Source organism: Balaenoptera ricei, chromosome 18 (genome assembly GCF_028023285.1).
Source record: "Balaenoptera ricei isolate mBalRic1 chromosome 18, mBalRic1.hap2, whole genome shotgun sequence".
NCBI classification, from domain to species: Eukaryota; Metazoa; Chordata; class Mammalia; order Artiodactyla; family Balaenopteridae; genus Balaenoptera; species Balaenoptera ricei.
Window position 1 is genome coordinate 57,178,098 of NC_082656.1, and position 144,179 is coordinate 57,322,276.

A 144,179-nucleotide genomic window follows, 5' to 3' on the forward strand; every position below is an offset into this window, starting at 1 on the left:
TACACAGAAGTGACTGCAAGCCATAACGCCATATTCCCCAACTTGCCCAACCCCCAAAATGTTAACTCCCACTTGGGAGGGGAAGCGGGGAAGGGCAAGTGCTGTGAACTTGACAGGAGATGTTGGAATAAGAAATGGCAGCCAACTGGGATTGAAATGTCTTAATTTTGCAAATTTGAGAAACCTTACGTACGTAGCGCATCGTTTGCAGTCACGTCCAGTATAGTTCAGTTATTGCTAGCTGTCCTGGTAAAGGAACACTCCTACAGCCTTCTGTGCTGGTTCACTTAGAGTAATAACATTATGACATTCATGACATATCGCTTATGTAACCCCAATTAAATGTCTCTACACAAAAAAACTTGAAATGCATTCTAATGGCTTGCTAAGGCCTCTCACACAGTTGGGTAAGGCCTGAAGTTAAGCTCTATTAGTGGCACAGGAAATCCTTCTCTGGTAAACTATTATCAGAGTAGAGTCTAACAAATCACTAGGCAATCACCAAGTAAAACTAATCAGAAAGTCACACCTCTTGATTGCTCTGCAATCACTCTGCTTATGACAGCCTTTAAATAAGGGAGGATGAATAACTTGCAATTTTGTGTATGTCTCATAAAATCTCCTTTATTAGATAGGGATTTTTGTTATTTTTTAAGTTATAAATTTGCTACCTTAGCTAGGTAAATGTTTGGCTTTTAATTTTTTTTAATTTCTTCTTTTCTTTTTCTTTCTAAAATTTTATTTTCTTTATTATAGATTCAAAGGCAAACAAACGGTAAAAACCATGTCACAGTAATACACGGAAGCAATCAGGAAAGTACAAAGCTTAACAAACTAATTGAACCTTAGGGTAGAGAAAGCTCTGTTACACCCAGAAGCTTAGCTTTGAAGGAAGTTAATACTTCTTCAACAGTTGTACTAAGAACATTAAAAATACTTTTGCCCAGGAAGGGTATCAACACTTTAATCTACCTTACACTGATAAAAAGAAAAACACACAGCAGGGAGGCAGCAGGGGCCGGTTTTCATGAAGCCACAGAAGGTAGAAACAAAATGTTCTTTGTCTGGAGAATATTGCACCTGCATTAAATTTACTGCTGACATCTCTTCGTAGAAATTTGATTTTTCTCCCATTCCCCCACCCCTGATTGTTTTCAACACTGAAGAATGTGAAGCATGCCAGTTGTCCTCCTTGTATTTGCCACATTTCTGTTTTCAGCTATGAAAGAGAACAGGGCTACCTCACCCCCTGGCCATCAGCACGTCATTTCAGCAATGCACCTGCACCCGTAACACGACACTGTACCATGCAGAGCTTCATACTTCTGTGACAGACACAAGAGATCAATTTCCTGCCTATTGGGCCTCAAAGTTTGGGTCCTGTTCTGACAAGGAGGGTCTCTTTCAAATAACCCTAACTACTAAGGACAGGTCAAATAGAGATGAAAACTTTTAGAGGAGTTGTGATATCGGTATCATAAAGGGAGAAACTTTTGACCATATGACCAATGACCATAGGCACAGTGATTGTGGGGTATTTCTTAAGGGGAGGGGTATCCATAACCTCAATGTCCCTACAGTGGGTTGACTGACATTTTATGTTTTCTGAATATTCCATATAGCTGGGAATAATGTAAGTGCGATGGATAACGCATAGTATGGGTTTTGTTCAGAAATTATTTTACCTGTGAAAGCATTATATATTATAAATTAGTTCAGCTTTGTTTCTTATGTTTAGGCCCTTTTAGCTTTCTGTCAGCCATTGTAAAGGCAGAGTTTATCCCACCTCTGTACCCTGTGCTCACCTCTACTATTGCACCTGTAATTCTGCGTGGCAGTTATTTACTTATCTATCATCTCCTTTCCTATGTGTGAGTTTCCTAGGACAGAGCCAGGCTGTATTCCCAGGTTGCCAGTGCTTACACCTGCATTTCAATCTTGGCAAATCCCTATTAAATGTTTGGGTTTTTTAATGTATTAATGGATTGTCAATCACGTTCGTCACCTCCTAGGAAATCCTGAAGGTACAATAATATATACTTCATACTTCATATTGAAACTATGTCAGTTTGGCCTTGACTTAGAGCTCAGAAATTTATCTTTTTTTTTTAATCTATTTTTTAAATTGAAGTATAGTTAGTTGATTTACAATGGTGTGTTAGTTTCAGGTGTATGGCAAAGTGATTTGGTTATATGTGTATTCTTTTTCAGATTCTTTTCCCTTACAGATTATTATAAGATATTGAGTATAGTTCCCTGTGCTATACAGTAGGTCCTTGTTGGTTATCTATTTTATATATAGTACTGTGTATATTGTAAGCCCAAACTCCTAATTTATTCCTCCCCATCCCCTTCCTCTTTGGTATCCATAAATTTGTTCTCTATGTCTGTGACTCTATTTCTGTTTTGTAAAGAAGTTCATTTGTATTGTTTTTTTTTTTTTTTAGATTCCACATATAAGCAATATCATTCCACATATAAGCAATATCATAGAATTTGTCTTTCTCTCTCTGACTTACTTCACTTAGTATGAGATCTCTAGGTCCATTCATGTTGCTGCAAATGGCAGTATTTCATTCTTTTTTATGGCTGATTAGTATTCAGCCATAAAAAAACTAGTGTGTATGTATATACCACATCTTCTTTATCCATCCATCTGTTGATGGACATTTAGGTTGTGTCCATGTCTTGGCTATTGTAAATAGTGCTGCTATGAACATCAGGGTGCATGTATCTTTTTGAATTATAGTTCAGAAATTTATCCTGAGTTGGGTAAGAAGAGAAGAAAGTGGAGGAGGAAAAGAAGGAGCAGAGGAAGATTAATTGTGTTATCTTAGAGTCAGAAGGCCTGGGCTCCAAAGATGCTCCAACACCTACAAGTTATGTGACTTTGAGAACTGACTTAGTATCTAAGCATCATTCTCCTTACTGAAAAATGGGGATACTAATAGCATCTGGGGGATTAAATGAGACCATTAATGTACAATGCTTAGAAGTGCTTCTTCCAGAGGAAAAAATTCAGTAAAAATTAGCAGTTGGTACTAGCAGGGTAAGAAAAAACTTTGGCTTCAGCTTATCAAAGATGTTATCATCATATCATAATTTAAAAGAAAGTTCCAAAAAGGCAGAGGCACAATTAGGAAGCCTTAAGTTAGAAGATGTGCCTTAGGCCACCTGCTCTTCCTATCCACTCAGAAATCACCAGGCAGGGTCTGGCTTCTACTCTATCGTTTGCTTTATGAATACCTGCAAACCTCTCTCTGTCACTGCAAATGTGCTCCAGGTTAATTTACTTTTGGCAAAGGGCAGAATTTAAATGGAAGCCTTTTACATGTCATGTCATGGATCTTGGAACAGAAAAAAGAACATCAGTGCAAACCGGTGAAGTTCAAATAAGAACTGTTGCTCATTTAGTAATATTGTACTCATGTTAATATCTTGTTCTTGACAATTATACTATGACTATGTAAGATCTTTACACAAGGGGAAGTGAAGTGAGGGTATAAAGGAACACTTGTACTATGTTTGCAACTTTCCTGTTAAGTCTAAAATTGTTTTTTAAGTTTGTTTTGTTTAGCTGAGAAATAATCTGTATTAATCATAGAGGAGGCTTCAGCAGATTTTTATTCATTCCCAAATCACTCACTACAGACATTTGGACACACATGGGCTGACTCTTCTAAGACCTCATGGAGACAGTATCTTGCAAGCACATAAAATTGGAGGGCATTTACGGAGTCCACATGATATAGTTCTCCCCTGAGGACAAGATGATTATGACGCTAAAAACTAGGATCTGAGGCAATGCTATTGACCAGGAAAAGCAAAACAAACAGCATTCAAACCCTTCTGATAAGAAATCCCTTTTATCAACTGTGGAAGACCTTAGTTTGAAGCAGATATTTCATTCCATAGACATAGTTAGGCTTTCACACAAACAGGTCAGGTAATTCCTTCCTCAACTATGTGATATTTTATAAATGGAACGCTTCATACTTTATAGATTCCAGCGATGTGACTACAACGCAAACCAACAATTATTTGCATTGTTAAACAATTCAAAGAAACGACTACAGAACATTTATTCATAAATCCATTATCGACTGAGCAAGCACTATGTAGGAACCTGGATCCCTGCTGCTAGCATATAATGAGATCAGCTCTTTTTCCGTGGAGACACTGCTTTGGTGACAGGCTCAGTGTAGGATTAGGATAGGGAGAGATTGGAGACAGAGGTATGAGGTTACTGCTGGGTTAGGTAAGATAGAATAGGGGCCTTACCTGAAGCAGTGTTAGGAAGGATAAAGAAGATGGCATGAAATTAAGCGATAAGATCACTAGCAAGAGAACAAAGGTATATGATGACCTGTCTCAAATATGGCATGTAATGGAGTAGCAAAGGAAGGAGGAGGATATTGCGTGGGAAGAGAGTGTGGATGTGATGAGGTCGTATAAGGGAGAAAGGAGGTAGGAAGAAAGGCAAGCTGATAGAAGAGAAAGAGAAAGTACATAATTAAATTTTTAGGCAAAAAAAACAACAACCTTGCTTACCAAGAATCCTTGGTTTTCCTAAACTTTTCTATTTTTATCTTAGCCAACTCTGAATGACCTCTGTAATACCCAGACAACCACCACCATAATTCTAGGTAATACTGGTCTCAGGCATTATAGTATCAGTCTTAATATAATTTAGACGCTACAGCCCTCTACCACTTTTTTTTTTTTTCCTGAGAAAGTTATTAAGATGCAGTCAGTTATCAGGGAACAGTGTCCTTCATTAGCTACAGGATGTTTTTAGGAACTCAGATATACTCAGGCACCAATAAATAAACAAAAGTGGCTGAGTTATACTGATATGAACTAAACTCGTGTTACACTGTTGCTATAACAGTAGTGAGTGGTCATGAAGCAAATTGCTAGTGATAATGATCAGTTTGAGTGGGTCCTGTGTCCACAGTTAGGATGCAGAAGACAGAAAGTACATGTATTCATTCTTTCAGGAAATATTTATTAAGCCCTACTATGCATCAGGCAATGCTCTAGATTCTGGGGATATAATGGGGAACAGGAAGGACAATATCTCTGTTCAAAAACAGATTGTTTTCACTATAATAAATGTTAGGCAGAAAATAAAGCAGTGTAGTTATAACCTGACCCACCTGGGGAGAGGGGCAGAGGAAGGAGAGCTACTTGATTTAGATGATCAGTTCTCCAAGGAACCGTCATTTGAGCTGAGACCTGGCAGGAAAGCAAAGGCAGCCATGAGAAGCTCTAGAAGGAGTGGGGGAAATGCTCCAGATGGAGGCATCCTGTGCTGGTTACAGGCACAAAATCAGAGCCAGACTCTGTGGGTTTGAATCATGACATCCAGTTACCAGCTGTTTGGTCTTGGACAAATTCCTTAGCTTTTGTGTGCCTCAGTTTCCTCATCTATAAAATGGAGATAATAAGGGGACTGAATGTATTAAATACTTGAATAAAGTGCTATTTGTGTTTGTTAAATATATACATACAGTCAGCTTCAGCCTGGGGTTGCACTTGGCGACAAGTAGTAAAGAAACGTTTTTAAGAGTGTAATTGTTATGCTGAATCTTGAGGTTTGGAGCAGAAACTCTTGAAGCAGAGGCAAGAGTAGATAGAAAAGCTGTTCAAAAACAACTTAGGCTGCTTGGGTACTTAAGTAATTTAGAATAGATAGGGGCACAAGGGTGTTCCAAGTCAATCTTCTGGTTACCTGTTGCTATATGACAAACTATCCCAAAACTAAGTGCTTAAAATAACTTGTTATTATCTCTCTTGATTGTGGAGCTTGATGGGCTCACCTGGGGGATCTCGTGAAACTGCGGTACGATGGTATATGAGTCTGCATTCATCTGGAGACTTCTTACCTAGAGGTCTGGCTCCTGGCCTGCAATGGCTGGAACAGCTAGATGTTAGTTAGGTGTCTCCCTGTCCATGGGGCCCTTCCTCGTGGCTAGCTTGGGCTCTCTCACAGAATGGCGGTCTCAGGGTAGTCATACCTTTAACTTGGCAGTTTCCCCTAGAGGGACAGTTCCAAGAGACAGGAAGCGAAAGCTGCTAGTTTCCTAAGGCCTGTATTTGAAATTGACACGATGAGATTTCCACCGTACTTTGTTGGTTAAAGGAGCCACAAACCAGTCCAGATTCAGGGGACTGCTTTTTTTTGTTTGTTTTTCTTTTAATTTATCTATTTATTTATGTTTATTTTTGGCTGTGTTGGGTATTCGTTGCTGTGCATGGGTTTTCTCTAGTTGCGGCGAGCGGGGGCTACTCTTCGTTGCGGTGCATGGGCTTCTCATTGCGGTGGCTTCTCTTGTTGTGGAGCACGGGCTCTAGGCACGCGGGCTTCAGTAGTTGCAGCATGCGGGCTCAGTACTTGCGGTTTGTGGGCTCTAGAGCGCAGGCTCAGTAGTTGTGCTGCATGGGCTTAGTTGCTCCAAGGCATGTGGGATCTTCCCGGGCCAGGGCTCGAACCCCTGTCCCGTGCATTGGCAGGCGGATTCTTAACCACTGCGCCACCGGGGAAGTCTTTGATTGGAGAAGAGTCAAAGAGTGTGTGGCCATTTTGAATCTGCTTCAAGGGGTGATGAGAGGCAGAGCTGTAGACGTGGGGGATAGGAGGCTGCCTATATTCAGGAGGGCCTTGTATGACATTCGATCATGTTCAAAATTTATCTGGTGGGCAGTGTTAGAACCAGTTTAGGTTTTAAGTATGGAAATACTAACGTCCGGATGTTACAGCTGAAGACAAGATAAAACAGATTCCTTTCTTCTAAAGTTGTGGCGGAAACATGAGAACAAAAAGGGAAGGTAAAGATTAATGTAATAGTCTTCAATTCTAAAGGGTTATAATGTTCTTCCAGTACTGCTCCCTGCAGAGAAATTCTCTAATGCCTACAGATGGGTCCTAAGAACAAAGAGATGCAATTGTAACCAGGATGCATTGTGAATAAGAGGTGAGATTGGAGAGAAGGTCCTTTGCCTAGTACTCAGAATTTCTCATTTAGTTTTATTGCTTTGATCTACACAGAGACTATTTTGGGGTGGGAGACTTAACGGATCTTGGGAGATGGGTGTTGCCTTTTTTATATAGTGCAATAGTAACTTACCTTAAAGGAGCTGATCTGATACTGTAGTAATTCATGAGTAACTGGTTCTATGAAGCATGTAGACAGAATCCATTTTCTATACACTTACATAAGCATTGATTAACACTTTCTAACCACCCCCCCATGTCTATTTTTTTTTTTCCCCCATGTCTATTTTTAAAATTAGAGCCGAAGAATTTCAAAAGTTGCTCATGGAAGGAACATTTATAAAGTTATGAAACTTAAGGCAATCTGACTTTCAACAACAAAATCCCATCTGGGATTGCCACGTGTGTGATTTCTGTGCTAAATGGGAGAATTCTTATTTTATGTGTCGACTTCTAAGTTCCAGGACTAAGTACCTGGTATGGATAACATGTTTCTTTCTTCACCATGAAAAATGAACCACATACCTCAAAATAGTTTCTTCTTCTCTAATCATTTTCCCAAGCCATAGGGCTTTATTTATTCAGCAAACACTTGCATCCTGCTCGTGATGTGACAGGTATGATTTGAAGAACTTTATAAATATTAAGTCATCTTCTCATCGTCACTACCCGAGGAGGCCAGAGCTGTTATCATCATGCTCTGTTTTGTAGATAAGCCATAGAGCAGTTAGGAACACAGGTAGTAAATGACAGAGCTGGGACATGAACCCATGCAGCTGGGCTCCAGAAGTCACATTCTCAAACACTATGCTTGGTTGCCGCCATTTTTCCCTTAACACCGCTATTTTAGCCTCTACATAGCTCTCCTTTAGCCTTGACCCACAGTATTACAATTTTTGTAAGCTCTCCAAGAGGAAAAGTCCTGATCTATTCTTCTGTGAATCCATGGTATCTGGCATTGGACTTAGCAAAAATAGAAGGTATTCAGTAAATAGGTTTGCCTAAATGAATGAAACTGGGTTAATAATCAGAGGTATAAATGATTCTTAGACCTTCATATCTAGATTTTTATTATCCAATAATTATGATGTCTACACATGCTTTTCACTTTCACTCACATTGGCGTAAAACTATGTATTTATCCCATTTCTCCTGCATGTCTAAGCACTCACATTTTCTTGCTCTCTAGGAAGGTTCATAGGAAGTCTAATAATTTAAATTTGATTCCAGGACAAAGGTTAATTGGCAAGGATTGCACAAGCATTAAATATCATACATGAATCACAAGGTTAGTTGGCATTTCTGAATCATATGGCTCTTATCATAATGAAATTTTTCAAAGAAATGACATCTTGCTCACTAACTAATGGTTTTTTGCCCTATTGAGAAATCATTTCTTTAACATTAGTAGGTTAATCAAGATTGATATCTGTGAACTATAAACTCCTAAGTATACAATCTAATTGGAGGCATTGTTGACAAAATGTCTATTTTATAGGCAGGGTCACTGAACAAACATCACTTGCAAATACGTCACAGACATTTGAAAATGTATAGGATTCAGCAAATATTGTTCATTTTATTCATTCATTTTTTTCACTATCTTTTTATAGTGGCGATGCATTTTAAGACAGAACATACTTTAATCATTGAACTACACATACTCAATTTTAAAACAATCCTCTTGACAAATAGAAAAGTTAAAAACAAAAAGGAAGAAAAGGGAAAAAAGTTTAATTTTTCCCTAGATAAGAGGGCAGTTTTATGATAAAGTCACAATTGTAATCCTGATTTCTCAAGTTTATTGATTTGAGTTCTTAGAAGAATTCAGCCATTTTTTTTCTTCTGAGAACAAGACAAACAAACATATACAAATATATACATATATATATATATACAAATATATATAAGAAATACTTCCAATATTTGAAAGCTATTTCCTCTGAAAATTCTTAGTTACAAATGCACTGTTTTACATCTTTTCTGAAAATGAATTTATTTAAAAAGTGAATTATTTTATATTGCAGGATTTGTATATATAATATTTCTTGTATTCCTTGTAAAAAATGAAACAAAATCTTTTTTTTTTTTTTTACAAACACCAAACTCAGAGACTCTGAAAAAATAAACATATGAAAAGATAAAAAGGCAATTTCAATATTGTTTTAATAAAAGCATGTTTTTCTTATTAAAGTTTTGGGATGGATTTAAGATGCATAAAGCACAAACCAGGAATATTTGAACTGGGACAGCACACACTTTGGGGACCTAATAAAACTGCAGACCACAAGCCTCCATCTCTTGCTTCAGGGATGTTATCCGAACTCCTAAGTGTGGCTGTGAGTCTGATTAGTCATCTATCTCTGCATCGGACCGAGAAAAGACCAACCTCTACCTCACTTCTCATTTTTAAATATATGTGGGGCTGGGGATTAGTGGAGACAGCACAGAATATACCAGATGAAACAGTATATTGTAGGAAACTAGTTTTGCTATTTTATCTTTTTCTTCAACTAGGGAATCACCCTATCCATGACGAAGGTTCTGACAGCAACCAAGGCAGATCCAATAGTGCTGAGTCAAGTTGGTAGTTAGATCCTAAAAGCAGCAGAGAGATGTATTTAAAGGCCAGAGACTTGCGAATAGACTAAGAGGTGAGAAGCTGTACATTTGACAACTAAAGACCCCAGTACAGAGATGGCTTTGGACATGGTACCTGGTAAATGAAAATGCACACCTTAAGGAAAAATCAGATGTACAATAACCTGTCTTCCTGTTTTCTGATCCTGAGGTGTCCTGTTTCTAGGTTGGAGGCCAAAGAGAAAGCTCAGCTCCTAATCATCTTATGTCTGCTTTCCTTGACTTTCCCAAAGACACCAGGCTAGGAACAGGAATCATTTATGGAATAGATTGGAAGAGAGCTTCAAGATCATAAAATTGTTCTCCCCTCCTTGTTTTTCAGGTAGAGAAAAAGCGAGGTCCAGAGTGGTTAAGCAAGTCATCCAAGATGCACAGCTCTTTAAGGTCTAGTTCAGATAAAACCAGAGGTGAAGTTCCGAACTCCCAATGTCACCTTTTGATAACATGCACACAATAAAATGATTGCTAGAAAATTATCAAAAAGACAAGGAGAATGTTATTCATAAATGAGGGGATGATTCAACAACTTGAGTTGAATCCCCCTCTGCATTTTAACAATACTCATGCTGTTTACTCATGCTGTATTTTTTTTAGTTTCCAGCTTAAGAATCCAGTTACTGGGCTTCCCTGGTGGTGCAGTGGTTAAGAATCCGCCTGCCAATGCAGGGGACATGGGTTCGAACCCTGGTCCGGGAAGATCCCACATGCGGCGGAGCAACTAAGCCCGTGCGCCACAACTACTGAGCCTCCGCTCTAGAGCCCGGGAGCCACAACTACTGAGCCCGTGCGCCACAACTACTGAAGCCCACGCACCTAGAGCCTGTGCTCCACCACAAGAGAAGCCACCGCAATGAGAAGCCGGCCCACCGCAACAAAGAGCAGCCCCCGCTTGCCGCAACTAGAGAAAGCCTGCGCAGCAACGAAGACCCAACAGAGCCAAAAATAATAAATAAATAAAATTAATTAATTTTTTAAAAAAAGAATCCAGTCACTGTTCCTGTTATTAAATCATAGGTTGTAGCCTCTTACTTGAATAATTGAATGGATTGAAGCCTTGGGAGGTTGAGTGACTTGCTCATGGGCATGCAGTTATTTGCCAAGCGGATACCAGGTAGATGAGTTCAGTCTTGTGACTTTCTCTCATGGTACCACATTTTGTTCAGAGACTTCCTCTTAGCCCTAAGAAATGCTGGACTCCCAAGTCCTGCAGGAGAGGACGATTGGAGGTAGATGCTGTAAGGCACAGTATCTCTTTCTCTGATCCAGGAGCCACCAGGGCTTTGGAAGTTTGGGAAAGGGCAATCTTATGGGCGCCCTTTCAGAGCCGAGGGCTTACCACCATTGACGATGCATTTTTTAGGATAGTGCCTGGTGCCAGGATGTTTTGCTAAAAGGCCATGTGGTCACACTGCACAAAGCCCAAAGGTTGTTTTGCAAGTCCCCGTGCTTGCTGAATTACAGGATAGAAGACAGTCTGTGTAAGGGGGAAATAATGAGATGAGTTTTTATCAAAGGTAAAAATGTAAGGACTTGTTTATTTAATTATCTTCTGAACAGGAATCCATAAGCTCATTTCTCTGCTTTTAAAGCAAAAAGTACTCAAGAACATCTTTCAACCCAGTGCCAAAATTTGACATGAAATGGAAAAGTGAAGGCATAACTGCAGCAGAGTGTGAGAGAGTCACACAGGTGTGCCACAACTACTGGATGCTATTGCTACCTTTGCAGAGGGTTGAGGGTAAGGGACTCAGTTGCTATAGGCACTGGTGAACAAACGAATTGGCGCACAAGAAGTCCACGTTGCTAGATCAGAAGATTTCAGCCCTCCAAGAGCTGAAATAGTAATACATGACGGGCCACAGTAACCTGTTATGGTTTTTAGGGCCAGGATACTTTGAGGACATGAATTGTACTATCATGAACCCTGAGAGTCTGCAGGATTCTGTCTCCAGCTAGTGCTATAGTACTTCTTGCCACCATTGACATTGGCATGCACTGTTCTGCCTGAGGCATTAGATGTCTAATTTGATCAAAATCACACCCTATAATTTGAGTTCAAGCCAAGCCACAATCAAATCATAAAATTTCCAAAGCTGCCACCATCTTGGAAATGTCAAAAGCCGGGTGGGGGAGCAGGAAATGACTATAAAGGGAATAAGTAGAGCCCATTTTAATGGATTTTGCATCTGGTCCTTATATGAGGCCATTAGATATCATTTAAATGTCTTGATTAACATTTTATTACTTTACATGACTGCTGGAAAAAAAAATTGTGTGTCCATGCACCACCCGTATCAAAATACCCTAAATTCCTTTGAGTTTTAAGGTGCTAAATATAGTGCTTTCAGGCTACTTAGATGGTGTCTGAAGTCTGCTCGATATTCAGCATAAAAAATAAACCTGAGAAAAAGGGTTGTTTTTCTATGCTGAGATCTAGGACCCGCTGGAAGCATGGCCTGCTTTGGCAGTCACTGTCGGACCTCCCGGGTGTCTAAGGAATTGTACGCTCCTTTCTAAATCCTTTCGGAAATTGCCAGTTTGATAGAATAACATTACAGGAAACCACTCAAATTGAACATATTTGTTGTTTTATGTTCTGCCAGGCAAATGTCAGAACAATGCCAGGAGAGCGGAGTGGGTCAGAATTGGAGGGTGCAGCAGGGGAAGTGAAGGGAGGGAACCAGGAGCAAAAGAGACAATGAGAATAGAATGAAAAGCTATTTTAATGGGGAGTTTTAAACGCATAAAACAAACTCTTGATTTTGAGAATTAGAAGCAAAATAGATTGCGTCTTCTCAATTGTCTCGCGGTCCACAGCATGAGGTTCAATCCGAGAATTTTTTGTTGTAGAATTTAATAATTGTGGTCGACAATTTTCTGGTAAATCTCTATCCACTGGTCAATATGCTGCCAACAGTGAAGACTAAATTGAAGGCTTACTTGGAGAACACACTAATGGAGACTTATTCTTCCAGTTTTATTCCATTTATCTTGAATATGCATCTACTTTACTATGGGGACCTTTGTGTTCACTTTGCATTTTTCAGTTACACAGCGTGTCACGTTAATCATTTGAATTAATTCGGGACAACAATTTGCCGTAATCATTTCTTCAATCTCCTGTTTGAAGTCCCAGGGAAACTTTTTTTATTTTCTGAGTCTGGCAGTATAATAGATCTTACTGTTAGTGATTCCGAGCAGTCCTGCAGGAATTGATTTTTCCAGAAAGATCAGCGTGAGGAAAGGCTGCATGGACGACTATGTTAGCACTGCCTTTTTTTTTTTTTTTTTTTTTTTAAGTGGCTGACTCATAAATTAGGAACTTGATTCTCTCTCCCTGGCTTTGGATGATTTCCTAATGAGCAGAAGGGCTGTTTTATTTATTTATTTACCAACCGGTGTGGACTCAAGCTCTTGATAGCCCTTTAAAACCTTAGTGACTGCGGTTATATTGGGACTGCAGGCACTCGGTATTGGCTTGGTTACTAGAAAAAACTTTTTGCCTCATCCCCACTCAAGTATTGAGCCCAGGGCCAAACACATGCTCTCTATTTTTGCCAGATTATCATTACATTTTAGTACATTGAACAAATATGATACTGATTAAAACTGAATGTCACTTTAAAGTCAATAAATCTACTTTATTTTCCAGATCAGTTAAAAAAAAAAAAAAAAACAAGCCTGTAGCTTCCTTTCTAAATTATCTAAATACATTTGTTTTGGCAGCAGCCAAATAGTGAAAACTGTATCTTATTTTCAAATATGTAATAGCACACCCAGTCAAATTTTTTAAAATCAGAATTTGGATTACTTAGTCTTTGGAAAATATTAATGTTTGATCTTAGATCCATATTCATCTAATTGCTCTAAAACTGGGGATTTTCTTGTGATGTGCATGCCAAAATATTCTGTGTACTCTAAGAATAACTCTGGTAGGTTTGATGGTAGATATTATTTTTACTTAGCAGGAAGGAAATGGAAGTGCAGAGGAAGTGAAGTGAGTTATTCAGTGTCATAAAGAGTTACACCAATGGAGTTAAAGATCACCAAACTTATTGCTAAAGCATTGTTGAGTAAATATACATTTGTGATCTCATTTTTTTTCTGAACTCATACAATTGCTTTGCCAGAGTAGCAAGAGAATAAGGGAATCATTTGCTACTTTCACAGGCCTTCAGGCGAATGGAGTAAAGTGAGAATTACACACAGCTTATATAAGGAGTCTGTCGAGTTTCCTGGTAGGGAGAGTAGGTGCTCACATATGTTGTGTGATTGTAGAGATACAGAAAATTTCTCCCTGCTATGAATCCCCTAAGCTGCTTTTATTAAGGTTAGACAGCTTCAACAAGGTGAACTATCCTCATGCAATTTTTTCGCTTACTCCTCATTGCTCATCAACTAGTAGAGAGCTCCATCACCCACCCCACCCCATCCAACGTAATTTACTTTTGTCTGATTGTATTTGCCTCCAACTCTCATTTTAGATGCTCCCTCCTCACAAGGTCTTCTCTAATGCCCTAGTTGTGACCATTAGCAAAGAATGAGTTTTACATTTTTAAAGAGTTGGAAAAAAGATCAAAAGATAAACATTTCATGACGTATGAAAATATAAGAAATTCAAAGTTCAGTGTCCATAAATAAAGTCTTCTTAAAACATACCATTGGTTGTAATATTCTGTGTGGCACCAAAGCCTAAAATATTTACCATCTGGACCTTCACAAAAAGAAAAAGTTTGCCGGCCCTTACCCTAAACTTCTTAATCAAGTAAACTGATGCCCTTAAGTGCCCATAGCACTGTGACGGCTAAATGTGTCTTCTCTACTGAAGTTTAAGCTTCATGGGGCAAGCTTATATTACTCAGTGTAGTATCTCCAACACCAAGAGAATACCGGAGCATACGGTAAATACTAAATAATGGGATGTCAAATTACTGAACCTTCCTAAGAATGTTTTCTTCTATGAATATCTTTGTAGATAATATGATTCATACTGAGTTCCTCCTTTATCAGTCAGTTAAAAATTATTTTGCAGGTAACCCTGATCTTCGTTAAAACAAACAACAAACACAGAAACAAACCATGGATAAGAAAGTAAGGCAGTCATTAAGTAAAAGCCATTGCCTAGAGTGGTTCTATTTTACTTCTTATCAATGATCAAGTAAAACAGGGTTAATATTAGGTATAGAATTTTTTTCACTTATTCCAATCACCCTGATTTTAGGATTGAAGGAGGAACCAGAACTTTGTGTTAAAATTTATTTCTGGCTATCTGGGGAAATCTTCTAATAAAAATATTGTTTTAGTCCTCCATAACCATGGAGATGGCAACTTTTCTAGATTCTTGACATTGTTACTAAGACACTCATGGAAGAATATTCATGTGGTCCGTCTGTTACTAACTTCTAGATGGTTAAGTGGCCACAAACCATGAAATCTAAAGGTGACAGACGATAACTGTGTCAGCTTGCTCGGGCTGTCATAACAAGGTGACACAGACCAGGTGGCTTAAATAACAGAAATATCTTTTCTCCCAGTTCTGGAGGCTGGAACTCTGAGATCAAGGTGTCCACAGGGATGATTTCTTATGAGGCCTCTAATGACCTTGTAGATCAGCAGTCCCGAACCTTTTTGGCACCAGGGACCGGTTTCACGGAAGACAATTTTTCCACGGACCAGGGGTGGGAGGTGTGAAGGGAAATGGTGCAGGCCGTAATGCGAGCGATGGGGAGAGGCAGATGAAGCTTCTCTTGCTCGCCTGCCTCTCACCTCCTGCCATGTGTCCTGGTTCCTAACAGGTACTGGTCCGAGGCCCGGGGGTTGGGGACCCCTTGTTGTCGATGACCACCTCCCTGTGTCTTCACATGGGCTTTCCTCTGTGCATGTCTCTGTCCTGTTCTTCTCTTCTTATGAGGACACCGGTCATATTGGATCAAGACCCACCGCAATGACATTTAGTCTTAATTACTCTTTAATGACCCTGTCTCCAAGTGCAAGTCACATTCTGAACATACTGGAGGTTAGGACGTCAACAAATGGATTTGAGGGGGACACAATTCAGCCCATAATACCTACTAAAATGTTCAAGAAAATCTCTGTCCACAGATATGTATGGCTCAAAAAAGAACACCCAATAAGCCATGCCTAAATTCTACCACTTGGGATAGCAACCTCTCCAGTGAAAAAGAAATATATCATACACCTTGATGTGAAATACAAATATCTGTTCATTAATTCAAATTTTTTGCTCATATTTGTCCTCCTCACTCAAGTAATTGATTCTCTGGCAGTGGTACCCTAGTAAATGCAATGGTATCCTATCAACATGAACAGTATCATATCATTTCCAAGGATCTAAGCAACTCTAGTGTCACAATGAGATATTTTGGTTCAGTGTATTCAGTGATTTATTCACCTTAACATATTTAAATAAGGTGGTCATGTGAGGTGTCTCTAAGATGGTAATAGGGATTTACTGAGAAACAGTCTGCACCAGGACCTCATTCCTATGGCAATTAGCCCTTTGCAGTGTAGATATTTTTCTTAGAGGGGGGTCTTCTCCCCTTTTCTCTCTGCTCTTCAGTCCCTAGGGCTGGAGCCTGGACTGGACTGAATACTGTGGTATAAACTCAACACATTCTGAACAACCTTTGACTTACTAGAATGGCTGTCATCAAGTTTACACTGATACCTAGAACTTAACCTTCCTCTTTCCCATAGTTTGCAGTTATTTTAAAAGAACAGCATAACTAAACTTCAAACTTGTACCTAAATATTTTGTCCTTTCAAACCTTGAAATTTCACAGATTCCTTTTGGCCACCTTTCTTCTAAAAAAAAAAATCTGTATTTCTTCTCTTTCAATGTATCCTCTCAGTTTGGAGACCCTAAAATAGTTTGTAGGGAGAGAAATTCTGAAGTGTAGATGTTTTAGCAGATCTCCCAGGTGAATACATTTTAAATTACACCAAGAAACCACCTACTAATGTGTCCGTGGTCCAATTTTGTTTTCTTCCTCCCTCATTCTTGTCCTCTTGTTCCTCATTCTTCTTTTAAATGAGTTTTTTGGTTGGTTTGTTTGCTTTCTAAGAACCCATGTTTCTTCTTTCAGACAATTGGTATTTCTGTTACTAGTTCTAATATGTAATTTAAAAACGAAGAGAAAAATTAAAACTCTTAAATGCATGAGTAAGATAGAGACCAATATTAGAATATTAGACATTAATGGGAGTGAAGGGTTAGCGGTGGGGCTTGCACTCTGTATGTTTATTTATTTTTTAATGAGAGAGATCTGACTCAAATATGGCAAAATATATCAATTAAATCTACATGCCTGTTATATTCTTCACTTTTCTCTATATTTGAGTTCTCCAGAGCATGAGAGTTGAGTTGTGTTCTCCATTGACTTTGGGCCATCTCCAAAATCTCTCCATCTGTGTCGGTGACTAGAGCGTCATTTAGTGTTGCTGCTGGACCAAATGAGTGGCCAGTCTGTTTGGGCTTCTCTATGAGTTGTACTTTTTTTTTTTTTTTGGACATCAATAATTCTGCCAATGATAAATTGTGTCTTTTAAATAGAGAGTGATGAGTTTACCGGGAGGGAGTCGGTGGTGCTGGTGAAGACGGATGAGGCGATTATGTCTCATAGAGTCAGGACTGGCCATCAACAGTTATCTTCAGTTCTTAGGGTGAATCATGAGGGTTTTCTAATACTGACTCAAGTATAATCCCGCTTTGTTACACAATATTTGAGGTGGAAACGGCTAGCATGAAGTTCATTCCACAACAAACATTTCTGCCTCCAGTACCTACAGAAGCCCTTCCTTTGTGGCCTTACATGGAACCTTCCTTGCTGCCTTTGGTTCTTTGACAGGTCATCCTCAACAGCTCCTGCTGCCCTTTCCTCTCCCCTAACTGCTATGCCTGCTCTTGCCTTAATATACGGCTGCAGTACGTCATTAACTTATGCCCAACACAACTACAGGTCTGTGAGTGGGATGGCAATGATTAGACAAGAAGGTTGTAGGCTTTTTTTTTTTCTTCTTTTTTCAAATAAATCAGGCATTCTGTTGATTAGTAGTTGACAAAGCTCCAAGCTTTACAACTTGGTCTTAGCACACTGAACACTAACTGGCTAATACTCTCAGAGTTATATTACAAATCTTTTATTATTTTTTTAAATTCTGGGTAGATAGTGGGCACCTGTAAATATTTGTTAATTGAGATTCAATTTTATAAATGTATGTATTCCTTCTTAAACAATCACCAATATGTTCACTTTATATCAAATGTATGTCATCTTAGCATCTTAATATGTTTTACCTATGAAATTTAATTTAAAATTTCTCTTATATTCAAAGTTTCAAATAAGATTAAAATAGAAGTACTATCAGCAAGAATAATCTAAAACTAGAATTTAAAATTTTGTTTGTGAATAAATTTGTATAAATGCCATGTTAAGTGTTAAAAAGAGTGATTAAGTAGTACAATTTATTTACCTAGACATTTCAATTATTATTTAGACGGTAATTCTAGAAGAAATGTTTCCTTTCATTGGGAAATCAGAAGATAAAGCAGAAGAAAATGTGCACTTTTAAACAGTTGTTTTTCAAAAAGCATAAAATTTTTTAAAAAACTAACATATAGATTTCATGATTAATTTTAATATATTGGCTCATCTGGGGTTAAACCTTATTTTCTCTGAATCAGTCCCCTTGACATTCTGGCATTAGAAATTGTAACAAAGACTTTAAATTGTTTTGCTTTTAATGGATTGGAACATGGAAACTGGAAATAAAAGCTTTTCTTATAGCCCTTGAAGCATGGAACTATAATAGAATTCGATCTTATGTAGTGAGCACTCTCTCAATGGTGATTTATAGCAGGTTATATTCATTCAGTTTATAAAACTATGATTTTAGTGAGCTTGAGTTTTCCCAAAGACTTTTCAAAATTCATGTCCTTTTGAATGGAAAACTTGTCACATGATTGATATTTCACTTATTTGGCTTCTTAATATTCTTAACAGCATGAGTAATTGACACAGTGCTGTCCTGTTTATGAGGTATAGTCCCCTCCAAGTATTCTTCCTGTCTCATACATATGAAATAGCTCATTTCATCACATCTCATGTGTCTAAAATATATTACTCGACCAACCAAAGTCACCCTTTTTTTACTTTCCCTATTGAATTTTTAAATTATGAAATTCCAGGAAAAAATTAATTATAGAAATAAAAATCAATATTTGTAAAATCACCTCTTAGCTCTAACAAATCTTTTTTTTTTTCCAATATTTATTTATTTGGTTGTGCTGGATCTTTAGTTGAGGCAGGTGGGCTCCTTATTGTGGCATGGACGTGGGATCGAGTTCCCCAACAAGGGATCAAACCCGGGCCCCCTGCATTGGGAGCATGGAGTCTTAACCACTGTGCCACCAGGGAAGTCCCTCTAACAAATCTTAACATTTAAAAATATTTTCTTCAGACCATGTGTCTGAATTCTCATGTATTTTTTGTGTTTTTCTATGTAGCTATATAACTATTAAAAGCAATATGTACTATAGTTTTACAAGTTTTAAAACTTCGCATAAATAGATTCATACTCTCTATATATATAATACGACCAGATTTTTTAAAATGTCCATTTAATAGATGTAACTCTAATTTATTCATTCCATTTTATAATATTGCATTTATACATATAGTACAGATTACTTAATATGTTCTTCTGCAGATGGACATTTAGGTAATTTATAATTTATTATTAAATCAGCACAATTACAAAGATTATTGGTACATGTCTGCTTTGCACATATTAGAGTGGGTTTCTTTTGTGGGGGGAAGCACAGTGGAGAGTTTTATCCCTAGAAGTGGAATTTGAGGACTTAGGATATATAGGTACATATGTCTATATCTATATGTATCTTCATCTATATTAAATATTGTCAAGTTCTTTCCAAAGTAATTGTAACAATTTCCATCACAAGCAGCAACTTTTGAGAATTACTATTTCCAAATATGCTTGACAACATTTGATACTGGTAGATTTAAAATTTTGCCAATTTGAAGACTAGCATTTTCATAGGCACTGACCTGATTACTTATGACTTTGCAATCATTTTACATATGTCATCATTATGTGTATAATCATTATATATATATATATTAGAAATCCAAGCTTTATTTATATGAATTACAACTATTCAAAACTTTGCTCATTTTTTCTCAATGTTTTATATATTTCTTATATATTCAATATATGAATCCTTCGTCATTTTTTTTTTTTAATTTATTTTTTATTTTATGGCTGTGTTGGGTCTTCGTTTCTGTGCGAGGGCTTTCTCTAGTTGTGGCAAGCGGGGGCCACTCTTCATCACGGTGCGCGGGCCTCTCACTATCGCGGCCTCTCTTGTTGCGGAGCACAGGCTCCAGATGCGCAGGCTCAGTAATTGTGGCTCATGGGCCCAGTTGCTCCACAGCATGTGGGATCTTCCCAGACCAGAGCTCGAACCCGTGTCCCCTGCATTGGCAGGCAGATTCTCAACCACTGTGCCACCAGGGAAGCCCTCCTTTGTCATTTTTATGCTTTTATGCAACTATTTTTGCAATTATTTTATGCAGTTATTTTTTCACATTTTTTTGCATTTTACTGGTAGTTTATTTTTCTGTTCACATTATTTTTATTTCAATGCTATCAAAGTTATCAATATTGTACCTTAATCTTTATGTTTTTGTGGGGTTTGGGTCTAAGAAATCTTTCCCTAACCCATTATCATGTTGTCATTATCCTGCATTTTCTTCTAAAAGATTTAAAGTTTAGCTTTTCATATTTATAGGTTAGATTCACTTGTAAATTATTTTTTTAATACTGTGTGAAGTAGTGTTTTAATTTACATTTTCCCACATAGAAAAATATCATCCCAGCATGATTTATTTAAAAGTTCCCAATGACTATTCATGCCATGTCTGCTATGTACCAAGTTGCATATATAGCTATCTGTATGGATCTGTTTCTGAGTATTCAAAAGGTAACTACTATCAGACTATCAGCTTAGGTCCTTGATATGTCAGGGAATTAATCATTAATTTTTTTTTAGATTGTTGATTTTCAGATTGTTGACTCAGATATTGCTTGGCACTGACCTCTTCACGTGTTTCTCAATTCCAGCTTATTCTGTTTCTGGTTCATTTTGTCCATTTTATTTTTGAGCTCAGTTAAATTTACTTAATTTTTTTCTTTCATATTTTTGTTTATTGCTGTGAGTCAGAAATCTTGTATTTATTGCTAGAGCCCAAATTACGATCACTTGAGGCTGACGCCAGATAAGTACTGTCATATATTAACCCCAGCTTTTTCTGCAAAAACAGCTTAAAAAAGCACAGAAATGTCCTCCCACCCAGCCCCCCATCTTACTTCTACTCATTCCTCTTGTGGCATCGGCGCTTTGCTAGATATGCTGTTTTCTGCTGATGAAAGAAGGCCACGGCCCTCACCACTCTCCCTCTGGGAGAAGGGACCAAACACACTGCCCTCTCTTTCCTGAGCCGGCTCAGTTTCTCAGCCAAGACTAATAGGTCACGGTTAGTGGTACTCTGCTGAAGGTTCTAAGAGAAGGAAAGAGACCTTCACCAGTCTGTGACCATGCCTTTGGCTCTCTTTTCAGGCCACTTCCTTACCTCACTCTGGGTCTAACTCTATGAGGCAAGAGCTGCCTTACTCTCCACGACAGAGGTGTTCTGTTTATCTCCATGGCATGGAGTCTTAAACAGGAGCTCTGACCCTACCCGCCACCAGGAGGAGGAGAAATTTGCAGTCTCAGGCTTTTCTCCTGAGTCCTGTCTTTCTGCTTATTAGCTGACTCTTCTCTGGGATGGCTGATCTTCAGTAATCCACTGCATTTGAAATTGTATTCGTTTCCCATTGCTGTTGTAACAAATTACCAAAAACTTAGTGGCTTAAAACAACACAAATATATTATGCTACAGTTCTGAAGGTCAGAAATCCAAAACAGGTCTCAGTAGGTTAAAATCAAAGTGCTGGCAGGGCTGCATTCCTTCTGGAGGCTCTAGCAGATAATTCGTTTCCTTGCCTTTTCCAGCTTCTAGATGCTGCCTGCATTCCTTGGCTTGAGGAATCTCATCTTCAAAGCCAGCAATGGTCTGTTGAGTCTCACATCACATCACTCTGATTCTGCTTCTGTTGTCACAACTCCTTCTCTGGTTCTTCTGCCTCTCTCTTCTACATTTAAAGGACCCTTGTGATTTCATTAGATCCACCCTGACAATCCAGGATAAGTTCCTTATTTTAAGGTCATCTGATTAGCAACTTTAATCCCCCCTCATTATGTAATATAACATGTCCATGGGTTCTAGGGAGTTAGACATGGGCATCTTTGGGAGCCATTAGTCTGCCGTCTACCTACCACAGAGACAAACCCTGCTTTATGCCCAGGATTACAAAATGGCTCTAAAAAGGCATCAGAATATAACAGTTTAGTATCAATACATTCACCAAATTCCATGATATTTGTCTTAAATATCTTTATGGATGAGACATCCCTCACTCTGTCCAGGATGTGCTACATAAATGTGGGTCCACCTCCTATAGCATGTGGCCATAATATGAGGGGAACATCAGGTCTTTATGTCTTTCTCTCATATTCCAGGGTCTCCTCACCCATCCCCTGTAGGCAGCTGCTTTAGGCAACAGAATGTACAACACATGCCTCCTAAGAACAAGATACAGTATACATGTAGAAACAGCCTGGACCCACTCTTAGGAAAGGAAATGTGTCTCTATCAGAAATAAGATTTGCAGAGACTTGTAATTCCTAACAACACACCCAATTTACAACTCTAAACTGCTCAACCAACCATTTTGTTTGTAGTATTTATGTTCGATTTAATTCCTTGCATCTAGCTCATCCCTCAGGACGTAAATGGCCTCTCTGTTTTTCTCTGTCTCTCAATCTCTTTCTCTCCATATATATATATGAGTGTGTGTGTGTGTATACACACATACGTGTGTGTGTGTGTGTGTGTGTGTGTGTGTCCACTTCCAATGTTAACTTTTTTATGGAACAATGCAAAAGTCTGTCCCAGAGTTAAATTTAGGTCTTCACTTTAGAGACGAAAAACAATATGCAACATATAAATGAGAGTGTTTTTTGTTTAAAAATTATTGAGGTCCTATTTACAGTGTGCCCAATACACAAAATAGTCTCACCACCTATAGCTTTGATGCCCATGTGATAGATTTTTCAAGACTTCCTAAATTTTAAGATGTTTGGTTTTGTTGTCTATGTGTAGACTTCAAGCAATAAATGTCACCTATTTCTATCCTACCTTAACATTTCTTTACCTTAAATACTGCTAAAAGAACTTGCCAGTGAGTTAACGTAACTTCTGCCCTTTGTCTCCTCTAAACCCCTATCTAATCCCATCTGAAGTTTATGTAAGTTTCTCCCACATCCTACAGTGTTTCTCTCCCATTTCCAGCTCCTACTCCAGCAAATTCCTTTTGCCCATTTAAGACATTTTTTCCCGTGAAAGTCCAGCCCAAGTTTTTGTCATATTGAAATCAATACTGGGACCTCTCCTTGACAAGACCAAGAATACATTTGATCAATCTGCCTTTCTCTTTTTTCCTCTTACGTATTATAAATTATAAAGAACACTGTATCTTAATTGTCTAAAAATATATATCCCATGGGGGCAAGGATTGCATCTTTTTTACATTCTATAACCTTCAAACAATTGTGTGTAGAAAATGTTGGAGTGCTCAATTAACAAATGAATCAAGGCACTACCATTTCTTTCTTAAATGTCACATATTTTTACCCAGCTAAAAATATTTTTCTGTGGTCTTGGCATTTTGCATGTGACATGGCATCTGCTCTGAAAGTAACAATAGAATTATAACAGACCCCACAACTGCTATTTTCAGTAAACTATTTTGTCTTTGTGAAATCTTTTGTTAAAATGCAAGAAAAGATAATTATTCTTTTTTTTTTCTTAACACTATTGTGAATAAAAGTGCCATGTACTTACAATGGAAAAATTATCCTTGAACTGTCTAATGAGGTTGATGTGGAGGCATTTAAGTAATGTGTTAATCCTCTTGGGACCACTTTATATTTTTTTCTGCACAAGTTATTTCTGCCTCAATAACTTAAACATTGCTACTCTGACCATAATCTGTCCCTCAGGCTTTTCTTCTAAGGGGGACAAATACATAATCACTTCCTTTCCTGCTTAAATAGAAACTTGGCACCACAGATATATCTGAATAACAGATTATTGCCACCGGGAAGCCTGGCACAATGGAATCAGACCTAGGAACAGGCAGTGACATTTGCCTAGAGAATTTACTAGATTAAAATCCAAGCCTCCCAAGTATTTCAGTTGCAGATGATCAAATTAAATAAAAATCAAACAATTAAAAGTGATCAACTCCCTTTGTATATAAATGCCTGGATTATTTTTCTCCCATAAAATTGATGGGTTGGTTAATTGATTAGCAGGTTGTTGGCCAAACTGTAGAAGCAGAATACAATTGGTCTCAGAATTATAATTCTCGAGATAAGAAAAGTAAAGAGAAAATACAATGAAGTACTTAAACAGGTAATTATGCATATAAAAACTGTGACAGAAAAGCAATGTTTCTTACCTGATTTCTGAGGATGTGTCCGTATCAATATAGTTTGCCATACAAGTTCTGCTTCTAGTTAACAAAGTTTTTCATATTTCCCCTAATTTTTCTTTTTTTAAGCAGCAAAACTAAAAGAAAAGATCAATAATTCTCATTTTCGACATTTCAAAATTATAAAATCTTTCCTTTATGTATAAGTTGTTGCCCTAAGCTGTTACACGCACAAGCATTTGTATTTGCAGTTTAACATTTTCTGGGTTTATTTCATCTTTAAAATCCATAAATATTTCACTCTACTCCATAACTTATCTGTATTTGTGTCTCTGTGAAAATGCTGTTTTTCCCTCAAACTTTGAGTAAAGTTGATTGTCAAGGAGGCTGCTCCAGCTTTATGCTGTGGCCTTGCCTTCCACCCTCACACAACCTGGGGCAGAAGTCTCCTGGCTGGGCTCTTGCTCAGCAGTCTTCAATAAAAAAGCCAGCTTTCTCACCCCAGGGGGGCAGAGGAGCAAAGGAATTAACCAAAGTTTGACCACCTTTGGAAAATAGAGCCATGCCAGATGAGGAAACTGCAGTTGGTTTTCTACTTAAAGGTTTGCTGCTTTCCTATTTTATGTCTCACAGATAATTAAAATGGTCATTGATAAGCAAAACACATTCTTGATTCACCAAGCCTTTCAAAAATCTCCTCCTCTCCTCGATTTCTGTATCAGTCTGTGAAACTATACAAGCCTTAGGGTCTGTCTCCTCCCTGACACCCCACATCCAATCCACCTGCAGATAATGTCATCTCTGCATCCTACATCCATCTGCTTCTCCCCATGCCCACTGTTACTGCCTCATCCAGCAACCTGAAATATTTTTCCTCCCTCACATCACTCAGATCTCTTCTCAAATATAGAATCTTCCACAGAGGTGCCCTCCCTGGCCACCCTTTCTTGTAGCACCCACCTTCCATCTTTTTCTATGCCCTTATTACTTTCTATTGTTACCGAGTCCAAGCTCTGCTCGCAGCACGACAGGCCAATAAATCAGGAGATGAGGTATTGAGGCAAGGAATATGACTTTATTCGGAAAGCCGGCAGACTGAGACGATGGCAGACTAATGTCTCCAAAAAACCAACTTACTGGGGTTTGGATACCAGTTTCTTTTATAGAACAGAGAGGGGGAGGAGGTGGGGAAGTAAAGTAAAAAGGCCATAAGTCTTGCAAATATCTCCTGGAATGGCCATCCTGGGGGAGGGGATGTGTTAATTTCTTCTTTCTTGCAGCCATTCACAGGTGAACAGGGTCAGGATACTTCCCTGAACAAAGGCCCTTTGGTTTCACATTCAGGCAGAGGGGCAGTGTTCCCTGAGGCAGGCCATTATGTATAGACAGTATCCTTTTAGTGAACAAAAGCAACGGGAAGCAAAGGTTAAAGTAAAAGAAACAGATCCAACATGGAGTCAGGATTGGCTCTTCCCTGTTACACTATGACCTTTATTACTTTTTCTTAATGAGCAGGTTCCAAATTCATCTCATGGTTTCCACTTTTGTCCCCTTACTAACATTGTCCTCCAAGCTTCCAGGGTGAGCTCCCACTAAATAAAGAACAAAAGCCAAAACTCTTGCTGTGGTCTTTACTCAGCTGACTCCTTATCATGGTTTTAATTTGTCAGTCTCTCAGAGATGTCTTCTCTAAATCTTCGCAGAGACTAGTGTCCCTAAGACACCAGTCTATATGTTTGCCCCACGTTACTCTGTAACTTCACCCTATTTTATTTTCATTATAGCTCAAATCATAATTCAAAGACCTAATATTTTGTTTTGTTTCATTATTTAATTTTATATTTTTTAGCCATCCCAGGGGAATATAAGCCTTGCTTGTCTCATTCAGCGCTGCAAGTCCAATGTCTAGTATAGTGTCTGGCCTATAATAGTTTTTAATAAATATCTGTTAAATGAATGAATTGACCATGATTCAGTAAAGCAGGTAGAGCACGTCCTTTAAAAGTGGTTCAGGAAAGACTCAACCACAAGGGTAGAAAACAAAGCAGAGAAATGGCATATTGCATGTTTCTTTTTTTTTTTTCCACGTGGAAAATATGGGAGGGTATTAAGACACTAAACTCTGTCAGAGACTTATGCTTTAATACCATCACATTAAAAACTGTAAGAAGTGACTACATTCAAAGATTACCCTATATATAGGTTTTCCATTTAAATGTAGTAATTAGCCTTGTGTGAGACTAATAACCCCATTTTACAGAAAAGGAAACTAAGGCTTAGAGAAAATTTGCCAAGTACACAAAACCAATTGCAGAGCTGAGAACTGATTCAAACTTTTCTAAAAGCTCTATTCTTTCCATTACACCGTACACCAACCAGATTTTGATTCCCGTAGCCGTGGGGAAGGCAAGATGGCTTTGGACCACAGCTTCCTCATTAAGAATGAAAACTAACCTTGTTTTACAGGGTGGTTCAAACTTAATCAAGATAATGTGCCTGCAGTTTACAGTTTATGTTTCCCTATCCTGCAGACACGATGGATACATTTCTTTGAAATCCATAAGATACCAGATAGAAAATAATGATTACTTTAAAAATAATCAGTATAATTTAATACAAAAGGTCCTCTATCATCATCTAACTTGAAACTGTAATTGAATTGATTGTAAAATCTAGGATAAATGCAGATGCAACAAAACATTTTGGGAATGATGGAAAGGCTGGTTTTTGTTTTATGAACCTGCCTGTGGTATATGCACACAAAGGCCTTTTAGCCTTGCAGAGGCCATTGGGCGTCTTACAACTGCCATTCTGGCCCAGCGTTCTGGGGTTGAATGAGAAGCACTAAATTTGGAGAGCTTTTTGGATGCCTTTGAAATATTTCTGGCTTAAGAATGTTTAAAATCCTTTTATAACATTCTTAATAAGTTTAGTGGATATTATGATACTCCATAAAAGATACTCGACTCTGCTGATAGCAATGGAGTATGTACCCTAGCATTTCACTTCATTCCTTGTGAAGATGTATGCAAAAATATATTCTGCCAGCACAAGGAAAACTGATCTTCCTTAATAATTTTAACATAAAGCCTTTAACTATAAAAGTGACAAAATTATATCCACCATTTTTTAAAATTTTTATTTATTTATTTATTTTTTAACATCTTTATAGGAGTATAATTGCTTTACAATGTTGTGTTACTTTCTGCTATATAACAAAGTGAATCAGCCATACGTATACATATATCCCCATATCCCTTCCCTCTTGAGCCTCCCTCCCACCCTCCCTATCCCACCCCTCTAGGTGGACACAAAGCACCGAGCTGATCTCCCTGTGCTATGCAGCTGCTTCCCACTAGCTATCTATTTTACATTTGGTAGTGTATATGTGTCCATGCCACTCTCTCACTTCATCCTAGCTTACTCTTCCACCTCCCCGTGTCCCCAAGTCCATTCTCTACGTCTGTGTCTTTATTCCTGTCCTGCCCCTAGGTTCTTCATAACCATTTTTTTTTTTTTTTGGATTCCATATATATGTGTTAGCATATGGTATTTGTTTTTCTCTTTCTGACTTACTTCACTCTGTATGACAGACTCTAGGTCCATCCCCCTCACTACAAATAACTCAATTTCGTTTCTTTTTATGGCTGAGTAATATTCCATTGTATATATGTGCTACATCTTCTTTATCCATTCATCCAATGATGGACACTTTGGTTGCTTCCATGTCCTGGCTATTGTAAATATTGCTGCAATGAAGATTGTGGTACATGACTCTTTTTGAATTATGGTTTTCTCAGGGTATATGCCCAGTAGTGGGATTGCTGGGTCGTATGGTAATTCTATTTTTAGTTTTTTAAGGAACCTCCATACTGTTCTCCACAGTGGTTGTATCAATTTACATTCCCACCAACAGTGCAAGAACGCTCAGTATGGGCCAGATATTTTACATACACTATTGCCAATATCCCACCAACCATGCAAGATAGATATTATTAAATATCAAATGATTTGCTTGAGGCCAGATAGCTAGAAAAATTGGAGAACCTTGATTTTAATCCAGTCCTCTGTGATTACAAAGTCCTGTTTTTTTTCTCCCATTCCACACTATCTCATTCATCCTTTCATTCACTGCACAAGAATTAATTTAAATCCTATTATGTAGGAGGCACTATTTGAGCTAATGAATAAAACAAAGTCACTTCTTACAGGGCTGATAGTTTAGTTGGACAGAAAGGAAATAAACCAATATATAACATAACATAGTATAATATTAGGTATGTCGATATACCTGCTATAAAATAAAAACAAAACAGGGGAATGAGCCAGGAAAGAGTGTTTGGTAATCAGATCAGAGAAGTGTCCTGAGGACGGACTGTTGAAGATTTTTTGGGCCATGAGAAGGGCTCTTGATTTATATATCATAAGTTCCCTTTAAAAAATAGGAATCAATTAACCACAGAATCTAGGTATACATGTACAGACAACTCCAATAACATATTCTGCTTTTTCCAGAATTAATTAAATCATTACATATTCTTTTGGAAAAGTTTACGCAGAACTTTGTATCTATCAGCCACGGAGTTGGTGCTGGGGCTAAAACAATGAATGAGACATATTTCCTTCCCTCAAGAGGAAGGCAGAAATGTAAACAGAGAAATTCACTCACAAATTTCATTCAAAATCAATGACATTCATTCAACAACATTTAATGAGATCCTATTATGCCCTAATCCAACCACTGGTGTGAGACATTGAAAATACATGAGAAGGTATGACCTCCGGAGAAGGGAGTCTGGAGAGAAGATACAGAGCTGTCTCCAGAGAAGACAGAGAAGCTGTCTCCAGAGATACGATGCTGTCTTAAAGGAGGAGTACGAGTTTACCACACAAAGCCTGGAAGGATGGTCTAAGTAGAGAAGCTGGCAAAGAGGCAAGCAGGGAATTGGTATGTTTCAGAGGAACAGTGACAAGACCCAGCTGCTGGGACGCAGAGCGCAAGAAGGGCACTGGCTGGAGATAAAGTAGTGGGTAGGGCTCAGCTCTGAAAAATAGGGTATTGAACGTATGCATTCAGTCAGTGGACCGCGATGCGGCACACTTTTAGTCTCCTTCCGCCATATTTTCATGGAGAACTTCCACACCCACTTCGCACACCCCTTTGGCATTCTGGAAGAGGAAGAGTAGGTTGGAAAATGAGTGTGGGGAGGGACTGAACATGCGCAGTTCAAACACACTGCCCTTCCACAGGGACGCTCACGGGAGCTTGTGCCTGTCCCTACTGGAGGTGACTGAACTGGAGGGGGAAACCTGTCTAATTCAGGGGTGAAGTATTAGAAAGACCCTTCGCCATGGATCTAAAGTCAACATCCCCCAATCGGCTTTATCACGAATAAAGCTGATATGTCTATGCCCTGCAGTCTGTCAGACTTCTGCATTTTCTCTCTCAATTGTTTTCTGATGTGGAAGAAGAGTGAATTTGCTTATTGGCTTTCCTAAAACTACAACACATCTGTGGAATGCAAAATAATAGTCCTCAAAGATGTCTCCATCCTCATCCTCTGAACCTGAATATGTTACCTTACGTGGCAAAGGGGACTTTGCAGATGTGATTAAGGTTAAGGACCTGGAGATGGGGAGATTATCCTAGATTATCCTAGATTATGCCAATCTAATCACATGAGTCCTTAAAAGCTGAGTCTTTCCAGCTGGGTCAGAGAGAGATGCGACGATGGAAGAAGGGTCAGAGAGATGAGATGCAGCCTGAGAGGGATTTGACTAGACATTGCTGGCTTTGAAGATGGAGGATGGAAGCCACAAACCAAAGAATGTGGGCAGCTTCTAGATGCTGACAATAAACTCCCTGCCAACAGCCAGCAAGGAAATGAGACTTTGGTCCTCCAACTACAGGGCACTGAATTCTGCCAACAACCCAGATGAGCAGGAAATCAATTCTCCCTTAGAGTCTAAAGGAAGAAACAGAGCCTAGCTAACACCTTGATTTTAGTCCAGTGAGACCCGTGTCAGACTGCTGACCTATAAAACTGTGAGGTAATCAATCATTTGCATTATTTTAATCCATTCAGTTTGTGGTAATTTGTTATGGCAACCACAGAAAACTAATACAATGTCACAAGTTGCCAGTGGAGGGTTTTTTTTTAATTTTTTGCTGGTTTGTTTGTTATTTTTAAATTGAGATATAATAGGCATGTAACTGTGTACGTTCAAAGTGTACAGTGTGTTGGCTTGATATATTTATATTTTGTGATACGGTTACTACAGAGGCATTAGCTAATGCCTTTATCACATAGTTGTCATTTCTTGTTTGTGCTGAGAAAAATTAAGCTCTAGTCTCTTAAGGAACCAATGGAGGTTTTAACACAGAGTGATGACATGCTCAGATGGAGATGGCAATTCCAGTGGCCAGTGGAGTCTGAGTTTGAAAACATTCATGCAAGTCGGCAGCATTTGGTGATGGGATGCAGGTGAAGGAGAAGGGGTATTTCAGCTTGGGAATGGGTGGATGGCCACATCATTAATCAAGACTGAAACTCCAGGAAGAGAAACAAGTTTGCATGAAATTGTATTCAAATCATGAACTCAGTATTGATATATTAAGGTTGAGGTATTTAAGGCCTCTGGGACATTCAGAACAAATTTACAAGTCTTTGGAAATGAGTACCTAAAGGAAAGCAGAGACCATAAATGCCTTGGAAGTAGATAAGACAATGCAAAGAGAAACGTAACTGTAGATCTAGTCATGATTTGGGTCATGAAAAAATATTTTAAACAACTTACGTATATTTTTTTTCACCACTAAACCAATCGTCTACAACTTTACATAATGAAAATATGGCCAAAGACAACTTTGGAAATATATAAATGACTTTCTAGGGGTCACTCAAGAAACCTGTTCAGTTTCATGCCATATCTTAGACATGGTCTGACATTTTTTTTTTTTAATCAACATTGTATTTTTAGACCTTCAAATCATCTGTAAGAAGTTTAAAACTTTTCACAGAATTCCATTGATAATCTCACCATGTGCCACTCCCAGAATCACACATCTGACACTGTTTTTGAATCACATAAGCGTTTAATAAGATCATTGTTCACATGACATGACTACCCTATTTCAGTTTTTCCCTTATGCACTCATACCAAGGAAAATGTTAGTAATTCCTCTGTAGCTTAAAGGGTATTGTCCACAAAACTGCAGTTGAAGCCTCACCTACCATGTTAAATTCCATTGTTCTTAGAAAGTGTCTTTAGATAACATCTTTTTTTCTAAACTTAAAGTTGAAAATTCTTTTCATTTGCTCTCTGTGAGGCTTAACTTAGCTTTGTATAACCAAAAACATCAACATAAGTCTTACCTCTGAGTTTCACTGTAAGGAGTTGTACTGAGGGCAAAATGATGAGGAGGTCTCAGGCAGAGACAGCACTTCTTATTGGTCAGATCATTTCCTTTGCGTAGTTGAATTTGGAGAGATGACCCAAGACACAAGACTTCTTAAAAACAGGTGAAATTTTTTACTTTCTTTTAAAAATTGAGGTATAACTGACATAACATTAGTTGCAGGTGTACAACATTCAATATTTGTATGTATTGCAAAATGATCACTACAATAAATCTAGGTAACAGCCATTACCATATATAGTTTAGAAAATTTTTTTCTTGTGATGAGAACTTTTTGGGTCTACTCTCTTAACTTTCAATAATACAATATAGTATTATTAACTCTAGTCTCCATGCTGTACATTACATCCCCAGGACTTATTCATTTTACAGCTGGAAATTTGTACCTTCACTCACCTCTCCCACTTCCACCCCCTGAAAAACAGATGAAATTTTGAAAAGTTTAAAAAAATTTTTATTTTGAAATAATTATAAACTCCAGAAAGTGGCAAAAATAGTATAGAGAGGTCCTCTGTACCCATCACTTAGCTTTTCCTAATGGTAGTATTTTACATAACTATAGCACATTTTTCAAAACTAGGAAATTGACATTGACACAATACAATTAACTAGACCACAGTCATTACTCAGGTTTTAGAGGTTTTAGTATGTGTTTTTTTTTTCTTTTTGGCATATGTGTGAATGTAATTCTATGAAATTTTATTACATGTTGGTCATATGAGCTCCACAACAATCAAGATACAGAACTCACCACAAAGGGCTCCCTTGTGGTACCCTTTGTAGTTTCACCAACACATGGCAACCATTGATCTGTTCTCCATTCCTATAGTTTTATCATTTCAAGAATGTTATATAAATGAAATCACACAGTATGCAACATTTTGGTGTTGGCTTTTAAAAAATGTAACATAATTTTCTTGAGATTAATTTGTGTTTCTGCATATAAAAATAGTTTGTTCCTTTTTATTGCTGAGTAGTATTCCCTGGGATGGATTATCACAGGTTTATCCTTCACCCACTGAAGGACATATGGGTTGTTTCCAGTTTTAGGCTAGGACAATTAAAATTGCTGTAGACATTATCTATAGGTTTTTTGCATGAACATACATTTTCATTTCTCTAGAATATAAGTACAAGAGTCTGATTGTTGGGTCATATGGTAAGTATATGTTTAATTTTAAAAGAAACTGCCAAACTTCTAGAGTGGCTGTACCATTTTACATTCCCACCAGCAATTTATGAGATCCAGTTTCTCCGTATCCCTGCCAGCATCTGGTAATGTCAGTATTTTTATTTTAGCTATTCTAATAGGTATGTAGTAAAAAACAGATGGATTGTTAATGGTATTTTTGAAACTATTAGACACTTGAATGAGCTCTCCAAAGTGAACACAATTTCCTACTCCCATATATGAACACGGTGTTTTTTAGGTAAGAGGTAAAAGGACAGGAGGTTAGATATTAGCTCTCCATATTTGCAAGTGAAAATGAACACAAAAGCATGAAAATTTAAGACCATCGATAACCACAAAGCCCTGTTATTTGTAACAAACTCCCTTTTGGAATCTTTGTGGACAGTTTCATGGGAGAGCAGAATGGAAGTCATGGTTTGCTGTCTATCTTGATGATCTGATTCTCAATGTTCAAATGATAAGCAGTCTTTGGAAGCCTTTCCAAAGAGTTCCACATGTTTGCATTAGAGAACAATAAGATCTAGGGAGTCTTCTTGGTGTAACTCAGTGTTACTTTATTTACCAACAAAATAAAAATAGCTATTGGAAAATACATTCAAATACTAGCAATCTTCTCTATTAAGGGAAGTTTAACTAGATTAATGCACTAAAAGTCAAAGGTTATAAATTTTTAGGTATTCTGTCTCTTTTAATCACATATAACTATAAATGTCCTATTTCTTTTTCTTTTATCTACTAAATTAATTAATGAACACTTCAGCTACTTAAAACATTACAGCCTATAGAAATCTTTCCACTTGCAAATGATTACACCAAAATTTCCCAACATCTGTTCTAAGAAGCGGTAGTTCCTTGGAATGTCAAGAAACCAAAGAGTTCCATGACCAAAAAAGGTTAAATAGCTCCTTTACAGCAAATCTCCTCAAAGTCACTATTAAATCGATGAATGGATGTACAATATGACACTCCAAGAGGTCAATGGAGTATTGAGAACTTCCCTGAAACGTATTTGTCCACAGAATCTTTTATTATACTGACCAGCTCAAGGACTAGATTAGAAAACCCTCGATGATATTGATTGAAAGTGTGATTAATACATGAATTATTTGTATAACATTTAAATTGTAGTTGGAGAGGAAGCCATCAGAGATGCTCTTATTCATACATGTGTCTTTTTGATATGTCCAACTCCTAAAGAAATCTAGTTCAGATCAGACTGTTCACATCCTTTATGATTCAATAATTGTTGTTTGGCCTAAATGTTGAGAAATATTGTTTATGAAAACCACAATAAGAAAATAAATAATGCTACAATATTTTTAGCTATTTTGTTGCAATTTTCAAGACAAGTTAAAGTTCTCTTAGCATTGTGCCTTTGGGAAAAACAAACTCCAAGAAGAGAAAAGGCTAAGAAGCAGAAGCAAAAGAGCCACATTGATGGAAGTCTGCATAGTCTTTTCACACATAATAATTAAGAGGGTTAATTTAATCACAAAGTTGCACTCAAAATCTCAAACAAGATAGTGCTTTAAGAATAATATTAGATGGGCTTCCCTGGTGGCGCAGTGGTTAAGAATCCGCCTGCCAATGCGCGCACGGCAACGAAGAGTAGCCTCTGCTCACCACAACTAGAGAAAACCCGCGTGCAGCAGTAAAGACCCAACACAGCCAAAAATTAATTAATTAATTAATTAATTAATTAAATTTTTTAAAAAGGAAGAAAAAAAGAATAATATTAGAGATTTTTAAGTTAATATCAGCACACATGTTAAAAATATCAATACAATGCAAAATAGAAGTTTCATTTTATTTTAGAAAGAAGGACAAGGAAATCCGTGCTATTTCTCTACACCCTTGAGTGGAAATCCAGAATTTGCAAGCACTCATTCTGGGGAATCCTAACTCTCCCTAATAAACCACATGGAATTGAACAGGACTGTTGAAGTCCTTGGAGCAGTAGGGATGTTTGTAAGTTAAGATAAAAATACTCGGGTTTAAGAGGTCTAAAAGCATTAACGAGTATATAAATATAAGTTTCTCCTTCTTGGGCAGGTGTTACAATATAGTGGAAAGAGCTTGGACTTTAGATCTATAAAGACTAAAGTTGGACTGATTTAAACTTACTGTGCCTCAATTTACTCATCTGTAAAATAGGTATAATAACATCTACCCAAGAGGGAGTTTGGAAGATTAAATAAGGTAAAATAAAAGCTATTAACATGGTGCCTAGGAAATAGATGGTATACAAAAAGTGTTTGTTTCCTTTCTCTTTCTTCATAGTGTGCTAAGAGTATGCTATAAGCAATTACCTCAATAACCATGAAGATTCATGCTTTCTCATTTGATAGAACCACCAGTCATCTGAGTGTCCATAAGTTTGGTTATCTATTCTAAAATGTTGTAACTTAAATGACATTATTCTATAGCAGAATTGAAATAAAAATTCAGGTTAGACAATAATCTAGAGGATTCTCATTAAGCAAATGTGCTTCACATCTTCCTTCTAAATCTGTTACTTGGAGAGTTACAAGGTTAGTGCAACTATGGAGCACATAAAACTTGAAGCCACTAATTAGAGTTTTGTGATGTGTTCAAATTACATCCATTTTTGGTTGCAGTTCTTGCTGTGAGGTGAGGAAGGGGAATAGTTTGTGTAATTTGCATATATAGAGAATTGACGCTCAGAGAGAAATGATAACAATGGCTCTATGAAACAACACTAGTCATTTTTAACATTAATTATAGACACAGCACCAGATGCTTTTATGCTAGATTTATGCAGAGAGTAGAAATGATTTGAAAGTGTTTATATGAGCTTACACTCTGCAAATTCCATTATGGACTATCAATATATAAATGTAAATGCACTGTTCTTAAGTGAGCCTGACTACTTACCCACTGTCAGTCATGACTTACTTCTGGGTATGGTGAAGGATTAGAAATGATTCTTAACTTACATGGAGCCCAAATACCATGTCACGTCTCAGGATTAGTTTAGGGAAAAGAAGGGAGAAAAATTCAGTACTAGATACTAAGGAATTTATGTTCAGTATTTCGATTAGAAGGGAGAGTGTAAGAAGATACCCTAGAGATAATGATGGAAAAATCAATATGCATCATCTAAGAGAGCCAAGTCTCTCCATCAAAGGCAACATTGTCTTGTACTACCCAAAGCCTTGGGAACTTGCTGGATGTGATATACCAGAAGTCAGCACGGTGGTCCTACACATTCCAGACATTTCCCTTTATAAACCGCCTAAAAGTATAGCTGGAGTGCTTCTATGAGAAACTCTTACAGGCCAAGGAGCCAGTACAAGTCTTGGGAGGTCTGTGTACAGTGACAGGCACTTTGCAAAGAATCCCTTTGAAATTGGCACATAAGCCCCTTTTCCTCCAAATAACACTTAATCACAAATGCAATGTTATTTGGGAATTTTAATTCTTCACATAAATGATTTATCCTTCATTTTTTAATTTTTCAAGTTCCCTCTCATTATTTTTGCTGTTAAAAGAATTGTGCAAATGTAGTTTGAATATATATATATATGGATACATATAACAAATAATATGCAAATATAATTGAATATATATTTGGAATATATATTTGATAAATATAATTGAACATATATAATGCAAAAAGAATAATGGAGGGATCTACAGATTGGTTTGGAAGTCTCAAGAGATTGTATTGGCTCATTTTAGATTATTTATGCAAATATTCCCAAAGTGCATTTGCTGCCTTGAACAAGGGCTATGTTAAACTGGAGAATTTATCTTTTTCTGGATATTGATTATTGCGCACATTAAAAGTCATAATGATAGTCAAGGCTTTTATCTTTTCTCCACAGGAAATTAGAATAAGAGATGTAAGAAACTTTACTTTCTTAAAACAGGCTATGTTTGCCTTTCAGTTTTCACTGCTTCTTAGCCATTTAGCCTTGCCTCATCTGTATTTCTCAGTAATAGGAGTATGACCCAAATTTAATAAAAAAGTGATTCTTCAAAGAAAAAATATGTACATGTTTTTCTTTTGCTTTATAAACAGGATTTTGAGAATTAACCAAAGAAAGGTTGCGTTGGGTTAGTGAGAGCCCATTTGCCTCATCCACAGTAGAGCCTCCCCTTGGAAGCAGTCCTGGGCCCAAAGTCCAATATGGGTTTTTATACTGTGGCATCTGGATGTCTACAATGTGAATTTCCCGGGTTTCCCATTTAGCTTTATCTATGAACTATGTCATTTAAGTAGTAAGCTAACTTCCCCCAAGTTTATCACAACCAGCCAGGAAATAAGAAAGTACAGATACTTTCTATTATGTTCTACTTTATTCATCAATATATCTTTGCTTTCACTGCAACAGGACACCTCTCCCATAAAATATGACAGATGTTAATACTGGCATATAAACACATTTGAACTTAATAGTCTTTTATATAAAATAAAATTAGAATCATCCAAAGTTACCAAAGGGCAATAGCTTGCCTTTCTTCAAAGCAATATATATCAATATATACATATACATATAGATATAAGCAATATATATATATTTATAGAGAGAGACTAGATTAGAAAACATAATTATTCTAGAACACACTAGAAATATTTTAAATATGTCAACTAGTGCTAAATTTCATCAGAGCTGTAATCAGATAGGTCCCATACATTTTCTCAAGAAATATTTTTATTAGTATTTAACTTTACAGATATCAAATAAATAACCTAAAATGCTCTAAAGTAATCATACCTGTTTTCTGAGACATATAGGTAAATGAACACACAATTCTATGCCAACAAAGAACATTTTACTTTCCATACATACCACCGATCATGACCATCTTTACACATATGGTGCTGAGGAAACGTTTTACTTTGTCCCCAAAGCATCTCACAGGACTTATTTTTTAAGTATTACATTATTTTTTACAGAGGAAAAGGTTTGATCCAGCTTATAGCTCTTTTTCTTTTAATCCTTGGTCTTTTTCTACGTTTGGTTCTTTTAGTGCTTATAACACATTTTTTCTTCTTTTTTAATCTGGGAAAATTTAGCTTTGGTGCACCATCTGTTTCACGGTAAAGTGCTTGTATTCAGCTTCCCAGATGGGTTGAATAAGAGAAAAAGGTTAAATGATTTTACTTGAATTCACACTGTGAGTCATCTGCCCTCAGCCCAGTCATGACAAAGTAAGAGATTTTTCAAGGTTTTTTTTTTTTTTTTCCTTCATTACTCTAACTCTAAAATCACACAACTTTCAGTGGAGCTTTCTCAAAACAGAACAGAGTGGCAAATATACTCAGCATTGTTGGACAATAATTTGGATTTGAAATTTATATCTTACAACTTTTAAAAATTGAAAAGTAAACGCTTCCTTTTACAAGAAGTTAAAACTTAACTTTTTCAATATCATTGCTTCCTAGCTGGTGTTCCCATCTCTCTTTCCTCTCCTGTCCAGGCCATCTTTTACACTTCTCCCATATTACTTTGTCACAACACCCCTTTTTTTCCTTATCTCTGCCAATGAGTAGGCAGTTTTTCCTACCAACAGTGCACAGATCACTAGCTTTCCAAAGAGTGCCTGAAACCCATCTTATTCAGTAGTTTTCTACTCTAAAGTGTAAGTGCTTCAACATAGTTCCAGAGTTTGCAGAGCAAAAGAGCTCTCATTATAAGAAAGAGTGCAGATAGCAGAGGATGCTTGTAGGGATAAAAGAATGTGTATTGATTAAATTTATTGCATTTTAATAGTATGAAAAGAGGGTCAAAGTTGATTTATTCAACCTTCAGTAAGTTTCACTTGGTGCAGAATTCTAGTCCAAAGATGCTGACAAAATTCAAAAGAAGTAGAGACAATGACTGCCCTTGAGGAATTTGGTCTCTAGTAGGACCCACAATCAAGGTGTCCCCATTTAGGGCAGAAACAGATTATTTCATTAATGAACCAAAGTCTGTGACTATCAATTTAGCTAAAATTTGATGGACTGAGTCTTTTTTACTGAGTCTTTTTACTGTTCTTTTTACAATTGATCCAATTATGTATTTCGATGCAGTAAAAATACAGGAAGTTACCCTACCCTTAGTGTTTTGTCCTAGTTTCTTAGTTTACCATAAAGTTATAAGTTCTCTTTGAGTGCTATGTGGACATATTTTAATATCATATATTTGAAACTATAATGATTTAATACAACTTACCTGCTTCTTAAAGAATTTGAGAAAACTCTTACTTTTAGGATTAAGTTTCAAAAATATAAAGTAACTTTAGCATAGAGGGCTTACAAATGTATCATTAAATAATATATATACAAAACCCAGCATTATGCTTAGCTCATAATTCAGAGACTGTTCATTACCTTCATGAGACACTGAAGTATTATTGACATTGAAGTGTAGTATTGATCCATCCAACGTTTCCACCAATCTAGAAAATCAAACTGAATATTTATGTCATACAAAAGTTATTAATAATAGAAGCAACCTTAAAGAGACTGAACTTTCAGATTTATTTTTGTCTATATGAGGTTTCAGATGTAGCTATACCCTCACTGAGCTTCACCTTTAAGTATAATTAGTTGCTCAATTTTTTTCTTCTCAGATTGATTGTAATCTCTATAGGGAAAAATGATCTCTGCTTATTCAATACTATCTCTGCAGCCCCTAGAACTAGAATCTGGAATATTGTATTATATTTTGTCAAATTAAACTGTGTTGAAGACCATCTGCTTTCCATTTTAGGAGTTCACAGATTATAGGAGAGGCAATATTTTTAAAAATAATTTTAATCAAAGTAAATAAGCATTTTCATACAAGTATGAATAGAGTTGTGCAAACAAAACAGAGCTAGGGTTACAGAGGAATTCACTGAGGAGAAGGCATGGGATTTGGGTCTTGATGGATGATTAGGGTCAACCAGGTGGAAGGGTAAGCAAGGTATTCCAGGCTGAAAGGTTGATTTTCAATAAATGGAAATGAGAAAAAGATCTCCTTTATCTTATTATCTTCCTCATCTAGCCAAAGAATTGCAAAATGTTGAATACATTTCTTTCAATCACATACAATTCAGAAAGATGCCAGCATGACCAGATGGATGGTTTTCAGATTCACACTTCTGAAACACATGGTGCTTCTCTGAGGCAATTGTGTACTGTTTCTTTTAAAATAGCAGGAAGCATATGGGAACAGGATTGGATCTGTCAGCTACTATCAAAAGAATGGTGAAGCTTCTAAAATAAATTAAATCTAAACCTATAAAGTAACAAAAATTTTTTATCATATTTTGAAATTCTAAAGTTTTACATTTGTAATACATGGACATTTAAAAAGAAGAAGATCTACTTTTTCATGAAAACCACAATCCCTGCAGCAGCTGCCAAATCCAAGGCAAAAAAAGATAGAGAAAGAGAGAGAGACAAGGTCAGTGTAATGAGAAAGTCTGGAAGAATTTTATTGATCAACCATTAAGTATTTCTACTCCTTAACAGTATTGCAAATTCCTTTTTTGTAAGAAATGTATGTGTAGAACATTTTGTCTATTTCCCTCCAATATCTATTTCTTTTCTTAGCACAAACATACAAACAAACATAAAAGCAATTACAACTTCAAACACACATACGAAAACATCTGCTTTAGTTTAAGTAACTTAGGAATTATGGTTGTCCATTGCTTTGTGTGAAAGCCTCTCTCCCTATATCCTGTTGGTACCTTTAAGCAAGTGTAGAGGTGAGTGGTTTTGCACCAATTCTAACCACGATGATTCCATGAATGAGTTTTATAACCAGGTCAAATCTTCCTAATACTAGACTTAAAATTCTACCATACTCTATGTTTTCTATGGCCGTTTATCTTTTCCTAAGTTATTATTATGGGATTTGGGATGATTAAACATCAAGGAGAGTGATTTCATAGGGCTGAACCCAAGGAATTAAAGGAGCTTTAGATAGCACACCTCTATTTTAAGACAACTTTTTTTTTCAAGGAGGATGACTTTCTTTGCTTTTTATCCACGCAGAGTCCTTGATCCAGATAAAGTAAATGGTTGTCTGGTGGTTTTGAAGTCGTCAGCTAGCCTTCACTCATTCAGGAATGTGCATTACTCTTCTCGACTCCCACATGCACAAAGCTTTGCTGTTAAAATCTGTTACATGACCATATAAATTTGTCAATATTAATTATGGAGCGGTGATATAAAAATAACACCATCTGTTATTCTTATTCATTCAGTCATTCCATAAGCATTTATTGACTTCTGGGATAGGTGTTATGGAGCATTCAAAGATGAATTAGATCTATATCATGACTTCATAGAGTTCATAGGCTGCTGGGAGAACTGAGGTATACAAATAGCTATAACACAAGGATAAAGTGATAAGTATAGTAATCACGGTACAAATAAAGTGTTACGAGAACTCAGAAGAGCAATAGGTGGCCACAGATGTCTAACATTCATAGACAATCAGCTGATTTTTCTTTTCAGCATATTCTGGAAAATCTTTTGACACAGTCAAAAGGTTTTAGTCAAAGTCAGCCGATGGAATGTGCACAACTAGCCTGAGATTTTACACGTTTACACGATACTAAATTGTCATCATTATCATCATCGTCATCCCATCATCATCCCATCATCCAACTCCTTCCTATACTTTATCATAACTACAGGCAAAACTGAAAGTGATTGAAAGATAGCATGTACTTTCTTTACTATTTTTTAATGGAAATGCCTGCATTTCAAATCCTATCTTTATGTATCTGAAACACCAATAAAAGCTATTTTTAAGATATTTCAATAGTAAATATTTAAATATTTAAAAATTTTTTGATATTGGTTTCAACTTACAGGCACAGTGTCCTCATCATATTTGGTTATTAATGCCATTTGGTTATTAATAGATAAGCTCCATTTATGTTTTCAAATTTCCTACTCTAAATTGCATTAGAAACTGAAAAGCTCAAAAGCTGTCGTGCTAAGAAGTTGTGTAGCTCTTAAGTTAATGTAACTTAAAACTACTGAAGCATGTTCCTTGGTTAATTTCTTTGTACTGGGGCAAACTGAGGTGTTTTCTAAAGCGGTATCGAATAGGAAAGAAGTAGAATTACTGCCAAAGGAACCAAGATGATAGAGAAATGGGCTTTGAGACTGGGTGACAAAGAAAGGAAATGGAAGAATAAAACCTTGAGGTCGATTCTGAAGATGATGAGAAGACCAAAATTTCAGTTAGTGAATAGATTGAGAAGACAGCTCAGAAAAAGGGGGTCTTAGAGTCTCTTCACATGCTGTCTGGTTCAAGCTGCTCCAGCAGGCATAGTAATTTGAAGAAGCTGCAATGTTGAATCTATCTTCCTTTAGTTTCTGAATAAATATATTCCAGAGAGTCCTACCACCGAATATTCATGTAATAAATAATTGTCATCATCCGTACCATTTCAATTTCACACTCTTCAGCATTTTTCAAGAAATAATAAGTGATCATCAAGTATTAAAGCCAGGCTTAGCCAGCTGTTATTCTCCTACCATGACTTTGTAAAGGTATCACCTCTACTTCCAAATCAAATCATAGTGACCAGTGAATTTGCTACATCAGAGGCACTTGACAAAAAAATAAAATTAGTATTAGATTGATGAAGACTTTATATCTAAATTCCAACTTTAAATAAAGCATGCTCCACAGAAAACAATAGCTCCAAGCATAGGCTTTGTTAGTAGAAAAAGGAGCATGTAAACTCCAAATTTCTAGTGGCTATGCCAAAGAAACAGTTCGGCCTTGTGTATTCAATTATAATATACACAAAACACAATATCACAAAGTAAATACATGCTAACAAATAAGCTTGTTTGCCATAAGTAATGATTTAATTACTTGAGAGATAGGGGAACTCACATTTAATAAATTTACTTTAACATCAAGGATTTCATTGACCAGAATGTTGACCAGAATGTTATCGCATTCCACAGGTTTAAGCTCCCATCCTAAAACACAAATGGGAAGCCAAGTCTCTTTGCTTCCAAGAATATTGGCCTCTAGGTAGCAGAGGATAAAAAAATAAAAGAAAATAAATCTTTATATTAATAGCACAGTTAATACTGACTTCTGGAGAGAGGACTGAAGGTCTTTCTCCCTTCCTCACACTTGTGCATCTCAAAGTCACTCATGGGCTTTGGTGGAAAGTCACCAGCCCTGTTCCCTGCTGGTAAGGTTCCTGTGTTGGGAAGAGCCATGGACACGTAGCAGTATCTCTCTCTCTCTACCTGTTTGTCTTTTCTGCGCTTCCAGATGGTAACTGTGTCTCCAGTATAATGTATTACACTGCATTGAGTCGTAAAGTCTATTGGATTCCCTTTACTGAACTGTGTCTTTCTCGAGGGCCAAGTCTATTTCGCTTTCTCATCCCCAAGATTCCTAGGACAGTGCCTTACATACTGTAATTAACAGGAGAGGGAGGTGCTTGTTAAATTCAACTAAGTTGCTATTAACTGTGTTTTAAGTAGCTGCCAACGTCTTGTGGGAGAATAGTTGGTTCCTCCACCCCTGCCTCCAAAACTCACCGGATGAGATTACTGAACGTCCCACACAGCTTTGAAGGCTCAGGAAGCTGACTTTGTCTTGTGGGCACACCGCCACATTAATCTAGCCCCAGAAACCAATGAGTAAAATCAAAATGTCAATGTATTACTTTGCACTGAAAAATATGCACTCACCCCTCTCAGCTCACATTCTGACTCGGAGCACTTTTTCATCATATTTAGCCTATAACATGATAGAAAGGTACACAAATTGTCTTTACTAGCAAGACTAGCATTAATAGGAAGAGGCAACACATTACTATAATTTAGGTTTAAACTACATGGTTTCCAGTAACCCAGCTAGTCTCTTAGGATTGTTTCCAAGGAGACAGTATCAATTATGGTTTGAGGAAAAAAATATTTCCAAATTAGAAAGAACTTTTATGGGGATTTAGAATTTACTCATTTGGTCTCTTTTTGCATGACTTTCTACCTAAATTAATGACATTTGTCTTTTCTTATTTGTTGCTTAATTGAGATTTTGTTCTATTTGAAGAAAAGCCTTCTAATTTTAGTATAATGACTTGGAAAGTAGGCATCATTCCTAACATAATAATGACATATAGGTTTTTATTTCAGGTAAATGAAAAATTATAAGAAGAGTTTTAAGCAGTAAGATAAAAGCCTGGGAGAGGGATATATCTTTGTGGAATGCATTTCTATAATTGCATCTGCTCTGCAGCTTGGATCAAGAACTAAAGCTCATAAACATTTTTAAATTTCCACAAATTAATCATATGAAATATAGAGACATATAATTTTATCACTAATTTAGTCATGTACATATTTAAACAATATCCAACCAATGCCCTCTACCAAACAAATATGCTCTCAGCAACAATTTTATGATATAGTTATTAGAAGTGCTCCATGCTATCAAAACTCTAGGTCACCTTTGATAAAGAACGTGAAGAGGGGCTTCCCTGGTGGCGCAGTGGTTGAGAATCTGCCTGCCAATGCAGGGAACACGGGTTCGAGCCCTGGTCTGGGAAGATCCCACATGCCGCGGAGCAACTAGGCCCGTGAGCCACAACTACCGAGCCTGCGCGTCTGGAGCCTGTGCTCCGCAACAAGAGAGGCCGCGATAGTGAGAGGCCCGTGCACCGCAATGAAGAGTGGCCCCCGCTTGCCACAACTAGAGAAAGCCCTCGCACAGAAACGAAGACCCAACACACCCAAAAATAAAAATAAAAATTAATTAATAAAAAAAAAAAAAAAAAAAGGAACGTGAAGAGAAGAATTGTTATTCACTGCCCCACCACCTCCTAGTATATCAGTCATTTAAGGATTTAAGGTTAAGGCTTAAAGATTAAGGCTTAGAAAACAAACAAACCTGTTCTTCACCAGTTTCTAAGACAGAAACCTCATAGAAGTTATCTAAGATAAATGTTATGATCTAAACTGTGTCCCCCCCCCAAAAAAATTCATAGGTTGAAACCCTAATCTCCAATGTAACTACATTTAGAGATAGGGCCTTTAGGAAGTAATTAAGGTTAAAGGAGGTCATAAGGGAGAAGCCCTAATCCGATAGGACTGGTGTCCTTGTAAGAAGAGAAAGAGACCCCAGGGATGCTCAAGCCCAGAGAAAAGGCCCCATGAAGACATTGCAGGAAAGTGGCCATTTGCAAGTCAGGAGAAACCTACTCTGCCAGCACTTTTTCTTGGGTTTCCAGCCTCCAGAACTGTGTGAAAATAGATTTCTGTTGTTTAAGCCACTCAGTCTGTACAATTTTGTTATGGGAGCCCTAGAAGACTAATACAATAATGTAGCAGGCGTTTTTTGGGGAGTTTGTTCAATTCGTGCCTCCCCTTTTGCTAAGAACTATCCTTAAACAGAGTGGATCCCTAAACCTACATATGCACTAAAGGATCTTGGCCTCGTGGTTACAGAGGCTCAGATTTGTGGTGGATTCCCAATACAAGTTGGGGCCAATTATATTTTTTCTTCTGTGAAATTGAGCCTGGGAATCAGAAGTGCTCATCTATCTCTAGTGGGGCTTGGACTTGGGTCTACTAAGGTGGGTTTTGTGTTGTCCCTGTACGTAGACTATCCTGCGTGATCCACCTGCTATGCAGTGGGAACTCCCTTTTTTTTTTTTTTCAGTGAGTACTTACTAGGTGCTAGATACTGCTAGTTTTGTACATACTAACTCATTTAATTGTTACAACAACCCCTGAGAGATAGGTTTTACAGATGAACAAAATGAGTCACAGAGAAGTTAAATAGGTTGCCTAAGATGAACAGCTGGTAAGTGGTAGAGTGAGTTTTGAGTCAGGCAGCTCGGCTCCAAAGTCCAAGTTCTTACCCACCATCTATACCGCCTCCCTCTTTGGAAAGGAAAGGGGAGGGGGGAAGGGAGGAAGGTGAAAAGGGAGAGGAAAAACTCTCCTGAAACAATTTTTTTTTTCCGGAAGTTACTTTACATTCACGGATTTAGCAGTAAAGGATCCTAGCTCTTTGCAAACAACACTGAAAATCCACCATCGGCAATGACCTAGACCCACCTGAGTTGTGTGCTGTGGCAGTGCTGGCAGGATGCAGCAAGCGAGTGACATGGCAGCCTCGCCTCGTTTCTACCTCACAGCAGCTCTTGGATCCCCCAGATCTCATTCCTGTACAGCCTTTTTTCTCTGTGCAATGACCATCAACTCAGACACGACTGGATGAAGGCTAGGAGGGAGGCTGCAATTGGGGTGTGAAGGGAGACAGAAGAAAGGTGTGGCTGGGAATAAAAATGTGAGTCAGCAGAAATCCAGGAAGGAGCATGCCCACACATTTCAGTACTTGGGAATTTGGTAATTGAGATAGTTTCCAGACATATTCCTGGAATGTCCAGAGTCTCACTCAGGTTTATCTGATTAGTCAATTAGTCAAGCTTTGAATGCTGTGTATGTGGAGTGCCTCCCTCCCATTTGAGACGCACAGCTTTTAACTGAGAGTTTGGAAGACTTTATATGTGGAAAACCCAAAATGCCTTAAGACATACTCATTTTTTAACTCATTCTACCTTCGAAGTGTTTTACTAAAAAAGAAAAAAAGTAAATGATATAAAAATCAGATCCAAGTATCTTTCTAAGACTAAATATGTAAAATTTAATTTTGGAGACATGATAAAATGATATTAAGATGGATTTCTTTGTTAACGTACTGTTTCATTGTGCTCAGTAATTTTATGGCTTTATGTTGAGGCTCTAGACTAATGTTACAAAGGGACACTTACACAATGTTTTTTAATAGCAACAAGTAACAAATCTGTAAACTGAGAAATGTCAGTTTCTCATGAAAAATAATAACTTTCAAGCATCTGCAAATGTCAACATATTGAATTTAGAAAGTGAAAAAAAAAAAAAAATTTGCAGGACATACTTGCCTAAACTAAGAGTCCCCATGAGTCAGGAAAAAAAAGGAGGGATCTCTCACCCTCTTCCCTAAAAAGAACTTAGGCTATTTTTTGCCTCACACTATGAAAGTGCCAAATAAACCAATTTATGGGTTTAATAGTTCATCAAGAGCCTGGATAGATGTCCATCTTTATGGAGTTGGAAGGAGGTAGAAACATATAGCGAGAAAAATGGAAGTGTCTTCATATTATTTGAAGAAAGAAAAGGAATAATAAAGGTAGGCTCAAGACCTGGGAAATAAATTTAAATTATTTGTCAAAGTAGGACAGCTCTCTGCTGGGCTTTCCATTTGGAGAAAGCCTGGAGATTTGTTCAGGCAACTGGAAAAGAGTAGGTTTTTGTTGTTGGGGGTGGTTTGTTTGTTTATCCCTAAAGCTTTGGGACATGCAAAATCAAATTATACACTAATGGCTTCTTCTTTTCACATAGCTGCAAAGCTTACTTGAGTTTTTTCAGCCAGCGGAGGGCATTCCATATGCTCCCAAAAGTAGAGAGTGATTTTGAAAATAACAATGAGAATCTCAGATCATTATTTAGATCTTGTTTGAACTGAATTTGGATTAGTTGACCTCTTAAAGTCTCCCCTAACCCATCTGTGTTTCCTTGTGATATTACATAGCAGCTACTCTATAAAATGTTTTTTAAAAGACTGCCCCACTGTATTTTCAATTTGGAATTTTAATATCTCAAGATAGAAAAAGGATTGCTGTGTTCACATACATCATATTCATATAAATTTTTTATCACAACAGTCCTATCATCATTCTGATTCATTTCACATAAATTGAGCTTAACCAATATTAACACCACTAACGATGAAATACGTTTTGTAGCGTCACAGAATTGACTAGAGCCCGATTGGTTTTAATTATGTACATGATTGTCATCTAAAAAGAGAGTGGTTGAAGGGAGAGAGAAAAGAAGGCATGTGAAATTATGAAAAACCCAAGGCTATTGTTAATTTCACTGCATTTTAAAGTCTTCTTTCCAGGCCATACCTGAAGTTCTAAACAGCCCCCAATCTGACACCTCCTTTTCTTGAGTTACAGACAATTGCATTCCTTAAGAGCAGGGACTGTCACAATGAAAGAGAAAAGGTTCTCAAGAGGAAGTAGCTGTCAAGGATGGCTAGACTGGAAATTTTACTTATCTTGACAGCGGTTTTGACTGTAATGGATTAACCCCCAGGATTAGTGTTTGCCTACTTTCACCTCCTTCTACCTCCCTCTCTTTTGAGCAAATGTCTGGATCCCTGTGATGTTGTTCTATTGTCTGGAGACATTTTTGTTTGTCACAACTGGGAGGGGGGGTGCTACGGGCATCTAGTGAGTGAAAGTCAGGAATAATACTAAACATCTTACAGTGTATAGGAAAGTGCCTCCCACACACACAAAATTATCTGGCCCAGCACATCAATAGTGCCAAGATTGGGTAGCCCTGTTTTAATTCCACCTTATACATCAGAGCATGCGTGTCAACTGAGAGCAGCATTTATTTTGCCAAAATAAATGCTCTTGTCATAATTTCGCTCCTTTAACATAAAATAAAATGGACAATATATCCTTCTGTAAAGGAAATATACTTCTGTGCTTAAATCTTCCTGAGTGATAACAAATAAAATTACGTATAGCTGATTCAGGAAGAGGCCCATGAAGGAAAATTGCTTGCCGCTGTTGGACAGTAGTAATTTGCAGCTAACTAAGTCATCCTTGGCCCAGGTTGCATGTTGTAATTACCTGGAGAGATTTTTAAAAGGACTGGTGCCAAGGCCCCACACCCAGCAGATGCTGGTTTCATGGGTCTCAGTTTGGGCCTGGGCTGGGGTGGCTTTTGGAGCTCGTCAGGTTATTGTAATGCACAGCCAGAGATGGGAGCCATTGATTCTAGCTGTGGGCACCGCTGCTATGCCAACAAGTTCAGAAATTCATTGGAGGGTCCAGCTCACTGGAAATGAACTAGGTAGATAAAAGTTTCAGGAGTTTACTTGGTGTTCTAATCTTATCCGTTTTCTCTAGATGGCTGGGGGTTAAAGAGTGAACCCCAAGATTTCCCTAAGGTCTATCAGTACCTGCTAAGGTCCATCTGAAGGACGCCCAGAGAGAATCTAAACTCTCCAAATCTAAAAGCAAAACACAATCTATGAGTGCGAGGTGTGTACACTGCTCTAACTTTCCACGTGTGTTTATCCTTTCTTCGCGTTGCGCTTTTCGTACCGCATGAAGTACAGGCGGAACCAGCTCAGCTCTTGCCTATTAGGTGCTATCTCAAATAATACATTTTCAACAGTGAGAATGGGATGCTATTTAAAACCAAAATATGAGGGACCGCAAATATGTTTCCGAAGGCTAATGTTTCTTCTCTTTCTCTTCCCATAATCCCCTGGAATGGAAAGAATGTTTTTTTCCCCTTTACGCTATTTCCCTTCTTCCAAATGCCAGCCTCTAGGCTAAGCCTTAACAAGTAAACGTGGAGATTGTCTCTACAAATTTGGAGGACCCCATGATGGAGGTATTCCTGGTGCTGTTGTTGAAATGTTAAGACTAGTGTGTGCCCGTGTGCAGGGAGGGGTGCTGTAGCAGGAAGCAGGTGAAGTAGGGATTTAAACATTCCCAGCGCTGCTCTGCCTAGAGGCTGCCTTTCAAGCCCATTACTTTGTCATAGGATCAGACCCCTGTTCTGTCCTATCCTGAAGTGCTAAGCTTGAAACTACACAAAGGAAATTTTACTTGAGGGAAACCATTTAAATGAACTGGTTTAACATTTGCAAAAATATTATTCCTGTAATAAAAACATGTACATATACTGAAGTTGAGTCGGTCAAACTCAAGAACTGTAGGCAAGCATAGTTGTTCAATATTAATTCCGGAAAGCACCAGAGTATTTAATAATCGCTATTTTATTTGAAGGGTGATCTATACCAAGGGCAAAGTGTAACATATGCAAATCTGATATGAAACAGCACTGAGTCAGAAATATCGCTGACTCCTGACAACCCCAGAGAGTGTAGCTCTTCGTTTAGGACGCCGTGTCAAGTCTGTCCGGTCATCTCAGGATACACTAAGAGTTGAGGAAGCCAAGAATCAAACCAATGAGTACAAAAGTTCTCTCAAGGCCAGCTGACTCTGTTCCCATTATAGCCTCTGCTAGTTTTAAGGCAACTCTCATCAGGAACTTTAAAAGAATGGGATGGTGTGAAGAATTCTATCACAAGTTCTATCCGAGATCTATCCTGAAAAGTCATCAGGAACTTCTATTCCTTCAAGTAACTATGCCAGTCTAGTTACGTATGATGGAAGGTTTGGTTAGAAGAGGCAGTCAACGCAGAACACAGAATTGCAGAGACCAATGTGACCTGAGAAAGTGCTAGTCCATACCTTTGACTCAGTTCTCATAAATCAGGAAGAGAAAAATGATTGTCTCAGCTTATTCTCAAAATCTAGAGATTAAGGAACATACATCCTCCTCTGAGAACCCAGTCTCTTGACTGACCTTTAGACATGATGCGTCTGGGTCCTTTTAATTTTTTATTTGTCAATATCTGCCTGTGAACTATGAAAAATGAGAGTACTAGCAAATCACTATACCTGTAAGAGAACAATACAATCGATTAATAAAAAAAAAAGCAACGTTTTGGAGTCAGACAGATCGAAGTTTAAATAATGATTCTGGCACTTTCTCACTGTTATCTTTGGCAAATTCTTTCACATCTCTGAACCTCAAGTTTCTCAACAGGAAATAAGAAGAATTGGACACCTACCACCCAGCATTGCTGTGAGAATCACAGGCAGGGCACCTGGCACAAACTCGGCCGAGACAGCCTTCAAAAACTAGTGGCTGTTCCTGTGATTCTCACTGCATTCTTCTCTTGCCCGCAGGTTTTTACTTCTTTTACCTCCCTTCCAAGGCTCCTCAGGTCCTCTGCTCCGATAACAGAAGTGGGGTTTGGCCATGCAGAAATAGGATTGGGTCAAATGACCCAGAAAGAATGAGAACAATAACTGGGGAAACTGGAAAGTGAGTATTCATTCATTAGGAGAAGGAAAATAAGAGGGTTGATGGGAACCTCAGATTATAGTACGAAAACAATATCTTCATGTATTCCTTGACTTTCCCTGCTCACTCTATGATAGAACATTTCATAGTTCTTAAGAAGTTCCAATTTTGAATTTTCAGGAGTAAAAAACAATATTGTATCTTTAGAGAAGTTTACCTTTAGAATTTCTATTAGAATTCTCCCTCTGATTGGATTTTACTTCCTAGTTTTATGTTTCAATATTGTATGATATGCTACTGGAAGCATCTTTGTCTCTTAAAAAGTGAATAACTTTCCTTTGTGATTGTCAAATTTGAGATAACTGACCTTCCACACTTTACTAATTACACATGTTTGGTTTGTTACTTAATAAAATTAGGATAACAATACTTACCCTCCAAAATTGTTGTAAGGTTTACTTAAATATCTAAGTGTATATAAAGCTTGGAACATGCACTTGGAACATATTTAGTATGTGCTAAATAAATGTTCATTCACTTCCATCTTCATACAGTGTTTTTACTAACTGCAAATGACTTGAAGAAGAAAAGGTAGAGATGTATTAATATTTCTTCAAATCCATAGTCCAAATTGTTGGTTTCTTTATCTTGCAGACATCCCTATAACTGAGAACTGCCATTAACTTAAAAGAAAATCTCTAAGAGAGACACGACACTAAAATTTAGTATTTTGCAAGTATAATCTGTCACAGCATTTGAGATTTTCTTTCTCAGTAAGTTCTGACTAACTAAATGTATGGAAGGCTATTAAAGTTTGGATTCTGCAAAGAGAAACAGCTTTCAAAACTATCTTCTAAATTCTCCTTCTAAATTATATCTATTCTGGGGCAAGAAAAAAAATCTAGGTAAGCCTGAATTTTATTCTACAAGGAAGCTATTTTCTGTCCTTTAACTTAAGTCTCATAGGAATCAATACTAAAGTCAATTTAGAGGAACTCTATTTGGAAACAAGCTGAATCCCATGTTTTGGAAAGAGGCCGTAGTCTCTTCCGCCCCCATGGATGGGGCTACCACAGCATTTTAACCCTTAGTGAGAATTTTGTTCTGGGAAAAGGGAAAGGACATAGCTTATACCAGAAGGCATGTTGAATATTTTAAGTGAATTCAGTGCCATATTTCTATGCAAACACTCACAACATAACTTTTATTCCGGATTAAGTAAGAGAAAGGCAGAGGCATTGTTGGTGAGACACAGTGGCGTTACTGTTCGGAATGTATAATGGCTCCGGGGCTGATTAGGAGAAAATGTGGCCAGTTCCTGGACCCAGAAAAGATAATGGTCATCAAAAGTAATTCCAGATGTCCCACATAAACAAAATGCATCTAAATGCAGGTACTGGGGGGTGGGGAAAGGGGGTGAATGTGAAAGTCATGCCTTCACTTTTTAATTCATCTTGACATCTAAAGGTGGCTGGTCAATAAGGGCTCGTGCATTTAGAAAGGGCATTAGCGGGTTAAGTACATTATAAGGCTAGGGGATCAAGACTGATTCTCTTCTAGTTCTGTGGAAAATTCAATTGCCAGAATATTTATTTTAAATGCAAAAGTTAATGCGTTAACCATGAGAATAATAGCATAGAAATTTCTCTTGCATTTTTATTAGAAACAGCTCAAGTACAATTTTTAATAAATAAATGCGCCTCAAAAATAGAGCAAATATTGCTTTTAGCATGAACTTACGCCTATTCCAAAACTGCCCTATGTTAATTAAAGTTGCAAAAATACGTATTTTGCAGCTTTAAAATTATGTATAAGGAGAGACTGAATAACATGATGGGGACATCATTATGCTAACACATTGGCTGAAAATAGAAAGAAACAAAATTCTACATATGGTTAAGGTCTCAACAATCTATTTTTAAAGACGCTGGAAGAAAACATACAAAGTGTTCATGATGGTTGCCTTCAAATGGTGGTATCATGGTTGAATTTTTTCAACTTTATATTTCTATTTCTGTATTTCATATAATCTACATGTTTTATTTTTACAATCCTTGGGGGGAGAAAACAAACGTTCTATGATATCATAATATAGAAATATCCTATGCATATTTCTGCTTCGTTAGAAGTGACATTCACATCCCAAGGTTCTAGCAGCACTCTATCTTTTTCTTTTGACTTGCTAAATTAATCAAATCATGCCAAGATTTTTTTTTTTTTTCCTAAAATCTCAATGAGAATTTTACTTTGAAACAAGGAGCTCTAATTTTTTCCCCTCCACCCTAACACAGCGTTTGTGCTTTTTCTGGAATCCAAATTAGATGCCTTCAACAAACTAATTTCAAAGGCGGTAGAACACCAGCCTCCAGAGAGCCTTTGGGTATCACAGTCACTGTTACTTTAAGAGTAGAATTCCGCCTCCCCCTCACACCCACATACTTGTCCTCTCTTTGCACAGCAAGTGCCAAGCAGTGACATCTACTATAGTTTCTAGGACACGATGGTCTCTGCTATACAGGGGGAAAAAGGGAGAGAAAGAAGGCGGGTGGTGAGAGCGAGGGAGCACAGACCCAGCTATGTTCCCAGAAGATGAGTCACTTCCTCGCAATAATCCTGAGATGCTGTTTACGGCTGTGCCGCTGATAGGCTGCCCGACTCGGTTTCTCAGCAGAGCCGCGGGGGCAGGCACCCCCCTGGCTGTCCATTAATCACCAGGGGCTGTACCCAGTACACACAGAGTGGGAGTTCTGCCTACGAGTGGCCTCTAGCTGTCTCCAGCTCAATGAAATGACCCTGTGTGAAAACTTGTTTTATGAGAGATTGGTTGATTTGTAACTAAACTACTTCCTCCGTTATTTGATAAGCTCAAATATTTGCTACTGATAGTCTGAGAGTGTCACATTTATTATCCTATTTCAGTGGTTGCTTAACTCCTTTGGAACTGACTCTATTAACCCTTTGAGGGACAGCAGGGGTTTTTTATTGGACCAGCTTCTATTTGCTTCCACCAAAGCCAGTGCCATTTTTCAGGCAGTCGGTGTGCGTCCAACGTGACACGGGGATCAAAGAGAGGCCTTTCTTTTCCAAAACAGAACACAGACAACTGTAGAAACAGGGGGTTCTGCAGAATTCTCAGGGGCAGGGGCTTCCGAGGCGACCGTGAAAAGGAAGGAAAGGTATTCTAACTCCTTAACGGAAGTCTTAAGACATCCTGTGCAGGATAGCCTTTCTGAAGTCACAAATTTTACGTATGTCGTGATAACCTTCTGTCGTTTCTTAGACCCCCCAAGTATCATGTGTGCAGGGCGTGCTGTCTGAAATCCCACAGCATTCTGCATTTTGAAACTTGGCCTTTTGGAGTCTGAGCTCATTTGCATTTGGCAAAACTTGATTTCCTGCTTCTACAGAAGGGAGACGGTGGTGAAAGCCTTCACAGTCCTCCTTCAAAGGGCTCAAAGGGCTTTCGGAACATATTAAACTATGTTTCCAAGAGTTAAATGAGCCAGAATGAGGCAGATTTCATTTGAAACGAAAAAGAAATACAGGCTTTGTTACATGCAATACACTTGAAAAACCTAAATTGAAATCTCTCTCCCCACCGTTGGGGCTGTTTTTCAGTATTCTCACTCTCCGATCTGCTACACAGAGCCCTCAGTGAAGGTAGAAGAGGCTAAGGAAATAACCACTTATGTGTGGCAAAATGTTCCAGCCTTGCAGAGATTTTCCCAAAATCATTAGACCCACCAAAACGCTTTCCATTGGCCGGGCCCACACCTTCCTCATCAGATTTTCCACACTTCTCGACTCCAAGTACTGTCCATCTGTATTTCCTCAGAGAGCCAGTCATTTGTAGCCAAAAATCTGAGTTTGCTCTCATAAACCAGAGATCTCCTTGACTGTCAACCAGAAAAGAAAAAGAAAGAAGAAAAGAGTTCACCTCTTAACTCATTTCCAGAAGGTCAGATTGTGAGCATGCTTACATACCCACCCCTCAAGAAAGGAGCTGAATCGAGGGCAGCTACGCTCTGAGGGTGAAGCAAGGTGAACACGAAGAGAGCCAAGCAGATCTGCTCCACCGTGGTGGTGAATGGCGAGGGGGGCAAAGGTTAATTGATGGATCCCACCTTTGGTCACTCTTTGGCCCAGATCTCAGCAGGTGGCCTCCTGGTGTCACTGCCCCAACTGCCTATCAGTGGAACAAAGACTGGCCCTGAGTGATGGTCTGAATTGTCATCTGCAGTGGATTTGTATTCAGAAACAGTCAACTACTGTGTTGAATAGATTTTTATATTTTAGTGCTCCCATCTTTTCCTTCATCCTGTTTTTGTTTGTTATTTTATGGTGGTAAAAATCACATGAGAGCTACCCTCTTAACAAATTTTTAAGCATACAGGACAGTACTATTAACTATAAACACCATGCTGTACAGCGGATCTCTCGTGATGACTGAAACTTTGTATCCCTTGAACAGCAGACAACTCCCTCTTCCCCTCCGCCAGCCCCTGCCAACCATCCTTCTACTTTCTGCTTCAATGAAGCTGACAATTCTTGGTACCTCATATAAGTAGAATCATGCAGTATTTGTCCTTCTGTGACTGGTTTATTTCACTTAGCATAATGTCCTGCAGTTCTTCCATGTTGTGGCATATGACAGAATTTCCTTCTTTTTATGGCTGAATAATATTTTATATATATGCATATATATCAGTTGTATCTATTATAGCTCACATTTTATTTATCCATTCATCTGTCTATGATATTTAGATGGTTTTGCCTATTTTGAATAATGCTGCAATGGACATGGGAGTGCAAATATCATAAATCTGATAAGGGGTTAATATCCAAAATATACAGGGAACTCCTACAACTCAATAGCAAAAAAACACAACTAACCTGATTTTAAAAAATGGGCAAAGGTCTTAAATAGACACTTCTCCAAAGAAGACTTACAAATGGCCAACAGTATAGGAAAGGATGCTCAACATACCTAATCATGAGGAAAATGCAATTCAAAGTCACGATGAAATACCACCTCATACCTGTTAGGATGGTCATTATAAAACAACAACAACAAATGATAATAAAAAGTGTTGGTGAGGATGTAGGGAAATTGGAACACCATCACACTGTTAGTAGGACTGTAAAATGGTGCAGCGACTGTAGAGAACAGTTTAAAAAATTAAAAAATTGAACTACTATATGATTCAGTAATCCCATTTCTGGGTATTTATCCAAAAGGATTGAATTCAGGCCCTCAAAGAGATATCTGCACTCCCAGTTCATTGCAACATTTTGGGGTTTTGTTGGTTTGTTTATTTAGAAATTCTATCCATGCAGACTTTACATTGTATCAAGTGAAGTGAAGTGATGATGGGCTGGAGAAGGCATGGAATTGGGTTCAGACACAGGCTTTAGTTGTAACTCCAGCCTTTACTGCCAATGTGACCTCCGGTAGGTCACTTAAACTCTGGGGTCTTGATTTCCTTTTCTCCAAAAGGAGTATGAGCCCATCTACCTTAAGGGTTGTTCTGAGAATTAAATGGGGTGACTTGGGTAAAAGTTTTAGAAACTGCAGAGCACTAGGCAAATGTCTGTTGTAACCTGAATAAACAAAACAAAATTCTGCTTATCTTTTCCCCCTCCACAAAGTAGAAAAAAAAAATCTGCTTTAGAATGTGTGTTTTCTAGCTTTCATCAATTCTGGATCATTAACTGGGTGATAATTCACTTGTCATGTGTCTTTTTGCCATGTAGATACACAAAGTATTTTATTCTTTAAAAAAAAAGAAAGAAAAACAGTGTATAAGAAGGCATTTGTCTGTGTGTACGTGCATAATACACTAATATATTATCTTAGATGAAACTGTCAAAAACTGTGTGCCATCCTTATGGAATAAATTGATTTTCAAGGTAGTTTTTAAAATATATTTCTATGTTAATTAAAAACATAACTGATAATTGCTATTACTTATCCTCAGCCAGTGAGTCACAGGTTCCAGGATAGAAGACTAATCAAGGTTGAAATAGCTGTGAGATAAACAAAAAGTTCTCCTCCTAGTCAGGCACTCTGGCACTGATGGTCCATTGCCCACCCGTGCCAAAGGGGAGGAGAGGGTGATCTACTCTCCCAAGATGGCGCCCTTTTTTTCACACTATACCTTTGGCAGTTCTTTTGTGTTACCCATTCCACCATGTTGTTTCTGTAGCTCAACATACCACATCAGTTCAGTGGCACAACAATGCTTGCTAGAATGTCAAGACCCATTGGATCTCCACACACACGCACAGCTGAAGTTAATTACCTGCACAAGGTCATATTACTCTGCTAGCTTGGTAGCTCCTTCCAAGGCCTTCCAGTTGCCTTTTAGTTCACAGTGCCTGATGCATATGAGATACTCACATTGAAAAGGTTGTTTTTGTTGATATTCTTATACCTAAACCTATATTCCATGTCCTTGAGGTGAACTTGACACATCTCTTAGCACATCTTGATTCTGATGCCCCTCAGCTCTGTGTCCTTTCTGGTCCATGATTCTGTAGAGTCTCAGGACAATAGCTAAGATTTGGCATTAAACTGGATCTGGATTTAAATACTGACTTTTCAATCTATAGCTCTGTGACCTTGAGGAACTTACTTAATCTCACTGAACTTCAGGTTTCTCATAGGTAAAATAGGAATAATAATACCAATTGTTTTTGTGAAATTTTATGTAATGAGGTTTGTAGACCACTTAGGCCAATGCAGGGCACATGTAAGATTTTATTATTTTTCTTTCTTTCTGAAGCATACATTCTTTTTTATTATTTAAAAAGCCATATTATGAGGAATGACAGAAAATTCCCATGAATTTTAAGGTAAAATGTGAGATTTGAAAGATGGATGTTTTATACATACTCTAAACTTCTCTGGGCTATGCTTTCAAGTTGTCACATATTCATTTTTATTTTCCTCTGCTATTTCAGAGGAAAATTTTAAGAATCACTATGCATTAGCTGTGATTTTACCAATTATAAGTGATAGAAACATCAGCTGGATCAGGGATAAGTGAAAAATGGGATTTAATAGTTCCCATTGCTAAAGTGTACAGGGGTGGAATTCAGGCATAGATGAATCCAGGATTCTAATGCTACCATATGATAAGATTTTATTAAGCTCCTATTATCCTTACTTGAAGATTTTTTTCATTCCTTATTTCTCTAGTCAGGATTAATTTATTTTTTCTCCCTCTTTCTGACTCTCTTTTTTTCCTTCTGCATCTGTATTTTTGCTAAGAAAATCCTGTAAGATCTTAGCAACTTTGACTCACAAGTGTCATCTTTTCTAAGTTTGGTTTAAATCTCAACTTTCCCCTAAATGGTCCTGCTTGTTCCATTTTTATCATGCTAGCACTAAATTAAAAACCCATGAGAATGCTGAAGAAAACTTTAATCTGAAAGTGTAGTCACTGCAGTGTTATGTGGCAGGTGTAAGTCACAATCTTCAATCAAGAACTTAAGGAGCCAAGATGCCTGCTTTTTTCTCCTTTCTTCTTGATCCTTATGCCGAGGTGGTGAATAAAGGACAGATTTAGTGGAGAAAAAAACAAAAGTTAAAAATTTTTAACAATGACCACTATCTTAAAACATTATCCCACCTGATCTAAAATATTTCATCTGAACGCATTTGCATTCACTTAAATTTTACTTATATTTTATCAACATTACCTGCTTATTTCCTTGACTATAGAATGAATTCCCAAAGGGGACAGAAGTATCTTCTTTATTTTCACATTTATTTCTAAAACTTAGCACGGTAGCTGGCATAGAATGGGAGGTTAAAATAAGTGAATATATTTTACTTTACCCCCAAATCATAAATAATCTCTTTAATCAAATGTAATCACACATTTTCAAAAGTTATTTTCTAAAATGATGCTTTTAATTGTGTAAAATAGACAAATTAAAATATGGAATGTATGAATATAGATATGTTTTCTGTAAAGAAAACAGTAGTAAATTTTTCAGCTTTGCAGCCATACAGTCTGTTGCAACTAATCATTGTAGTGGGAAAGCAGCCCCAGACAATACATAAGTGAACGGGTATTGCTGTATTCCAGCAGAACTTTATCTACAAAAACAAGTTGCAGGCTGGCTTTGGCCCAAGGGCCATGGTTTGCTGACCCCTGTTCTAAAACGAAGCAGAAGGTATGTGAAGTAAACTTACATTCTCTAGGGTGACCTACCATTAACGTTGCCAGAGACTGAAAGTTTCCCAGAACAAGGGACTGTCAGTTTGAAAAGCAGGACAATCCTGGGAAAACTGGGATGAGTTGGTCACCCTACTTTTACTAGATCTCATTCATTCATTCATCCAACTGTTCATTTAACATTCAGTACCTACTAACATTGAATCAACACTCAAAGTTTCAAATTAAAACGAAACATTTACAATGCTCTGCATTATCTTATGATCATATAACACGTAATTTTAAAACTAATTGTAAAAGGCACTATTTTTACTTTTAACTTTTAAAATTTGGACAACTTTAACATGAACAGGCTTCAGTAAATGTCAACATAAAATAATAGGATATTACTCAAAATTTTTTAAAAAATGTAGCAGTATAAACTTTTCAACTTACATCATATAGCAGTTCTTCACTTAATTAGTTGCACTAACACATGTTTTATTCAGGCAATAAATGATGTCTTCCTGTCATAAAAATCCCAAATTAGACTTCTTTATAGGCAAGAAATTTGAAGAGGTTGCCAAACATGCTTAGGAAAATCCCAGTGACTTCATGATTCATCATTTGTATTGAAAATTAGAAGGTGAGAAAATTGAGAGGAAAAAAAATATCTCACTAATAAGGATTAAAAACAAATGATTCATTTCTTAAACTTTTTTCAGAGGAGCAAATTATAGCCAAATCATAGGCCTGACAAACCATAATTAAGTCATAAGAGGAATTATGGGGAATTGAGAGGTGAAGAAGGCCATGTTTCAACTTAAATATCAATTTCATTTAACATTGTTAAAATTGCTCTTTCCTGCTACAAATTCTTTCAGTTTCTGAAGTAAATATTTAATGAAAAGGGAAATGGAATATTAGAAACTACATATATAAATCAAATGGGATTAAACATGGGAAGAAACTTACATAAGTTTTAAATAATGTTCATATGCAAACATGGATAATATTTTTGCCTGGAAATTAGAAAGGAGGCTTCAAACCTAAGAGTCAAGAGAACAGTAAATGCACACATTTCTTTCTCCTCCTTTGCAACTTGAGTGCTGCAAGAAAACTTCTGAGACTATCTTTGCTCTGAACAGTGTTTTACTTTGGATAGTTTTAAAATCTGGAGTAGAAAATGACACTGATTTTTAATCCAAGCATTCATATAGTAAAGCTATAACTTTAAAAATCTCACTTTACTAGAATATCTTGAGAATGGATTGAACGACTTTAAAATAAATGTTTCCTTAGCTGATTATTAATAGGGAGCATATTTTATTTTATTACTTTCCATTTTGTTACATGTTTTATTAAAATGACATGGGAGAACCATACTTTTCCTTCAATAATTCAGTCATAACCACAAAAGAACCTTTAAGCTGAATAGCATTTTTATTTTATATCACTGCACATGATGAATAGATACTGTTTATGAATCTAGACCCTTTAGGTGTGCATTAAATGAGGGCAAGAGGGTTTGGTTTTTTACTTTAGAATTTTAATTGCATTCATTTGTAATCCAGTAAAGGAAGTAAACAGCATGCTAGTAACATTCATCAATGAGAATAGGGTAAAAAGTGATTTCAATAGAGTCTGGCTACATGAGCCTAATCAAATGAGGCCAGCAGTGTTCATACTCTCTCTCATTCTCTCACTAATAACAGATCATTCATGAAAAACTTGATAATCATTTTATTAGCCATTCCTGTCAGAGGTCTAGTAACTTTAATTTCAGGGTCTTTGACAGTGGAAGACATGGAAGTATAAAAATATAAAGGGGGCACTAGTGGTCTGAATGTGGCCCATGCAGTGAGCATAGCCCCCTTTTCCTGCTGGAGGACATCCAAAAGCAACAAGGAGAATGGGAAACAAAAATACAAACTTCATTTTCTGCAAAAGTAAGAGACAGCTCAAATCTCCAGAGCCCAAAATAGGTGTAAGGGCTGCCAAAAGCAGTGGAGACCGAGCAGGGCAGAGCAGGGGCCGTGTGGGAGAAAACTGAGAGAAAATGCCACAGAGTGAATTCCCTGGCAGCAGGCAAGGGGTCAGCTCCTGCAGATATCAGAAAGAAGCAAGATGACAGCCCTCAGATGCGGTGGGTGCAGTCTAGTCATTAAAACTAGACTGCTGTTTGCAACACAGAATTGGGGTGCACTGGCTGGCAGAAGAAGCAATGTCAGACCTGCGTTGATTTTGAGACACAGAAAAGGGAGGTCTAAATAAGGAATCACTCATAAAACTGCCATATGTATAGGGAAGCAGTTTGTCTTGTGACAACCAGGTTCAAGATAGTCTTTGCACTGTCTCGCACATGCCTATATCCATGGACTGGTGAGAAGCGGTAGCTACGTGAACCAATGTGCAAAATGCCACAGCCTGGAACTGGGTCCTCCTCCACATCGGAAACTCCTGCAATAGTTGGTCCAGAAAAATGAACCTTTTTCAATAATGATTACAAAAGCAAAAACAAAAATGAGATACTACAAGAAGAAAGAAAGAAAGAAAGAAAGAAAGGAAGGAAGGAAGGAAGGAAGGAAGGAAGGAAGGAAGGAGGAAGGAAGGAAGGAAGGAAGGAAGGAAAGAAAGAAAGAAGGAAAGAAAGAAAAATAAATAAATAACCAAGAATACTCATCTGTGAGGCAGCATAGCATAGTCATTAATACAGTGGAGTCTGGAAACAGACTGCGTATTTATCAATACAAATCTCTGGAGTAACTTAATTCATATCTTAGTGCCTCATGTTCCTCAGTTTGTAAAACGGAGTTTAAGTTAATACATACTGCATGGGGTTATTATGATGATTAAATGAACTAACATTTATAAAATGCTTAGAAGAGTAATGATGACAGAATAAGTTGAATATAGATGTTAATTTTTTTAAAATGATACTATGAAATATATGTAAATTTACCTTGATTTTAAAAAATAATTTAATGGTGTAATTGCCACTCTGAAGCAAGACCTCAAAGCAGAAATACAAAAATTAAGGGAAATAATGTTGAGATATGAGGCAGAAATAAAAAATGAGCTGGTATTGCTCAGGAAAAGGACAGGGAAAAAATCTCGAAAATAAAGGCAACATTAGACAGATTACCAGGGAAAATAGTGCCAAAAATACAGTTAATCATTTATTAGAAATGATTAAAGTGACAAAATAAGATTAAAATGAGCAAAAACATTAAAAAGAAATGCAGGGCTTCCCTGGTGGCGCAGTGGTTGAGAATCCACCTGCCAATGCAGGGGACACGGGTTCGAGCCCTGGTCTGGGAAGATCCCACATGCCATGGAGCAGCTGGGCCCGTGAGCCACAACTACTGAGCCTGCGCATCTGGAGCCTGTGCCCCACAACAAGAGAGGCCTGCACACCATGATGAAGAGTGGCCCCCGCTCACCGCAACTGGAGAAAGCCCTCGCACAGAAACGAAGACCCAACACAGCCAAAAATAAAGAAATTAATTAATAAAAAAAAAAAAAAAAGAAAATCAAGGTTCCTTTAAAAAAAAGAAAAAAAAACAAAGAAATGCAGTGTAGACACTGGAGTCCTTTAATTAAAGCATAAAACTAAAACAATACAACAGAATAAACATATCAAAATTTAATTTCTGAAATAAAAAGTAATTTGAATCTAACATAAGAAAACATGCACTAAATGCCAGGGAAAATTTACTTAGTGTTGTCAACAGTGAGACATATTCTCATATATTAATAAATTTTTAATATAAAGCCTTCCCTGGATAACAGGCAAACAAACAAGATTACTTACAAAGGGGAAAAAATATAAGGCTGAGCACAGACTTCTCCACAATACCTAATTCAGTGTCATAAGAGTAGGCCTAACAAAAAATCTTTAAGGAAAAAAAGTTCAGGGCTTCCCTGGTGGCACAGTGGTTGAGAATCTGCCTCCCAATGCAGGGGACACGGGTTCGAGCCCTGGTCTGGGAAAATCCCACATGCCGCGGAGCAACTGGGCCCGTGAGCCACAACTACTGAGCCTGCGCGTCTGGAGCCTGTGCTCCGCAAAAAGAGAGGCCAAGACAGTGAGAGGCCCGCGCACCGCGATGAAGAGTGGCCCCTGTTTGCCACAACTAGAGAAAGCCCTCGCACAGAAACGAAGACCCAACACAGTCAAAAATTAATTAATTAATTAATTTAAAAAAAAATCAGTTAGAAGACTAGTCAAAATTTTAGCTTGCCAGGGGTCCTTCCTGGCTTCACTGGGCTTTGGAAGGCGCAAAGTTTTCCAGCCTGAAAGAAATTAAAATGTCCTCTGCCAATCATCCTGGAAAGACTGAATTCCTGAGGGGGAGGGGAACCCCTAAGAGTATGTGTTATTCTGGTGTGAGAGGAAAAACTTCCTCTCGTCTCCCATCGCTCTCAGTGACCGGGCTTCTTGGCTGCAGAGCCAGGTTCCTCAGGCAGTAAGCTGACCTTTCCACACAGTGGGAGATGGAGAAGGACACCAGAAGTACCTCTCTGGGGGCCGAGGACTGCGGATTATAACAGCAACTGAAGCTAACAGCAGTTTTAGGGTCGCTTTCCGTTTCTCATGCCTTTCATCGTCTTGTTAATATTATAGGAGTGCCTCAGCTCTGCTACAGTGAATTCTGGAAGGACCCACTGCCCATGCTTGGGGAGTATGGTCCAGGCGAAAAGAGCAGGGGCGTGAGGGACACTCAGTCTCAAGACAGTGAGATGTTACCTTCCAAAGAAGAGCAGTGGTCCTTCCACGTGGAGAGGAACAGAGCTGCCATTTGAAGCCAGACAATAGGACTCCAAAGGCCTTAGTCTTCATCTCCATTCTCTACTGCTTCTAAAATTGGCAACGGTTGGATTTCCTACGGTCAAATGGAAAGCCAGCCATACTAAGGAAATCTGATCTGTCAAGGGAAGTGTGACATTATAGGCACGTGTGAGGGGCCAATAGAAGAAAATGTGTCTCAGAGGAATGAAGTAACTGGCCCAACATTGGGAGAATCTGAGGCTGGTCTGTTGGACTTCAGTGCCCAGGCTCTTAATGACTGTGAAACATAATACCATCTCTGCCTCACTCACAGGCTTGTTGTAAGGATCAGACATGAGCGATTTTTCAAAAGCACTTGAATAGCTATAAAATGGGATGAAGATATATACGTTTATATTATATAGCTATGGCATACTTGGCTTCGCTGTAGAGAAAGACAAGATACCTTAATCAAAATAGGTACAAGCCAGTCAGAAGGCAATTAAGTTTCTCCTCTTCCTGTCTTCTCGAGGATAGAAACAAATTTCAGTCCAAAACCACTCCTCGAAAGTCAGCAAATACATTCAAAGTCCATGCTTTTGCTGGTCCCTGCCTGAACTGCTCTATGCCCCAAGCCTCCTGGTTTCTCAAAATCATATTCACCTTATGAAACCTACTTCAAATGTCACTTACCCTGGGAATCTTTTCTCAGCTAACCAACCCCCCCCCACACACACACACCAGATACTTAATGGCCGTGCCAGCAGTTGATCACATTCATACATCTAACTTCATGTAACGCGATGTGCCTTCTCCCCACTCCGCCGGCCTGTGCTGTCCTTTCAGCACAGCCACAAGCCTTTTATTCTTCACTGAACAGCAAGGCTAGAGCAATGCTTAAAAACCTATTAGGCATTTAATAATGATTGAACATTATTGGTAGAACAATGACTTTTCCTAAACGATTGGAGCCTATGTCGTTCCCTGAAGGTTATTCAGATGGAAGAAACCATACACTGATCCTCTAAATTTTAAGATATAATAGCTAGTATTATACTGAGACTGAGATGGCCAAGCATGTGTTGAGTTTCTATTTCATTCAGGTTTCTAATTTCATTTTCGTTCATGTCAACTATTATAAACCATAGAATGACAGATGTTTGCTTTTGTTGGGAGGGACGGTTGAGTAAATTGTTGACAAATCAGAGGCTAGTATATGAGATAAGAGAAGGCAGGTAGAAGTAGAAGAATATTTCAGGCAGGATATCAGTACTATGAGTTGGAAGAGGGCGAAAGCCAGGTAAGGGTGCCCTGAGCAGGTGAGTGTTCCGGAAGTGATGTGCAGTGGTACCGGGCAGAAGGCCTGGCTGTGCAGTCAGTGATAAGGGCTCTTCTGTCTTGTCTTGCATTGTGCTACCACTGATAAAGGGTAGGCTGATGTTAAATACAGATCTAATCCAATCACCGCTGAAGACAGATTTACCAGAAGACAGATTAGAGTTTACAGGATATTTAAGAGACCAGTAATATGGTTTCTTAAGAAAAATACCATGAAATAGTTTAAAAGAAAAACTGAATATGCAGAATAATTCCAGGAATCGTGGAAGCTGAATGAAAGATGCCAAAAACTGAAATACATCATTTATCAGACTCCATTCTTTGATCTTTAAACCCCAAATTCTACATTCACTGAGATATTCCAGGAACATTTTAACCACAAATTCAAAATGTTTTGTCAATATTTTCTCATGATGTTTCATAAAGGACCTTTTCGGGAAGGAGCAAGATTTGTCGTCATGCTCATTTTACAGTTGTGGAAATAGCGAGTGCACAGTCACAAGGAGCTGGCCTGGGTCTCCGGGATCCACCAGTTTGGGTTGTATTTAGTTTAACTGTAACTGACCAGTCTGAGAAGTTTCTGTCTTCTTTCCAGGCACTATGCTGACTTTTCATAGGATCAGGATGAGGTCTAACGAATATACAGAATTGCAGATAGAGTGTGGAGAACTTGTGATTAAAATAATTCTCTGAACTCTCTGTTACTTGTAACAGAAAAGACAGATGATAAGACAAAAAAAAAATTCTAACCATTCTTGACGACCATGCCAAAGCCCTGTCACATCCCTCAATCATTTATGGTCCTTCTTCCTTTTTTCTCCATAGCATTTCATTTTAATGGGTTTATGGTGACTTACTTAAACCTTTACCTTTCTTTATATTATACTCATTGTAATTCTTGCCTAAATAGAGTACATGCTTGCTGATGAATTTACTTATCTCTGTGCACCATGTGTTGCTTAATAGAATTTTTTTTACATAGAAACTCCAAATATATTTTAATTATATCCTGGAATAAGCATTAAAGGATTTGATCCATCAACCATAAAACTGTTCCCAATTATGTTAATTCATAACAATTATTTCCTTAAAGAGTTGAAAAATGAAAATATTCCATAACTAATTCTCTTTATTAATTTATTTATTCATTCAGCAGATTTGATTTGCCGTTTATAGTGTACCAGCAGTGGAGATACAGTAGAGTACAAGGAATAAAATGTCTCTGCACTCCTAGCACATAAAGGGAAGGGAAAATAAACAAGTAACTAAATAAGATAAATTCATATAATGATAAATGCTGTGAAGATAAAAATATAACAGAATAATATCATTGAAGGTGATCAGGTGAGTGGCTACTTTAGACGAAATGACGAGGAAAGGCTTCCATAATGAAGTGACATTTGAGCTGAGATCTGAATGTGAAGAGAGCCTTGCAAACATGGGTGGGAGAGTGCTGTATGCATAAGGATTAGCAACTGCAAAGGTCCTGAGGCAGAAAATGTTCGAAGTACAGAAAGAAAGAAAGAAAGAAAGTCAATGAGGATTGAGGTCATTGTACTCAGAGAAGTGTAATGTAAAATGATGTTGAAGACAGAAGTAGAACTGAAATCATGTAAAGCTTTATAGGCCATGATTAAATTAGGTTTTCTAGTTGTAACATAAACCATATGCTTTCTGCAAGACTTGAGTGCTATGCTCTATAGCATCTGGGTGGGTCCTGGTGACCAGTTCTCTCAAGTGGCATGTGGACAGACATGCTCTGTGTCACTTCCAGGTCAAAGTAGTAATAAAGCGTGCCTTCTCCACCCTCTGTCTTCCCTCTTATGCTGGAAATAAAGGACTCTGAAGCCCTAAGCATGTCAGATCTACAAGATGAAATTAGCCCAAAAGAAAGCTTCTCATCAACCAGGAACACAGGTGCTAGACACTTACATGAGCAAAAAATAAACCTCTTGTTTTAAACCATCAAAATCATTGGATTTATTTGCTGTAACAAATCACATAACCCAACTAATACAGATATGACGTGACTTACATTTCTAAACAACGACTCTGGTACCATGGGCGTAATAAACATAGGGCTCAAGTATAGAAGCTGGGCGGCCAGCAAGGAGGTTGTTGCAGGTGTCTTGATAAGCAATTATGCTCACTGGTTTCCAGAGTAGACATGAAGATGGAGAGAAGTGGGCCAATTCAAGATGTACCTTTTGAAATTAGACCCGTCAGAAGCTACTGAAGGGAGAGAAGGAAAGTAAGGAGTGCTGGGTCAGCAGTATAATGTTTTACTTTTGCTTTATTTCTCAAAAGAGGACTACAATTTTCATTTTTTTTTACTGGTGTGACAGGGAACAGTTATGCCCTGAAAAGGTCTTATAAAACAGGGGTCCCCAACCCCTGGGCCGTGGACTGGTAAAGGTCTGTGGCCTATTAAGAACCGGGCAGTATAGCAGGAGGTGAGTAGCCGGCTAGCAGGCAAAGCTTCATCTGTATTTACAGCCGCTCCCCATCGCTCGCATTACCTCCTGAGCTCCGCCTCCTGTCAGATCAGCGGCGGCATTAGTTTCTCATAGGTGTGCGAACCCTACAGTGTATTGCGCGTGTGAGGGATCTAGGCTGCGCGCTCCTTATGAGAATCTAATGCCTGATGATCTGAGGTGGAGCTGAGACGATGCTATCGCTGGAGAGTGGCTGCAAATACAGATTATCATTAGCAGAGAGGTTTGACTGCACAGAGATCATAGTAAATCAATTGCTTGCAGACTCTTATCAAAACCCTATCAGCGAGTGGCAACTGAAAACAAGCTCAGGGCTGCCACTGATTCTGCATTATGGTGAGTTGTATAATTATTTCATTATATATTACAGTGTAGTAATAATAGAAATAAAGTGCACAATAAATGTAATGCGCTTGAATCATCCCAAAACCATCACCCCCCCCAACCCGGTCCGTGGAAAAATTGTCTTCCACAAAACCAGTCCCTGGTGCCAAAAAGGTTGGGGGCTGCTGTTATAAAACACTTCCTTATTTGTTTGATTCATATTTACTAATCTTGGATGATTTATTGATAATGAAATAGAAATTAATTTGAAAATTGTTAACATAATGTAATCTTTTCAATAATGACTTGTGCCTTGCCCTGAAGAAAGTACAATAGAAATTAGTCTCCTTTGGTTTGGAGAATATATGTCTATTTGTGTATCCTAAATTTATATTTATTTTCTTCAGTAACCCCATTATATAGCTGTCTCATTTTGAGCCAATTATTAATGCAATTTCCCAAATCTTTATTTTCCATTGAACTACTTAGGAATAGTTCATCTGGAAGTAAGAGAAATCCAACTACAAGTTTATTTGTTTGTGTTACTTTTCCTTAAATGATTAGAAATCCCAAGGTAGTCAATCCAGGATTGCTTAAAAAGCAAAGCCTTGTCTAATTCAAATTTATGAACCAGTGTTTTAGTTAAGTGTGCACCCATTTATTAGATTGATAACTTGAAAGTCCTAGGTAGGAAATGCAAAATCTAATAGTATTTTAGCCATTGTGAGAGGAGGGATATGAATTTTCAATAGGGAATCGGAAACAAAAACAGCATCATAAATGGTTCTGGGGCAAGGAAAAAATTATCAAAAAGAAAGGGGGGGAAATGACATATGCTAGTCTAGTCTATTTCTTTTTATCAGGAAAATAACATTTCCTGGAAGCTCCTCCCAGAAGTATTCCTGTCATATCTCATGGCCCAAAATGGATCTTATGGTCACTTATAATTGCAGGGAAGTCTGAGGAGGTAATGAATTTTAATTGAGTACATGATCATGCTGAACAAAAATGATTATTTTTTAAGGAAAAAGGAGAATGTATTAGTTAGGGTACGGGCTAAGGTGCTATAATGTAACGCTCTTGAACTGTAGTGGTTTAACAGTCTAGAGTTAAGGGCTATTCTAAGGCTGGTCGGTATCTCTGCTGTCTTCTATAAGCCCCCACTTGAAGACCTGAGATTACATTCTAGTTGCACCATTTCCCAGGCATCCGGAAAGGGAGAAGAGCCTAGAGGAGCACACATCCATTTATTTTAAGGGTAAATCCATGAAGAGTACCCATCCATTCTGTTACCAAATTATTGGCTAATACCTAGTCAGATGACCATTTGTAGCTGCAAGGGAGGCTGGAAATGTAGTGGTTAGCTTGGCATTCATGTGTCATGAAAGTGTATTCATTTGGAAGAAGGAGAAAATGGGGATTGGGCAGGGCTGGGGAAGGTGCCGCAGGAAGTTTTACCAGAGAAAGGATTGAAAGGTATGTTGAAACCAGATATCAGGAATTTATTTCTTTAAACAGTGCAAAGCTATGAAAACATTGTAAATAAGAGAACAGCATAATCTGAAACGTGTTTTGGAAGATTACCCTGGCAGCAGTGCAAGTGTTTGCTCCTTCGCGGAGCTGAAGTTGAGCAGGGTTCGTAACACTGCAATAGTCCGCATTGGAAGGAATGAGGGCTTCACTTGAGAGGATGAGGGCAGATGTGGGAGAAGCAGATGTAGCCACTCATTGTATATGAGGACAAGGGAGAGGATGGAGTGAATCAGATGAGCTAATCTCTATGACTGGGGGTTTGGTGCTGAAATTAACTGGAAGGTGGAAACACAGAAAGAAGAACATGTGTGAGGAAAAATGGCAAGTTTCGTTTTGAACTTAAGTTTGAGGTCTCTTTCAGCGAGGGGGGGGGGTGCAGTAACTATGACGTATGACTAATAAAAATGAGCATTTTGTGCTCTGCAACAGTTTGTACTACAGATATTCTCATATTGTTCTGGGAAACTCTCCCAACTCAACATTTGGCTGCAGTCATTGTAAGCCCTTGAGAGTCATTCAGGAAATTCCATGCACGTATGACTCTGCTTTGAAAGTGCACACCTAGGAAAAGACAGGACGAGTTATGATGCACTTTGTAGAGTCAGGACTATGCTATGCTAACAATAGGCCTGAAGAACTCTGGAGTCCTCTAGGGACTTGCTCTAGGAAACCCCATATGTGAGGCTAGATTTCAGGGGCCATACAGATGTAAGGGCTGATGTGAAACTCGTACCCAGCAGTACAGGATAGAATAAGAGGCAGCTAAAAAGAGAAAGAAAGAGAGAGAGAGGGGGAAAGAGAGAGAGACTGAGAAGAAGGAAGAAAGGAGGAAGGAAGTAAGGAAGGAGGGAGGGAAGGAAGAAGAGAGGGAGGGAGAAACCAAGAAAGAAGGATCAAAAAAGCCAACTGAGTCTCTAGGAACAGTGGATAGTTCTGTAATAATATGGCATCAAATGTCATTAAGTTAAAGATTCACAAATCATCAATAATTCCATCATAAGATGCCAGCCATTTGAGACTCTCCAAAGGCAGGGCCACTTAACCCATACATAAAAGCACACCACAGTGGATGACTAACACTAGGGAAAACACATCTTCACTCCAATGTCTTCATACACCGTTTCTGACCACATCCCTCCTTACATGCCCTGATCTATCTTTTGGCCTCCCCTTCTTCCCTATTCCTTTCCAACGTAGCCATTTCTTGACTTCCATTTCAGCTCATCCAGGTCTGCTTTTGTCTGGTTTGCTGCATTTGGAGGACCTTGCTGAAACTGACCCGTGGCTGTGCTCTGAAACTGTTCTCTTAAAAAGTGCTCCCAAAAAAAAAAAAAAAAAAAGTGCTCCCAAGGGCACCTGAGGAGAGGTCCTGCCAGCCCAGGCAGTACCGGCTTCCCACTTGTGCTTCAGTGCCAAGATGGAGACAGGTAGCACTGTGTACTTGGATGCCTGTGAACTTCAATTTTTAAGTTGTCACCTCTAAGTTTGGAACTAATTTTGTCAGTAAAATATTAGAGTCATATCATGTAGTTAGATTCATCACCAATAAGTCTGTGGGAGCATCCTTGGTCTATCTTATTCAACACATGTTGTAATAAACAGGGATCCAGGAATGGCATTGGGCAATGAGATTGCATTTATGAACAGACACAGCAGCTGCCCTCAAAGAGACCGTAATCCAGTAAGACAATAAAAACATCTATTACAATATACGATGTTAATTTCTACGATAGGAATTTGCACAGAGAGGTTTTCTCACCTCGTTGAATATATCTGTATCTATATCTATATCCATATCTATAGCTATAGCTATATCTATATCCCTAGAGTCTCACTTACCCAGATATCCAACAGTAGAGCCCATTAAAAATTCAGTCACCAATAAATTAGCTATATTAGTTATAATTGATTATAAAAACTTGATAAAGGAAAAAAGTCCAAACATGCCACTTTCCATTAACTATATTTATATTGGACATATGTATTTGCTAATAAAACATACATCATACTGCAGCAATGACTAAAACAGCAGTTTTCAACGTTTATCCAGGAAACTCTCTGGGCAGGGGCGGGAATCTCTCAATATGTTCCAGGAGGTTTGCAGGGTCAAAACTATTTTCATAATTATAGTAAGATTTTTTTTTATGTTTTCACTATCCTTCTCTCATTAACATTGAGAGAGGTTTCCCAGAGGCTACATGAGATGGGATAGTTCAGCAGACTGAATGCAGAAACACATACAAGACACTGACTGTTAGCTTGACATTAAAGAGATTTTTCAAAAATATAAAACAATACCACTGGGCTTCCCTGGTGGCGCAGTGGTTGAGAATCTGCCTGCCAATGCAGGGGACACGGGTTCGAGCCCTGGTCTGGGAAGATCCCACGTGCCGCGGAGCAACTAGGCCCGTGAGCCACAACTACTGAGCCTGCGCGTCTGGAGCCTGTGCTCCGCAACAAGAGAGGCCGCGATGGTGAGAGGCCCGCGCACCGCGATGAAGAGTGGCCCCCGCTCGCCGCAACTAGAGAAAGCCCTCGCACAGAAACGAAGACCCAACACAGCCATAAATAAATAAATAAATAAAATTTTTAAAAAAATAAAACAATACTACTACATTTTCTCACTGCATTTTTGCTTTAGAAAATATGATTATTTTCCTGGAAATTCATTATTGATTTGAATAGGTAATATATTTATTTTTTAATGAATTAACAAATGAATACTTTAAATTTTTTCTCAGCTTCAATTTCTAATGGGTTAAATATTGGTAGCTATAACTCTGTCATCAAAAGTGATTTGGGGAGCTTCCCTGGTGGCGCAGTGGTTGAGAGTCTGCCTGCCAATGCAGGGGACACGGGTTCGAGCCCTGGTCTGGGAAGATCCCACATGCCGCAGAGCAACTGGGCCCGTGAGCCACAATTACTGAGCCTGCGCGTCTGGAGCCTGTGCTCCGCAACAAGAGAGGCCGCGATAGTGAGAGGCCCGCACACCGTGATGAAGAGTGGCCCCCACTTGCCGCAACTAGAGAATAGCCCTTGCACAGAAACGAAGACCCAACATAGCCATAAATAAATAAAAATAAATAAATTTTTTTTAAAAAAAGTGATTTGGGATGCTCAATAATTTTTAAGCATGTAAAAGGCCCCTAGGAACAAACAGTTTGAGAAAGGCTGCCCCAGAGCGGCTCTCCGAATCGTGAGGAAGTACTCTGCTTTTCTTTCTAATAAATTTATTTATTTATTTATTTATTTATTTATTTATTTATTTATTTATTTATTTTTAGCTGTGTTGGGTCTTCGTTTCTGTGCGAGGGCTTTCTCTAGTTGCGGCAAGCGGGGGCCACTCTTCATCGCGGTGCGCGGGCCTCTCACTATCGCGGCCTCTCCTGTTGCGGGGCACAGGCTCCAGACGCGCAGGCTCAGTAGTTGTGGCTCACGGGCCTAGTTGCTCCGCGGCATGTGGGATCTTCCCAGACCAGGGCTCGAACCCGTGTCCCCTGCATTGGCAGGCAGACTCTCAACCACTGCGCCACCAGGGAAGCCCTCTGCTTTTCTAACAAAGATGAGAGCCAGGAATTTTGGAATAGGAAATAAAAATACATACCAGAGAATGGCACATAACATTGTTGAGCAAGGAAAGCATTGTTTTCACATGAGGGAAGGAGAGAGACTGAAATTATACATCTTCGTGGAAATCTGGAAGAGCTTCAAGGAGGAGGTGAGGACTAGATTTCATTTGACCCTCGGAAAATCAATATATATTTCAGTTCATATCTACTTCCTGGGGAGCAAGAGTGCAACTTAACTTAAGAAGAGGCCAAAATATAAAGTTAGAAACAAATGGATATTCCTTTAAGTTCAGTAGTCAAAAGGCAAATAAGATGTCGATGCTGACCCAGCAGGCAAGGCCTCAGGGAGATGCTTTCTGATCTGAACAATAACTCTATTGTAATGAACACAATCGCTGCACATATTCTTTTCTCAGTTTATGGGCACAGATTCCCTGGAGTCAAAGGGACTTCAGGGCATGCGTCAAGGGAATATCATAGCCTGGAGTGTGAACATATATTAATCAAAACCTATTTTTCACGAAGGACTCTGCCTTTTAAAAAAAAATTATATCTCTTTACAATTTTATATTTCAAATTAAAAGCTTTATTCTCACATGTCTATAGTAAGAAGTGTTGCAAATTCTTTTGAAATGAAGCTCTGGATTGACACCATTCAGAGAAATGCTATATGCATCATCCCCATATCTGTCCTCAAGAAATCAATAAACAGAAACTGCTCTTACATGAGACAGACACTTCCTATAAAAGCCAAAATTATTTTAGCATCTAAATAATTATAGTTTATATTAAATGCCATCTTGCAGTTCAGATAGCACTTTAAGTCCAGGAAAAACTTGTACATGAATGTTCATAGCAAGTATATTTACAATAGCTAAAAACAGGAAATAATCTAAATGTCCATCAACAGGTGAATAGGTAAAATGTACAATCATACAGTGGAATACTACTCAGCAATAAAAAGAAATGAATCATGTTACAAAACAATAAATGAATCTCAGAATTGTCACACTGCTGCATGAAAGGAGCCAGATGCAAATAGTACGGGCCATATGATTTCATTTACCTAAATTACTAGAAAATACAAAGTAATCTGTAGCCACAAGAAAGCAGACTGGTGGTTTCAGGGCAGGGTAGGGAGTAAGGGAAGGAGAAGCAGGATGGATTGCAAAGGGATAAGGGGGCTCTTTCAGAGTGACGAAAACATTGTGTAATTTGATCGTGGCAATGATTTCACAGGTGTGTATGTTGTCAAAACTGGTCAAACTGCACACTTTAAATGGATCCAGTTTATTGGACATAAATTATACCTCAGTAAAGTTAATTTTTTAAATGCGCTGCAACAAAAATAACCCCATTTGATCATCTCCATAATCCTGTGACATAGTAGAGAAAATAGTGATCTTATTTTGTGAATGAGGAGACTGGAGATCAAGAGATGCATTGACTGGCCGTGGCTAGTAACTCTGGGGGCTTGAGGAAGGCAGGTGTAAAGAGTAGTAACTTTCAAACTTTTTCCTGTGACTTTTTGTTATTTTGTCAAGTACAATATCATGCAGACCCCCACTGTATAAAACAGGAACCGCTGGGCTGCTGTGATTGGAACGGAGATGGGTGTGAGTGTGGGTTGGAGGGGGGAGGGGTGCGTGGCAGATACCTTCTCAGGATCCTAGGACTTGGACCGCTTGAAAACCCTGAAGTGATGACACAGACATGGATGCTGAATCCAGAAGACCTTGCTTCGGACTTCTCTGTCATTTACAAGCTCGAAAGTCTATGTTTGCACATGAAGTTGAATATAGTCACAGAATCGGTCACCTAGAATTTTTCAGTGCTTATGCCATTTACTTACTTAATGTTTCCTAAACTTCATTTGTTGTATTTTAGCTTCCTGGTAATTTACTTCTTAACAATGTAACAATATCTAGGTGTCTGATATTTTGGATACTCTCAAGAGTGCTGGGGGTGAAGATTTCATGCAATAATGTTCCATGAAACTACTTAGGAGAATTCATGAACATTTGGCCAATGGTGTTATATTAATGGCAGTAGGGAAATCACTAAGCAAGAACCTGAACCTTAACTTTGACTCCTATCTCTCCCACATCTAGTCAGTCACCCACTGATTTTCACTTGAGTAGTTCAACTTCTATTTATTTTCTCGGTTGCCACCATAATTCAGAACAACCAACATCCTTCTCCTTTATTTTATGATAGCAAAGGTCCAGCTTCAATCCCCATCCAATCTACTCCACACACTGCAGCTAAAATTTTCGTTCCAAAGTGCAATCAACACCTGCCATTCCTCTGTATAAAGTCCTCTAGTGGATCCCCATTTCCTTTGGGAAAATGTCTAAATTCCTTCTTAGGGTTTACAAGGTCCTAATGAACTGGATTCTCCTTATCTCTCAGCAACATTTTTTACAACATGCAACCCTAAGCTCTACCCTGCAGCTGAATGAAACTTTTCCAGTTTTGCAAACACGTGACTTCTGGGTTTTCGAACATGCTCCTTCCCCCTCTCCCAGAATACTCTTCCTCCCTCCTATTCATCTGACACCCATTCCTGCCTCATCTTAGCTCTCACTTCTTTTGGAAGCCTTACCTCACGTCCTCCATCTTAGTCAGGTGATGAAGCCAAATTCTTGATCATCAGGGGCCAAGTTCTCCTTTCATCAGCGTTTTTTTAATAGTATTACAATGAACTATTTGTGTACAGATTATCTCCCTCAGAGTGTAAACTCCTGGGCATGCTTACATCTTGCTTTTTCACCCTTTTCTTTCCAGTTTCTGGCATAGTCCCTGGCACAGAGTAAGCACTCAATAAACATTTCTTGAATGAACTGACTGAATAAGCCATCCTAACAAATGGCCGAAGCAGATGGCTCTAGACTGCTGGATGACAGCAGATTAAGGTAACATATTTGCTGCATGGCTTTCTTCCAAAACTATGGAAACAGAAAGTGAGTGTGGGTTCATGACTCAACATCTCTTCTGACTGAATATTACACGGCATGGCTGATCCAGATCCAAACCAAAAGTTTTAATCTCTGTAAGAAGAATATATCATTTTCCCCAATATTATTCTTTCCTGGGCAAGAAGGGTTTTCTAGCATTTTAATCCATAAAGCACTTCCATGATTAAATTTAGATTTGCTGTGCAATGAGACTAATGCACCAAGGTGAAAGAGGAAAAATACTGGTAAGTTTTAAACATGTTAGGATAATTGGGCCCAACATGCGTAAATTGCTTTCAGATGAAAGGCTCTAAGCAATTGTTAAATTATAAACATTGAAAAAAAAAAGTCCTCTGCATCCAATCTAGAGAAGAAAAGGTTTCCATTTGTACAGCAAATTAGAATCAGGTATTTCTGTAGGTCAGCAATTTCTTTTTTTTAAGGCCAGGGAAGCTCTTCTGGCATTTGCTGCATTGATTCAGAGATGGAAGGGCTTTGGTGACTGCGGAAGCCATTTTCGCCTCGCACTTGTCCACAGCAATTACATTGGAAAGGGTCCTAGACTTGTGGGGTGTGGGATGTGGGATAAATTTGGAGAAAGACCACAATATGTAAACAAAACCTGCCAGTTTTCCAAAATACCCAACCACAAGACTTCACATTCTGGCAGCTGAGAAAGAGTCAAATGTGCTTTATTCTGACAACAAATTTTATTCTCAGCAGGGAGAATTATGAATCCCAGTTAAAGCAAGCAACTACCAATAACCAAAGTTAAAGAAATTTTAAAATATAGCCTATGTAGTGAAACGTAGCAAGCACGTGTTCTGAGACAATGTTAATCAAGAAACTGATGGCAATAATAGAATCTTTGAAGTGTGTGTTTTCAAAATCCTTTAGATTAAGAAATCCTACAGGAGAGTTATTTCTGAAGATAGATCATTAGCGTTAAACTGCTTAGTTTATGTTGATAAAATCTTCTAACTTGCTGTATCATCAACTGAATAATAGTGTTTGAGTCTTGGATAAGATTTTATGACTACTTTTATGTTTACAAAGTCCTAAAAGGGTTATATTTTTATATCATTGTCACATGGCTTTGACTAACTAGCTCACTCTTCTAAGGCAATCAGAGAGTCAAAAATAGATAATCCACGTCAAAACATTGTTGTATTTCCCCAGAATTTTAATAGTTCTGCTGGTTCTGAGAAAATAACTAGTTTGAATCCCAAATGGTTTTAAACTTAAACCATATCCATTGTCAACTAGCATTTAAACAGGGTCAAGGGAGCTGTTCTTCTTCCCTGCCTTCTGGAAGGAAAGGACCTGCAGGCTTTCTCCCCTAGCCAGAAGTCTCCAGAGCTGGGTCTTATCAAGTCTGGAGATCCAAGGAAAGGTAAACAGCTTAGCTGCCTTTAGGAATGCTGATAACATTGCTTTGATCAGTTTCCAGCTGGCAAACAGGGTAAGCATGGACTAAGAGGTCCACAGTACCTTTGCTAAAGTCTGAGGTTCAGAAGTGGGGATGAGGTGGGCATGATAAACCCCGTGGAACAAGCATAGGGTGGGAGCAATTCCAGTTACTGTCTCAGAAGGGAGTTAGAAACTACAGATGAGGACCAAGTAGTAGAGATTTATTAAAATCCTGGAGTGATTAGAAGTAAAATGCCTTTTTTAAAAGGCATATTTATTCATCTATTCTTCCATTCATCCAAGAACTATTTGCTGAGTATTCACTAACTGCCCTTGTCTGCAATTAACTCTGCCTGGCACTGGGAATGTGACAGTCAATGAGAATGACACACTCTACCTTCATGAAACTTCCAGTCTGGCAGGTGTGTAAATGTGCATGTATGTGTGTGTGTGTGTCTGTATGTCTAGGTATAGAGATAGGGAGACATACAACTCAGAATTCACCCTTTTGAGCAGGAAATCCTAGAGAGTTGTCGAGGGAAGAGTGCACCTCGCTTCCCACTTTCCCACTGTAGAAGTTAATAGGAAGCCCTCATTCCTTTCCCATCTCCCAGCAGCCAGGACCAGACATGCTCTCTCCTAGGAATTTCAGCTTTGAGGGCACATGACAATGGCTCAGAAACAACTAGAAATTCTTCAAGAAGGTAGTGCCAGCAGAGTTCTGAGTCCAGCGGTGTGGTGGCAGCCTCAGTCAGCCTGGTGTGATCCGGCTCACCTTTCAGCTGCCCAGACTTGGGCTTCCTGACAATTTTCCTTCCCTGAGTTTTCAGTAATCTTGTCAACCTCTCTCCTATATCTTGTAGTGCTCCAGTTGAACAGAGTTAGTGTCCGACGGTTGCCACCAAGAATAGATACTTGCAAAAGAGGAAACGTTAAATAAGTGTTGGCATTACTCATTAATTGCAAACACAATAAGTGTTATGAAGGAAAGGCATATTGGTTTTTTTGTTTTTTTTGGATAGCGAGCAAAGAAGATATTTGAGAAGCCTAGGACCCTTACCACTTCTAGGCTGGAGGAAAAAGTCCTCCAAAGAACCAACAGAATGCTAGAAGTTACTGAAGGAGGGGAAATCCCTCGACCCGAGGCACAGGAAGAAAGAGTTGCACTGGGATCCAACATGGTCTAGGAAAACGAACTGCAGAAAGACCTCCGTAGGGTTTTGACATTCAGATTAGGGTAACCTTTGCTATTCATAAACAGCAATTCAAGAAGAGCCTCAGAAAAGATTTGTATTCCTCCCTGCACTTCAGACAATCCCTATATCCAAGTACTGACAGCTTTATGTCTCCTCCATTCACACCACGAGGGCCCAGTGCAAGGCCCCATCACCTCCACCCTTGACTGGTGTCCCAGGTTCTAGTGTTTCACCCTTCAGATCTTCTTTTTTAACATCCAGGTGATCACTCTAAAATACTATGTGATTATGTCAATTCTCTTTCTTAAAATCCTTCTGGACCACTCCATCAGCCCGTCACTTAAGGGATGAATCGCATGCTCTTTAAAAGCCCCCTCTAATGCGGCTATGTCCCCAGGCTCTTGCGTCTCACCACCTGCAACTTTGCCTTTTAGCAACATTGCACTGCGTGTAATTCTCCAAACATACCTGGTGGTTTCATTCCTTTGTGCCTTTGCTTATCTACTGGATTTTCTGGGCCTGAAATACCCTTTTCCCGGTCCCTTACTCCTCTGCCTGCCCCTAATTAATTCTAATTTATGCTTAATGAATGAGCTCAGATGTTATCTTTTTCTTCAGAAACTTTCCTGGAACCCCTCGGTTGGATGAAGAGCTGCTGTAGCACCTTGTATACACCTCTATCACAACACGTATCATGTTTTATTGACATTAACTTTTTATGTCTTGGTTTTACCCATTGTCTTAGCTTAGGCTGCTTTGACAAATTACCATAGACTGGGTGACTTAAACAACAAAAATTTATTTCTCACCGTTCTGGAGGCTGGGAAGTCCAACGTCAAGGTACCAGCCAATTAGGTTCCTGATGAAAGCTCTCTCTCTGGTTTGCAGATGGCCGTCTTCTCCTTATATCCTCACATGGTAGAGGTAGACCATCTTTCTCATGCTCTTCTTGTAAGGGCACTAATCCCACTCATGAGGGCTTTACATCATGACCTAATTATTACCCAAAGGCCCCATCTCCAACATATGAATTTGGGAATGACACAAACATTCGGTCCATAACACCCAAAAAGTTTTGTGTCTGATTTATTTTCATATTCCCAATACCTAGAATAGCTCCAGCCAAACATTAGGCTCTTAAAATAATATGTTGTACTAATTTATGTATATAATGTTCTCAGTAACATCAGCTACTAAGTTATAACCTCTGGCTTTACTGAGGACCCTGACTTATTTAATATGAATTTTTAATATTTCTCCAGGAACTGTCTCGTCCACCTTTCTCTTTGATAATTTTAAAAATCAATAGGATCTTCCTAGAAAAGTTAAAAGACAGGGTCGATGGAGAATATAGCAAGGCAAGAAAAAGAAATATGAGGGAGTAATGTTGCTGCAAAAAAAGATGAGTCACAGATGGAGACATTTGCAAAATGAAGAAGGAAAGAGCAGGAAATGAGAAGGCTTAATTATGGTGCATGATTCAACCACAGATTAGGCTGCTGTATCTTACTTCCAGTTTCCTTTACTTCTATTTAAACTGTATAAATCTGACTTCCTGAAGTAATCTATTTCTAGTAACATATATTTGGCCCAGACATGTATAATTCCTGTCATGGGCCACATCAACCTGTGAAAGACAAAAACCAGATTCCTGACAATGCTTGGCATGGGAGCCCGTCTTAATTCCCTGGGCCGCTCAGGAAATAAGCATGATTCTCTGGTAGAGGAGCGTGTCCCCAGCCAGCCTCAAGGTCCCAAGTGTATCAGCCTTTTTCCTCTCTGCACAAACTTCACCAGTAGTCCTTGATCTTTAACTGAGGATGAAGAAGGGTCAAAACGCTGAGAGCAGAAGTTTCGGGTGATAGACAATCCTTATTAACCCTCAATTCTATCACTTCCCAGTTTGTATGCCCTTGAGTTCATTAACTTCTCCAAGCTCAGTTTCCTCATCTCAGAGATAGGGACATAATGGTTTCTAACTTACAGGATTTTGGTGACAAGTAAATACTAATGTGTTTGTGCTGCGCTTAGCACTGTGCCAGGAATGCGGTGAGTGGATTCAGTAGATGATACATGCTTAAATTCCTTCCAGCTGAAAGGAATCCATTTGGGCCCATTATGACTCATTAGGTCATGTAACGTGACCCCAGATACCAATCGCCTCCTTCTGTGTCACCTCTGCTGTGTCTTCCAGGTAACCAGTTGTGCCTTAATCTTCTTCCTGGGAGCCGAGGACTTCAGTCTCTGTCCAGCAGCATCTCTGCCTCTCTGGAGCACTGGAGCAATCCTGGAAAATCCTTCTCTAAAGCATGCTGGACTCATGGTTACACGTTCAGCCTTTAAGAGTCTGGCTACATCAATGCGTGCTGCCACATGGCTCAAATGTAGAAGCAAGTACTTAGCTGGTGAGTAAGGCTGACTGATTATTCATCCTCTATATCTTAATTCGTATTTGTGAATTTAGGGATTCTAGAACATCTCAAAATGTTTCCTTTACAGATGTCAAGGGTGTACCATATATGTAGATCCCAGGTCTCCAGGAAAAGCTCTATGCATCAACTAGAGACAGATATGTCTTAACTGAATGCAGCTGGTAGGGTCCTATGTGCGATTTCCTCGAATGGGTTGTAGACCCACCCTTTGAGGCACAGCTCAAATGTCACCTCTTCTGTGAAGTCCTCTCTGATTTTTCTCAAATAGTGTTTGCTGTTTCTTCTTCTATGCCTCCATAGCATTGTATGTATCACCTATTATAACATTTATCACTTTAGACTTGGTCTCCTTGACTAGCCATAGTTACTTGACAACAGAGATTCTCTCTTTATCTTTGTGTTCCTACTACTTACCTATTACAGTCTGGCATGCAGTTATCTCTCAATCATTTTTGCCCATAAGAATGTGTCAGTGAAAGCAGTACTCATTCTGTGCTGCAGCTTTCCAAATCATATACCTATGGGATTGGGTTATACCTGCTGATTCCACTGCTCTGAAGGTGGGTAGATTGCCCTGCCCTGCCCCTGTTTTTGCTTTGGAGTGCTTCCCTGGGCTCCTCTCCTACCCCTATAGGAGATTCCGTCTAGTCTATTTAATACTCCTTGGATTCACATCTCCCAAGGTCTTGTTTCCTCTGGCAAAGTTTGCCCTGAGTTGTGACCTCTCCACGCCTCTTACTGTTGGTAGATACCACGGAAATCTAGCCAACAGCCAAGCATATCTACCAAGACTGCCAGAGCAGGATTTATTATACAGAATTTCTCAGAGCTGGGAGCAATAGTGGATGTGCCCTTCTCCCACTGCCTGCTGCACCCTGGAGCATTACACGGGGACTCCAGAGGTCTGGGTGTCAGTCTCCAGAAGAGGAACCTCAGACCTTTGAACTGAGTGACTGGGAAATACCAGCTCCTCCTCTGGCACAGTCATGGACTGAGATACACCAACAATATGATGGGTGGAACCTCAGCTCTGGCCCTGGCTCATCAGCCAAGCACTCAACGGTTACGGAAGCAAACATTTTGGGGTCCAAGCTGTGTGGTTGTAATATGGCTGGCTGGTTGCATGTTTTGTACATCTGCAGTCATGTCTGGGGTAGCACCAGCCCCTCTCCTGGCATAATCCATGGGATTGAGGTCACAGATTACATGATGTGCTGGATGGGTGACACTTGTCACCCCTTCAGCCCTCTATCAAGATCCATGGCCTGAATCACTCAGCTATAGCTGCTTTCATGTGGCTTTCCAGGAGGTAAGCCTGTAGGCAATTAGTACTGGATAAATTAAGTTCTGATTTTTCAACGGACTTAATCCTTATGTGGTCCTAACTCATTAGCATCTACAAGGCCTAAGTAAGATTAATGGATCAAATTCAACCAGATTGAATTACTTCTTAGAGAGAAAGTCAGTAACTCCTCTCTCTAAAATAAAAATGGTCATTAAGCCCATGAGGGCAGGAGCTCCGTCTAACACCCTAATGCATCCCTAGTGCCTGCACAACTGCTTTTGTTGAGTGCATAAAAGAATGAGTTTTCAATTATGGGAATTAGACCTCATTCCTGTTTAACATCAAAGGAGATGCAAATGTGTTTATTATTTTCTGAAAGTGTGATCCGAACATAATAATAATAAAAACTAGTTTTTAAAAGGGTCATCCTTTTCATAGCATACTTTTCTATTTACCCTGCTGTCACACAATACCCTAATACCTACTTTCTGCTGTATGATAAGTTCCCTTAGGAAAAAAATGGTCGTAGGTTTGGTGAGAATTTAAGAAAGGAAAGGAGTAAGAAGATGCTGCTTCACCCCAAAATTTATCTCCAAGCCCCAAACGGCTTTTTTAAGTACAGGAGCCTATAAGGGCCACTTTTCAGATGACCCACCGTAGCAACAGCATTTCTTTTAAAAGCTGCACATTAGAATTACCTAGAAATCCCATTTAAAAAGAGAGAGAGAGATTTAGACACTACTCCTCAAGAGTCTGATTTAATTGGTCTAACAATGCTACTCAAAGCCAGTCTGTGGACTGATTTTGATTGTTGTTTGTTTGTACAATAAGGTAAACACAGAAGTCAGGACTAAGTGTTCAGAAATGTTTATAGCAAGTTCCCAGGGTAATTTATATCTGTTGAATCTAATAAAAAACACATTAAGGATTGTATTTTCTATGTCTTATTTTTCGTGTTTCTTCATTTTTCTAGTAATGAAATTCATTTGCATTATGTTTGAAGCAATGCAATCCATAATGGAGTAAATGTTTAAAAGTACCAAAATACACTGGCCCTTTACCTCAGTTTGCTCTTTATCTCTCTTTGTGCCTGTGTGTGTATCACTCTCTCTCTTTCACGCAAACACACACACACACACACGCACACACACACACACAATAGGAGGAGCAGCTGTGGGGACGCTAGGGGACAAGACTGAATTTTCAAAGGTGGATGGTAACTCTGGCTCTGTCTCCGACTCCCAATAAAAGCAAAAAGGAGTAATTATTCTGCCTATGACTAGACAAGTTACCTGATTGTTTTCCGAGGGAAATTTGCCTCTAGTAATGGAAAAGACTGCACAGTTAAGTACCATCTCCCTATGGCACTCTTCCCAGTAGGATTATCTATTGCTTTTTAATAGTCAGCTCAATTCAGCAGCTCTTTGACCCACAGAAGCATGAAGGACACTTTATTCTACCTTCTCCCAGCTCTAACCCTGATGTCAGATGTCCCAGATTTATAGGACATCAGAGAGAAGGAGAAGCAAGTAGGAGAGAAGGTAGGAGGGAAAAAAGAAAGAAGAAAGAAAAGAAAGAAAAAGAGAGAAGAAAAGAAACCAAGGAAGGAGAGAAAAAAAGAAGAGGACGGAAGGGCTGAAGACAGTCATCTCACAGAAACTGTCCCAAAGCATTAATTTAATGTTATAAGCTTTTTATTTCATGCCAGGCAAAGGTTGCATCAATCTGTATACAGCATTTTTAGGGTTTATATGTTCCCTTGCTCTGCATTTGATTTCTAGCAACGTTACCAGTTATACCCCAATATGGTGCTGTGATATTGTAATTTATACAAAAAATATACATTTGGTCATTCAGATGACCTAAATATATTTCATATATATTTGGTTTTGTCTATGATTCCTGGTTCACAGCTCCCAAAACTCTTGGAATCGCCAAGATGTTGAGACTAATAAAGGTGTCTTTTGTTATATTAATGAGGTGACTTTTGGCCTGCACCAAGAATGGGGGCTGGTTGTCAGTGGGGCCAGCCCTGTGATTAGAGAGTTGGAGTTCTCAGTCTTACCCCCTGACCTTGGGGAAGGGAGAGGGACTGGAGATTGAGTTCAATAGCCAATGGCCAATAATTTGATCAATGGTGCCTATGTAATGAAGCTTCCCTAAAAAACCAGAGGGACTGGTTTCAGAGAGCTTTTGGGTTGGTGAACATGTGGAGATTTGGGGAGGATGGTACCTGGAAAGGACATGGAAGCTCTGTACCCCTTCCCACGTACCTTGCCCATCTCTCTCATCTGGCTATTCCTGAGTTATATCCTTTTATAATAGACCAGTGATCTACTATGTAAAATGTTTTCTGAGTTCTGTGAGCCACTCTAGCAAATTAATCCAACCCAAGAAAGGAGGGGGTGGTGGGAACTTGGTTTATAGCTGGTTGGTCAGAAGTACAGGTAACAACCTGAACTTGTGATTGGGGTCTGAAGTCCAAGGAGGGGGTCATTGGGGCCCCAGTGTATGGCCGGTGGATGAGAAACACAGGTGACAATCTGGGCTTTGACTGGTGTCTGAAATGGGGAGGAGGTGCAATCTTGTAGAACAGAACTCTTACCTTGTGGAATCTGACACTTTCTCTGGGTAGATCGGGTCAGAATTGGGTTGGATTGCAGGACACCCAGCGACTTTCCAGAGCATTGTTTGTCCGTCTGTGTCGGGGGGGGGGGGGCCGCACACATATGTTGAAAGGATTAGAGGAAAGTTCATGGAACTGGGAACCAAAAGCCTTGAGCGCCAGTCTCGCTTCTGCCATTAACCAGCTGGTTGGGAATGCTGCCAAGTCTTGTGAACTCTAGTTTCTTTATCAGAAGATTAAAGAGTGTGACTTGACTTTTTCTAAGTTTCATGCTAGAATTGTACTTTGTTAAAAGCTTTCACTTGCTTATAATTTTTCTTAATTTACTTATTTAAAAAGATTAAAACCTAATAGCTACCTTTTGCCTTTGGTTATTTAGGATGAGGCAGAAGTGAGGAGATTCTTTTGTTATTTGTTTTGTTTTCTGCACATGATTTTGGTTCTGGGCTCATAAATATATTGCATCTCAAATCCTACTTCTAGTGCACATGTGAGAATATGTGTGTAAAGCAGCTAGCTAGTGAATAGTCTGCAGTAAGTGGGAGCTGTATTTATTACTGCAATAATTAAAATATGTATTCATCTAAGAAATATGGGTTTATAAATGAAAACCGTATATTAGATGTCTATTTTCCACCTTTACTTTATTCTTTATTCCATTCAGTAACTGCAAGGCTGAATGATGGTAGAGACTGTAATAATTTGGAAGGTCCCTCTGTGGTTAGAGTTTTCAAGGGTTGCTTGTGGAAAAGAATATTTTCACAGTGATTTTCCCATTAATCTTTTAAAATTGTTCAAATACTAAATATTATTCCCATTTACTGTCTGATCAAGCACACATTAGCACTCTGTCCACTGTTCAAAAAGAAACCAGTCCGTTAGCTGTCTTAAAAGCATTTGGGAGTAGAAAAAACTTTTCTTTCCTGAGAAAAAAAAATCCTCCAAAGACAAAGGCAGAATCTTTACAGTGTTATAATGAAGAATGTTTCTCTTTTTCTGGTTTCTAATACCATTCTCCAATAAAAAGAACCAGGACTCATTAGAAAATTGATTCTGGGGCTGGGATAGGAAATATACAAGATGAGCCTAGAGTATCTTGTGGTACCAGAAAGTAAGGAAGTACTCAAACAGTGAAAATTAAGGACGTTTCAAAGAACACAGAAGCCAACTTGGAAGGGCTCCCAATGGCCAAATCTATAACAATGAGAGCAACAAAAGACATAGCATTAGATAACCCACCCAAAGTATATAGACTAGCATATATATACAATCCATTTAAATAAATAAATGGGGGAGAAAAGATACATTTTTCTTACAGAAGGATTCCAGGAAAATATATGTAGATAGTCCCTCCTCCAGGAGAGGGAGTTTAATTTTCTTCCATCCCCACTCCCATCCTACCCTCAAGCGTTGGCTGGATTTAATGACTCGCTAATTGAATAGACTATAGAAAGGGAAAAATAATAACTTTGCAATGGAGAAACCTGGCAAACGCTGCCTTAACCAAGTGATCAAGGTTATCATCAGCAGTGATATGGCACTTTGATATCACATATTCTCTGATAAAATGTTATGAGAAGGGTATTTCACTTCCATGATATTCTTCTCAAAACCTATAACCGCAGTCTAACTATGACAAAACAACAGACAAACCAACCTTGAACATTCTACAAAACACCTACCCAGTTTTGCTCAAAAATGTCAAGGTCATTAAAAACAAGGAAAGTCTGAGCAACTGTCACAGCCAAAAGGAGCCTGAGGAGACATGAGGACTAAATGTAACGTATCCTGGATGAGATCCTAAAATAGTCAAAAGGACTTTAGGGAAAAACAAGTGAAATCAAATCAAGTGTGGAGTTTAGTTAATAGTAACATATGACTATTGGGTCCTTCGTTGTAGTAAATGTGCCACAGTAATGTAAGACGATAACAATGGAGACCTTCAAGATGGCAGAGGAGTAAGAAGTGGAGATCACCTTCCTCTCCACAAATACATCAAAACTACATCTACATGTGGAACAACTCCTACAGAACACCTGCTGAACGCTGGCAGAAGACCTCAGACTTACCAAAAGCAAGAAAATCCCCACGTACATGGCTGTGTGGCTGACAGGGTCTTGGTGCTCCAGCTGGGTGTCAGACCTGAGCTTCTGAGATACGAGAGCCGAGTTCAGGGCATTGCTCCACCAGAGACCTCCCAGCCCCACATAATATCAAACAGCGAAAGCTCTCTAAGAGATCTCCATCTCAATGCTGAGACACAGCTCCACTCAATGATCAGCAAGCTACGGTGCTGGACACCCCATGCCAAACAACTAGCAAGACAGGAAAACAACCCCACCCATTAACAGAGACGCTGCCTAAAATCATAATAAGTTCACAGACACCCCAAAACACACCACCGGAAGTGGACCTGCCCACCAGAAAGACAAGATCCAGCCTCATCCACCAGAACACAGGCACCAGTCCCCTCCACCAGGAAGCCTACACAACCCACTGAATCAACCTTACCCACTGGGGGCAGACACCAAAAACAACGGGAACTACAAACCAGCAGCCTGAGAAAAAGAGACCTCAAACACAGTAAGTTAAGCAAAATGAGATGAAAGAAAAATACACAGCAGATGAAGCAGCAAGGTAAAAACCCACCAGACCAAACAAATGAAGAGGAAATAGGCAGTCTACCTGAAAAAGAATTCAGAGTAATGATAGTAAAGAGGATCCAAAATCTTGGAAATAGAAGAGAGATATACAAGAAAAGTTTAACAAGGACCTAGAAGAACTAAAGAACAAACAAACAATGATGAACAACACAATAAATGATATTAAAAATTCTCTAGAAAGAATCAATAGCAGAATAACTGAGGCAGAAGAATGGATAAGTGACCTGGAAGATAAAATAGTGGAAATAACTACTACAGAGCAGAATAAAGAAAAAAGAATGAAAAGAATTGTAGACGGTCTCAGAGACCTCTGGGACAATATTAAACCCACCAATATTCGAATTATAGGGGTCCCAAGAGAAGAAGAGAAAATAAAAGGGACTGAGAAAGTATTTGAAGAGATTATAGTTGAAAACTTCCCTAATATGGGAAAGGAAATAAGCAGTCAAGTCCAGGAAGTGCAGACAGTCCCATACAGGATAAATCCAAGGAGAAACACGCCAAGACACATATTAATCAAACTATCAAAAAGTAAATACAAATATTACAAGCAGCAAGGGAAAATCAACAAATAACATACAAGGGAATCCCCATAAGGTTAACAGCTGATCTTTCAGCAGAAACTCTGCAAGCCAGAAGGGTGTGGCAGGACATATTTAAAGTGATGCAAGGGAAACACCTACAACCAAGATTACTCTACCCAGCAAGGATCTCATTCAGATTCAATGGAGAAATTAAAACCTTTACAGACAAGCAAAAGCTAAGAGAATTCAGCACCACTGAACTGTCTTTACAGCAAATGCTAAGGGAACTTCTCTAGGCAGGAAACATAGAAGAAGGAAAAGACCTACAATAACAAACCCAAAACAATTAAGAAAATGGTAATAGGAACATACATATCGATAATTACCTTAAATGTAAAAGGATTAAATGCTCCAACCAAAAGACATAGACTGGCTGAATGGATACAAAAGCAAGACCCGTATATATGCTGTCTGCAAGATACTCACTTCAGACCTCAAAAAATCTACAAACAATAATTGCTGGAGAGGGGGTGGAGAAACGGGAACCCTCTTGCACTGTTGGTGGGAATGTAAATTGATACAGCCACTATGGAGAACAGTATGGAGGTTCCTTAAAAAACTAAAAATAGAACTACCATATGACCCAGCAATCCCACTACTGGGCATATACCCTGAGAAAACCATAGTTCAAAAAGAGTCATGTACCACAATGTTCATTGCAGCCGTATTTACAATAGCCAGGACATGGAAGCAACCTGTGTCCATCGACAGATGAATGGATAAAGGAGATTTGGCACATATATACAATGGAATATTGCTCAGCCATAAAAAGAAAAGAAATTGAGTTATTTGTGGTGAGGTGTATGGACCTAGAGTCAGTCATACAGAGTGAAGTAAGTCAGAAAGAGAAAAACAAATACCATATGCTAACACATATATATGGAATCAAAAAAAAAAAGAAGAAATGGTTCTGAAGAACCTAGGGGCAGGACAGGAATAAAGATGCAGACGTAGAGAATGGACTTGAGGACATGGGGAGGGGGAAGGGTAAGCTGGGACGAAGTGAGAGAGTGGCATGGACATATATACACTACCAAATGTAAAATAGACAGCTAGTGGGAAGCAGCCGCATAGCACAGGGAGATCAGCTCAGAGCTCTCTGACCACCTAGAGGGGTGGGATAGGGAGGGTGGGAGGGAGATGCAAGAGGGAGGAGATATGGGGATATAGGTATACATATAGCTGATTCACTTTGTTATACAGCAGAAACTAACACACCATTGTAAAGCAATTATACTCCAATTAAGATGTTAAAAAAAAAAGGTGATAACAACAGGAGAAACTTAGTGAAGGGTATACGGGCATTGCCTTTTTAACATTTCTGTAGATCTAAAACTATTGTAAAGTAGAGTTTATTTACATGTTTCTCAAAAAGTGAATGCTCCTTGATAGGTTTTTTTTTTTTTAAGATTTGTTTTTGATGCGGACCATTTTTAAAGTCTTTATTGAATTTGTTACAATATTGCTTCTGTTTCGGTTTTTTGGCCGCAAGGCATGTGGGATCTTAGCTCCCCAACCAGGGATCGAACCCGCACCCCCTATATTGGAAGGCGAAGTCTTAACCACTGGACCGTCAGGGAAGTCCCTCCTTGATAGTTTATGTAGAGGTGTTTACAACCATTCGACTGAAAGCAGGCGAGAACACAGTACCTAAAACAGGGCCTGGCCAACACTATGCAGTCGACAATCTCTGTTAAATAAATTTCATGGCTGTAAAATACTTATAGATCATGTAGGCTATTTATTAGCAATTAAAAAGAGTTTTGAAAAAATCTTTAAATTTTAAGGCTGTGGGAGAAATTACTCAAAAGCAGGGAAAACAATGTTTTTATTTACTTAAAGTTTCCAAAAGATATTCAAACCAGAGATAATTTTTTAAAAGTTGCAGAGGAGGTGGCCTATGTAATCCATAAGTGAGCTGCCCAGCCAAACGCCAACATTGCTGTGCAGGAAAAGGGAGAGGGTCTGATTAAAGGGTCTCACATGTTTCTTATGTGAACTTTAAAAATTGATACCATTTCCCCTTCTGCCTTTTGTTTGTTGCTGTGATCTCTCTCTCTCTCTATATATATATATATATATTTCTTCTTCTTCTTCTTTTTCTGTGACCTTTCTCACATTTCATTTTTCTTCTTTCTTACTCCTTTGATTATGTTCTTTTTTTCTCCCTTAACCTGGCAGCCCCAGGCTGATGATTGATTCACTTTCATGTGATCAGCTCAGCCCCTTTCTCCTGTTCTTGGCACCTGGCTTCCTGCTTTTCCATTGTTTCCATTTTTTTTTAGGGACCCTTACGTTCACTTATAAACTACCCTGTGACTCATTCTTCATTCTGTCATCTACATCTGAAAACAGACACTTCTCATCAGGTTTGTTAATTTACAAATCTGGAAAACACTGTTGACTTAGGTAGCAGAACTTATTTTCCCATGAATGAAATGACGTAAAACCAGTGTTGTCCTCATTTAAAATATACTCAAAGCAGAATTATGTAGGAAAAAAATACTCAGCCAAACATTTTTATTCTTTGCTTTGAAATATATTTTCAAACCTTCATCAATTTCGATATCATTTTTATTGCCCAAGGAGTCAGAAAACTTGCTTTCTGTCTCCTGCCTGGGGGACTCTGGACAAGTCATTTAATCCTTCAAGTCTCCATGTGTCTAGCTGTAAAATGGAAATAATCTATAACCCTTTACATAACCAGAGAGACAGCCAAACCCAGTCATGGCTAGATGACCCTTCCAGATATAAAATCTATGATTCTAAGTTTGAATCAATATTTGAGGGGCAACTTCTATGCACACTTCACTTTGCAAAGCAGTGAAATTGGAGATGCTATTGAGAGTAGTAGAGTCTGAGAGAAGGATTTGACAGGCAGGGAGCGGTAACCAGGAGAAAGGAGAGAGATGCCCTGGGTTTTCCCTGTGCTTTTCTCTCTAAGATCAAGCACACCAATAACATACTAGTTCAAGTGGGGATGAGGCTGACCTGCCAGTTACTCTATAGACAAATGTAATCATAACCCTCTGAATCTACTAATGAGAATCCCCAATCGTACCTCCATGTTGATTAGTAATTTATATGTTTGAGTCAGATTTTTAAAGAAGACCAAAGTGTGTAATCAGATGACAAGTACAAATTCAGTTTTGGTCATGCAGTTTATATTACTACTAAGACATAAGTCTAAACAAAATATTCAGAGAACCATTTACTGATTACATTGCTATTTGTACAATAAAGTGATATCTCCTCTCTCTTATTCTCACACCCTCCCTCCCACCTCAAGCAGCTCTGAGACTGCATGGATGGTAGTTAAAATTTCCCAATCTGCGGTTATCCGTTTTTTTTTTTGTTTTTTGGGGGTTTTTTGTTTTTTGGGTTTTTTTTGTAAACCAACTATATAGTCAGCCAGTGTTTTTGGTGATCTGTCTTATTCTCAAATAAAATGATAATTTCTTACATATCTTTATCTTGGATAGTAAAACGTAGAGCTCACAATTGATAAAGTAGAACAGTAGGGAATTTTCACAAGGTCATGATTTCATTTGTGTGCACAAAGTGACCATTTCATTCTCCTACTGCCTAGGCATATTTCTTTCCTCAAAGGAGAAATGATAATACATTGCTTTCCCTTATTGGACTTACTCTTAACTATTATTTGATTCAGTCCTCATACTAACCCTATGATGGGTAGAACAATGCTATTAACATGAGGGAATAGAATAAGAATTTTATATAGAAGTAAGTGACTGGTGAAAAATTGAAACCAATATGAATACTTAAAATTAAGGTAGTCCACAAATCAAGATAATCCATTCACTGGAATACTACAAGGTCATTAAATAGCATTTCCATAGAAATATACTTGTGACTAATGTATATATTGATATAGGAAGTTTCAATATATTGTTGTAAAAGTATGTGTTCAGTATGATCTATTTTCAAACTATGCATTGACGTGTAGATATTTATGCCTAGAAATAAATATTTGGAAAAGTATAATGCGAGATGAGTCAATATGGCAAATTGATTAAGACAATGAATCTGCAGTGAAATAAACTGAATTATAATTTTCTGAATTTACCACATAATCATTGACTATAATTTTGAATCAGTTACTTGTTCACCCTAAGCCTGTGTCCTATTCTATAAAGTAGGGATAAAAGTTAGATACTTCCCTAGGTTAATACCATGGGGATCAAGTGAGATAATGCTTGTGAAACCTTAAGTCTCATTTTCTGCACATAGAAGTTATTTAATAAACTTGCGATGTTAACGTATATCCCTGGGTCACCAATTATGGATGATTTTGATATCATTTTCCTTCTATGAATTTTCTTATTCCTTAAAATGATTTTAAAACTTTTATTTTATCTTGTTTTGATTTTGAAGAACCCAACCAGAATGAGAAATGTGTCTCTTGGATCTGAGTATGGTCTTATTTCCATGTCATTCTGTATCATTTGACTACAAATGTGATCGGGGATCTGGGCAGTGATTAAGAGCTTGGGCTCTGGAGACAGCCTAACTAGGCTTTAATCATGGCTCTATAATTCTATCTGAGCAAACTTGGGCGTATTATTTAACCCCTCTAGGCCTCAGTTTGCTTATCTTTAAGATGGGGATACTAGTAACTATATCAGATAATTATTGTGAGGATTGAATGAGATAAGGCATATAAAGTGTTCAGCTGAGTGCTTGGCATATAATACAAATTCGGTCAATGTTACCATTATTACAGTATTTATCTGGGTCCATGGATAGACCATGGTAATCTGTGAGCCTTCTGAAATTCTAGGTAGAATTTTGTGTGTGTGATTACATTTATATATATTGCATATTTAGAGGTCAAAGGTCAAGATTCAATGATTTCTCAAAATGTTCCAGGCACTCAAAATAGACAAAGAACAATTGATCTAAACAGTAATATCCACAGAGCAACGGGGATGATTCTCCCTTCATCTGGGGATATTCAAGTGTCACTACATTAGATAGTGCTCAAAAAAATTTCCCAGTGGAAATTTAATCAAAAGGACATAGAAACAAAAAAAAAAGCCCAAGTCATTATTTAATCTTTGCATCATCCCAGATACTCATAGGATCTGGGCAGATGTGTCTGTGCAGACTTGCACGCCTCCCTCCAGGGCTCTGCATTTCCTGTTCCTGATGGTCTGCCTCTCCCTGTTCAGGGGGTTTCCTTTGGCAGCAATCTCTGCGGCGTGCACAGAGGCCTTAAGGGTTTCCAGAACCCCTGCCTGGGGAAGATTTATGTAATTTCAAATATTATGTAATTCAGGGTTAAAATAGCTTACATGACGATTCCAAACTCTTTCTCAAATCTGCTGAGTCTACATTTGAGTACTGTAACCTTATTTTAGCCATTGGTAAGAAAAAAACAGGTAATAATCTGTGGCTGATATAGCTCTTCATCTATGAACTAGATGCTTCCTTAGGTCCCTGCTGCTGAGCTCGTCTTGATTTTCACAAGGATGTGCTTAAAACCAGAGGTTAGGAAGCATTCTAGATATTTAGGTAATCTGGACATGATTGAATATTTGTACTCATGAGCATTTCTATATTTACTTTTCTTAAAGTCCAAACTCCAAAGCATTTATTAGGAAACCTCTCCACCTTATCCCTTGCCACTGAGCCACATTCCGGTCCCCACTGACCACAACTCCCACCTGCAAACCCCCAACTCTGCGAGTCTTTAATATTCTTTAGGCTCTTTCTTGCTTCTGAGTTTTTATGAATATTTAGTCTGCTTACAATACTTTTTGTTCCTTTCACTCTCCCTCATTCCAAAACAAAGCAGTGACTCCTGTTTATTCACAGGTCTCCACTAAGATGCCACTTCCTCGAGAAAGCTTTGTCACCCCCAAGCACAGATTCTGTGACTCTCCTATGTTTCCTACTAACACATCATGTCTCTTGGGCCTCCTCATGCTGTATTGAAATGTCCTCTCTTCCTGTCTGGATCCACACTAGCCTGTGAACAATGACAGTGGGGTCAGTGTCTAGGACATAGTTGTATCTGCACCTAACACAGCACCTTGCACCATATCAGGCATCCAAGAACTAGTTGTCATTATTTTTAGCTGTTTGTTCTCCATTGTTTCTGTGCTGGATAATAACATTTCTAGTGGAGAAAGGAAAAAGAGAGAGAAAGAGAGAGAGGCGAGGAGAGGAGAGGGGAGGAGAGGAAGGGAAGGTGGGAGGGAGAGAGGGAGGGAGGGACGGGGTAAAGTTGGCTATGTATGGGATGATTTTGCCAGCGGTATAATTCCTTTTTTGAAATATTAGGTATTAGCTCCATTAAACTGCACTGAAACTGTTTCAATGGAAGAATTAGGTACCGTTACTCATCTTTCGTTCTTATATATAGGAACATGTTTCTATAACTAGATATACTGGTTATATTGAATATAATAGACTCTCAAAATACAAATGATCAGATAAATCATGTGGATGAATTATTATATATTTGTATATATATAGATGCCAAACTATTGTATGATATATTTGAAGAATAGATGGATATTTCTTCTCCATTGAGAATTCTTTTGAAGAGTCTGTACTGTACACAAATGTGTATATACATATAATTTTTTACAGCTGTCTCATATTTGAAAGTGAAGCCCTTTCCTTTCAGAATTAGACATCTATTCAAGACAGACAACTGTTTTTAATGGTAACAGATTTTGGAGTTATTTTGAAGCTCTATTAATTCATTATTGATGCATGACTTGTGAGAAACTATACAAGATTGTTGAAAACGTCAAATGTCTATTTCCAAGCATAGGCTTCAGAGAACAGAGCACCACTTTTATTACTGATGGCACTTCCATTCATCACTGAGACTTTTAAGGTGTCTTTTGAGAAAATCTGTGGATCTTGGGAGTGTACTCTTTTATTAGAGAATTAAAAACGGGGGATGTAATAAGCCAGTTAACAGTTCTAGACTTGGAGAAATTGTAAAGAAGTGTAATTTTCATCCTTCTTTGGCAGACTTTTAGCATCTCTCCCAAGTCCTCAGGGCCTGTTGCTGCCCCCTCCAGCCCTGCACCTAAGGCCACCTCCCGCTTGCCATCCTAATACACTTCCCCAATACACACTCTCTGCAGCCCATCTCCTCGGCATCAAGGCTAATGCCACACAAGCTGCCACTCCTACCTGCCACTCTTTTTTTTTTTTTAATTTATTTTATTGAAGTATGGTTGATTTCGAATGTTAATTTCTGCTGTACAGAAAAGTGATTCAGTTATACATATATATGCATTCTTTTTCATGTTCTTTTCCACTATGGTTTCTCACAGCATATTGAATATAGTTCCCTGTGCTATACAGTAGGACCTCGTTGTTTATCCATTCTACGTATAATGGTTTGCATCTGCTAATCCCCAACTCCCAATCCATCCCTTCCCCACCCCCTTTCCCCCTTGGTAACCACAAGTCTGTTCTCTATGTGTGTGAATCTGTTTCTGTTTCGTGGATAAGTTCATTTGTGTCATATTTTAGATTCCACATATAAGTGATATCATACGGTATTTGTCTTTCTCTGACTTACTTCACTTAGTATGATGATCTTTAGGTCCATCCATGTTGCTGCAAATGGCATTATTTCATTCTTTTTTTATAGTTGAGTAATATTTCATTTTATATATATATATATATATATATATATATATATATATATATATATATATACACATATATATATATATATATACACACACACACCCCACATTATCTTTATCCATTCATCTGTTGATGAACATTTAGGTTGTTTCCGTGTCTTGGCTATTGTTAATAGTGCTGCAATGAACATCGGGGTACATATATCTTTTTGAATTTTAGTTTTGTCTGGATATATGGCCAGGAATGGAATTGCTGGATCATATTGCAGCTCTATTTTTAGTTTTTTGAGTAACCTCCATACTGTTTTCCATAGTTGCTACAGGCCACTCTTGACTTCTGCAGTGAAATTTACTGCCGACACTGATAGAGAGTGTCCAGGAGGGTCACAATCTCCTTGGTTCCTGCCACAGCAGTAAAGTTTAGAGAGATTACGGGAATGAGACAGAAACGGGCCTTACTTATTGGGAGCACCCAATAAGTGCACCTGGCACCCCAGATTTGTTCTCTGTGTGTCTTCCTTCTTCGTTTTACTCCTGTATTTTCTCTAGGTTTCTACTGTTCCCTTGAACTTCAGGCCACTAGTGTTTGTGTCCTCTGTTTCCTGTCTTTCCTCTTTCCTTATCTCTGGCCACATTGGATATTTGCATTTGTCTCTTCTCTTCTTGTCTTTTGGTTCCTGTTCCATGGCCTTAAGCCAACATCTGGACTTGACATCTCAACCCTGGAGTCACACCTTGGCTATCAGTATCTGAGCCTTGTCTCAGGCTCGACAACTTCCGTTTCTATTCTATTTTCCCTGTTACCAGCATTATTAGGGTTGACTCCTTGCCCTCTAATCTGCACGGTTCACATTAGGCCAGCTAAATCAATGACCTGATATTTTTAATATTTTCATGTGATAATGCTTCAGTGCTGACATCCCACATAGTATCATGCTTATTTCCAGGAAATCAATGGTGTTTTGCCATAAACAAATGATTGGTATGAAAAAATTTTTTGTCTCTTTCTATACTGCATGTAGGGACGAAGAGCCATTGCTAGAAAGGAAATGGTTTACAGTGGAGAAAAATGTGACTCAGAGGCAGGACAAAGACTTGATCCCTGATTCTTTTCTTCAGAGCAGGGCATCAATTTATGGAAATGGGAGCGACATTATTCCATTTCCCCCACATCCCTGTGAGAGTATTACAAATCACTATTTGTACATTATTGCTGATGGCCAGAGTTGGAACACTTTTGCCCTCATCTGTAGCTTGTTTTGTTTTATCTCTATAAAAATGTATAAACTGAATTTTGGTAAGTAGAAATATGTCTATATTGAAACTCTATTTCTATTAGCCATGCGGATATTGTTTTAGCCACAGTCCTAACAAGTTTGGCTATTTGAATCCTCATTAATAGTTTAGAAGTAATAAATAGGAAGTGGAAACAGTATAACAAATAAGCATGTTGAAATGTGGAAGCAGGCAGCTCAAACAGCCTGGCTTGGGGGAAGGGATGCAGAAAAAAATGGATAGAAGTTGGGGGTCATTTTATATGAAGATGAAATAATCTATTATGTTTCTCAAAAGACAATGAAGGCATCAAAGCATTGCAGGGCAATTCAATAACTGAGATTAAATTAGGTTCATTCTCTCTTTGAAGACACAGATGAGTTTGCAATGTGTTTGAGACTGTTTCCAGCCCAAATCCCTCCTCCACCCTGCAACCAGAGCCCCATTTCTAAGACACAAATGTCATCCTGTCATTTCCCTGATTAGAACCCTTCAAAGGTTCCCTTTGCCTGAAGGATAATAATCTAAACCTCTTAGCCTTATGTTCAAAGCTCTTCACAGTCGGACTGTAATTTATATTTCTTAGCTGGGCCTTTACCACTTCTCCACAAGGCATAGCTTACTATGTGCTGCATTTAAGACACAGAGAAGGCCATGGAAATAATAATCATAATACTTCACATTCGTTATTACTTACTGTTTGCTATTTCCAAGTATAAGGTTAAGAACTTTTGAACACTATCTTACTTATATATATAAAAAAAAGAATATTGCTTGCTTTATAGATTAGGAAACTGAAGCTCAAGTAAAGGTTAACTAATACATACAAGATTTTACAGGTAGTAAGTAGCCAAGGTCAACGTTAAGCCAAGGAGTCTGATTCCTAGTAGGTAGTAGCCTCAGGCTTTTGCCTAAGAACCCCATGGACACCTGTGGTTATCCCCTTATGAAAGGATGGCTTCTACTTTGCCATCCGTGTAAGTCAGGATTTCCAAAAAACCCAAAATATTTCAATAGGAGAGATTAAGATTATTTCTGCATGTTGCTCAGTAAAATTTAAAATTCAAAGAGGCACTGGGTAAATGTATAACAAAGTGTGTTGTCTTTTTGATGGGATAGACAGAAAACAGAGGTCCTGATCCACTTCGGGTAATTAAAGGGTCTGTGACACATCTTGAAAGTGAAGAGGTATGAATTCCAGTGCCCTGGCCAAATTCCAAACCACATAATTATACCCTCCCTTTTCTACCTAAAAATTCTCCACAGAGTTTCAACTGAAAAATAAATTCTTCCCTTCCCCTACTAAATGTTGCTATTGCAGCTTGTGAGACATCATTATACTTCTTTAAGCAGATCCTTCCTAGATTTCACTGAAGAATCAAGTTTCCCTTGCAAGATGGCCCAGAACAAAAGATACTGTTCTATATACCTTTCCACACTTTCTTGGATAAATATGAGAAGTTTGGCCAACTTAATCCTAGGAAGAAGCTAGCTAGATCGATAATTGAGAGACAGATAAACAGACATTAAAAACATACTGAAGTCAAGGTAATAGAAAATTATAAATATAGTTGGCCCTCCTTATGGGTGGCTTCCATATCTGTGGATTCAATCAACCACAGATCGAAAATATTTGGGAAAAAAATTCCAGAAATTTCCAAAAAGCAAAACTTGTATTTGCCACATGCTGGCAACTATTTACATAGCATTTACGTTCTGTTGAGTAATATTAGTAATCTAGAGATGATTTAAAGTATACAGGAGGATGTGTGTAGGTTATGTGCAAATACTACACCATATCATATAAGGGATCTGAGCATAGAGTTTGGTATTTTCGGGGCTCCTGGAACCAATCCTCTGTGGATACCAAGGGACAACTTTATTAGATTTATTTGAATTATTGTATGAATGTTTCATTTAAACTACAACTCACCTCTTGCATAACTGGTGGTTCTGACCCTTTGGGATGGTCAACATGATAAAATAAAATGAATTATTTAAACTGTAACTGGTTGAAATAAAGATCAAGTGTCACTTGCAAGTGTCTCTAAACTGGTTTATGCTTTGGCTTTCTAGTGTAATTGAAATTTGTCCCAAGAATTATACTGGAAGTGTTGTAACAAACAGTAATTAAAGTAGATGTCTCTTTATTAAAACTTATAGTATCTTTTTTACTGTTCTATAAACATGAGTAGAAATCCTTGCTAACCATTCATAGAGATGAAGTACGGAAACAGAAAAAAAAAAAAAAAATCAGTTTTGATTGTACTTTCATTTGAAGTGAACCACTAATCAAATTTATTAAAATTACATACTTTATTAAATTAGTGAACTGCTAACATTTGTTGAATAAAGTCTTTGGCACTATGCTAAATGCTTTACATATATCATTTGCAGGAGAGGACTCTGGGCTTCCCTGAACTACCAAACAAAAAGGGAAATGGGGCTAAGTCAGCCACCCCATTTTACTGTTGGGAAAGAGGAACAAGTAACTCCAGCATTACGTTTTATGCTAAAATAAACACAATGTATAATGGAATGACTGAAAATTTTAAATTAATTTTTGGATAAAACAACATATCAAAGGAGTGTTGAACTTGCAGTGAGGCCGCTTAGTAGATGAAGAAGGGAAACAGCTGATCAGAATCACCATAAGTTAAATGATTCTTCTGTGAGCAATACTTGCTTTAATACTATGAAGCCATATCTCATTCTGGGTCAAGCAATCTCTAGGTGTTCATTTTTTCTTTGTCTAAAATTTTAAAATGTGTGTTCTAATCCACTTTCAGCAGAATTTTTCCTCTTAACCAAAGCAAGACTCCTAGTTGGTAATAATAGCTTAGTCTGTATAAACTAGAGTAAATGATTACACCAGGAATTAAACTCCTAATCTAACCATTATTATGTGTGTGCTTATACAGCAAACCATGCAAAACAATTTATAGGGGTTTGGGTGCAGAATATGTGCCATGCATATTTCACCTGGCTTGTCTGTATGTGTGTCCATACATTCAAACACTACTCTCTTTTCTGAAGAACCAAAAACAAACAAAAACCAATATTAAGCAGTGTCTATTTGTAAACTGAAATTTTGATTTAAAAAACTCAATCTTAGGATTTCATCATTTTGTTTCATTTCTTTCAGTTCAAAACTATCTTTATGTGATGCACCTTGTTAATTGTCATTTTCTTCTTAAGGTAAATTACAGACTTGTGAAATGGTCGAAGTTGCTCACAAAATGCTGTCAAACTGAATTACGAGAGCCTTTGATGGAGATAATAAAGATCAAATAACATTGACTTCCTTTTCCAGACTGCGTTTCTTTCCAAGATTTAGTTTCAGTCAATACCATTGTTGCTACCCATGAATTTTTGTCATTCCAACAACAACAAAAAATTCTTCTTTGTCTTTCTAACTTGTTAGATAACTGTTTTAGCCGTTAGAATCATTTTTAATTTATTCTTTTTAGTGGAAAGATATTAATTTTATAAATGCTATGCTCTGCCCAACAGAGTCCTTGCTCTTGGGTAAAAGAATGGTGGGTCGTACAACTATTTTGCAGCATCACTGAGGTAGGACTAAATCACTAACACTTTGAGAGAGAATTAGTTGTTCCAATTCTTCAGGACATTCTTCTTGCTATACAGCATCCCAGTAGCATGAACCATTTTATAAATACTCTGTGATTAACTGTTAGCCCTAAATCATGTCCAAGGCCAAACTTAGACAATCCTGGGGAGACCTGGAGGCTCAGCTGACATTTCTTCAGGAATCTCCCATGATGCCCCACCAGGTTGGATCACCATATTCACAATCCCCAAGCACTTGCTGTTTCTCCAACTTAATATTAACCATGCTTATCATTATTCACATGACGTCTGTCCTTGCCTTTAGATTGTAAGCCCCATGAGAGCAAGGACTACAACTGATTCTAGTCTATCTCTCTAGGACCTGGCAGAGTCCCTGGCGTACACTAGTTGTTTAATTAATATATGTTGAGTGGATACAAGATCAAAGACAGGGTTTGCCTTCACAGCTTGGGTCACTAGCTTCATTTCTTTCATTCTAGCCTAGAACAAGCATACTTGCCAAGGTGGGGAGGAGAGAGGCATGGAGCGAATTGAAATCTCTATAAGGGTCAGGCAGGGCTGGTCATAGGGGTGCCTGATGAGCCCTGAGAAAAGAGGGCTATTCAGTCTGGCTCATTGTAGCCCTGTGGTAATGCCGGATCTGAATTTATTTTTTTAAGGGAAGATTTATCTTACATTTTTACACGAAATTACTGGATTGGCAACATTTTCTGACTTTGTAAAACACATTTTAGGCCATCAGAATATGTCTGCTGCCTATCTTCAGCACACAATAGCACATTTGCAATCTCTGATCTACGTCTCCTGTTCTTCAGCGTGTGGATTTGTAAAGAAATGTTTCTTGGTAGTTACTGCTTCACTTGCTAACATATCTAGGATCCATATTAAAAATCAAGGTTAGAGCCAAACTTTGCAACGTTCCTTTCAATGTTTTCTATTTTTTTGGTTCAATTTTGACTTCTAGCTCTCCTCCACTAGTTCTTCTGATGATAAAATGGTGCTACGAGACAGCCCCATGAGGGCTGTCTGTGTTCTTATGTTCTGGTCCTGAGGAGAAAAATAGCCTCTTACAGTGAGTCATGTATTCCTATTGACTGCAGGTAAGATAGTTACTGTCAGCTTTATTCACTCACTTGTCCTTTCAAACTTGGGCTTCACTCACTTGTCCCTTGAAACTTGGGCTAAGTCTTATCTCCCTTTCCCCAGCTGTCTTGAAATGACTTTTTTCTCTCTTCTGGGACAAGTCACGTGCGTGCTACATTTTTTGTCATCCATATCCCAGGCTTCATTCATTCTATTGTAAATCAGTTAACTTTGCTTTTAATTGCCTGAGAATTATTTGTATTCTTTGATACCCAAAGATACTCATGCTGGTAATGTTGATTAAGTGTATTCTAATCTACTTGTTTTCCTCTTATATCTGCTCTGATTTTCCTTACCATCTATTCTATTCTCCAAATATTTTAGCTACAAGCTCTGCCCCACCCACTTGCGGTTTTAGAAGCAAGAATTTCTGTGCAAAGAAATCTGAAATTGGACAAAATATTTTACATTTTGGCAAATTAGAGGAGCACTGATCTGAAATCAGAAACTTCAGTGCAGCCACTTAGAAGCTACTTGGTCTTTGGCAAATTAATCTCTCCATAGTTTAGTTTCCTTATTCATGACTTGGGTATGCCAGCTGTATAATTTTTATGGTGTTGCTATGAAGATTAAATGAGATAATATTTGTGAAAGTACTTTCAGCTTCAAAAGTACTACACAAATGTACAATATTATTAAATAAAGCAACTTGATATTCTACATTTATTACTGCCTTGAAGGATAAGGTCGTATACTGCTGTGAGTGTCTTGATACAGATGGTACATATTTAGTGCCGCATTTTCCCAGTTAAACACCATCTCCTCAAGGAAGCAATGATATATGTTGCTTTTGGCTATAATCTGGAACATGGGTTGTGGTCTAGAGGGTAGATTGTGAGAGGAATGAAGAAAGCAAGGAGATTCACTTCTCGTGGCTTCTTGTTTTAGATTTGTCCTTTTCTTGTATTAGCTGCTCTTCTGCATTTAATGATTTCTCTTGTTTTACATCAATGAATTGTCCTTGCTGTTTGGTTCATGCATGGTGCCTGGTTTCTGCCCATGAGGCATACTTATCTGCCTGGACTTGGGCTCCAGTCCTGCCCTTGCTCTAACTGTACCTGTGTCCTAATCGAGGACCCCTAGCCTCATAAGATATGGTTACACTCCCCGTGGTGCATGATTCCTATGCGTTATATGCAATTCCTTGGGTATCAAGGCTCACCTACACAGCCTGGTACATGGCCACTCTGAGACATCCTGGATCTCAGCTCACATTCCTGTCCCCAGGGACTCTGATTCAATCTGCTTATTGGACCTCAGTGGCACCAGGTACTATTTAATTTGATGGCTTCGCCCTTTATAATTTTGCTGTGATTATCGAAATGAAAACAAAAGGTTTAGAATATTACATAAACTTAGTGATAAAGCAGTGGCAGCTTTTGAGAGGATTGACTCCAATTTTTTTTTTTTTTTTAATTATTAGCACCTTTAATTATTGTTTATTTATTTATTTTTTTGGCTGTGTTGGATCTTCGTTTCTGTGCGAGGGCTTCCTCTAGCTGCGGCGAGCGGGGGGCCACTCTTCATCGCGGTGCGCGGGCCTCTCACTATCATGGCCTCTCTTGTTGGCGTAGCACAGGCTCCAGACGCGCAGGCTCAGTAGTTGTGGCTCACGGGCCTAGTTGCTCCGCAGCATGTGGGATCTTCCCAGACCAGGGCTCGAACCCGTGTCCCCTGCATTAGCAGGCAGATTCTCAACCACTGCGCCACCAGGGAAGCCCCTGACTCCAATTTTGAAAGGAGTTCTACTGTGGGTAAAATGCTATCAAACAGCATCACATGCCACAGAGAAATTGTTCGTTATAGGAAGAGTCAATCAATGCAGCAGACTTCATCGTTGCCTTATTTTAGGAAATTCCCACGGCCACCCCAGCTTTCAGAAACCACCACGCTGATCAGTCAGCAGCCATCAACACTGAGGCATGACCCTCCAGCAGCAAAACGATTACAACTCAGTGAAGGCTCAGATGATGAGCACCACTTTTTTAACAATAAAGTGTTTTTTAATTAAGCTGTGTACATTTTTAGACATAATGCTATGGCACACTTAACAGACTACAGTATAGTGCAAGCATAACTTTTATAGGTACTGGGAAACTAAAAAAGTCATGACTCGCTTTATTGCAACATTTGCTTTATTATGGTGGTCTGGAACAAAACCCACAGTATCTCCAAGGTGTGCCTGTATGTAGGCTTTGACCGTCCTGACTCTCAGGGTCCTAGAATCTTTGGTTTTTATCTGTCCTGTATCTAACTGGAGCATTGACTAACTTGCTTAGCTTCCTTCTTGCTGACTTGCTCCATACCCCAACCCAATTTGGCTGACCTTGTTTCTCTACTCTTCAAACCTGGCGGTAGCTCAGATATGGAGGTTAAATTTAGTGCAGATGAGGATAATTAGAAAACCAAGTATGATCTTACGAAAAGCTTCACAGCACAAGCATCTCCTGAGAGCTGGTTAGAAATGCAGAATCTCAGGCCCCACTCCAGACATACTGAATCAGAATCTGTATTTTAATAAGATCTCAGATGAAGTGATTCATATGCAAAATAAAGTGGGAGAGGCCCTGACTTAAAGCACTCATGCACACAAACAGTATATAATATGTATAATATATAATAAAGTACCTCTAATGTAGTTTAAGATATATTACATATAAACTATATAAATAACATATTTAATTAAATTAAAATAGAGCTTAAAAATACTATTCTACCAATTGGTTTATTTAATGTTCCTTATAAAACTGATAAATTACACAAAATAGAATAATGTCTGAAAAGTAGCAACAACAAACTTTAAAGGCAGTGTGAAATAGTAAAATATCGAAGAATTCAGCTATATAAGACCTGGTTTCTAGTATAACTTTGCTGTAACTGAAGCAAATCAACCCTTCTGGGCCTCATTTTTTCATGTGGAAAGCTATAATTTAAAATTAGGTGAACTGGAAAATGTGGTGTTCCTCTAACTTTTGTGGTTTTTATAACGAATTATTCTCTAAGATTTTTTTTCAAACTCACAAATTTGTAGCTATATCATTGCTGAGTCTTGTCTTTTAATTTAAATTTTTATCAATTTCTCTATTTATTGCTTTTATCTTTCTTCTATAAGTGAGATTTGTTCGAGTCAGGATTGTTTCGGTTGCAAGAAATAGAGACTCTGACAAGGTGACCAGCTGTCCCAGTTTGCTGGGAATGGAGACGTTTTCTGCTAAGACCAGGAAGGTTCCATGAAAACTGGGATGGTTGGTCACCCTATCCAACCAGATCATGCCAGAAAAAGGACTTTATTGAGAGAACACACTAGCATTGAATGCAGGGAAAGCTTAATAAAGCCTCAAAGGAAGCACCACCAGTCAGTTTTTTGTTTTTGTTTTTTAATTGAGGTATAGCTGATCTATAACATTATATCATTTCAGGTGTACAACATAATGATTCGATATTTGTATATATTGCAAAGTGATCATCACAATTATTCTAGTTAACATCCAGCCAGCCACCAGATACTTCCCGTGTCTCTTTAATGGTGTCTTTCCTTTTTCCTTATATGAACTCCGTTCCCCTCTGTCTACTAGCTTCCTTCGCTTAATATTTGTTTCTGTTCCTGCACAACTTCAATCTATACAAAAATCTAAACTTTGTGATTACATCCTGCCTTTAGAGCCAGGACATAGAGATTTTAATTCCAGATAAACCATAGGCTGGCTATTCCTAGATCCAGATTGATCATGACCAGAGGTGGACAAAGAAATGAGGTCATGTGTGACCAAATGCTGGAATTTGGGAGATCAGAGCCTGTGAGTTTGGACCTATCCCTTAGAGGGAAGCATGAGTAGGGCAAGCTTTCCAACCTATGTCTAGAAGAGCACTCTCATTACTACTCACTCTTGGCTCCCTCAGTTCAAGTTTGTTCTCAGATGCAAGTTCACATGCAAGTGTGAAATACAAACATAGGACTTCTCGTTCTGTAGCCAAATGGCCTTAAATGATCTCAAATTTTAACAGCACAGAATACTCTTCCAGTTTGAAGCCCAGTTCCAAGCCTTCCCTGAGTCTCCAGCCATCTGGTTCCAAACTTCATGATCTGCTCCTAAAGACTTTTCAACTGTTCTTTTAGAGGAAAAAGGTAATATCATAGGTTATCCCAAGTTTTCCTAATTCAGTCACAAGACTTACTCCTTCAACAATAGGGTGAGATCATCCGACTTGTTTGTGTATTTTAATGTTCTGATTTTATAAAGTACAAGGACTTTTTCCCCAAATTCTTTGTAAAAAATGCAACATGGCTTTCAACAGATAAAACCTCACATTCCTCAAATTATCTATAATTACTTTGTAAAATGTATGATTCATAACATAAATGTCCATGGGTAAGTGGTTAAAAAAAAAATTAACCACAATTGAAACTTCTGATTTGATAGCCCCTTCTGTATTTGAACGATGCAATGAAACCAGACAACAACTTCTCTTCCTGCTGGAGAACTCTCTCTTTTGCTTCTTCGCATAATGTGGTTACTGATCCATTTCTGCCTCTCATCTCAGGGCTTTAGTTTGCTTTGAATATTATTTAGATTAATACAGGAAAATCAAATTATAGGAAATACTATTTCAATAAAGATTTATTTCTATCATATATAGGAAACTATCCAGAAAAAGAAAAGCATTTTCTGTAATTATTATTGACATATTTTATCCTTTATAAAAGTCAATTAAAAAACAATAAAAAAATCAATAACATTTGTCTTCCCAAGAAATCTTTCAGATAAATTTTCAATTTCAATTTATCAAGAAAATCTACTTTTATAGAACAAGCTGAGTCCTCATACATTAGGTATAAGTGATAATAAGTGGATTTCTACTGCTAAAGTAATCATCATCTAAAGTAACCATCAAAACCTTAATAAAAGGTATGACTTAACACTCTGGAATCCAGTCAGAATTTATTAACCTAAAAGAGTTGAGGTGACTCATTAATTCACAGAATATACCCTCTGAAATACTTATTTTATAATCAGCTAAGTAGATTCAACCTTCAAACATACATGTCATCAATCACTCAAAAGGTATAAATAAATAAGAACTTTTTACTTATTGGGTTAATATAAACTTTCTGCAAGTTCGTGATGCAATTTAGTAAGCTCAAGTCCACAATCCATGGGCAGTTTAGAAGTTTCCCTGAGGTGATAAATGAGAATCTCCAACCAGTTATATTGATTTACCATATATCTATTTTATTTAGTTAAAAATTGGTTTGCTTTATAATCAATATCTACATGTATATTTCTCATATTTTTCTCTTCTTCATCCATCCTACAGTTACCCTTGTATAGACCTTCATCATTCTCAACTAGATTATTTTCCTTCTAAGTAGTAAAATTCTCTACAGCTTCTTCCCTTCGTCATCCACACAGCATATTCTGCCATATCGATCTTCTTAAAACCCTGATTTTAAAATGTAACTCCTCTACCAATGGCCTTTAATTTTATGTCAAAAAAATCATCTTAAAACACTGAAATTATGAAATCATAAACACTTTGGTCGGAAGGAATCTGCGCTATCTAGTCCATCCTCCCAAATCATCTCTAGTACATGCTTTATCTATTCCACAGATATCTACTGTATACCTACTATGTTTCAGACATGTGTGTGGGCCTAAAGATATTGTGGTGAACAGAACAGATTGTAGTTGCTTTATTGGAATTTCCATTCCAGGAGAGAGAGAAAATAATAATCAAGGAAACAGGAAAAATAATCAAGTAGTAATAAGTGCCATGAAGACAAGAAGAAACACGATTGCTTCAAATAAGAGTGCCATAGTAATTACGTGAAGAGTTTACATCCTTATTGCAAGAGTGACAGATGGCTCTTAAGGTTTCCTAATGACTAAGAGGTATGCACATACACAAGCCTGGAAAAACTCAGTGCAAATCATGTGTTCCGTTACATTGTTTCTCAACTGCTACTCATTTTGCCCAACCTAAGGATTCAGAAACCAGTTCAAAGTTCCATTCCAAGCACCAATGCTGTAGCTCTTACAGGATCAGTGTGCTAAAGCCCCTCCCTTTCACTCTCCCAGGTGAAGAGCAGTCAGCCTCAGGCCAGTACCCACTGACTTAACGTTGAGAATAAAATTCAGTTTAGTAATTAAGCGGCCTCAGCTATCTGATTTGGTCTGGGACCCTTCAGTTTTCCTTCTGTCTCAGCAACCATGAGGCAAGATTGTTGCCAGGATGGGCAAACTGACAACATAAAATGCACAAAAAGCTATGAAGTATCAATGTGGGGAACACGTTGTTACAGAAACAAACAGCCCCGTATAACTTAGCTGTCCCCAGGGTCATCACTGGAGGATGGCAACTGCAGTCTTCAAATCTGCTTCTTCTCTCTGAGAAACCCAAAATACCTGGGTTTTGAATCTGGCTCTACTACCTAGTAGCGTGTGACTTTATAAAATTTGCTTAATTTCCCTGAATCTTAATTTTGTTTTCATTTGTAAAATTTTAGTAACATCACTTACTTCACAGGGAGATGGCATAGTGAGTTGAAGTATGTTTGTATTGATTTCTGTCAATTATCATCAATATTAAAATCCACTTTTGCGGGCCTCCCTGGTGGCGCAGTGGTTGAGAATCTGCCTGCCAATGCAGGGGACACGGGTTCGAGCCCTGGTCTGGGAAGATCCCACATGCCGCGGAGCGACTAGGCCCGTGAGCCACAGCTACTGAGCCTGCGCGTTGGAGCCTGTGCTCCGCAACGAGAGAGGCCGCGATAGTGAGAGGCCCGCGCACCGCGATGAAGAGTGGCCCCCACTTGCTACAACTAGAGAAAGCCCTCGCACAGAAATGAAGACCCAACACAGCCAAAAATAAAATTAATTAATTTAAAAAAAAATCCACTTTTGCAGATTCTCAGAGAATTTGAGTGCACTGACATCAGTTTTAGAAGCACTGGTTAAAAATAAAATCTGGGGGGAATGATCCAGGGAAAGGTGTTGCATTACAAAAGAAGGTCACAAATCACCACCACCACCCCTGCCCCCGTCCCTCCTGGTCACACACACCCCCAGGGAAGAGGAGGTGGGAAATGCATGGAACCTTCAGAAGAGGGAAAGACTGCAGATCTTGAGAGGAGATAGAAAAACTTAACAGTGTCTTACTGAGGGTGGCTGGTCTAAAGGGAATTGGGCCACTGAAGAGACAGTACATTGAGAAGTGATGAAATAGAACCGTAGAAGTCTGGAGGAAGGTTGTCTGCTTAGGATTCAAAGAATATCTGTCCACAAAATTAGCTTAGCCTTAGTCTGTGTATGGACGAAAAAACAAAAAACAGTAATATCAAGGTCAGCTTGAAAAATGGTAAAATGTAGACCTCTCTAGATTGATCAATATTTCTGGCATCATCAGTCTATTTGAGTAAGTTGAGATGCATACTTTAAACTTACCTCAAGTATATCTGATATGGGCCACAACATTTTCTCCACAATAAATATAGGCGAGTTGTGAATTTTTCACTAGCGAACTGTGTAATCTATAATAAGATGAGAACACCATGAGCCAAAGGTACTTCGGAAAAAATAAACAAGAAAAAGGTGCAAATTAAAGATGTTTACGGAGGCAACATTGCCCTGATCTTTCATGAGCAAGGAATCAACCAACCAAACATAGCACCTAACTTGAGAGTCTCCTCTATGGAAGACTATCCAAAGAAGAGTGAGAGAGACATGCATTCTCAGGAAGGAAAAGAAAGAAAGTGTTTGGAGAAGGCATCAAATTTTTTTGCGCCCAGATCTTTTTGTGGTCTGCTATTGTGTTATCTAGCATTATGCCATTAGCTAAATTCAGAGCTAAAGGAGAAAATGGTATTACGTATACTTACAATTTTAGTGCCCCAGAGATCCAAATCTACTAAATGAAGTGGAACCAGTCCTGTCTCAGAGACAGTTCAGTAATTTGAGAAAGGCCAGAAGTTCCAAGTGAAATAATGATCACAGAGGAAGGAGGATGAAACAGATTGTGACCCACAGACATATGGATAGGTTGATTTGTTTTTAATATCACCAATGAATTCAGGATGTATATATATATCTGAATTGGGAATCATCTGCCTCCTTTCCAGATAATACTCTGTAAATTCTTAAAGAAATAATGAAAGTAATAAAATTAATTTTTCATGTATTGGCCCAAGATCAAATAAATTCTATAAAATGACCATAGGAAATCAGCTTAATTGTATTAGCACTCGGGTTATGCCTTTGGTACCAAGGGCTGCAATCTTGATACTCCCAAGGCCACAGCTGCTTAACATGCCTTTGTCCCATTCAGTGTAAACTTGGATGCCTTCCCAAGAATGATGTCTGAGAACTTCATTTTCTTCTCCCCTGAGTCCCTCTCCTCTTGAGTAAAACCTAGGACATAGGCAGCATTCCTCTCTTCCTGCGGCATTGTTCAGCGTCGTGCTTTCCCCCTGAGCTCTCGCTCTGGTCCCACATTTCCATTGTAACTTGAACCCTAACCCTAACTGGATGGTAGGTTTCCATTAATTATCATTTAACTTTGATTTTGCGGAAAGAACCTGGGCTATAGAGTAATTTCTAACTGGACTGGAATACTATATCTATCCTTTCCTGGCTATGAGGTTTGGGTTAAACCATTTCCCTTTCTCCGAGTATAAGTGGACCTTTGGTATTTGGGCTCTATTGCTCTTATCCCAAAGGTACTCTGTTAGTGATTCTGGTTTCCTGTATGGCTACCAATGGAACAAACTGGAAAGAAGATGAACATTGTCTCTGAGGGGAAATAATGAGTTCAAGTTTGGACACGCTGAACTTGAATAGATATGAATGGGATAGCCAGGTGAACCCATTATTGTTTGCAGTCATACCTGAGGCTTAGTTGTGGATGTAAAATTGAATATCCCTGGAGTGGTACGTCCATTACCTGAACTTGTTCTATGCTTTAAAACCTTCCATGGCACCTTGCTTTCTTCAGGCTCGAGTCTAAATATGGCATGAAACTTAAAGCTATCTGTGTGCCTTACCTCCTCTCTCCAGGTGTGGTTATGCAGGGTTTGACATGGACCTTCCCTTTCTGGAGGTTACAGCATAAAGCAGATACTCAACTGGGTACATACACACAAACCAGAGATGAAAGGTCCTTGGGAATCAAGGAAAGCAACCCAAGGGGTCACCCAATCCTTAATTTTGAAAAGAAGAAGAATCTCTTATGTTATTCCTTTAAAACAATGATCTATGTATCCTCTGTATTTAACATCTTTGGAGAAGAGTCTTCTATTTGCCATGTATAAAGTTCATTATTTATAATCCTTCTGGGGTACAATGCTTTTACTAATGTCTAATTTAAACTTCTTGCTATAAGTCTCCTCCCTGCTATACTTAGTGAAATGAGAAATCTGCTTAAATAACATTCCTTCATATGTGTTTACATTATATGAAATAGTCTTCTTGAGTCTTCTACAGGTAAAGTTTGCAAACCCTATTTCTTTAGCTCAGTAATATAGCTTTTAAAAACATTAGTGGAAGTGCTTCTTTTTATCTGAAGCCTCTATCAAAACCAAGTTACATTTTATTAGAAGTAGATACCACATATTACAGGTAATAAAAAAAGATATATGAAAATACGCCTTTGTTTTCAACAAACAAACAATATTCTGGGGAAGATTCATGATTTCTCATATTTCTTGTCTATGTGGAACCCTGTGGCCATCCTATGTCTACTTCATCCTGCCTTTTGGGAAAAAATGCTAAACTTCCATATTTGTCTTTTCTTAGCCTAGTTGTTACACATTTCAAGAAAGTGTTAGTCAACTTTATCTTAAAATCCTGGTCTTTGCATCATTCAAATGTTGGTACAGATGAGGTAGGTTCTAAAATAAGCTCGTAATGGTTATCTTTATTATTTAAAGTCAAATTATTTTAAAATCCATTCTGTAATCCTTAATTACAGGCTGGGAAAAGAAAAGTATTCTTGTCTGAGAGGGATCATTTTGATTTCCTCTGCTAATAATGGAAACCTTAATGATTTGTCCAGGTCATTTAGGGGCGTGTGTGTGTGTGTGTGTGTGTTTCATACTTCTATTTGACATTACAGGAGTCCTCATTTGTTCTTTTAAAATATTGTCCCTAAATTTATTTTGAACTGCCTTAAATTCACAACACATCCATCAATATTTTTGACCTACCCTAGTGTTTCAGATAAATTCTTTACCCTGACACAAATCAATAATGAAATGCAGTTTAGTTAAGGCTTCCATTAGGCCTGATTTTCTTAGGGATAATATATGATAAGGTAGTCAACATCTTGCTTTTGCTTATGTGATACTTCTGGGAGCTGAACAGTCTGCCCTCAGGCAAATGTATCTCAAGCCAAGGAGGGATGCACCCTCATATTCTGTTAATTGATTGAAAGGGCAAATGATCTATAGGAAAAGTTGCATCATTAAGTTAATTGAGGGCAAAGCCTAATTAGAGGGGAAATGGAGTAGACAGAGCCAGAGACACAGCAGGCCTTCATCTGTGATGTCAACAAACAGAGCTTGTAACTAGAACCAGACAGAGACTGCAGGCCTTCATTTACATCTTCAGTTTCAATGTGAAAAAAATCCACTCTGTGTGCATGTGTATGTGTGAGGGCATGTGCGCATGCTTGGCCAGGGGAAAAGCAAAAGTTTACATACTTAGATAGAAATCAGTTCCTCCCAGGTGGAGCTGCCTACTGGGAATCAATATGTTTTAAACAAGTTAACTGAATCATATATATTTGAGAGGGTAATCTGAAACACATTTGAACTTTAAATTTGGAGGAGAGATTGATGCTATTCTCATTTATAGAGTGGCCTTAGAAATCAACAGAATATAAAGATCCTTTCTTCCAACTTGAATGCACGCAGGTTACAGTGGGGATTTATTTTGGACCTGATCGTACTACTGTCAGAACAGATGTGAAGTATTTGAACACATTTTGATCAACATCAATTTACCCTATAATAAATAGCCTTCCTGAAATAGGTTCAAAATTATACTGCATTACAAAAGATGAGATATTAATTCCCCTGCAATGCAAGTTGAAAGTAAAGATATCCACCTTCTATATTCTGTAACTGAACTGCTTTTTAGCAACCCCTGGTTCTTTGGGGATCTTCTTAGATTCAGAAGCTACAGTAGCATAAGTGGCAGTATTAAATTTTAGACGCTTAAGTGTTTCAAATTTGGGGTTCAGATCTGAGCTGAGAGAGGTGGTGATGGTCAGAACATGTGCTTTTTATTCTTTCAGAAAACTTTCCATGTCCAACTTGCCGTTGAGTGTACTTTTCTCTGACTGTAGCAATGCAAACAAAATCTTTCATAAGAAATACCACTTAAGAGAAATAAAGAATGCAAGCAGACATGTTTAGGCACTAGTTGTTAAAATACATGGGTATTATTTCTCAATTCAACTGTAGTCCTTGACTTTGCAAAAACCTGGGCCCCATTTCTTATTTCTCATGCATACACAGATTTCTATAGTTAAATAAGAAAGTCATAGCAATGTTAATAAATACAAAAGGATGGCTGATAAAATATTTTAGCTAGGAAAGAGAAAAGGTACACATTAACTGATAATTTGCTGAGCATACCAACTAGGTGCAATAAAATCAGACCTTTTGTATATAAAGAAGAATCCTTATGACATTGGGCAGGAAACTTACAACAGTTTGCACCAGTAGAAACTTAAAATTGTATTGATACATTGTGTTATTAGATCAATAATGATATTTTCAGACTTGGTTAAGAAATTCTCTTTTTCTTCCCTTATTTATTGCTCTATTTATTGCTTTTCTGAATTTATTGCTTTTCTGAATATATTGCTTTTCAAGTCGGACTCAGGTGCAAACCACTAAAGATTTTCAAATTGTCAAAACCAGATCAAGAGAAAGAACTAATCACAAAGTTTGTTCTTAGAGGTCATGTGGTCAAAAAGAACAAATCTAGTTGCAGCCACTGATCATCAGAAGAAACACGCTTGCTTTTCTTCCAGAATCTTTTCTTCGCACATGCTAAAACCACAAATTTCATCCGAACAGTAACAAAGGAATCCGTGGCCTATGTTTTGATGATTTCCCTCAACCGTAGGTACCATAGGTCTGTGGGCAACTGGACTCAACAGTTGAATACAGTACTTTTTTTAATACAGAGATAATTTCCTTTTCCTCTCAGATTGCATTTAGTGAGAGATTGTTGAGAGGCAATACAAAGAATAATTTTTATAATAATAATAACAGCATATTCATTTTCTCAAACTTAACCCAAGGAGTATTGGCTTGTTATGGTTACTAGTAATGTTTTCGCTACAAATCTATAAAAATCTTGACAGACTTTTAACATTTTTCTCATCATGCCTTTGAAAGTGAAAATGTAGATCTGAGATAATATTTGAGACCTCTGCTAGAGTGGTGGTTTTCTTTGGTTCTAAACCATACTGCATTTGCTTCTGGAGAAATATAGCTGTGGGCTTTTGCCACCTAAAGGGCCTTGGAAAGGAATGGAAAGTCTGGATCTCCTTGTGGCTTTGATTCTATTGCCTGAGCTGGTAAGAAACACTGGATGGAATTGGGTAACAAAGAATACATGACATAGGCCTTCCAAATCACAGGACTCAAAATCCTCCCAGAGTCTTGGGTTCCAAAATTATAGAATTCAAACACCATCACCAGCACTATGGAAAAATATCCATAGCTTAAAAGTTTTTTTAAATTTTTGAAATAACTGGTCTACATAGTATCAAAATCTATAGGATTTATATTTTTACTTTCTTCTAACTTCTTGATATTAAGTAGTCATAATACTTATCCTCATATTGGGTCCCCATTCTTGGATTTTAGAGGAAGGGGTTGGGATTTTTTTATTAGGAAGACCTGGACTTGAATCTGAGTGCTGTCACTCTCAAGTCATGTGTTCTGATCCTTTTAAAAGTTTCATATGTAAAATTGAAATACTAATATATATACTTCATTATAAAATTGTAAGAGTTAAAGAAAAAGAAATAAGAGGGGGTGGGGGGAATTGGGAGTCAACATTTTATTCTAATCACAAAGTCTGTGTCTCCTGAGTCAAGACCCTTGCCCCCAGACCACACTGAAAAGACTTAAGGAAGTGGAAAAGAGAGTAAACTGATAACAATAAAGGGGAAGGCAGGGAGTGGGTGCAGTCATTAGCAGATAAGAGATTTCAACAAATTCCGGGAGGTTAGGAGCAGCTGAAAGCTGCTGACCAGAAAAACCAGAGAAACAAAGGCGGATCTACATTCTAGACAGTGCCCAGGTGGGAGCTTGGTGGACGCCAATCTTCTTGGCAATGGCACCGTGGGCTCAGAGTAGACAGCACGGAGAGTGGGAGTGAAGCTAAAACGGGGGGTGGGGGGGATTAAAAGGACTTCCGCCTATAGCTCGTTCCACCTCTCCAACCCCACTCCCTCATCCTCACTGCAGGCAGAAAAACTGGAATTGCAGCCCAGCATTTACCTCCAGGTGAAAACAGTGTAAGGCTTTATCCTGAAAAAAGTGAGCAAGATTTCCGTGTAAAACTCAGACATCCAGTGTGGATGAGGAGGGTAAAACTCTCCTCACTCTGGCCTTGCAGGGCCCAGTGAACCTCTGGCTTTCTCCCTGCACGCTGCGCTGTAGTAAAGTGAAGTCTGTCCAGTGAGCTGAAGTACCTTATTTGCATCCTGAGTAGTTTTCCTACTTGGGAGAGAAGCCCTTGTGGAAGCTGACCTAGCTGCATTGTAGCTCCCTATATCCACACTGGCTGCCTAACATAAAGTAGACCTTCATTTTTCAGTTAGAAGGGAAAACTGCAGATCACCAGACCAATGTGGATAAACAATATTTTCAATAGTAACCAATAGTTTCAAATTAGTACTTACTATATAACAGATACCATTCAATATCTTTACATTCTTCACTTATTTAATCTTCTTAGAAATAAAATTTCTCTCAGGCAGGCACTGTTACAATCCCCATTTTACAACTGAGGAAACTCAGTCACATTAAAAGTTAAATCACTTGTCCAAAGCCACAGAGTTAATAAGTGATAGAGCTGAGGTTGAAAGCCAGAAGTTTGGCTTCCAGAACCTACGTTCTTAAAATCTATGAAACACTACCTAACATTTAAAAAGAATTTTTTTTTTAATTTTTACTTTTATGGAGCAAAATAAATATAAATCAGAGAACAGGAGAAAAAGATTCCATCTTTATTATGTTCAAAGAGATTTGAGAGCTTAATTCATGAAAATAGAAACAGCCAGAGGGGAAAAAAATGAGTTTTTAGAAATTAAAAATATGATTGCCAAATTTAAAAACTGAGAAATAAAAACATCGGAAAAAAAGGAAATCAACACAGAGAGTCATTTCAGAAAATCCAAAATTCAATTAACAGTAGTTCCAAAAAGATAAGTTATGGGACTTCCCTGGTGGCGCAGTGGTTAAGAATCCACCTGCCAATGCAGGGGACATGGGTTCGAGCCCTGGTCCGGGAAGATCCCATATGCCGCGGAGCAACTAAGCCCATGCACCACAACTACTGAGCCTGCACTCTAGAGCCCACAAGCCACAACTACTGTGAGCCCACTAAGCCCACATGCCTAGAGCCCGTGCTCCGCAACAAGAGAAGCCACTGCAATGAGAAGCCTGCGCACTGCAATGAAGAGTAGCCCCTGCTCGCTGCAACTAGAGAAAGCCCGCGCACAGCAACAAAGAACCAATGCAACCAAAAATTAATTAATTAATTAATTATTTTAAAAAGCTATGGAAGATGGATGGGAGGGAAATTATTTAAGATTTATTAGAACAAAGTTTCCCAGTATTAAATATGCAAAATCACAGCATTTACTTTATAACTTTCCTAAAGATTATCTTATAGAATGTGACTATTTCAAATATTAGAGTTGACACACTGTGGTTTTTGTATTGGTTCATAGGTACTTGTCATTCTTGGAAGAACACGTTATCATGGGAAACATATTGAATTTGGGTCTGCTATTCACTGCTCTAAAGTTGGTGGTTTAAATATAATGCAGAAGACATCCAGGATCTGGAAGAGTTACAAAACCACTAGTCTGCAACAAAGTATTGGCAATTAGAAAAGTTGGATGCTGTTAAAGTTTCTATTTGAAATATGACTCTAAAAAATTATCAAGGTCATTCCTACACACACACATCATTTTTTCAGAGATGACCACATACTAGCTACCATATCTTAGTGAAATACCGCTCAATTCAATTTGATTGTAAGAGGATATGATGAATGTATTAGCTTCCTTTTATTGCTATAACAAATTATCACAAACTTAGTGGTTTAAAACAACACTAATTTATCATTTTATAGTTCTGGAGGTTAGAAATCTGTAACGCGTTTCACTGGGCCAAAATCAAGTTGTTGGCAGGGCCACACTTCCTCTGAGGCTCTGGGAGAGAGTCATTTTCCTTGCTTTTCCAGCTTCTAGGGGTCTTCTGCATTCTTAGGCTCATGGCCCTTCCTTCCATCTGCAGAGTTCATCACTTCAACTTCTGCTTCCACTGTCATGTCTCCTCTCTGACTTTTGTCCTCCCACTTCCCTCTTACAAGGACTTTTTTGATTACATTGGGCCCAAAAGGATAATCTAGGGTAGTCTCCCCATCTCAAGATCCTTAATTTAATCACATCTGCAAAGTCTTTTTTGCCATATAAGGTAAGATATTTGCAGGTTCTAGGATGTGGATATCTTTGGGAAACTTTAATTCTGTCTCCCACACTGAAGTATGAAATTAATGTCAATAATAGAACCTAAAGAAAACACTCATCTTGAAAGACACCAATAAATTTAGTCAAAATGAATAAGCCAGTGATACACACAGAACCAACCTTATTCTATGACTAACCCGAGAAAAGAAAACATTACTTGACATATAATTATTATATTTGATTGGCATAGTGACTCAGGAGTTCATATTTTTAAAAACTACTTTACCTTTATGGATGCAATGTATTAATGAATATGTGGGATGGAAGAGGAGGATGGGGAAGTTAGGGAGAGAGGGAGTAAAGCATGACTCATTTATCATTTTACATCAAAATGGCTCATGAAAGTCATAAAATGGAAACTTTGTTATCCACTGAAATAACCGAATTTGATAAAGAAATCCGAAGTAAAGGTCAAGAAAGCAGACCTTTAATAGCATATAGTGGAAAGAGGAGCTTTGGACCCAAGTCCTATGTCTTATATGTGACCTTGAATAAATAACCTAACTTCTGTGAGCTTTACATCTGTTTCTTTAAAATGGGTTCAGTAATATCTGCCTGATGGATAGGTTGTAAGAGTCTGATGTAATTCTGTCAGTCTCGTAGGGAACATGAGTTATACCTGGTCTTCACAATCTCTACCAATACATTAACCCTCAATATACTATATAACCATCCAAGTTTACCTCTCATAAATTATCTGTCTTCAGGAAACTACATCTGACTACTCTAGTTTAGGAGTTACTAAGCTGGAGAGTCATCTTTATTATGTTTTATGGTGTCATTGATTTTCAACACATATTTCTGAGGTTAATTCTAATCAATCACCCAAAATTAATGTAAAAGGCTGCTGTCTGATTCAGACACATATGAAACTTTATTATATTTGTTTTCACTGGTTGTATGAAAATTTAGGGCTAAGTGATTTTAAATCAGTAAATGACATGATCTTTTCTTCTTGAAGCACTGTTCACCACCATTTCTAGGACTCCCTTCAATTCTCTAACTTACGCCCATATTTACTTCAATATAATACAAGACACATTATACGTAATGTAGTCCGAAGTATACAATCTCTACATTTTTTTCTTTATATTTTTTAGACAAATGAGTATTATTCTTTCTATATGCATAATTGGAAATTATTTGACCTATATCATTGGTTTTGACCTTAAGATCTCAAGTAGATATTCAGGAAAAATACATTCAAATGAAATTGTAAAATTTCAGCATTTAGTCCAATCTCTTAGCAATCTTTAAATTCTCCATATGCTGATGGTACAAATGAGTATCCATTTCTTAATGAAACGTGTGATAATTAAGGCCTATTGAAGACAAAGCCTTCTGACATTGTCCACCTAACACACTTTTATAAAATACCACAATTGTGTGGTATTTTAGATATTTCTCAAGTCATACCCAATGTATGGCATACTATCTACATGCATATTTTAAAGCTCGTTGTAATTTGAAATAAGGAACAAACAGATTTGCAAATAGGATTTGACTCATCCATCTCACAATATCTGAAATGATTTACCATTTCATAAACCTGTAGTGTGGAAAGCAAATATATGAAGTTTGGTAAATAGCCTTAATTGGGTGTGAGAACTTTGCAAGTGTCTGCCCAGGCCCAGCGGAAGCTGATGAGTTATCAAGTTTGAAGGAATTTGCCATTTCATCTTGATATTTTAAAAAATTTTTTCGTTACTCACTGATAATTACGTTCATTTCATCCCATAACTTTTATATACCCTCTGCTCAGACGTAACTAATTCAAATATGAAGGTGGATTTTTCAATATCAAAAAAACAACTAAGGCACTCCAATTTTTGTCTTGAGGATTAATTAAAGTACAGTTAAGGAGAAAAATTATCAGAGAGGTTTTTAAAAAATTAAAAACGCAGCAGTTTTTCTAATGAATGGGCTGAGGACTCCCAGCAACAGATGACCAAGGGCACTTGTTAAAAATGCAGCTCTGTGGCCTGCTAAACCCACTAAATCAAATTATGAAGGTTCATGTCAGGAATTCCTGTTTTAATAAGTGAATATGATTCACAAGTACACTATAGTTTGCAAACTATCCATTAAATCACAAATATTTGGGTTGAATACTTACTATATACCAGGCACTATTCTAGGCTGAAGATAGGCAAACGACGTACGGCCTGAAGACCAAATCCAACCTGCCAGCTGTTTTTATACAGCCTGTGAAGCAAGAATGGGTTTTACATTTTTAAATGGTTTTAAAAAATCAAAAAAAACCCAAAACATTTCGTGACAGATAAAAATTTTATGAAAGTCAAATTTTAATGTCTATAAATGCAGTTTTATTAGCACACAGCTACTCTCATTAATTTCCATATTGTCTGGCTGCTTTCTTGTTACGACACAGTCGAATAGTTGCAACAGGTCTATATGTGGTGCACTCATTGTTTTCACACTGCTGCTAAGCACAGTACAAACAACAGTGACACAGTTATAACTCAATAGCATTTCAAGTGTCATGCGTGTCACTGTACTGCATTTTATTTTAATTTTATTACCAGTGTAACATCACATCATAACAAGCAAATAAAAAAGTGGATTTTGAATGTCACACTTTCAAGGCACAATTAAATTTGGATTATTTTGTTATGAAATTGGATGACAAAGCATTGTGTTTATTATGCAAAGACAACATGGCTGTGCTAACAGAATACAATGTGCTTCAACACTACCAGACCAAGCACTCATCCCAATATTTCCAACTGGCAGGAGAGCAGAGATTGGGACAATTAGAAAAGTTAAAACAAAACATCTCATCTTAGCACAATTTCTCCACAAGAGTAAGGAATTAAAATGAGCTGCAACGCAGAGAATGGACTTGAGGACATGGGGAGGGGGAAGGGTAAGCTGGGACGAAGTGAGAGAGTGACATGGACTTATATATACTACCAAATGTAAAATAGATAGCTAGTGGGAAGCAGCCGCATAGCACAGGGAGATCAGCTCAGTGCTTTATGTCCACCTAGGGGGGTAGGATAGGGAGGGTGGGAGGGAGACGCAAGAGGGAGGAGATATGGGGATATATGTATATGTATAGCTGATTCACTTTGTTATACAGCAGAAACTAACACACCATTGTGAAGCAATTATATTCCAGTAAAGATGTTAAAAAAATTTAAAAATTTAAAAATAAAATGAGCTGCAACCAAAAACGTTACATTTGTTAGCCATTCCAAGAAATCTGTTTACTGATGGTGATATAATTAAATCATGTTTGACACACTAACCAAAGAAACATGTCCAGAGAAAATAAATTTTCTTAAGATTAGTAGCCTATTGGTGAGAATTCTTGGGTAAAGAATTGAGGACATTGAGAGGAGCACCAATAGCCAATTAAAATACAAGGCAAATGACTTTGAATAGTTTTATCCAGCTCTTGATGAATTGACAGATGTTAAAGATGATTCTCAGCTGTTGTTCACTTGAGCAGGCAATGCCCAGTTTGAAGTGACAGAAGAATTAGCCACTATGAATAGTCTGCATTTAAAAACTATAGGCAAGAATGTTCTCAAAGGTGTTAACAAAATACTAATTCTGTACAACCTGAAGTGGAATCTGCTAAGATGTGTTATAACTAATAGTAGTGAAAATATGAACAGAGCAGAAAAAGGCTTAGTTGGAAAAATTTAGAAAGTTTGTGACAATGCAAAGTGTTTAAAGTCCATGATTTTTCATCAGCAGGGCTTTGCAGAAAGTGTATTAATCTACTGTGTGGTTTTGAACCAGTAGTGCTGACAGAAAACTCCATTTACTTTTGTGGGCTAACCAACATCAGTTCCACGAGTTTTTGTCAGAAATAGAAGCTGAATATTCTGATTTGCCCTACTGCACAGTAGTTTGATGGTTCAACAGTGACAAAGTTTTATTGTGATTTTATTTTTTAGCTCAGGGTGAAGATTAAAATTTTTCTGAATGAGAATTACCCTCAACCACTATTTTCAAATACTGAATGGTCTTGGAAATTAGCTTTTGCTGAAGAATTGATGTTGTTTCTTTATGAACTCAAGCTAAACTTACAAGGTCAAACAACACTATAGGAGAAACTTGTACTGCAATAAAGACATTTTGACAAAAACTAACCTTGTTTGAATCACAAGTAATGTTAAGCTACTTTATACACTTCCCATTCTGCCGAAGGTTAAAAGTAAGGAGTGAGATCTCCATTTCCACACAAATGTGTCATGGATATATCTTCTGACCTCCAGTAACATTTTCCAAACATGATGTAAGTGTGAAGGAAATTTCAGCATTTCAAAATTCATTTAAATGTGTAACTGAGGAGCGTCTATGTAACATTCTCCTGGAAGTTAATAACCTGTAATGTAATCACATGCTAAAATGCAATATCAAGAGATGAATCTAATAGAATTCTGTAAATGCCTTCTAAATGATTAATACACTCAATTGAGGTCAGATGCTAATGGATACCTATCTGTCTGAAAGGACATTTTCAAAGATGAAATATATAAAATCTCATACACGTTTTACAAATCAGCATTTGTAAATCAGATAAACATTTACAATCAATTTTGATGATAGATAACTAATTTTGAACTAATTTTGAACCCTAATTATGTGAATGTTATCAACCCCTCCAAAAAAGAATTGTGTTCTCCTTGTTTGTAGACTTGTATTACAAAAAATTTACTTTATTATTATTACTATCTTAAATTTTATCGACGTAGAATTTGTAGAAATTTTTACTCTCTTACATAATATCCTTGATTTTGCCACTGCTCACAACATCTAAAATATTTACTATTCTGACCCTCTCTTTTCCCTTTCAGTTTCTAGGTAGTACTTTATCTTCAAAGATCTTGTCCTCTAGATATCTTTTCCTTAGTCTATGCTTTCTGCCTCAAAATTATGTGCTTGCCCATAGTCTTATCACACTGATGCATAAATACGTGTTTATTCATCTGGTTCCCCTACCAGACCATAAGCTCCTAGAATATATCCAAGAGGAATATGTATCACTCCTTCACACATCCATTTATAAGTATTGTGTTCTCATACTTATTATAATGTCTGGAATATAATTGGTTCTCTGGTACCTATCGTCTCAATCAAAGCTAGGCCATTGTAGGTAGCAAGGCACTGAGCTCAATGGAACAACAAAAGTAATTAATATTTATCAAATGCTTTCTGTGGTTTAAAAAAAAAAAAAGCCTTTCACATTTTATTCTCACAGTAACACTATTAGGTAGGTATCATTGCTCTTTTTTCACAAGAGAAGGAACTGAGATTAAATTAGGGACTCAAGGTCATATTGCAAGGAAATGTTACAGCTAGCTTCTAAGCTAGGTCTGTCAGTTACACCTCTGTGCTCTACAAATCCACCTACTAAGCAATGGACTTCCACCAGAACCTGTTACTTTTTTCCTTGGTTTCCAACTTCCTAAATCTAGCTAATCTCATGAACTAACTCCTACCATGATGTTAATGGGTTCACATGCTGCCACTCATTCTCACTCCCCAGAGAAAATATTTTGTCAACAAGGAAGTATTCTAGGGAAGATATTTTCCACCAAACATATTCGGGGATTATTATGATCTTTCCAAGGTTTAAGGCATTAGGAATGAAGCTACCTGGTTTAGTTGGTGGGATTCAGGTGTGTGACTTTACACAAAAATTCACCCTAGGAGCATATATTGACATTGTTACTTATAAATAGTAATAGAGGTACAGTAGTACTCCCCTTATCTGCGGTTTTGCTTCCCACAGTTTGTTACCCTAGGTCAACCACAGTCTGAAAATATTAAATAAAAAATTCCAGAAGTAAGTAATTTGTATGTTTTAATTATGCGCCATTCTGAGTAGAGTGATGAATCTTGTGCTGTTCTGCTCTGTCCCACCGGGACTCATCTCCTTGTCTCATGCACCCCCCCACATCCCCTTGCCCCTTTAGTCACTTAGTATCTAGCTCAGTTATCGGATCGACTGTCAACTGTCTTGTGTTCAAGTAACCATTCTTTTACTTAATAATGACCCCAAAGGGCAAGACAGTGGCAATTTGGATATGCCAAAGGGAAGCCATAAAGTGTTTCCTTTAAGCGAAAAGGTGAAAGTTCTTGACTTATTAAGGAAAGAAAAAAAATTGTATGTTGAGGTTGCTAAGATCTATGGTAAGAACAAATCTATTCATGAATTATGAGGAAGGAAAAAGAAATTTGTGCTCGTTTTGCAGTTTGCTTCTCAAACTGCATAAGTTACAGCCACAGTGCATGACGAGTGCTTAATTAAGATGGAAAAGGCGTTAACTTTGTACAGTAAGATATTTTGAGAGAGAAAGAAAGACTATATTTATACAACTTTTATTACAGTTTGTTGTTATAATTGTTCTGTTTTATTATTAGCTATTATTGTTAATCTTTTACTGTGCCTATTTTATAAATTAAGTTTTATCGTAAGTATGTATGTATGGGGGAAACATAGTATACATAGAATTTGGTATATCCACAGTTTCAGGCATCCACTGAGGGTCTTGGAAGATATCCTCTGTGGACGAGGGGGCACCACTGTAATATGCAAACCTCGGGCATAGTACTGATACAAAATCGATACAGCTGGCCCCTGAAACAGAATAAAGAAAATTCCTCATCCTCAGACCTGTTTGCTAAGAACCCAGGGAAACTTGTATAACTATAATAGAGCAAAAAAACTAATGATAGCTGCCATTTATATAAATTTTGTAAAAATAAATGAATAATATTTATTTCATTCTGTGTTTATTGAGCTCCATGTGCTAGGTAATGTGGTGGGCGTTTATTTTTCACACAAACCTATATGAGAGGTACTACTACACAAATTACTTTGAACCCTGGTATAGGCAAGTTTCCGTTTTAAAATGTGTAAAATTTGTATGAAGAAGAAAATGCCAAGATTCAGAGTCAATGCCTGAGTCCTTTCCACAACTCATGCTATAGGGTCCTAGACTTCTTAGAAAATGATGCCCCATCCTCTTCAGACATACTTGACCCAGGGATCAGATCAGGGATTTTGCATCGTTGGAAGAGGAAGGAGGCGGAATTTCATTTGTGTTTGTGTGCTTGTGTACTTGTGTGTGTGTGTGTGTGTGTGTGTGTAGAGATGGAGGGTTGAGGACACAATAAAGAAGCTCTGAAGTAATGGAGTGTGATTGAGGGCAGTGAGGTGATGAGATTTTTTTTATCCAAACTTCTTCCAGATCCCCATTCTGAGTATGGAGGAGACACTCACATGCCCTCAGAAGTTCAGGGTTATTTGCTGCTGTGGAATGCAGCCAGTACTCTCAGCATCCTTTTCCACTTTTTATTAGAGGGGAAGATGGAGTGAAGGAAGACTTAGGCCATTGTTGGCAGGTTTCTACAGACTGCCTCAGAGAGAGGATGTGCCCCCAGAAAGCACCCCCTTACAGATTTCTCATAAAGCAGAATTAAAATATTTTTGAAGATATAAAAGATTTGCTGACACAAGCCACAGACACACATCAAAGATGCAAAGGCCTAGATCACATTTAATAATAATAATTATTATTATTTTTAAAAATGTCTAAATGAGCAGTGCTTTCTGAAAAAGAGCAAATTCTACCAAGTTATACAAGGCAAATAGTGAAAAAGGTCTCCCCACCTCCTTCTTTCCTGTGTCCCCAGGAACGACCTGTTCATATGCTGATGCATAACCCTCTGGGACTCTTCTGTGTTTACATATGCTTATACGGTTGTATTTTTTTAATGATATTATTCTATACATAGAATTTGCTACTTACTCTTTTCATTCAAAAATGATCATGGACATCTTTCCATGCACCCATCTCCCATGCAGGATCAACCCCTTTCTTTCTCTCTCTTCCTTTTTTTTTTTTTTAAATGGGTATGTAGTATCCCATAGTTTGAATATGGTATAATTTATTTAACTCTCCCTACTGATTATCCATTTTGGTTGCCTACAGTACTTTATAATTTTTTAGAAGTCTGGACAAAAAATATTCGAGGATATAACCAGGTACCTGTAGATGAAATTTTCTAACAAGATTGATTCCTAAAAACAAAGAGTATTTGCAATTAAGATAAGATTTTCAAAGTTGTTAATATCAACTGTCTACATGAACATTAGAAAAAGATCTGTGAGAACAATTTAAAGTCCACAAGGATTATTCCTGTGAATATTTGGGGATACAATTTTGATTAAAAAATTTTAAAGAAAGAGTGCATAATAAAGATATGTATGCAACCATTAAAAACTGAAAAAATAGAGTAAATAACTTAAAAATCAAGTCCTTGTTACCATTCCAATATTTTTCATTCTCATAATCTACTTTGCTCTTAAAAACCTATAGCTGGGGGCTTCCCTGGTGGCGCAGTGGTTGAGAATCTGCCTGCCAATGCAGGGGACACGGGTTCGAGCCCTGGTCTGGGAAGATCCCACATGCCGCGGAGCAACTAGGCCCGTGAGCCACAGTTACTGAGCCTGCGCGTCTGGAGCCTGTGCTCCGCAACAAGAGAGGCCGCGATAGTGAGAGGCCCGCACACCGCGATGAAGAGTGGCCCCCGCTTGCCGCAACTAGAGAAAGCCCTCGCACAGAAGCGAAGACCCAACACAGCCATAAATAAATAAATAAATAAATAAAATAAAAACCTATAGCTTTCATGAATCTTTAAGATTTGATTTCTAAATGTGAGAATAGCTTTTAAATACAGAATATATTCTTGAATATAGTAGTACCACAAATCAAAAATACTATATTTGTATTTTGGAGATTTAGAATAGTACAAACTATATCTGAAAAGATTTCTTTGAGATGATTCACAGTATTTATATTAATTTTATCCGAAGAAAAACATTATATTGAAGTTGTTACCAAATCTGCTTAAAATGAGTAAAATATCAAGTATTCTAGAAAATATTTAGTTGGAGGTCTACAGAAAGTATCTAGTTTTTACTGTAGCTACTGTGATATTTTGCACATTATATTTATTTAAAATTATATCCTTGCTGAAATGTAAATTATTTTCTTATTGTTTTCTTACATTTTTTTTACCACTCCCAATTTCAACCACTGAACTAAATCAAGTCATCAAAAATTGGTTTCATTTTTTTTAAAGCAAGAACTGTAGAAGCTGTGTATGATGAAAAGATTTTAACGACTGTTAATGAGAAAAAAGAAATTGCGTGGTTTCTTTTTAAAGTGTGCGCATGCACGGGCGCGCACACACACACATACACACACAGTAGAGGAGTTGAAAGGCGAGAAAAAAGAGTAAAAGTTCATTGCAACCTGGTGATTTATAGGGAAAGGCCCAGCGAGCTCACATAAAAACCAGAGGGGGGAAGTGGTCGGACATTGGGTCAAATCTCCATTCACAGGTTGTGTAATAAAAGGCCGACTGTAGCCTTTCAGGCTTGCTTCTAGTCATAGACAATGGCAATTGCAGAGCAAGACTAATAACAGGATTTAGCATAAATCCACCACAGGAAGTGAACAGTTGTACTGGCAAATAATTAGCCAGGAAACATTTTATAGCAGCATCAGGATGCGTCCGTGAGCTTTCAAACTCTCAAAGCGTTTGTGATCATGAAAACATAATTAGTTCTCAGTGATTGTAATTTTTGTGTGTGTTTGTTATAGGATAGTTCTTTCCCCACTCCTTTCTTTTCACAAGCAAGCCTTCTTTTTCCTGTCCTAATTTAGCAGCCCCAGCGAGGGTTTTGAAGTCTCAAGGGAGGGGTTTAGAATGTTCTCTTTTTTTCTCCTGCGGATGCTTTTCTACTGCAAGGTGGATGGTGTTTATTTTGCACGGCTAACAAGTGAGTTCAAAGCAACGCGTTGCTCTTGAACTCCTGCCAGACTCCCAAGGCTGAAAGCCCCCCTGCTTGGTAGAGCCGACCTGTACTATCAAAGCCTGACTAATTTGCAAAGGAATGTCAAAATGACTGGTGCACCGCATTTTCCACCACCCGCTTCATTTGACACTTAAAGGAAAGCTAAGTGGGAGTGTAAAAGGAAGGAAATTCATTCAAGGCAGCACACCCAATAATGTGAATTAATTTCACAAGAAAATGGGAGCTCTTTGCTGAAGACTTCCCGTTTTCATCTTCTTTGCTCTTTCTTTGAGCTACTGTTTTAGTAAGGGCTGCTAATAAACATTATGTTTCTGTTCTCACACAATCCATATTAAGAGTAAATGCTGTCATTAGACGTGGCTCCGAAATTCTTTGTGTCAAAGTATCTGCATGAGGCTGCTTCATCTGATTTAGTCACACCAGTTAAGGAGCGGCCCCATGAAGACAAACACTTGGTCCAGGCCAGAATTTTTCTCCTTTCAACACTCTAAAAAAAAATCATTTCAATCAGAACCAAGAGATCTATACTTATGAACAAATACAAATTGTTGCTGGAGGAAGGAAGACTCATAAAACAAAGTCCTGGATTGGATTTTTGAAAGTGTAATTCAGAGATAATGTGTGGAAATGCGACTCAGCGCACGTAAGATATATCCATGCTAAAACAAAGGGCACAGAGTCAGAAAACTCAAATACAAGACTTTGACTTGATTTAGTCTGATTTTAATCTCTGTGTCCTGCTTGCATTTTATAATCTCGAACTTTATTTAAGACTTATATTGAAAATATGACACTGGCATATTCTCCCCAAGTAAGATCATCTACAAATTATTTCCCTAGGCACCGACCCTAGAACTTCATTAACATTCCTGATTGTTTTCCCAGTGAGTTTGCATGATTTATATAAATTGCCATCGTCATCACCTAGGTGAACAGTAATCTCACTTTCAAAATTTTCTTCTTGCTTGAGTTTTGACCACGCATTTCTTTACTGTTACTCTTTACCTAACACTGAACTCCATATCCAAACATGCTATTGGCCATTAAAAATGGACCTCATCTCTGTTATCAGAATGTGAGGTAATCTAGAGGGAAAGCTTCTGGCAGTGCCTCAGTTGCTTGGAAGTGAGTTACTGAGGTACAGTCATGCAGTAGTTGTCTAAAAAGTGAGTTCATGTCAAACTGAGCGCCATGCTGCTAGAGGATGAGGGTGGAATCAGACGAACCTAGGTTTGGACTACAATCAAAGTACTTACTAGTGATGTGAGCAAGACTGATTAATGAAGCTTTTGAAGCCTTAGCTTCCTTGTGTACAATGAGGCTAATAATAGCACCTACCTTGTGCTTTATGGCACTCAGTGCCGTAAATGTCAAATAGTAAGCGCTCAAGAAATGTTAGCTATTGCAAAATCATAGCAGCTTGGAAATGAAATGCTGCGAGAATCAGGAATCTCCTCAAGTGGGCATATAGAATAGGAATCACCTTATAGGAACAGGAATCTAGAAATAAGCCAGGTTCCAGGTTCGGTAATATCAAGTCTTCAGTTTTATCTTGGCAATGCTTTTGGCCCTCTTCTCTGGGTTAGCTTTATCTTCACGCTGGCTCCCTCCATGGGTGCAAAATAGCTGCCAGCACAACTGGGATAACCATCTTCTTTGCTCAAGTCAAGCAGAAGAGATAGAGGAAAGTGCTTCCTCAACCATGAAATAAAACTTCTCCTTGCAGTATGACTGGGGACACCCTCAGCTCTGTGCCCATCACATGTGACATGAGGGCAGGCACCAGGTAGCCTAATTATCTTAAGCCTAGTTTTGGTTCAGCTTAGTTTCTAGCAAGGGGGAAGAGAAGTCAATCAAAGATGCTCTGCTAGAAAGAAATGCATTAATTCAGTCAGCAAATATTTTTAAGTACTGACTGTGAAAGGCAATATGGGGGGTACTTAAAAGCTAGAATTTGGGGCCAGTTTCTCTGATTTCAAAGTCTGAAGGCACCATTTATTAACTGTGTCTCTTTTTCTTCATCTGTTTTTTTTTTAAATAAATTTATTTATTTTATTTATTTATTTTTGACTGTGTTGGGTCTTCGTTGCTGCACGGGGGCTTTCTCTAGTTTTGGTGAGCGGGGGCTACTCTTCGTTGCGGTGCATGGGCTTCTCATTGCGGTGGCTTCTCTTTTTTGCGGAGCACAGGCTCTAGGTGCGCAGGTTTCAGTAGTTGTGGCTCTCGGGCTCTAGAGCACGGCCTCAGTAGTTCTGGCGCACGGGCTTAGTTGCTCTGTGGCATGTGAGATCTTCCCGGACCAGGGCTCGAACCTGTGTCCCCTTCATTGGCAGGCGGATTCCTAACCACTGTGCCACCAGGGAAGCCCCAGATTCGATTTTTATTACAGAAAGAAAATTCTGGTGGCACTAGAGGAGAAAACTGGGAACAGGGAGAGTTTTCCAGAGGCTCTCTGAGAAACAGATAGTAAGGGCCTGAATCAGGATCCTGGCATGGAATAATGTAATAAAGGGGACCCATTTGAAAGATGTTTCTTTTGATGAACAAGGGCAAGGAAGAAGTTAAGGGTGGCACAGCTCTCACTCAACCCATGCTTCTAAGGGATATCCCCCAATCAGGGGGTCAGCTGTCACGTAAGTGTTTGTGTCTCCCAGACTTACATACACAGGACAGACGAACGTTATCCAGCATCTACCTGTATAACCACCTGGATGGCCCATAAGCACTTCAGAGTCAACAGGTTGGATTAAAGTAGAAATTGTAAACTCCTCCAAATGCATTTCTCAGCTATGTTCTGTTGCTCAAAAGGTGGCCCCTCCCAGGGATCATTTGCGAGTCCTTTCACTCACTTCCACCCATCCACTTAATCACCAAGTCCAGTTGATTTTTACCTTTGAAATTTTTTTTTTTTTCCGAATCTGTCCTTGCCTTTCTGTCAATATTGTCACTACCTCCCAGTAATCCATTTCCTTAAACACGACTACCTTTGCTCCATTCAACTCATCAAAAACCCCCTGCCAATGAAATCTCCTAAAGATTCATCTTAATTTCATCTGGCTCAGGCCATCGCCATTTCGCAGTCTGATTATTTTATTGCTTTGTAATCTCCTGACCAGTTCAGTTCCTCAGCAATTTTCACCCGGTCTACTGAGGGACTCATAGCTAGCTCCTCTTCTCACTCAATCCGTCTTCCACTCCTTCCCCCAAACAAGCCATCGAAAACAGATCTGCTGCATAACACTTCTGCTTACATTTCACTGTCTCTCTGTCACCCACACCACGTAGAGCTTTAGCAGGGCTGACAGTGTCCTCTAAGACTCCACCTCCTCCTTCCCACCAACTCCCACCACCCCTGGTTTCACTAAGTAGTTCCTAATTACATACATTAGCATAACCATAAATACAAGTTACCAAAATCAAGGCTATTTAGTCATTTCCCGGTCTTTTATGCACAACCTGTGGTTCTTCAATACCTCTAATTATTGAATTAGAATATATTACAACATTCTCTAAAGCTCACACGGTAGTCAAGTGTTCTTGGATAATGATAATTACAAATGTAATTCTTGGGCTCTGTATTAAGATATTTAAACTTTGATAACATTTCCACAACTGAATTACAGAAAAATTCTTATGGTTCAAGCTAAATCTGATTTATTTTCAACCCTGGCAAATAATAATTAACAATAATAATGATGATGATGATAGTTACCATGTATTGAAGACCAACAATGCCCCAGCTGCTGGTAGATACTTCATCTCGTTATCTCAACAGCTCTCAAAGTATACGTCACTGTTCCCATTTTACAGATGAATAGACTAAATCTCAATGAGGTTCAGCTTATTCCCCATACCAGTAATGTTAAAGTGAAGACTGACCCCAAATCTCTGATTCTCAGGCTCATTCTCTTGCCACCATGAGACACTATTTAATAGAAGTTTATTAAATGTATGAATAAACACTTTATAATGACAAATTATATGAAGTTATCATTAATTCTATGCTTAAATGTATGCTTTATTTTCACCTATTTTGCGTAAAACAGTTGGCCAATACTTCAGCATTTACAATAACATTCAGAGGATAGCAGTATAACATCTGTAACTTTGCACTTGGCAATTCAGAAATTCCCACTAAATTAACTGGATATTAAAGAACAGTCTTGAACCTACCTAAGCCTCTGCCTGTGTCGAGCCTCATGTAAGTCTCCGACTATTAAAAACTCCCTCAGGGAGAACTTTGTCAACTTCCTTCCCCCACCATACACATTAGGTTAGACCCCCTCCTGCGCAGTACTGCAACACTTGGTCCTCCCTATTTATACCATTTTTACAATTATAATTTGATAAGTTTATCTATAATCATTTATTCAGGAATATCTCCCACAGAGAGATTAAGAGGAGGGAAGTGGCCTGCCTTCTTCACATTCTCTCCTGTCATCTAACCCTATGCCTGGCACAGTCATGTGCTTTTGCATTTATCAGGTAAATGAATGCCTGCACAAAAGTGGCAAGAAATACAGATACGGGAAAATACTTTCAATGTCAGGAATCATCAAATACGAATCACAGGAACTGAGGAATGGAAGCTGTTGAGAGAGGTAAAAATCCAGTTCCAGAGGACCACGGGTGCCATGCTGAGAAGTTATAAACAATAATTAGCAGAAAGTACGATGACTAACATAGTGTGTTGGGCGTTAACAGTCTTGTGATGGAAAATAGTAGATCATCAATTTGATTACTGTAAATTTCTAGTTATATGAGCTTTTTTTCAATAGTGTGACTGAACAATGTAGAAAATTCTCCTGGTAATTACCACATATTTTGTCACTTACTGCTTTGTAGATAAAAACCTTAAGCATGCTTAAGTTCTGAGCCGCCATTCACATTGCTTTCTCATACAACGTTTCCAAATCTCTGCACTCAGGGCGTAAAGGGCCTTTGTAGTCACAGCTCTCCATTCTTACAGTTCCTGGTTTGGCTGATGAAACTAGGGAAGAGAGTGTGATCAAAAATCATACAGGATGGGGGCTTCCCTGGTGGCGCAGTGGTTGAGGATCTGCCTGCCAGTGCAGGAGACACGGGTTCGAGCCCTGGTCTGGGAAAATCCCACATGCCACGGAGCAACTGGGCCCGTGAGTCACAACTACTGAGCCTGAGCATCTGGAGCCTGTGCTCCGCAACAAGAGAGGCCGCGACAGTGAGAGGCCCGCGCACCGCGATGAAGAGGGGCCCCCGCTTGCCGCAACTGGAGAAAGCCCTCGCACAGAAACGAAGACCCAACACAGCCAATAAATTAATTAATTAATTTTAAAAAAATCATACAGGAGGTATTAAATTCTCTACTTGAGTGGTGCCCTAGTTCAATGCACAAATGATGGGAATGGTACACGTGTAGCAGGCCTCATTTTCTGTGCTTAAAAAACTAGCTAGTGGTGGATTGAAAAATATTTCATAGAATCCAGTAACAATTTTTTTAACTTGTAAATTTTTATCATAGGGTAGGAAACCATGATTATGGGGGGAAAAAAACTTGTGAAGAGCATGAGATTCTCATGTGGAAAACTTACTGCCACATTCAAAGCCACAAAATCATGTATATGATCTACAGCAAGTCAGTTGTTTCCCAAAGCCTCAGTTGACTTAGCTTTGTAATGTCTGATTGCCTATTGTGGTAGCCAGCCTCCCAGATGACCCCCCCAGTGATCTTCACCTATTTGTGTTCATACTCATGTGCAGTCCCCTCATGCTGTACCAGGGGAGGTCTGGGAACAACAGCATACAGCAGAAGTAATGGAATATCACTTCTGAGATTAGGTTATATAAAAGACTGTGGCTTCCGGGCTTCTATCTTGCATGACTTCTTCTTCCTCCTCCTCCCCTTCTTCTTCTTCTTCTCCTTCTTCTTCTTCTTGCATCTTCCTCTCTCTCTCTCTCTCATTCTCTTTCTTTCTCCTGGAATAAGGCAGTTGCCATTAACATTGATTCTGCCCATGGGGAGGCACACATGGCAAGAAACTGAAGTCTCTGGCCAACACGTAGTAAGGAATTGAAGCCTTCCAATAACCATGTGAGTGAACTTGAAACTACATCCTTCAACCAGTCAAGTCTTGAGGTGACTACAACCCTAGCTGATATCTTGACTGTAACCTCTAGAGAGACCCTAGAGCCAGAACCAACCAGGTAAGCTGCTTCCAGATTCTAGACCCTCAGAAATTGTGAGCTAATAAATGGTTTAAGCTGTTAAGGTTGAATATAATTTCTTACATAGCACCCACTTCGGAAAACTGTTACAAGGGTAAAATAAAAGAAAATGCTCCAAAAAAACGATAATAAAAGTACTATCCAAAGACCAACATATCATCATGGGTAATTCCATCTCCCAATAACTCTAATAACAGACAGAATGCCTCAAGTGTCTAAAGAGAAACTTCAGCATAACAAATTCAGCTATGAAATCCTCAAATCTCAGTAAAATAAAAGATATCTGAAGTATCACAAGCTGTGTTCACCACTATGGACAATCCATAATTCACTTTGTCCTGCTTTCACAATGAAAATTGAACTATAGTCATTTGTTTTCTTAAGAAATAAAAAAAAGAAATGTTTACTATTCCTCACTAAAGAGTTATTGCTCTTTAGCACTAAGAAGATAATAATCCTGCTAGGATTAAAAAAACATCAAAATTACGTCATAATTTCAGCACTCACTTTAAAATAGATCCAATGTGTGACCATGACATATGCATAGCCAGAAATAGTCCCCAAGAAATACTTATCTTTTAAGACACTAACATCTTGGCATGGTTCTTCCAAACTGAAGCTGGTAATATCTCTAATAGTTAGGGTGTAGAAAATAATAATAATAATAAAGAAATCATACCATTATCTAAAGTAACTTTAGGATGAGAAATTATGATGATGGCAGTTAGCGCTTTGTAGCTTTAAATTCAGGATTGATATAGTTCAGAAACAATATAAACTCCAGAATTAATATAATTCTGAAAGTAGTGAAAAGAAAACTATTTCTGGCAATAGATGGTCTAAAACAATATATGCCTCATTTATGACTCATTTTCCACATGAAAAAGTTTTGACAAATACATTTGGAAGAAGCAAAATGTAATAAATAAACCAAAGAAATAAAAGTGCTTTATAAAGCTGTAAAACACCATATAAATAACAGGTATTATAACACTGGCAATGTTATTATGAAAGCGAACCGTAAAATGGCATTTGGGGAAAAATGTGGACAGTGAGAAAATAAAAGCTACATAAAAGAATGAGGGAGGAAATTTAGACTCAGTCATGTCAAGAGCAATGTCCTTCTTAACTACTGAAAAAAAGCATTTCCATTAGAAGGACAGATTTAAGTGGTTTAACTTTGGAAGACCATAATCTTCTGAAGGGCGGAAATCTATGGAAAGATCTGTGAATAATAAAGGAATTGAAAATAGAATAAAGGGTGGGGGGAGGACGAGGAAGAAAAAAGTAAGTAAAAGGATGCTTCTTAACAATATGATTTGAATTTAAAACTCAGAACATCTGCTTTTTATAAAAATCTAAGTGTATTAACTCATAATAAAGGAACATGTTGACTTGCATCTTCAATTGCAAGAAAGAAATAAAAAGGCTAAAAAAGAAAAAAAAAACCACCATCTCGAAGACAATAAAGTTTTCTCTGATTCAAAAGGGGAGTTTCTAACAGACCAGTGGCAGCTGTATGTACAACTTCTGAAAGGCACTCTTCTGAAAAAATTTAAATCAGCCAATCCATTCATTTATGGTAATAAAAAATTGTATCTATAAAAAGACGTTTGTTCTATATTTGATCTTCTTTTCCAATACTACCATCATTTAAGAACTTTGCACAATAAAAAGAAAGATCTCTTTTGCAAAAACTTTAATTTTTTAAATTTGATAGGCTTTCCAAATATTGTTACAAATACTTAATCTTTTTTAGCTGAAAAAGAAAAATCTGGATTCCAAAGTTTTTTGAACTTCCAGTTTTATTTTTCACTCAAGGCAATAAATTCTTCTTTTGGTAACAACTGCTAATAGAGTATTTCCTTTTCTGTAAAAGCAACTTTTAAACTGTATTTTCTGGGAATTGTGTGACTTATTTTTATTAATTTCTGGGAATGAAATACATTACTATAAAATTCTTTAGGTTCTGGGAAAAAATATCTAATATAATGTTTACTTCCTGAGAATATGGCTTTGCCCCTCTTGATGCAGCCAAATTCCATTACTCTCAGATTCTTATTAGTTTTCTACATCTGGTTATATTTATCTATGGTTTTACATCTAGTAAAATTATTATTTTCTAATTTGGTTTTACAAATCACTATGTTTATAATATATCTGAATCCCCTTCCATATTTCATACAGTTTAGAAAAAACAATAAGCTTTTCTAGGATTTGAATATTTTGTGACCACACTATTTCTCATGTGCCTCAGGTTAGCATAACCTGGGAAAAAAAGATCTGAGTAGAAGGAGATTGCAGAAGAGGGTCCAGACGGAGCCATTGAACCCATCAATTGCAGGGGGGGAAGGGTTTTACAATTCTCCCTTGTCATCATTTCAGCCAGGCCTACAAATTTCCATCCCTATCCCAAGTACTGCACTGGCTTGAATTGTCTACTTTACTGTCCAAATCATTGGCTACCTGCCAAACCACAACTTTGCTTTAGAAAGAGCTCCTTAAGTGAAGTGGAGAGCTAAGACAATTATTGAGATAATTCAGTCCAAAAGAAATGCATTGAGAAAAATCTGCCTTTTTTGACTTTATCAAAATTGGTATCCTCGGACTTCCCTGGTGGTGCAGGGGTTAAGAATCTGCCTGCCAATGCAGGGGACACGGGTTCGAGCCCTGGTCCAGGAAGATCCCACATGCCGCAGAGCAACTAAGCCCATGCACCACAACTACTGAGCCCGCGCGCTTAGAACTCCTGCTCCACAACAAGAGAAGCCACTGCAAGGAGAAGCCCTTGCCCCGCAACAAAGAGTAGCACCCACTCACCGCAACTAGAGAAAGCCCGCGCAACGAAGACCTAACGCAGCCAAAAATAAATAAAATTTTAAAAAATTGGTATTGTCTACATGGATGAAACTCATTGTGTAATTGTTGTATTTTGCATCCACAGACACTCCCTTTGTGTAGACGAGACCTGACTTCAGCTTGCTATCTAATCCTGAGCGGTTCTGAGTTTTGTTGCCTCCTACCAAAGTTTTTCAGAGGCATGTTTATGTTAACACGCAACAGAGACGGCTTTTCTGTTATCTGCATAACTCTTTGTGAAGTATTTGATGGAATGGTTTTTGAAAGCTTGGTTGACCATAACAAAGATCAATTATTTTATTTATATTATGTAAAGATCATGTACAGTTCTTTGTGAGAGGATTTAACATTCCATGGAAACAATATTTGATAAGAATATATTCTGAATTCGTGTGTGTGTGTTTTTGGAGTGATAAAATTGATGTTTCTCCTCCAGCCTCTATTTTCATCAATGAAAGGAAGTCAATAATTATTTAAACATGAAAATTGTCTAGATATATCACTGATTTTGTAAACATGGAAATGAGCTGGAAATAGAATGACATAAATAAAACATAAGAATTCCACATAAGTCTCCCAGAGAATATATTAGCCAATCATGGTCCCCATACAAATTGTTAGTTTTGTAAAAATATTTATTGTATAAGTTAAATATTTTTAAAAATGTAATTCATATAATAGAGCTTACTCTATGCTTAAGTGTGATATAAATCCTCACAATAATCTATGAGATAAGAGCTATTATTATCACCCCACTCCTTCATCAAATACGGTAGTGATAGTCACTAGGGATGCCCACAAATATTCTAATGCTCCTCCTTCTGGGCACATGGTAAGTTGGGAACAGATGAATGACTCATTTGGTCAAAGAAATGTGTGCAAAAGTAGTCTCTGTCATTTCCATGAAAAATATGTAATTGCTCATGTGTGATTCTCAATGTCCCTTTCCCATTGCCTTGATGATCATGGAAAGTCTTATCAAGATGATGTTTTCATCAACCTGAGTCCCAGAGTGACTACCATAAGTAAAGCCCACCCCCCAGCCCAGAAGAACAACTTGAATATGTAGAATAATTGTAAAAAAATTTTTTGTTGTTGAGTTACTAAGATTTTGGACTTGTTTGTTGCTGCAGCATAACCTAGCTCTTCCTGAATGATAACCAATTGCTTCTTGCAACTTACTATTGTTAGTCTGGAACTCATAAAGCTAATTTCTTTGGAAGGAATAAAAAGGGAGAAGAAATGCCTTTATGCTGCTGCTGCTTTTTCTCACCTTTACTTCTTTCATTTCTCATCTTCCTATGGTAAATCTTGAGCCCTAAAATGGAATTTTATAGACTCTGGGGCAGAAGTGGAGGGAGATGTTTACGGATACAGAAGGTAAACATGGAAGCTTTCCATTTAGGACTCGACAGAAATATCCTTTTTTGCTATATTGGGAATATGATAGAAAAAAACCCGCTGACTTTAGAATATCAACTATCTTCTCTTTTTTACTATCAACTCTGAAGAATTAGCTGGAACCGTGTGAAATTATCATTTATATGGGTTCGTAAAGGTAAAATACCTTCAAGATAGTGACCTCTGAGCCTTTCATATCATGGTGGAAAGAATGTTAATTTCATAAGATACACTTATGAATCACATAGACTGAGAAGCTGACTCAAGGAGATCCTTTTAATACTGTTATGTCCAGAAATATTTCTGTTTCTATAATATTGATGTCTCCATAGAGGCTTGTTATTTCACTTCATTGTCACAACAACTTTGTGACCTAGGTAGGATAGGAATTAATTTCTCCTATTATTAGTGAGGAAACTGAGGCAGGTGATGAGATGAAGATCACACAAAAGAGATCCGAGGTCACCAGTACTAACTCACCATATGATACCCAATAATAAAAGGCTAGATATTTCCTGAGGAGGCACATATGTTTTATTTTTAAGTTATGCATGATGCCAAAATAACATTAATGTAAACAGTCTCTTTAAGAAGAAGAAAAGAACTCAAACCAATTAATTACTAAAGTCTAGTTTCAGTGATTTGACTAATTCATTACAAAATATATAGCTACTTAGATACTATGTCAGCTCTGTCCCTCATTTCTAAACTCTCCCTGAAACAGCTTCATGGCTCAAAATTTCAACTTAAAATGCTCCAAATTAAATTTAAATTTATGGAGGCATCCTAGATCTGAACCTGATGATGTGGTATTTGTTAATTTCATTGTTGTCTTGTTGATTTCACTTTCTTCATTGTTTTCCTGGACACAAACTATCTTGGTTTTCCTCATCTTCTCAGTTTCCTTTGTTTATCTTCATCTTTCTAATCCCTAAATGTTGGATGGTCCCAAGGCTCAGTCCTAGAATCTCTTTTTATTTCTATCTGCACTGATTCTCTAACTGATCTCCATTCTCATGGCATTAAATACTATATATAGACTCATAAATTTCAGCTGCAATCTCAACCACTCCCCTGAACTTCAGACTCATGTATCCAATCACCAGCTCATCTTCATCATTTGCCTGCTTAATAAATATCTCAAGATTAAGATGTCAGAAATCATATTTCTGATTTCCTGACAAAACTTGCTCCTCCTACAGGCTTCCCCATTCCTCTAGTTGTCTCAAGACAAAAACTTTGGAATGAGCTTTGACTTGTTTTCTTCCATACCTTATATCCAAGCCATCAGGGAATCTTCTCAGTTACATTTTTGAAATAAATCCAGCATCCCACCATTTCCCTCAATACCATTCCTTTCCACCTCTACCACTTTGAGCCACATTATCTATCACCTGGATGTCTGCAATAATCTCTTAACTCCTTGCTAAACAAGGTTTGGTTTGCACACCACGGGCATGGGCACTACCTGGGAGAAATGCAGAATCTCAGTCTGTCCTTGATCTACTGAAACAGAATCTACATTTTAACATGATTCCCTGTGACTTATATGCACCGTAAAGTCTGCAAAACTTCATCCTAATTGATCTCTCTGTTCCTGCTCCAGAACCTCTACAGACCCTTTGCAACACAACAGCAGCCAGAGGAATCCTTTTAAAATGAAAGTGATATTATGTCCCCATTCTGCTTAAAACTTTTCAGAGCTTCCTATCTTACTACAAGTAATAGCCAAAGTCCTCCCAGGGGCTGACAGAAGCACCTGCATCACATGGAGCTTGCCACCTCTTGGAGCATCTATAACACTCATTCATTAAGAACACATTGATTGGATATGAAAATTTTCTAAATCTTCTGGGCAATTCCTTATCAAGTATCTCTCAATGTATCTTACTTCTACAGACAGGTAACTTCATTCTTAATGTTAGACTTGCACTGATTTCAGTTTTCCATTCAGAGAGTAAATTCTACTTTTTCCTGCCTCTGATTTCTAGAAAACACCAACAGAATTTTCCAAACACTTACTACAATCTCCTAAACTTTTTTAAAAATCATTTTATTCTTTTTTTATTGAAGTATACTTGATTTACAATGTTGTGTTAGTTCAGGTGTATAGCAAAGTGGTTCAGTTATATATATATTATATATATATATATATTCTTTATATATATTCTATATATATTCTCTCTCTCTCTCTCTCTCTCTCTATATATATATATATATATATATATATACGTTCTATATATTCTTTTTCAGATTCTTTTCCCTTATAGGTTATTACAAAATGTTACAAAATATTGAGTATAGTCCCCTGTGCTATATGTGCTATACAGTAGGTCCTTGTTGGTTATCTATTATATTGGTTACCTATTTTATATACAGTAGTGTGTATTCGTTAATCCCAAACTCCTAATTTATCCCTCCCCCACCTTTCCTCTTTGGTAACCATAAGTTTATTTTCTTTGTCTGTGGGTCTATTTCTGTTTTATATATATTGTAAGTTCATTTGTATCTTTTTTTTTTTTTAGATTCCACATATGAGCAACATCATATGATATTTGTCTTTGTCTGGCTTACTTCACTTAGTGTGATAATCTCTAGGTCCATCTATGTTGCTGCAAATGGCATTATTTCATTCTTTTTTATGGCTGAGTAATATTCCATTGTATTACATATACCCTAAATGTTTTTAAGTGTGTATTTTTTTTTTAGAATCCTTACCTTTTTTAGAGATATATTGAAACATTTAACAGATGTAACTTGGGCTTCCCTGGTGGCGCAGTGGTTGAGAATCTGCCTGCCAATGCAGGGGACATGGGTTCGAGCCCTGGTCTGGGAAGATCCCACATGCCACGGAGCAACTGGGCCCGTGAGCCACAATTACTGAGCCTGCGCGTCTGGAGCCTGTGCTCTGCAACAAGAGAGGCCGCGATGGTGAGAGGCCCGCGCACCGCGATGAAGAGTGGTCCCCACTTGCCGCAACTAGAGAAAGCCCTCGCACAGAAACAAAGACTCAACACAGTCATAAATAAAAATAAATAAATAAATAAAAGAACGTGAATTTCTAAAAAAAAAAAAAAACAGATGTAACTTAATGGATGAGATTTACATCAAAATATTATGAGAGGAGGAGAAGCAGATATGGGTATAGATGAAACAAGATTGGCCATAAAGGAAACTGATTGAAAGGTACAAGAAGATTGCTTATGTTTTCCTATCAATTCTTTTTCTTGATATCAGAATAAAATAATATAGTGTCCAAGCTTAGCTTTAGTGGTAACAATCAACAAATATGCCAAAGTAATACTGTAATAATTGCTGTTCTTTGTGCTTATGTTTTTTTATCTCCCTCGGCCTGTCTAGATTATATCTCCTACTCCTATTAGCTTTCTAACAGCAGATCATTTTAATAGAAAATTCTGTCCCCTATGGAATTAGGAGAAATAAAAACTATAACAACTTTAGGTAGCATTAAACTTGGAGTAAAATTACTATTTACAATTCGTGGGAGAGTATTTAATAGACAATGCTGGACTTTCTAATTCATTTATTTGACTGCTTTCCTGGAAGAGTCTGACCCATAGTAAGCAGTCAACAAGTATTAGCTGAATAAATGAATAAGTGAGTAAATTAATGGTGATGATTGTGTTAAAAATTAAAATCTAATCTAGTCTTTCTTGCTGTCAAAATCAAATTATAGCAAAACTGCATTTTGTCAAATAATTGCATCACAAGAGGAATGCATACATCTTACCTGGTTAGGATCGCAACCCAATATTTATTTTAAGTTGTATTCTCACAATAAAAGATTCTAAGGCGTAGATTTGCCTGCAGGAGGTTTTCCAGGAAGTACATGGGAGAAAAACACCTCTCAGGGTGAGGGAAGCAGGTTTGGACAAAAGGAGAAATGGAACTGCAAGACAGTTGTGACAGAGGCGTCAGTCAATTCTACCTGGAGTCTTGGAAGTGGTGACCCTTCAGCTGTCCCGAATTAAGAACTGGGAGGCAGGACTTTGTACCCCTTGCATGGAGCAGTAATTAAATGTGGACTGTCCCTGGGGTTCTCCACCAAAGGCAACGCCGTGAGAAGGGATTAGCTGTGAGCCATCATCAGTCAAGCTATAAGGCCCACTATAATATTTATTTTCACACCCAATAGTGAAAATTTCACCCAAAAATGTGTTCTACAATTATTTTCTTTTCACTCATTTCTCAGTGTGACCTGTGTCCCTACCATATACTACATCATTTCTGTGTAAAAGAATATTGAATTCGTTCTTAAAATTTCCCTGTCTCTTAAACCTATGAAATCTACTTTCCCTTTAGGACTCTTGTTCCTTACCTCTCTCTGTTCTTTTTTGTTTGTATTTTATTTTAGAGCTTTTTAAAATTGTGCTTAACTATGTAGAACATAATATTTACATTTTAATCATTCATAAGTACACAATTCAGTGGCATTAAAAACAATATTGTGTAGCCATCACCATTATCTATATCCGAAACACTTGCATCATCCTCAAAACTCTGTACCCATTAACTCCTCCTCTCAGTCCCTGGTAACCTCTTCTCTACTTCTGACTATAAATTTTCCTGTCATAAGTACCTCATATAAATGGAATCATACAATATTTGTCCTTCTGTGTCTTGCTAGTTCACTAAGCATAATGTTGTCAAGGTCTATCCATGTTGTAGCATATATCAAAATTCCATTCTTTTTTAAGGCTAAATAATGTTCCATTATATGTATATACCACATTTTGTGTCCATTCCTCTGTTGATGGACACTTGGGTTTTCTACCTTTTGGCTATTAGGAATAGCCACAGAGGCTGCACCATTTTTAATTCCTATGAAAAATGCATGAGAGTTCCAGTTTCTCCACATCCTCACCAACACACCAACACTTTTTATTTTGCATTTTGTTTTTCTATTTGCTTGTTCACTTTTTTTTTTAAATCATCACCATGCCAGTAGGTATGAGGTGGTATCTCATTGTGGTTTTGATTTGCATTTTCCTAATGAGTAATGATGTTTAGCATTTGTTTTATGTGTGTATTGGCTATTTGTATATTTCCTTCGGAGAAACAAACCCTTGTTCTTCCAACGTGCCAATCCTTTTCTGACTCATGTATCCTAACAATACCTACCTAGTTGCCTAGGTCACCAGTCTCTTCATCTCTTGTCTCTCTACTGTACCTGTCATGTCAATACAATATCCTTTGTTATTCCCATAATAATTTTTGTCCACACTCAATTCCAGGCTGAGAAGCATGATTAGAGAAAGTAGGAAACTCCATTAACTGTGTCTATGTCAAATCCATGCTATTTAACCGCAGCCTGGTATTCAGTGATGCTTTGAAATCATTTTCCACCACATACGTAATATGGGTTATTTGGAAGAGATGAGTGAATTTGTCATCCTTTAAATTGAAATTATTTGTGCTCATATCTAATGATGCTTGGTTTTATGTTCTACAGAAAAATAATTATATCTTAGACATGTTAGTCTCCCTTTAATAATTATTGCAATTCCTTGGACCTAGAAGGCACTTAATAAATATTTGTTAGCTGGAGAGGGTGTGGAGAAAAGGGAACCCTCTTGCACTGTTGGTGGGAATGTAAATTGGTACAGCCACTATGGAGAACAGTATGGAGGTTCCTTAAAAAACTAAATATAGAACTACCATATGACCCAGCAATTCCACTACTGGGCATATACCCTGAGAAAACCATAATTCAAAAAGAGTCATGTACCACAATCTTCATTGCAGCATTATTTACAATAACCAGGACATGGAAGCAACCTAAGTGTCCGTCAACAGAAGAATGGATAAAGAAGATGTGGCACATATATACAATGGAATATTACTCAGCCATAAAAAGAAACGAAATTGAGTTATTTGTAGTGAGGTGGATGGACCTAGAGTCTGTCATACAGAGTAAAGTAAGTCAGAAAAAGAAAAACCAATACCGTACACTAACACATATATATGGAATCTAAAAAAAAAAATGGTTCTGATGAACCTAGGGGCAGGACAGGAATAAAGACACAGACATAGAGAATGGGCTTGAGGACACGGGGAGGGAGAAGGGTAAGCTGGGACAAAGTAAGAGAGTAGCACTGACATAAATACACTACCAAAGGTAAAATAGCTAGCTAGTGGGAAGCAGCAGCATAGAACAGGGAGATCAGCTTGGTGCTTTGTGACCATCTAGAGGGGTGATTTAGGGAGGGTGGGAGGGAGACA